This window comes from Gossypium raimondii, chromosome 13 (genome assembly GCF_025698545.1).
Source record: "Gossypium raimondii isolate GPD5lz chromosome 13, ASM2569854v1, whole genome shotgun sequence".
Classification (NCBI taxonomy): domain Eukaryota; kingdom Viridiplantae; phylum Streptophyta; class Magnoliopsida; order Malvales; family Malvaceae; genus Gossypium; species Gossypium raimondii.
In genome coordinates this window covers 2,433,783-2,549,033 of record NC_068577.1, presented here as the reverse complement: position 1 = coordinate 2,549,033, position 115,251 = coordinate 2,433,783, and the positions used below count along the sequence as shown (strand labels likewise).

The following is a 115,251-nucleotide window of genomic DNA, read 5'->3' as shown; positions in this document are numbered from 1 at the left end:
CAGTATTATATTTCTACTATTTTGTTGTTATCGTTTAAATATTGTATAACTCTTATTTTATTATTAATTTTACTATTATTTCAGAGGCATCTGTTTATTAAGTTGCATCTATCTTAGTATTATTTAAGCATAAAGATTTTTTTTAAATTTGTTTTCAATTTATTGGGAAACATTTATTTTAATATTTTAGTGTATTTGAAGTATTATATTTCTTTATTTTTATTAAAAATAATATATAAATTTTTAATACGGACAAGCCAAGCCGAGCTCAAAATTTTCTTTTTTTATCCAGATCAAACTTGAATAAAATTTTAAACACATTTTTCAAACTAAACCTGAAATTTTATTATTACTCGACCTGGCCATGGTGACCTCTACTGACACCTTAATATCCAAAGCTTCCATATACAGTAATGACTAGACCTGTCCATGGGCCGGGCCGGGCCCGAAAAAAATTTCGGCCCAACTCTTAGGCCCGGGCTCGGCCCAAAATATGGGCCTAAAATGTTGCCCAGGCCCAGGCCCGGCCCGGGAAAAAATAATAAGCCCGAGCCTGGCCCGGCCCGAATTTTAATAAACACAAAAAAATATTTTAAAAATAAAAAAATAAAAAATATTTTTAAAGTATTTTAAAATTTAAAAATAAAAATAAAAAATATATATTTATTATATTCGGGCCGGGTCGGGCTCGGGCCAAAAAAGTTGAGCCCGAGCCCGACCCATTTTTTAAACGGGCCTCATTTTTTTGCCCAAGCCCATATTTTGGGCCTATATTTTTACCCGAACCCTCTCATATTTTGGGCGGACCGTTGGGCCGGGCCGCCCGGCCCATGGACAGATCTAGTAACGACAAATAAATTGCTAAGCAACTTCTGACCTAATTACATTTAAAGGCTCGTGAGTTGGGATATTAATAAATATTAATCATCCCCAAATTTGGGTTAGTGTTCTCAAATTTCCAATTAAATATTAATTATTAGGTTAACCCTAAAACTACTTTATGGGACCATAACAATCCTACTTTTATAAAAATAGATTTAATTAATGTACTTTACTTTGATATTTTCGTTCTTCAACTTTGCAAATTTTGGAAATTTGGACTTGACCTAAATGGTACCATTAATTTCTTGAAGTTAAATCTCGTTGTTTATAAATGTTATGTGAAAAATATTATACATATTATCGTATGTGTAATATTATATTAATTTGTTATTTTTCAAAATATTTACAAAATGTCACGTTATTTTAATTAATGGATTTAGTGACTACCATTTAAGTTGTGACTAAAATTTCAAAATTTAAAAGGTATAAATATTAGTGGTTTATGATGTTGATAGTAATAATATTTTATCATATAAAAATCTAATAAATTATAATTATTGACCAAGTAATTGTGTTGTAAATACATAACTTTTGTACGTAAAATTATCTTATAAAGATATAATTTTACGTAAATTTGTCTTATAAAACAATACAATTCTATGAAAAGGCATCTCATTAAAAGATATATCCATAAGAAAGGGTATCTCATGGAAATATATACACCTATTTGTTGTCTATATAAAAGTCTTTTCTATTGGTCCTTTTTAGGGGTGTATTCAGTTTAGTTCGATTTTTGGACAAAAATTGAACCGAACCATTCCATTTAGCTTTTCACTTTTGAAATCGAAACTGTATAGAATAAAAACCGAAATAGCTAAAATCGATAATTGCGGTTCGGTTAGGCGATTTTTAACAAATTTGGGCTTCGTAAAAAAAAAACAATATCACCTCGTTTTGAGCCCCAAAAAAATCTGATATTGCAATTCTTGATTTTTTTTCATAACAATCATAGTATATGCTACAGATTGATTTATAAAGTGAATTAAATAATTAATTAAAACTGTATTCGTCAATAAGACTACTTAAAAAATTATTTTAAGTTAAGCTATTAAGTTGGTAAATTATTCAAAGTTGTTAAAAAAAGCTAATACATAAACCATTAGTTATAATCGAGTGATTATAATATTCATAACTATCAAATACATAAAAGTGTGAAAATTTGTTTCGTTTATAAATAAAATATTATAAATTTTAATAAATTATTTTCCTAATATTAGAATTATACTCATATTTATAATTATTATATTTAAGAAACGATTCACTTACTCCAATTTAAAACTACACTTTTGCAATTTTTATGACATATTTTCATAGCTTTATCTTTTCGAATGATCCTATCTAGTTGTTTATAATGATAACATTCCTTTAAACACAGATTTTCTTTTTCATCCGTTTTGATTTTGGATAAAACGGATTCCATGTGGAAAAGCTGAATCCGAACCGAATTGTACAGTTTAGGTGATAACACCAACTTCAAACTGAACAATAAAAAACTCGAACCAAACCTAAGAAATGTGTTGTACACGCCTTAAAACCATTATATTTTAATAATATTATTTTATTAAAATAAATATATAAATTGTTTAAAAAAATTATCATATAATACATAAAACAAAGATTTGATTTGGGATTTTTATCTTGAGATTGTAATTTGTCAAGGTTAGGTCACCTGCATGTCTACGTGGACTCTAGAAGTGGGGTGGGTTCATCACGAAATAATAAAAATTATATAAATTTATGCACTATCAATAAATAAAAATATGACAAATCATCATTAAATCAAATAAAAAATATGTACTAACGATTCTATTTAAATATAATTAAATATTTATAATAAATATTATAAATAAACATCAATAACTCTCGGATGTAAAATCTTGAATTTAGAGTCTAAAATCTCAAATTTAGTATTTTAGTATTTATTTATAATTAATTATTATTCAATTATGTTTAAATAAGTTGTCAACATTTTTTATAAGTCCTCCATTTTTTTTGTTTTATTTGATGACGAGGGATCATGTTCTTATTCAATGACTATGCATGGGACTTATGCACCGACAGTGCATTAAATATTCTCCCTAACCTTAATTAATATTTGACTTAATAATAAATTTGGCCACTAGCGTTTGCATATTTTGTCAAAATAGTCTTAATTATATTATTGAGTCTTTTTTTTTCCGATCAACCTTTAATTTTTTTCAAACTACATTTTCTAATGATTTAATGAATAAATTTAAGGTTTCAATCTTTCTTTTATTTTAAAAGTTTCAATCTTTCATACGCTTGTTTATCGAAGTTTTTTCTTGAGTTAATTTTTATAGATAATTACGTTTATTTTCTTTAAATTAAGAGTTATTGTTTTAAAATTAATATATTATTTATTTTATTATTTTTCCACATGCAATTATCTTATTGGGTTATCTTAGTAATAAATTACATATTGTTAAAAATATTCCACATATGAAATTCCACATCATTCCCATTAACTATTTAACGGTACTTTCATTAAAACTGTTAGAAAAAGTAGATTGAAAAAAAAGTTGACGACGAAAAAGATTCAAAATATAATTAGCATCATTTTGACAAAATATGCGAATGTTAGTTGCCAAATTTATCATTAAGTCTTAATATTCGATACAAGTTAATATTAGTATTTTAACAATAAATTTAATCTTTAAATTTTAGACAATTTACTTTTATTTGGATGAAAAACTTATTTGAATAACTCGTGTCGAAGTTTGCCCAAGCTTCATAAAAATTTTAAAAAAAATTGAAAATTATTTAAAATTTTAAAAAAAGTTCAACCAATTTAACACGTTGAATTGTACACTTTATAAATTCTGATTATATTTGTTCTTTTTGACGCAATGACTAAAATTATCTATAACTCCTCTCCAATCCATAAATATGAGGATAATATGTTTCAGCGCACTCGAACCCACGTCTTTATAAAACTCAATTAATTTTAAAAATATTCTTATAATCTTTTAATAAACACAAATAAATAATAACAAAATAAACAATTAAATTACCCAACATGAAGTGCAGAGCTGCAAACTCAGTAGCCAGTGAACTAATGTAATGAAGTCAATTAGTCAAAAAAATTGTACTCGAAATTAGACCAGCCAAATGTGGCTAAAATTAAAAAAAAAATGAAAAAGAAAAACTCAAAGCATATGAAAATTCAGTTTAAATTATTTTTTTATTGTGATTTTCTTTTTCTTTTTACTGGTTTGAAACAACACATTTTTGTAGTTTGAATGTATGGGTTTTGAATTATTTGAGGTTTTTTGGTTGTTGTATAAGCGAAGTGATGGATCATTATCATTTTTTTGGGTGAAGTTAGAAAGTTTTTTTGTCGGAATTATTTTATATATATTTTATAGTAAAAATAAAATTTTACTATTTTAACAATCTATATTTTTAAAATTTTGAAGGACTAAATCATTTTTTTATCATTTTGGAGTCAAAGTATAATTTTACCATTATTAATTTAAAATTTTATAAACTATAAAATGACTTAAATAAAAAAAAGTTCATTTTAAGAGGAGTCGGAGCCCTTGTGAGCTGCCCTGGTTTCTTTTCTTACCCAAACGGAATATTAAAAAAATGGTAAACTATAAAAATAGTCAATTTTATTTGTCTCAGATTACATTTTAGTTACTTATGTTTAAAATATTACGTTTTAGTCACTTACGTTATCGTTTTGTTTCGAAGTAGTCACTCTGCCATTAAACTCAATTACCTCCCTAACGACAATCCAGTCCAAATAGGTTTTAAATGTCAACTTTAATGAGAATATTTTTTTCAGTCAAAATGGAAAAGAAAACTAAAAGAAAAATGAGACTAATGGTTTTTCTTTTTCAATTCAAGGTGTAATTAGTTTTAAACTTTTAATTAATTAAATTTATTTAATTAAAAACCTATTCTAGTCCTAATTGGACATCTAAGTTGGCATTTAAAACTCATTTGAATTGTCACATAGGATTACCGTTAGGGAGGTAATGGAGTTTAACAGTAAGTGACCACTTCGTAATAAAATGATAACGTAAATAACTAAAACATAACATTTCAAATATAAATGACTAAAACGTAATCTGAGATAAATAAAAGTGGTTATTTTATTGTTTACCTAAAAAAGAAATTATATTTAGATGAAAATTCCCGTATGATATTATTATAGGGTGACGTGGAAGTTCTTATTGGTTACAAATGTCAAGTGTGGGAGCAAAAATCAAATTTAAATAAATAATTAATTAAAAGAAAATCACGACTATCAACTTCGAAGAAGCGAGGAAGACTATACCTTGACTTTAGCAGATGCGATTATCCTTTTTTTTTTTTTTAAATAATAAAATTAACCGATTGTGTCTTAATTCGATTGGTATGAATATGATTGTCAGTACAGGAGGACGTTGGTTTAAGTGCATTGAAACGCATAATCTTTCTATTTAAAGGATTGAGGAGGGGATATGGATAGTTTTAGGCATCGTATAAAAAAAGTATATATAATCAGAAACTATAATAAGATTGTTAAAAAAAATCTAACAAAATTAGAAGGGGAAAAAACCGATTATTATTTGATAGCGGCGCAATCATCCTTAAGAAATCACTGTGTGTTTTATTTATTTATTATTATTTTAAATATCAATTAATGATATTTAGTAGTCTTTTAAGACTTAAAAAATTCTTCCACCAATGCATAGGGGTGTAACCAGAAAATTTTGTAGGGTGATCGAAAGTAAATTATAATATTTATGATAGATAAAATGTAATTCCACCATTTTAATAGACTATATCTTTATAATTTTTAAAGGATTAATTCAAATTTTTATATTTTAGGGACCAAAATATAATTTTACCTTTATTAATTTAAAACTTTTAAAATTTTAAATGACCATATGAAAATTTTCATTTCAGGGACGGCCCTTGCCAGCCCTAGTTTCACCATTACCAATGTATAAAATAATAACCTTAAATATAAATATAATATTTTATATAAAATAATAGAGATATCAAATGATTTGAAATTTGAAATTAAAATTTATTTAAATTTTATAAAAGTATAAATACTTGTCTAAGAATTAAAAAAATAAAAACTTCATTATTATTTAAAACCTACTTTTTAGTATATTTTAAAATTTATCCTTCTATTTATTAAAATTAAAAAGTTAATTCCTTTATTTTAATTTATCAATATTTGATTTTCATATTCTATGAAAATTATATACAACAAATTAGAAAATACCAACAGATTGACTTTTCGGTTTTATAAAATAGAAGAAATTAAAATAGAAAAAGTAATAATTAAAATTTTATAAAGTAGAGGGATAAAATTCGGAATTAGACCTTTATTTTCAGATATGATACGGGTAGATCGAAGGCCGTAGCTCAACACGCTTTGTATGCGCGAATTTTCTACACGCAAATTTGCCACATGAATAAAACCCAGCACGTGATTCCACTCGTCACAGGAGCCGTCCGATTTAAATCTTAAGCCCCTAGTTTCCGTCAGATCAAGAAAGTCTGATACTTGGCGCGTGCCAATAAAACCTTCCAAAATTAGGAAAAGGAAAGAGCGGCAATTTGCGTAAAGGCCGAGATTAACGCGGCAAAGCAAAGCAATCCTAATATTGTAAATAACCTTAAATTCGTGTGCTAAGTTCGGAAATTTCAAACCTCCCAAGAAAAATCAAAATGACGGCGGTTTCGAGGATAGTTCATTATACGTTTTTTAGTGTTTTGAACTTATCTTAGCGCCAGTAATCGCCTGTCACAATCTCCCGCTCACAGACCAATCATCAACAGCAAATTAACCAACTTTGACCATAAATAAAAAAGGCTTAATTCTGGTTTTAGTCCCTCTACCATGCTGAAATTTTGGTTTAATTCTTCTATTTTAATTTGACATAATTCGATCTTTTATTTTTATAATATTATTATCAGTAGGTCTAAGTTGATAAGATCAATAGTTGTTTTCATTAAAACAATGACATGTAAACATTCAGTTGATGGCTTTAATTGTATGATTGAATAGTGGTAAAAAATTCACATAATTGTTAATTATTAAAGGTGGTTGTTTGATATTATAAAAGTAAAAGGATTAAATAATTAAATTTCAGTGAAAGAGGGACTAAAATGACAATTAGACCTAAGTGGAAATGTTGGTGGAGAGACATAAAAAAGGATAAACCCATTAACTCCAGCATTAGTTTCGCCCACGAACAGGCCTTCAACCATTTGCTTACCTTTTCCATCAGTTTAGTCTTCGTTCCTACATTTGTTCTTTATTTTCTTTACCAGGTAAATCATAATTTCATAATTTCATAATATATATATAAATATATATAATTTATGGGGTTTAACTGAAAAATGATGTTGAATTTGATTTGGTTTTTGGGAATAGAAACGGAGTGCTGCATGGATTTGAGAGCATTGAAATCGAGTGTAAGAGAACTGACCATGCAAAACACCCACCATGTTTTCGATGATTCCTTGGTCATGAATGTTATGAACGGCGCCGTTGCTGGTGAAGATTTCTCCATCGATTGCTTCCTTGATTTCAATAACGGAGAATTTGAAGAAGGTTCCGTTGAAGAAGAAGAAAAAAACTCTGTTTCTACTTCATATCAACTACGTGTTGCAGATGATGATAGTAACTCTAATTCCACCAGTTTTACACTCTCCGTACCGGTATTTTTTCATTAATTTTAAGTAATTTTTTTAAAAAAAATCCCTCTTCTCTTTTTGAATTCAAAATTTTGAAATTTTTTTGTTGTTTTCTTTAGAATGATGAAATAGCAGGGCTTGAATGGGTGTCTCACTTTGTGGACGATTCGGTACCGGAGATTCCTTTGCCATGCCCTGTTTTTAAGCAGGAAACTGATAACCATGCAGGAACTCGGTTTGAAGCGGAAACCGGCCCGGTTTTTGTGAAAACGCCGTCTTTTTCATCGTCGGTTCCAAGTAAAGCGAGGAGCAAGAGGTCTAAACCGACAGTCCCGACATGGTCGGTTGGGTCACTGCCTATTTCCGAGTCGTCGTCTTCGACAGCATCATCTTCGAGTACTTGCTCGGGGTCTTCCATGACCTCTACAGAGTTGGCTAATGGTTTCAGAGTACCGCCGACAAAGAAACAGAAGAAAAAACCGGTGGCGGTGCAAGGTAGTGGGTTGTCAAGTGGGAACCCTTTCCAACGGCGATGCAGTCATTGCCAAGTTCAGAAGACTCCACAGTGGCGAACCGGTCCTCTTGGTGCCAAAACCTTGTGCAACGCTTGTGGGGTTCGTTACAAGTCCGGTCGACTTTTTCCTGAATATAGACCGGCTTGTAGTCCCACATTTTCCGGTGATTTGCACTCCAATAGCCATAGGAAAGTTTTGGAAATGAGGAAAAGGAAAGAACTGACAGTGAACGATTCAGTCGAGTCAACCCGGTTGGTTCCGAGTTTTTGAAGTTAGGTATGCTAGGATAGGTTAAACGTTGAACCGGTTTAATTGTTATTGGATTAGTTTTAGAAAATTTTTTGGTCAATATATTTACCAATCTGAATTTTATGGTTTTGATATTTTTTTTTATTCAAAATGATTCACTTGGCTTGAGAATTGATTTTCAAATTTGTTTATGTCAATTCGAAACTTGAATACAACTCAAAATGATGGCTCACGGACATATTAAGGGCCCATAAGGAGGGTTCGCAGGCAAAGTTGGCATGTTTCTGGGTGTTTGCAGGTAGAGAATGCAAAGTCAAGTGGCATGTCTTAAGTCTAAGACAATATATATGACGTCATTTCGACGACCAATAACTATATTTTATAAATATCCGGTCTCCTCAATATGAGAATACATAGCAAAAATACTTAACAATATATAATTATGTTTTATGTTATATTCGAGTTAACATTTGATATTTAAAATGAAGTGAAATTAATGAAAAAATTTTATTGATATAATAATTGATATTTTAAAATTTTAATTAAAATATTATTAAAATTTAGAGATTAAATTAAAATGTTGGATGAAATTAAACTTTTTTTTTATTTTTAAAAGGTACGAAAACTTTGAAAAATAATAGAGATGTGATTTTTGGAGAGGGAGAAATGAAAGGTGGCCAAGTGGTTGGAATTTATGGAATAAAAAGGAAGAAAAATGGGGAAGGGGTGGGGTCGGAGGCAGAGTGGCCTGAAGAAGAAGCAACATGTGTCTGCAAAGTCCTAATAACATTGAACTGGACCACTTTTATGGTTACAAAATGGTACATCTGGTAGGCCCAACTGCTCTATCTACATTTCATTCTGATTGGGAATCCTAAATTACCCCTTGTTTGGTTTAGATAAATATATATATTTAATAATCTCGGTATAGGTTTGGATCATATTTGTTCTTTTTGACACAATGTCTAGAACTAAGGGTGAACATTCGATCGAATTGAGTCAAAAAAATTTCAAGTTAATCGAGTTGACGAGTCTTTTTTTATCATCCTAACTCGATTTGAATTTTTTTTCGAATCGAGTGAAATTGTTTGAGTTAAATTAAAAAAATTAAATATTGTCAAATTAAAATATTGTTACAATATAACTAATTTCATGTTAGAGCATGTAATTTTGAAAACTTTTTCAAAGCAAAATAATAAAAAATACTTTAGTATGATAAACTTGAATCATTAATTAACTTATTTAGGTCCCCAAAATTATTATTCCAGAAAATTTTAATTTTTAATTTTCTTTATATATTTTTAGATATTTTTGAAATTTTTTATTTTTTAAAAATATAAATTTTAGATTTTTTTATACATATTTTAAATTTTAAAAAATATATTTGGTTTTTTTTTGTAAGTTTCGTTAAGAAAGAGACCAATTTGTTCATTTCCAAACTTGACAAGGACCAAAAAGGTATTTACACAAATCTGTTATTCGAATTATAAAATTCAACTTGATTCGAACTCGAAACTCGAATTACTTATTCAAGTTGACTTAAATAATTCGAATAACTCGATTCGATTAACTCAAACAAACTAAGATTCAATCGACTTGATTTAGATATTTGTTTTAAATAAATGTTGAAATTTCTCCCTTTCTTCTAAGAATTTGATTATAAACTCTTCATTTCTTCTTTTACGTCTCAATCCAATTGGTTGGAATTCTTGATTTGATTAGTGTGCATTGTTATCAATATAGGAAGATGTGAGTTCAAATGTGTTAAAACGTATTATCTTCTTATGGGTAATTCTAGGCATTGTGTTAGAAAGAACAGATATGATCAGAACCTATAATGAGATTGTTCAAAAAAATTAAAAATAAATTCTAAAAGAAAAGTCGCCTCGTCCAATTTGAAATGTATTTAGAAAAAAAAAAAAATCATATTCCAATTACATTCGGTACCTCCAATAATATTTTTTTAGTTCTAATCATGATACTCATTGTCGATAACAAAGAAAAATCTTTTCTCGTTAGTGTTTTTTAAAGAGATAACAATTAATCATAAAATGTATTTCATTCCTATGAGCGAGAATCAGAATCTGTATTAAAAACATAAATAATTGAAATTATCAAAAATCGAATTTTAATAATAAAAAAATGGGTAAAGTACAAAAATAGTCACTTTTGTTTGCCTTGGATTACATTTTAGTCACTCATCTTTGAAACGTTACGTTTTAGTCACTTATGTTATCATTTTGTTACGAAATGGTCACTCTACCGTTAAGTTCCATCACCTTCCTAACAATGGTCCTACGTGGCGGTCCAAATGAGTTTAAAATGCCAACTTAGATGTCCTACATAGCAGTCCAAATTATTTATTTAATTAAAACCTGTTTGGATTGTTGTTAGGGACGTAATAGAGTTTAACGGTAGAGTGACCACTTTGTAACAAAATGATAAAATAAGTGACTAAAACGTAACATTTCAAACACAAGTGACTAAAATATAATCTGAGGCAAACAAAAGTGACTATTTTTGTAGTTTACCCTAAAAAATTACACGATTTTGGTAAGATTTTTTTTGGGTATAAAAGGAAATATTGGTCGAAATATGACAAGAGAGTAAGTACTTGAGCTGTAGACTTCCCTTGTTTATACGCATTTACCAAATATATCCTTAATATTAAGTAATTAAGCTACTAAATCTTAATAGTAATTAAGTTACCATAAACCATAAAGATTTATTGCTGATTGATTAAGAATATTAATTGCTGATTGATCCTTAACATGATTGGTATGAGCATTGTTATCAGTGCAGGAGGATGCGAATTCGAGTGCGCTAAAACGCATTATCCTCCTATTTAAGGGTTGAGGTAGTTTTAGGTATTATCTTAAAAAGAACAGATATGATTAGAACCTATAATAAGATTGTTAAAAAAATTATATATTTAAAGTTTTGTGTTAAAATAATTTACACTGAATTATTAATTTTGAGAGGGTTTAAAATTAAAATTTTCATTTGATAAAAAGATTAAAAAAATTAAATTAAATTCTTATTAAGATTAAGATTTTTTTATTTATTTAACCAATGGATCAAAGCCCTTGTCAACCTTCGGCTTTTCCTCTACACAATTATATTAATGATGGCAATGGAGTGGGGCGGAGGTGAGTATTGTTAAAGTCACCACCGCTCTATAGTTGGCATGTTCTACTTCACCACCTGTCCCACTACACTATGGATGTTAGATACATTTATGCTCTGCTTCAATTTAATTTTTATTACTTATCTTTAATAATTTCAACCTTTTTAAAGACATGTAAATATTTTAATAAAATGTATTGATTTTTTTTATAATATGTTATTACATTTTTATCCTTTTAATAATTATATGTACAAAGATAAAATTGTAATTTCATATAGTGGACTGGGGTAGGACGGGTAAGCAATTACGATTATTGCTCTATACCCACTGTCCAAAAAAAATAATTCACCCTACCTTGTTTCGCATCCAATTCTCAAAAAAAAAAAAATCTCTAAATTTAAAATTTCTTGACCGGTTCGAGTTTTGCCATTCTAGATAATATTCTTAATTTACTTTTTATAAAGTAAACAGTGTCTGATCACTGTTGTTTTATAATAGGTTAAATTCTAAAGATAGTCCCCAAACTTATCGATTTATATGGATTCAATCCTTTTATTTTTATTTGTTCAAAATTGATCTTTCTATTTTTCAAATTGTACATCTTCACCTATTTGGTTAACTTTTTTTCCCTTTTACTTCATTTAAAAATTAGGCATAATTACAAATTTAATCTTCAATCCTTATAACTATTGTCAATTTGACCCTATTTTTTATATATTTGACTTTAAAACTTTTATTTTGTCAAATTGGAAAATTTTGTTACAATGAACCATTAAAAAATTATACTAGCTACTAATATGACAGTTTGTGGTAGTTCACATTATCAATGCCAGTCATAATAAAAAGAAAATTCTCAAAAAAAATGAAATAATTAAAAATATTTTTTACTAAAATGATAATAATGTAACCATTATTTTTGCAGATGTAGATAAATCTCTTAACTCCAATTTGTGCTTACTGTTGTAATGAACAATTGTAGGACCAAAATGATATTTTTAACAACAAAATGAAATACCTAGATTTTATTATAGCTAAAAAATTTCAAATCTAAATAATTAAAATTTCCTCCCTTTATAAAAAAATGAATACAAGAGAAAAACAATAAACTCATTCATTTAAAACAAATGACAATTGCCGATTTAGTCATAGTTCAGTTGGCATCGGTATTGTTGCCGGTGTAAGAGGACGTGAGTTTGAGTGCGTTAAACCACATCATCCTCTTATTTAAGAGTTGGGGAAGAACTATATATAAGTTAGAAATCGTAATACTTAATCAAAGAAAATGAAAATTTGAATGTATCAGCACATAATTAATTCATGTTGTTGATTGAAAAACAATATATTGGTAAGAATTTTATGTCTTGGCCAGATACTTAGGGTATTTACCGCTTCAGGTGTGGTCTGGGTTTGAGTCGCGCTAGTCGTACTACTGTTAGGGCTTTACTCTCCTCTTATAATTCAAAAAAAAGAAAAAAACCTAAATATTTTAGGCAATTATTATTAGCACAACAAATTCAATATAGTATGAATTTATTTTATATTTTGGTATTGGCAAATTCACTCTTGGGTACTTAAAAATACCTAAAATTGGTTTTATCCTATGCTATATTTTGGGAAGAAAATTATCACATTTTATTTTTACCATAAAAATTATGAAAAAATATAATGTTTTATGAATGAAATTTATTAACTTTCCATTCATGATATTTGGCTAGAAGGAAAAGGAAAATATGATTAATCAATTACCTAGTAGAGACTAAAAGTTATAGTTTTAGTGCCTAATCTGTGTTTAACAAATAATAAATTTATATGTCAACAATATGCTTTAGATTAATTAAAAAGTTCTACATTATCGGTTTAACAACACTAACATAGTTATCAATTTGAACCTACCGATAATATTATAAAAACAAAAAATTAAATTATACCAAATTAAATATTTCTTTCTAATATGCAAAAAGAATAACTAAAACTATACTAAAAATTTCATAAATATCATTATAATTTCAAAAAAACTTGGTCTTAGTCCTGTTTCTCAACACTAGACATCCTAAATTGCACTATTAGCTTTTTTATAAGATCGAACTCATCAATGATGGAATCTGTTGAAAATTCTTGAGCTATCTCATTTTCGATGTATGTCACCAAGTAAGTTGAAAGAAAATCATCCTCCATTCTATTGCGAAGCCTTGTCTTCACAATTTCATGGTTAAAAATGCTCGTTCGGTTGTTACAGTAGACACGAGTATATGTATGGAATTTGGCTTTAAAGTCCATATTGGGCCTCTAAGCTTAATCTTTCAAGGCCCATCATACATTAATATTTGATCATTATTATTAAAGTTATATAATTAAAAACTGAAAAATACTTTGTTAATATAGAGTATAACCTTATGGCTTAAGGAGGCGAATTATATGAAATACAATTTGACCAAAGGGGTGAATGTTATACAATATGGACACCAAATCTAAAATACATGATAATTTATATATAAAATTCAAAAATCTGAAGATTTCAAGGGGCGGTTCATCCCTGAGTAGAAAGTTTAAACTAACAATATTTTTGAACCCTAGAAACAATATTTTTGGGAGCAATAGCCATGAACCTCGAAAGAATTAGTCTTTATAAACCATAGAATAAACATAAAAGATACATTAAAAAGGGAGGATAAAAGGGCGTGTTTGGAAAATCAATTTGAACCTACTATAACATTATTAATGCGAGATATTTGAATAATCATATTGTACTAAATTAATTATAATTGGAATATTCTAATTATTTTATTATAATTATAAAAATTAGAAATGAGAAAATCACACTAGGATATTTAGCTATGACTTTTAAATTACTTTTTTATTTTAAAAAAATTAAAATTTCTTATGATTACGTAATTATTATTTTAGTGTAATATTATATGTTATTGCAATTATTTCATGGTGTGCAAACACATTTTAAATCCCAAAAGGGACTAAAATAATAATTATACCGAAATCAAATTAAGAAGAAAAAAACGAAGGCTCTAAATATAGAAGTAAAATGTAGCATTAGCTGTCACCTCCTTATAAGCCCTCAATCTTTTAAGTCTTAAGTCTTGAACTATTGGAGTGTTTAGAGTTTAGACTTTTGCCCTCTGTTAAGGCTACCCCTCTCAAGCTCTTAAATAAACCAGCGATTATCTGTATCTAAATTTCATGAATAATCTAATGGATTCTTTGCAAACTCTGTTATCTCCTCAATCACTACCCATCTTCTTCCTTGTTTCAGCACTGTTGGTTTCGTTTGTTTTCATGTTCGGGCTCCCTAGGAACATCCCATACCCTCCAGGTCCCAAAGGCTACCCCATCATCGGCAACATGATGATGATGGACCAATTGACTCACAGGGGCCTAGCTCACCTATCTCGACAGTACGGTCACGCCGGTCTCCTCCACCTAACCATGGGGAAGCTCCACATAGTGGCTGTATCGACGCCGGAGATGGCGAGAGAGGTCCTACTCACCCAAGACAGCATATACTCGAACCGACCCGCAAATGATGCGATAGTGTATTTAACCTACGATAGAGCTGATATGGCCTTTGCCAACTACGGTCCATTTTGGCGTCAAATGCGTAAAATCTGTGTCATGAAGGTGTTCAGCCGGAAACGGGCGGAGTCATGGGCCTCCGTCCGTGAAGAAGTCGGCTCAACGGTTCGAACAGTGATGAAAAGCCTGGGTTCGCCTCTCAACGTCGGGGAGTTGGTGTTCGCTTTGACGAGGAACATTACTTACAGAGCAGCGTTCGGGTCGTTTTCGCGTGACGGGCAAGAGGAGCTCGTGAAGATATTGCAGGAGTTTTCGAAGCTATTTGGGGCATTCAACATAGCGGATTTTTTTCCATGGATGGGATGGATCCATGGGGGAGAGTTTCAGAAGAGGTTGGTGAAGGCTCGGGCATCGCTGGATGGGTTCATCGATCATATTATCGATGAACATTTGGTGACGAGGGAGAGGAGGAAGGCGGGTGATGATGCAGCAGCCAAATACGATGACGACATGGTGGATGAATTAATGGCGTTTTACAGCGAAAATGTTTTCAAAGGAGATTATAATGAGTCCTCCAGTTCTTCCATTCAGCTCACCAAAGATAACATCAAAGCTATCATCATGGTAATATCTTAACACCTACGTATACATATAAACACACAAACATAGAGATACAACAATGACCTGAATCCCACTGGCACGGGCAAAAAACCTTCTCGTCACGTTGCTATCCCTACAAAGATGCGTGCATGTGGTGAACAATAATGTTTTTATTCGGTGAATTTTAGTTTTGGTCTCTCTACTATATTAAAATTTGAAATTTAATCGTTATATCAAAACCATAATTTGATATTTTTGATTTGGTATTCTTATATCAATTAACTCTTTCAAAATTTATGAAATTATAAGTTAGTATAATAATAAAATTATTGTTTGGTCTAACTTTGCCCCTCTGCAGGACGTAATGTTTGGTGGAACTGAAACTGTGGCGTCGGCAATAGAATGGGCGATGGCGGAGCTGATGAGCAGTCCGGCAGACCTCAAGAAAGTTCAGCAAGAACTTAGTGACGTGGTCGGATTGGAGCGGGTCGTCCATGAATCGGATCTTGAAAAGTTAACCTACCTAAAATGTGCCATTAAAGAAACCCTACGTCTACATCCACCTATCCCTCTCCTCCTCCACGAGACAGCCGTGGACTCCGTCCTTGGCGGGTATCGGGTACCCGGGAAATCGCGAATAATGATCAATGCATGGGCTATCGGGCGTGACCCGTCATCATGGAAGGACCCGGATGTGTTTAAACCTAGTAGGTTTTTGGATGAGGGTGCACCTGATTTTAAGGGCAGTAACTTTGAATTCATTCCATTTGGGTCGGGTCGAAGGTCCTGCCCGGGAATGCAACTCGGGTTATATGGGTTGGAGTTAAGCGTGGCTCATTTGCTTCATTGCTTTAACTGGGAGTTACCTAATGGAATGAAGGCCACAGAGCTTGACATGAGCGATTCGTTTGGACTCACTGCTCCACGAGCGACTCGACTCGTCGCTGTGCCGAGTTACAGACTGAGTTGCCCATTTCCTCCGGAGTGGAAAATGAATGGGATTGAGAAGGCAGAATTAGAAAGCAAAGCAAATTAATGGAGTTAACTGTTGTTCTGTTGGGTGGATTTTTTTTAAATAAAATAGAACCCTTGTTTTAAATATATTTTTTAAATAAATTATAATTACATTAAATTTACATTTATTACAAAATTTATTAATTTTGCATTTATCATGCACATAAAATTTTAAGCATATTTGTGTCATATTGATTTAAAATTGTGTATATAATCGATATTTATTAAACAATTGAATTTTTTCATATAAAATAAATATAACAGTTAAATTATTAAAGTTTTAATCTACAAAAATATACAAAACCGGTGTAACTGAATATTTTCCCTGCACTAAATATTAAATTTATGATTATCTTAATACTATAATATGTTTTCAATTACTTAAGGTTTAATAATACAATTTAGATTTGTCCATGGATTGGGCTACTCGAAGGCCCGGCTGAAAAATAGAAATGTTTGAGTAAAAATATAAGCTCGAAAAATATGTTTGGATAGAAAAATAAGACCTGTTTTTTGAACGGGTTAAGCCTCGAAAAAGTTTTTTTTGGCACAGACTAATTCGAATTTGCAAAAATATCTGCTATATTTTTACTATTATTCTTATTTTATTATTAATTTTGTTACTATTTTAAAGATATTTGCTTACCAAATTACCCTCTTAGTGTTATTCAAGTATATATTTTTTATTTTTATATAAAAAATAATATAACATTTTTAATATAGACAAGTCAAGTTGAGCTCAAATTTTAGCATTTTTATCCAATCCAAACTTAAGCAAAAATTTGAACCCATTTTTCGAACCAATCCAACATAAAAAACAAACCAAAATTTTTTTTACTTTGTCCGAGCCAGGGACAACTCTAATAAAAATTAGCAGCCTATATAAAAAAACAATATAGCATAAGAGGAAATATGAGTTAAAAATATATACAAAATCGAGCACCTTTATATATAACATATAATCATAAATAGTAAAAACTAAAACCAACATTCTCAGTTAAATCTTCATCCCAAGTCAGTAAAGAAATATTCTTATTCCTTAAAAAGAAACACCTAATAGAATAAAAAAGAAATAGTAAGAATCATGCTTTTGCAATCATCAAACAGTAATAACAAAAAGAGCCCAAACAGATCATGTATAAATTATAATGAATTAATCATTGCAAAATCATCAGTTTGATAAAAAGAAAATCCAACTTAGAAGCATAACACAGTTGCACCATTGCCTGGGGTAGCAATGTTGGATGATTATCTCTTTAGCTCCATTTGCCTTTCCTAGAATACAATAACAGAACATACAGAGTAAATCGAATAAGTCGTGCTTAATCCTAAAAGAAGCACAAATAATTGTTCCGATCAACTGGGATTTGTCATTCCTTGCCAATTATACGAAAAATCTTGTAACCATTAAGTAATTCCCACCCTTTTTACTCCCAAAGCAATCCAGTTGCCAGAAAAAAAGAATGATGATATTGGAGGTCCATGTTGATGATATTGGAGGTTCATGTTGGAATAGTTGGCACTACTTAAAGCAGATGCAAGACTACATCAAGATGCGCAGTACAGCTAGCCCAACGGCAGATATGGAGACGAGGGTACCTATGCAGTACTTAATTACATCATATTTCGCAGCTTCTAACTGGGCTCTTAATGCATGAATTTCCTGCAGATGATTCATAACATCATGTTTATGCTGTATGTCAGAGTATCTAAATATAGACTTTCAAATGATATAAGCAACCACACGCTCACCCTATCTAGCTTGTTTGTCAGGTTGGTAGTTTCTGCATTCTGATTGGCCAGTTCATCACGTATGCGCCTAGAATCAGTTATGAGTTAAGAAAATAAAGCAAGCAAGTGCAACCATGAAGAGAACAACTGAAAATAAAGTCTACCTACCCTCTTTCAAGATTTAAATCCAGACGCTGCCCTGCAGTGACCTTATCAATTTCATACCTGTTTGAGAGATCAGTTTTACAAAATCAAGCTATCAAAATTTTTGGAGAAGTATTAAACAGTTCAACTCTAATCCAGAGAACATACCTTAGTTCACTTCGCATCTTCTCTATGTCACCTCGAAGTTTCTCAGTTTCACGTTGCAACATAGAAAAATGATGCTCCTGCGTTACAAGGAAATAGCCATTAAGAAAGAATACATGAGTATGAACTAAAGAGAACACTAAGAATTATTTATTCCAAGAAAGACATTTACATGAGAAAAAGAGAACAAAAAAAAAAAAAAAAAAAAATTGGCCATCAAAGAACACTAAGCAAGGGAGAGGCATGATCTAGCTCAGATTGCAATGAACACAACTATATTTCAACTGAACAAATCACTAGTTCTGGTTTCACCAGCATGGCGTTGCAGTAAACCCAAAGAACTACATATTTTAGCCAAAGTAAGATGGAAAGGAGTAAAAGTACATATAAGGGCAAACATATTTGTGCATTTTTTTATATGGATGAAGTTGTTAATTGACTGCAGAAGTTAAAATATACAGTGAACTCTGCAATGAAATCTACTCAAATGAAAAATCTTCTCACAAAGGGTTCAGTATGATAATTTCAACATTGATCTGATTAAACATCTACCAAGAGAGTATCTCCATTCTACACAGGCACTCCATCTTAGAATAACTTTTGAACTTAAAACTTAATATGTTGTCAATAGTTAAGCTTAGTTTAGTTCCAAAACCTCATAGTTTTCTTTTGCCGAAGCATCATCACCTGAACTTCAAATATCCATCTAATTCTACCCCAACTTGTAGTGTTCTCTAGCCTACAGTTCACCATTAATACAAGATTTGTCATTCCCACTTTCATCTTCTTCACCTCTTTCTTTATCTACATCTGAGCAAGGGAAAAGGAGAAAGTGCTAGGAAAAAAGGGGCACTAAAAAGCACATAGTATCTGGATAACCCTAAGCCTACCCAGCCTCACAAACAGCAATATTGAGTTGACACACAAGAAAGGAACAAAATGAAACTGCAGTGTAACATCATTAGTTCAAATTGAACTAGCTACGAGATTTCAGTCTCTGCCACCAATGGAATTTCTAAAGAATCCCAAATATTAGAGTCAATAAGAGACAGATTGAAGTGATCACTTCGCCAAATGGCAAGTTCCAAATAATGATATTAGCACAAAACATAAATTTCTTCCTTCTTCTTTGCCACTTAGTTTTTTGTTAAGCGTATAAATTAGTACCTGGGAACTTTTTACTTCCGATTTAAACTTGGACAAATTGGCTTCTTGAAGCATCTCAGACTACAAAATGTAAAATAAAGCAAAATTTAGTATCAACACACTCGCAATGAACACAAATGATCTAGAAAACATGGTAACAATTACAAAAACATCATCAAACTTACTTTCTGCATTTCTGCCTTTGAAACAAAGGACTGGGACACATTCTCCAAGCTGTCGTTCAATACTTCAGTGATTGCTGATGTTATTGCCTCCGCTTGTTTTGATGGCACGCCTTGCGCTTCCAAACTCCGAACCTATTAGTGTAAAAACAACTCAAAATTAACAGAGGAAACCCAAATCCAAGAGTTCCATTACTAATTTTTTTCGTAAAATAACCAAAATAAACGCCGAATCGTTAAGCAATAAAACGATTCCAGTCGAATTAACCAGGAAACAGATTTAAATTTACTTTCCTAATCGAAAGAGATTAAATTCGTCGTTATTCCTAGGTTTTCTCGACAACCAAACAAGAAATTGAAACGAAATAAAGTAAGGAAAAGGGGAATGACGTACCAGAGCCAATGTATCGACGAGAAATGCACGCTTTCCATTGGATTTCACGAGTTGAGAAATCTGCCGGTGCCCGACCCTGTTCACAATGGAACTCGAATACGCATTGAACCCTAACTGTACCACGCGCTTATACGCGCTCATTTTTGCTTCGAATTTAAAGAAAAGGAATAAAAAAACGAAACTGGCTACGAGGAAAAGGAGAAAAACTCAATGATTCCAATCGCCGAATGAAGAAGAGAAAAAATATAACAATAAAAAGACAATTTTATAGAGACGCCATGATCGATTGAAAAGAATCTTTTCTCTTCCTTTGCAGGAGGCGGCGAAGACGCGGCTTATGGGGGAAAATGGTTAGTTGAGAAATGGGGAAGGAAATGGAGGAACAATGATCTAATCTCAATATCAGTTCCTCTACTCTTCACATATTTTCAGTTTAGTCTCTTTTATATTGGATCATATCGAGTATTTATGTGTCTATCCTCTTCAAATGTGTTAAACTATGTATATTATATGGTTACTGGTCCTAGATGTGATATAATAGGTAGGTTAACATGCACATCGACACGTATCTTATTATAAGGTTAACATGTGTTTATATGATGTGGGTTCGCCTATATGATGGTGCGAACCCACATCGTGCGATCTCATAAAAGGGTGCGAGCACCTTACACATGAACTCAAAGTACGAACCGTGTAGAGTGCGGGTCAAAACTCAATCGAATAGCAGGTCGGTAATAGTAAGTATCATAACAGATTATGTGACATTTTATTAAAAAAAATCCTCATGTAACCAATGTTGCATGGGTGAAATGCCTAATAAGCAAATAAAATATTGAATTTGAGATTATAAAGTTTTCGATTCTAAATTCAATATTGCTATTATCGAAACATAGAATAAAAGTAAATACTTCTCTTTTGCTTACATGGCTTCCACACGGTTATGTGATCATTTTTTTTTTAAATCACATAATTAAATTTAATGAAATTATTTTAATGGTATTATCAATTGGATTTCAATGGTTAAATCAAAACAATAAGATAATGCATTCCTGCAATTACAAATAAATGGACTAAATTTCAAATACTGGAAAAGCACAGTGACTGAAAGCATAATTAAACCTAGACTGACGTATGGGGAATAGTTTTGCTTCGTCCCAACGAAAGGAATTTCGTCTAGTCCATTTCCGATTTCCTTGTCCCTCAAGTAAAAATTTGTAAAAGCTAAATTATTAAATAATCTTATATTTGCTTTTAAAAATAAAAAAAATAAAAAAATTAATTAAATATTATTTTTCTTTCAAAATTACTTAAAATATTATTTCTTTTATCTAAGCATTCATAGTAAAAAATTGTTTAATGATTTTTTATCAATATATATATATATAAACCATATATAACTGATATTTAAAATGATTTTATGAAAACTTAAAGTAAATATTTATTAAAAATAAAAATATTGATATAATTGATATTTTAGTACTTTTATAATTTTAGGAATGAATTTTATGTTTGGAATTGTTGTAAATAGAAAAATTAATCCCATTACTTGAATTTCTCAAAATTCAGTCCTCATAATTTATAAAACTAAATAGTTAGTCCAATTGTTAATAAATATTAATGTTGTTAGAATCGAACCGATCAATCGATTTGATTAGTGCCATATAGTTGAAAATATTTAAAATCGTTGTTAACCGGTAAAAATCGAAACAAAAGAATAGCTAAAACGTATATACCGATTTTAAAATATGTTTTGGTTATTTATTTATTTATTTTGGTTTATATGTATTATCCAAAATACATAATTTGTGTGTATTAATTTCTCATATATATTTTTATTCTTTTGTACTAATTGAGTCAAAAATTGATGGATTAATTGATTTGATTACTCGTCTTATAACGTTAGTAAATATATGAACTTCTTTGTTAATTTGATGATCAGTGCTATTGCCCCAAAATGATAAATTTTAAGTGCTCAACATTAAAAAATTAGTAAATTTGATATTTTTCTAATTGAGTTATATCGATTAATTAATAAACAACCCAATGAAAGAATTTATAAGTAGAATAACTATCTTTATCCATTTAGAGAGTGTTTAGATGAAAAATTTTGAAATTGAAGATTTTAAAAATGTTCGCATTTTAGATTTCATCAATTCAAAATGCTAACGATTATAATTATTTTTTGAATAAATAAATAATTTTAAAAAATTAGGGTATTGGATTTTAATGAATTAAAGAATGATAGTTATATTAAACATAATATAAAACATATTCAACATGTATATCATTATAATTGTAAAAATTAGAATTAATTGTAATAAAAATAACTTTTAAATATATATTAAATGTTTTTCAAGTTTTAGTATTTACAGAGACCATGTTTATTAAATGAAATAAAATTTTAAAAAACTAAGTGGAATTTGAATAGGAAATTGAGATATTAAAATTCCTCTCTAAATTACCCGTGAATTTTGAAATTCTCTAAAAATTTATTCAAATAAGTAAATTCATTTCTAGAATTTTAAAATCTGATACAAATAAAATTATTTCTCCAAATCTCTCGTTCAAACACACCCTTAAAAATTATTTAACAGACAGTTAATCAATTAGGGTTAAAAGAGTGACACATACCTAATAAATAAAATAAGTATTAAAATGGGCATTTGGCAATATTTTAACTTTGTTTATGAAAATAATATATTTTATTATCAGTCTATCAAATGCTATTCTTTTAACATTCAAATTGAAGTTAGATGGTTATTCTATTAGTGAAATAAAAACAATTTTATAAATATTTAGTACATTAATACTATATTATTTTATTCTACAAGTAGTTTTAAAAATTGTCATGTGTCGTTTTTTATAAAATTTATTTATTTTAATATTTTCTTGTACCCTAAAACATTTGTTAACCCTTGACTTATAGACCGAATATTTTTCTTTTTAAGATATTACGATATGCTTTTCATAAAAACAAAAGCGAAAAGAGACAAGTAATAAATATGTCACTTGTAAAACTCCCAACCCACCTATAAAGTATACAAAAAACTCCACTAACAGAATATCAAATAATTATCCTAATGTCTCAAATAAAAGTTTTTATTTCGTTGTGCCTAATTATTTTCTTTTTTTTTTTAATTTCTCAAGATATTTATCAGAGCAAACTCAATAACTATTTTTTCGCATTCTGTAAACTTATTAAGAAAACAGATGCTCGTAACTAATTATTTTTTATTTATCTATTATAAAAACATAAAGCAGCAGCACCGCCCCTTTTGGCCATGTTGGGGTATGGGATAAGAATATATTGCAGCTGTTTGTCCTCACCCTTAAAATGTTACCTACATTCTTGGATACCCCATTTGCTTATCAAAATTTCAAGACAAAACCTCCAACATTTCTTTCTGTTGAAATATATTATAATATGACACTCTACACTCTCCCTTAATCCTTATATGCACAGAAATATAATCCTTGTCTGCAAATATTTTGGTTCCATGTCGAGGCATTTTTTTTCCGTAAATTATATGATTTTTATTAAGAGTAATTGATTTATTGTTCGATGGACAACACGTCAAAAAATTTTCTTGAAAGAGTCGGCCTCGTCGCCTTAATTATATATACTTTCAATGATTTAACCCCGTGATTTAATAACAATCTGCTAAATACATAAAAAGTCAGAATTTGATTACATATTATTTTAGCTCATGTTCAAGCATTCTGTTCTTAGTTCATAGTAACCCTAAAACTCCCTCAAGAAAAATAAAAATTATGCTATCTATGGATGTTTGCTTAAGAGTTGCTTCCTACAATAGGTAAGTTATCTCGGGGACACTTAGCAGCGTCGAATAGATGCTCGTGTTATGGTTCAACAATTGAAACCCTAATGCACACTTTCTGAGACTGCTTAAAGGCCTGGGTAGTTTGGGTTCGACTGACAACAACAAAACAACCTAATTCATTTTCTATACATCTGTTACTGAGGTTTATTAGAATGTGATGGTAGTTTTGGGCGAATTTCACTATAATAGCAATTTGGGTCATGTGGTTAACCATAATCTGTAATGCTGTCCCTCTTAATCATTTTTAAAGTTCGAACGCTCTGAGTAAAGCGATGGAGCCGACAAGCCAGAACTATTGAGCATGCGACTTTGCAGTGATATAAGCAAATAGCATTCGAATTTGGGTATCTAAAGGGCAAAAGCCAAATGGCCTCCTAGTCCTCCACCTACACTCCATTGTCTGCTTTGGCCATATTTGTTTTACTTACCAGCAAATTGTGCGTTCACGTTTCGCGATGCATGTGAACTCCTTCACTGACAAATATAAAAACCCCAAATAAATGTCGGCGCTTTCGCTTTCCCCACTCCTACTCACATTATAAGCAAAGCCTTTCCACTCTCCCTCGTGACTCCTCGTTCCCCCCCTTAATCTAATATATAATCAACCAGGCATTAACGCAAAAGACCCAGAGACCCCAAATCCTATTCCTCAAAACAAACGCCATGAAATTCCATTATGTTCTTCTTTTTCTTCTTCACCATCATCATCGTCAGCAGTTTTTTCTTTTCGTTTCCCTTGTTTTTTCCCCTTTGGTTCGTTGCGGTCACCATGATTACTCCGACGCATTGTCGAAATCGATTCTGTTTTTCGAGGGGCAGCGTTCTGGTGTTCTGCCCCGAGACCAACGTATGAAATGGAGGGAGGATTCGGGATTGAGCGATGGCCGTTCCATGTACAACATGGACTTAACTGGCGGTTATTATGACGCCGGCGACAATGTTAAGTTCGGCTTCCCGATGGCTTTCACGACGACGATGTTGGCTTGGAGCGTGATTGAGTTTGGAGAATTAATGCCGCCAAGTGAACTTAGAAATGCCCTTGTGGCCATCCGTTGGGGTACTGATTATTTGCTTAAAACTGTCTCTCAGCCTAACCGGATTTTCGTTCAGGTATTTAGTAAACTCCATTGTAGTTTAAGTCTAACTTCGGATTTTGCTCATTTCGGTTGAGTTAAAATTGTTCATTTCTTCTACACTGTACTGTTCAGTGCTCTGCTAGTAGCAGCAATGGTAATGGCCCTTTCGTTTCAGTGGTTTGAGTGGGTAAAAACGTGATTATCGGATATGGTTCTAGTGCATGGTTGTCGTTTACTAACAAAACTTTCCCGGAAAATCCTACTTTTTTTTTCTTCCATTCTTGGGATACGCATTTGACAGTAGTAGCCACCTGCACTTGAAATGTTTGTATGGGAGTTGTTGCTAGCTAATAGCAATATCATCTGAAGAAAAGAAACAGAACCCAAAGTGAAAATGACATGAAATAGTAATCTAAGTAAATCAAATTTTCTTTTGTATTTAGGTTGGAGATCCATATAAGGACCATAACTGTTGGGAAAGACCCGAAGATATGGATACTGCGAGGACGGTTTATGCAGTGGATGCACCGAACCCGGCTTCCGAAGTAGCGGCTGAGACGGCGGCCGCTCTTGCGGCTTCATCCATGGCATTCAGATCAGTGGACCCAGGGTATGCCAAGACATTGTTACGGAATTCTGTTCGGGTTTTTCAATATGCTGACAACTTTAGAGGTGCTTATAGTGACAATTCTAATGTCCGAGACGGTGCCTGCCCATTTTACTGCGATTTTAGCGGCTATCAAGTAAGTAAAAAATTAGCTAAACTCAGTGGCGGCCCGCTGGCAGTCGCCGGCCACCCTAAAATGGAAAATAAAACTTTTATAATATATAAAATTTTTAACCAGGATGAATTGCTATGGGGAGCTGCATGGTTAAGGAGGGCCTCGCAAGACAACTCTTACCTTAATTACATCGAAATCAATGGCAAAACCCTTGGTGCCGATGACAACATCAATGAATTTGGATGGGACAATAAGCATGCTGGTCTAAACGTTCTTGTCTCCAAGGTCAAGCCTCCTCTAATTTAACTACCCCAAATGGCTTGCTTTAACTTTTTTTTATTTCGGTCTAATTAGGTCAAATGAAAGTAAATGTATCAAATCGAAAATTGTAACATAGTAGAAGGACTAAAATCATAATTTAGAGATTTTCTTTGGGACATCACATGGGTCCCCTTGTCTTTCAGGAAGCTTTAGAAGGAAACATATACTCCCTGCAATCATACAAGGTGTCAGCAGATAGCTTTATGTGCACACTAATCCCCGATTCATCGTCGTCCCACATCGAATACACTCCCGGCGGCCTCATCTACAAGCCCGGAGGCAGCAACTTGCAGCATGCGACCACGATTTCGTTTCTTCTCCTCGTTTACGCTAATTACCTCGATCGTACTTCACAAACAGTCAACTGCGGTAACTTAATTGCCTCCCCGTTATCTCTTCGAACCATAGCAAAGAACCAAGCCGATTACATTTTAGGTGATAACCCAATGGGGTTATCGTACATGGTTGGGTACGGCAACCGTTTCCCGCAACGGATTCATCACCGAGGGTCGTCTTTACCGTCAGTGAAAGATCATCCTGAGTTTATAGCTTGCAAGGAAGGTTCCATTTATTTTAATTCAACTAATCCTAATCCAAATGTTTTGGTTGGTGCCATTGTTGGAGGGCCTGGAGAAGATGATGTTTATGATGATGATAGAGCTGATTTTAGGAAATCAGAGCCTACTACTTACATTAATGCACCCTTTGTGGGTGTATTAGCCTATTTTGCAGCTAATCCCAGCTAGCTTAAACCCAAACTTAAAAGAAAATTTGTACATAATCAATGGTTTTCCCTTTTTATTAAAATCCCTTTGCTTTTGGGGGCTTTTGATAGTGAGAAAAGAAGGTTTTTCTCACCTGGAGTGTGAGCAAAGGAGGGAAGAGAGCAGTAGTTGTTGATTTTTTTAGGGATAAATTTGAAAATTAAACATTGATTTTGATTTAATGTGTAATTGTATATATGAATTTTAATTTGGTGTAATTATATAAATAAAACTCTAATTGTGGTTCAAATGTATACTTAAAATTTAATTTTGAATTAATAATTAGACCGATTTTAGAGAAAGAAGGCAAAAACTTGTCTAGTTGGACGCTTTTTAATTGAAAATGCAGGGCACATTTTACGGCCACCACTTGACTTTTTTAACAAATCATCTCATTTGGCTAGATGGTTAAATGTTAATGTTTTATCCTTAAGTTTCGAGTTTGATTCCTCTCCTACTGGCATTTGTATTTTTTTATTTCATGTTGCTTCAAGTTTTTTTTAAAATCTAATTAATATTTTAACATATTAGCTCATTTAGTTAGATAATTATTAAAATGATAAAAAAAGCTTGAAACAACATAAAATAAACAAAAAATATTAATATGTTTATAAAAATAATGGAACTTGGGACATAAAAATGTAATTTCAATTATCTAACCATTTGATTAAAGGAGTTAATATGTTTAAAATATTAATTAAAAATGTAAAAATAGAACGGCGGTAATGACAATATATCGTAAATAAAAGAGAAATAAAAATAAAGAACAAACAGAATTTTACGTGGAAATCCTTTTGAAAAAAAACCACGGGCAGAGAAGAAGAAAATTCACTATGTCGAATTCGAATGGTTACAAGAGGAGTTTCGACTACATCTATTTATAAGTTGAAAAAAACCTAATTCTAATCAAAGTCCAATATATTATGTTAATAAATGCTAAAATATTATACTCATAAATACTAAATCTTCTAGAAAGAAGATATATTTTGTTTAACTTGACTTGCAAGCAATTTCTTAGAATTTGGGTCACACAACTCTAACAATCTCTACCTTGACACGAATTCTCAACGAACAAGTTTTTCACCTCTTCCATAAAACCCCTTAAGTGTTTAACTTCAACAATGTACACCAACCAAGTCTAAGCAATGCTCAAACTTGGTTATTCTGCAGGATTTTCATGAGTACTAATTTTGCTCACAACAATATCACCACGAGCAATAATATCACGAACAAAAAGATACTGAACATCAATGTGTTTTGTTCTCTCATGAAACATTTGATTTTTTGTAAGGAAGATGACACTCTGACTGTCACAAAATACTATACTGATTTGAAGGTCTTCATTGAGTTCATTAAATAGTCCATTCAACCAAATAGCTTCTTTACAAGCCTCAGTAATCGCCATGTACTTAGCTTCAGTGGTAGACAAAGCGGCTGTAGTTTGCAAAGTGACTTTCCAATTAATTGCACAACCTCCGATTGTAAAAATATAACCTGTGAGAGATCTTCTTCAATCAAGGTCTCCAGCAAAATTCGCAACTCTAGTTCTTCCAAGCTATAAGTAAACATCAATAGTACCTCGTAAGTATCTTAAAATCTACTGAACTACTTTCTAATGTTATTTACTAAGATTCGCCATGTATCTACTAACTGCACTGACTGCATATGATAAATCTGGATATGAACAAACCATAGCATACGTGAGAGATCCCACTGCACTAAAGTATGAAACATGTGACATGTACTCAATTTCATCATTTGATTGTGGAGAAAAAGCCGATGAAAGCCTAAAATGGGCTGCTAAAGGAGTACTAACAGGCTTAGCACTCTGCATATTGAACCTGGAAAGAATTTTCTCAATGTACCCTTTCTGACTTAGGTACAATTTACTTGTTTTTCTATCTCTGAGAATCTCCATACCAAGTATCTTATTTGCTGGTCCTAAATTTTTCATCTCAAATTATTCACTTAGTTGGTTTTTAACCTTTCTTATCTCTCATTTATCTTTTACTGCTATAAACATGTTATCAACATAAAGGAGTAGATACACAAAAGAACCATCACTGTTTTTCTTAAAGTAAACACAACTGTTAAAACTACTTCTTTTGAAATCATGAGAAGTCATAAATGAATCAAACCTTTTGTACCACTGTCTTGGTGACTATTTCAAACCGTAAAGAGACTTTTTCAGCAAGCAAACAAAGCTCTCTTTTTCTGAGACAGTAAAACCCTTTGGTTGTTGCATGTAAATATCCTCTTCAAGTTCTCCATGTAAAAATGCAATTTTTACATCTAACTGCTCAAACTCCAAATCATGCATGGCCACAATACTAAGCAAAGCTTGAATCGAACTATGCTTCACAACTGGGGGAGAACACATCTGTGAAGTCCACTCCTGTAATTTGATTGTAACCTTTTGCAATAAGCCTTACTTTATATCTGGGTTCTTCAACTCTTGGAATCCCTTCTTTCTTTTTAAACACCCATTTACAACGAACAACCTTTTTACCTTTAGGAAGTTTCACAAGATCCCATGTTTTGTTTTTGTGGAGTGATTCCATCTCCTCTTAAATAGCAAACATCCACTTTTCTGAGTCTTCACAGCTAACCGCCTCAAAATAATTAGATGGCTCTTGGTTTGCATTTATATTTTTAGCCATATTTAAAGCATAAGCAACTAGATCAGCCTCAGCATACTATTTTAGAGGTTTAATTTCTCTTCTAGTTCTGTTTTTGGCGATAGAGTATTGTGGTAAAGAAACAAATCTATTCTGAATTTTTGTACTGGCTTGAGGAATCGACTCTGTTGTAGATTCTGGATTAATCTGATGCTCCACCTGCTTTTAATTTTCTTTATTGGAAGAGTCTTTAAGAGATAAGATAGGTAGCATAACAGTTTCATAAAAAAATAATATTTCTGCTAATCACAACTTTTCTATTTTCAGGACACTATAACTTATACCATTTTACACCACATTTATAACCAAGAAAAGCACATTTAATGGATCTCGGTTCCAATTTTCCAGTATCAACATGAGTATAAGCAGGACACCCAAAGATCTTTAAATCAAAATAGTCAGCAAGATTACCAGACCATATCTCTTGTGAAGTCTTTTTCCCAATGGCAACGGATGAAGATAGGTTGATCAGAAAACATGCAGTAGAGGCTGCTTCGGCCCAAAACGATATTGGTAAGTTGGCATTTGACAACATACATCGAACCTTCTCCATGATCGTTCTGTTCATTCGTTTTGCAACGCCATTTTGCTGTGGAGTGTGACGAACTGTCAAGTGTCTCACGATCCCTTTTGACTTGTACAATTTATTAAACTCATCAGAACAGAACTCTAAGACATTGCCTGTATATAGGTATTTTATTTATTTTGCCGTCTATTTTTCAATCATAGTTTTCCAAGACTTAAATGCGAAAAACACATCATTTTTCTGCTTTAGGAAGAACGCTCAAACTTTTTTGGAAAAATCATCAATAAAAGTTAGCATATAATTAGCTCCACCTCTCGAAGGCACTCTGGATGGCCCCCACAGATCAGAATGAATATACTCCAACATTCCCTTCTTGTTATGGATTCCTCTAGTGAATTGAACTCTCTTTTGCTTCCCAAAAATGCAGTACTCATAGAACTTTAGTTTAGAAATTCCTTACCCATCAAGAAGTCCTCTTTTGCTTAATTCTGCCATGCCATTCTCACTCATATGCCCTAGGCGCATATGCCAAAGTTTAGTAATATTATCATCTGACAAAGAAGAGGAAGGCAATTTGCATCACCGATATGAAGAGAACCACCAAAACATATAACTTGGCAGTCTTTCTCTGCCATTTCATCACAACGAGGGAACCTTTAGAAATATTCAAAACCCCACTTTCAGCTATGTATTTGTACCCTTTTGAATCAAAAGTACTCAACGAAATTAAATTTCTCTTCAATTCTGGAACATGTCGCACGTCACCAAGTGTTCTGACAACTCCATCAAACATCTTAACTTTAATCGTTCCAACACCTGCAATTTTACACGTAGCATTATTTCTCATCAAAACAACACATTCAGACATTGTTTTGTAAGTTGTAAACCAATTTCGATTGGGACTCATGTGGAAGGTGCAGCCCGAATTAATGATTCACTCCTCACTCAATTTAGAATTGTTACCAAAAGCGACTAGAAGTTTACCATCGCTGTAGTCTTCTACAATATCAGCTTCACCGGAATTTTTTAGTTGTTTTCCCTTTTGATTCACAGCCTCCCTTTTGATCTTGTTCTGTAGCTTATAACACTCAGATTTAATGTGCCTTTTTTTTCTTGCAGAAGTTACAAGTTTTACCTTTGTTTGAAGATTTTGATCTACCCTTAGATTTATCGCGAGGATTCTGTTCCCGTGTCCTTCCATGATCATCATCAGTATTCCAATCTTGTCTCCCGCGAATAATGAGACCCTCTCCCTTAGATTTGGGTTTAACCAAAAGATGTTTCATCTTATCATACGAGGTCAAAAAATCATAAACCTTATCAATTGTGAGAGACTCACGACTATATAAAATCGTGTCTCTAAAGGTTGAATAAGACGGGGGCAACGAACAAAGAAGAATTAACCCTAGATCTTCCTCATCATACTGAACCTCCATGGTCTCCAAGTTTGAGAGAATTTCTTTAAACATAGTTACGTGTTCATGCACAGACGCACATTCCTCCAAACGATGAGCATAAAGACTCTGCTTCATATGCAACTTTCTTGTTAGAGTTTTCGACATACATATTTGTTCCAGCCTCTTCTATAATGTAGCGGTGATCTTATCTTTTATCACATCCTTCAGAATTTCGTCAAACAAATGCAGATGTAATGTGTTAATGCCTTTCGATTTTTACGCTTCTTCTCTTCATCTGTTAATGTCGAAGGCATCTTATCTATTCCTAGCAGGGCATCCTCCAGATCCATCTGCGTAAGAATTGCTTGCATCTTGATCAGCTACAACAAAAATTTGGTGTTACGATCCAACAGTGGAATTTTATACTTCAAAGACGCCATTACCGTGATCGAGATGAACAACTCAGAAGCTTTGATACCAATTTGTAAAAATAAAACGTTGGTAATGACAATATATCGCAAAGAAAAGATAAATAAAAATAAAAAACACACAGGTTTTTACGTGAAAACTCTTTTGGGAGAAAACCACGGGCAGAGGAGAAGAAAATTCACTATGTTGAATTCGAATGATTATAAGAGGAGTTTCGACTACATCTATTTATAGGTTGAAAAAACCTAATTCTAATCAAAGTCAAATATATTATGTTAATCAATGCTAAATATATTATACTCATAAATATTAAATCTTCTAGAAAGAAGATATATTTTGTTTAACTTGACTTGCAAGCAATTTCTTAGAATTTGGGTCACACAACTCTAACAAAAAAAATATAAAAAGCTTGAAGCAACATGAAATAAAAAATATAATATGAGTAGAAGAGAAATTGAACGCGAGACTTAAGAAAAAAATACTAACATTTAACCATCTGACTAAAAAACATGCTCTGCTGAACATATTTTTACCTTTTCTTTTCAAAATCGGCCTAAATATCAAATAAATCAGCCTAAATTTAAATATTTAAAAACAAACAGCATTTTTACAAAATTTAGCGGTGGATTCACCTTTTTTTTTTTATGTAATTGCTATGGTATATTTGTTGATAAAGTCCTCACTATTTTGATACATTTGTCATCTTAGTATTTCTTATATTCCTTTTATAGGTAAATATTAGAGTTGAGATTAGAAATTACGACACATTGGTGTACATCTAACTAACTTTACAAACCGGTAAGTGTTTGAAAAATGAAAATTAATATATATTTGGCTTAAAAGTGTATATTTCACCTTTTTATTTATTTATTATGTCCGTTTTACAAATCATGTTAGAAGTTCGTGGTTGCTCTTTCCAATGTAATCTCTAAGGTTCGAACATGCATCTCTAAGGTTCCAATTTTATAAAAAAAAATCATTTTATTCCTCCATTTAATTTTTCGCTTCTTTTAGCCTTTAAACTTGTATTGTTTGTCAAATCACTCCAAAATGGATAGAAAAGTTAATGTTTGTTAACCTTATTGACGTGACATCCACGTGGTAGTTCAAGTATATGCCACATCATCAATTAATTATTTTTAAAAAAATTAAAAATATTTTTATAATTTAATAATTTTAATAGTTTTAAATTTTTTAAAACAAATTTTATAATTTTTTGAATTTTAAAAAATTAATTAATTGCTCATGTGGCACCCATGTGGTAATCGCATGTATGTCACACCAACAAAGTTAAAAAACCTTAACATTTTCATCCATTTTAGGGCGATTTAACAAATAACGCAAGTTTAAAAGCTAAAAGGAGTGAAAAATTAAATGAAGGATTGGAATGACTTTTTTTTTATAAAATTAAAAAGTTAGATAAGCAAATATTCCTTTCTAAATTAATATTTCTCTCTTGTGAAAAGAATTTTGATACCATAATACTACGTTACAATTAGAGGTGTTCATGAGCCGGGTCGGGTTGGGCTTAAGCATGATATTAACATACTTTATACTTGTCCAAGCCCGACCCGACCTAAAATATGGGCTTAAAATATTACCCAAACTAGCCCATATTTGTAAAAGATTAGCCCAAGCCCATTTAGGCCCGTCCATATTTTTTTTGTTTTTAAAAAAATATTTATATTATATTAGTTTAATATTTAATAATTTTATACATTTTTTATTTATTGAAAATTTTTATATAGTCATGTTAACTTTATTTTAATGTTTACATTAAAGTAATATTATATATTTAGTATAGGTTTATTTTTTTAAATGTGTTCTAAATTACATCATATAAAAAAATAATATAATATAAAGTATTATAAACTTAAAAATAGGTCGAGTTGAGCCTTGAATGTTCAAACTAAGTCCAACTCTTATTTTAAATAGGCCTCATTTTTTGCTTAAGCCCATTTTTCAGGCCTAATATTTTTACTGAAACTCTCCTAAGTTTCGGACAGGCCTTTGGGCCTGAACGAATAACCCATGAACAAATCTATTTACAATTCAAATCTGTTTGATATCATAATATTGCACTATTCAAACCCGTGCAATATTATTTCCCTTGATATCATAATAGAAAACCGATATATATATATATTAAATGATCTCTATTAATTTTTAATTAATACAAAATTTTCAATAAAAAATGTCGATTGTCAAAATTTTAATAATTTAAGTCGGTGCATCGCACACACAAATATAAATAAAGAATATAAATATTGTCTAATAAAATTAATTTTTTAAAATTAGGTAAACTACATAGATTATCATTTTATTATAAAATTTTCATTTTAAGCATCAAAATAGAAATTTTACAATTTAAACACCCACGATATATACTTACATCATTTTGGTCAATTTCGTTAAAATCACAAACGACAAGCTACGATAGTTAAAAAAATTCATATAACAATAAATTTAGCCCTCAACTTTTACATATTATATCAATTGAATCATAATTTTAAAAATTAACCCTCAAAATTTACAAATGATATCAATTTAATCCTAATTCTAAAAAATCAAAAATATGCAAAAATAGATAAATATTTTCAAAACAATGTAATAATAAATTTATGTATTATATATATATATATATATATTATTTTATGTATTTTTAGAATTAGGATCAAATTGAGACTATTTGTAAATTTAGATATCTAAAAAGAAGATGATATAATTCATTTTTTAAAATAAAGTCAATTTAACATTTTCAACATTAAGGGATAAGTAGCTATTTACCTATTTATCTTACTCACAAACTTTTAGTGGAAAATTTTGTATTAATTAAAAAGTCCTCAAACATTAAAAACACATCAATTAAGCCTATTGATTAATGATTTTTGTCTTTGACTATTACTATATTGATGTGGTCATTAATGACAGCTGAGTCAACCATTGTGATGTTAACATGGCTATCCACATCAGCAAAATTTCAAAAACTCCAAATATATATATATATATATAAACATTCAAGTCCATAATGAATAGATGTCCAAACTCATTTGAAAGTCTAAATTTATTTTAAATGTAATTTTAAATTATAAAACTTTTAAAATTGTAAAACATTATAAAAATTATAAGAAAATGAAAAAGGGTAGTTCTTTCTTTTCTTGTTGTCACACAATATGTAAATCTCCTTCTTCTTTTTTTTGTAAGTTTTTTGAAGTTCTTGTTAATTGTGGCATTAGTGTTTGATATACTTTCAGGGTCATTTTCTTTATTTACTGTTAATTTTAATGTCGGATGTAAAATTGCAATGTCGAAAACACACTTACTGATATGATTAAATATTTGCATAAAATAGAAAATTACAAGATTTATAATAATAATTTTGTTTGGTATAGATGTTAAACTATAAAGTTTTCAATCATATGGTTGTGGGTTCAATTTTATAATCAACGTTTTCTTATTTCGTTAGTTCCATTAAAAATCTAACCTTTTCCGATTGAGAGTATAAAGATTAATATTTTGGATTCAAATCTTATCATGTATATGTATTTTAATAGGAAACCGATTTTCATATTTCAAATCCTATTTTTATTTTTTTTCAATAAATTGAATTCAACCTTAATATTGAACATTTTGTTTTCCTATTGTTAAATGGTGAATTTATTTATAAGAAAACCATAGACAACCTAATTAATATATGGTAGTAGAACAATTAGAATCATCAAAAGGGTCACTTTTGATCTACTCTTTAATGCTTTGAGGACGTTTCTTTTAATGGTAGTGTTGAGGTTTGTTTTTCTGCCTTTTTCATGTAGCGATTTTTCCTTATTTATAAGATACGGCTCCTTTAATGGGATATGTTAGGGATGGTTAAGTGTTATTCATATAACTCAAGACGATACACCATTCCTTTAAGTTTAACATGTATTTTAGATGTATCTTTTTGACAAAATTCGTACCCAAGTATCATCATACGTGTTTGCATGTCCTGCCTCGCAAGATTGGGAAAAATATTCACATGTCTCCCTCGCGAGGCATTCCATCATGTTGACTTTGCGAGATTGCGAGAGTATCAGTTATAGATCGAATTCAGGATCACAAGGCCAGGTCAGATTTTGGATTATGAAATTTTTTTATAAAATTATAAGTACTTGGGTAATTAACTATGGGTCGATGACCTATGACATTGAAACTTACTTTTCTTATATAGTGAGATGAAGTCCCTTAATTGTCCTCTTAAGTCACTACTAATCTCTATTTTTCTTCTTTACAATTTTTATATATGTCATAACCTCAAAAACTTCAAATTAAAGGGTATTATGCACTGTACTTTTCGTGCCCTTAAAAAATTTAAAATTGAACGACTTAGTTTATGTAGCATTGTTACTGTTGTAGTAGATTCAAATATCCGTAATTGAGTTAACAAACAAATGATCGAAATATTATGATTATTTTATAATTTTTCATAGTTGAGTGACAAAAAAAAATACCAATTAAATAACTAATCGTACGTTTGAGAAATATTGATTTAACGACCCATCATTAGCAACTTAATGAATGGAATCCTTAAATTATTAATCTTCAGGTTATAATGTAACACCCTTTACTTATCATTGTCGTCAGGAACGAATTATGGTGTGCTACCATACGAAACAAACTTATAACAAACAATTCACAGTAAAACATGACAAATTTTTATCATATCAACCATTCAACATAATATAGAGTCATATCCAAGCCTCAATTGAGCTTAGGAAAATTTAACAAAAAGTATGAAAATTTCAGTAACCATGTGAAAAGGGAGTCGTACGACTGACTCCAGCTACACGGTTTCAGTTTTTAACATAGTCTAGGCACACGACTGTGTGGTCCTATTTTATGATTTTCCCTAATTGTTTAAAAATTTCTAACTTAGTCCTTATTTGTACTCGGGTCAGCTTAAGAACTTTTGTAAGCTCGATTAAAACCCGGATTTGTTTGAAAATCATATTAACCATGAATTATGACTTGTGTTTGTTGAATTATTGAATGTTATTGATGTTAAATGTATGTAATTGATCCGTTAATTGTTATAGCATTCTTTAGCTCGGATCCGACAATCAGACCGAGTAAGGATTGTTATATTTTATTAAAAATTCACTAAGTGGTTAGGATACTTGGTTTTTACCCGACAGAGCCGGGTTCAAGTACAGGCAATGGGAACTGTTTTTCTTTTTCTTTTTCCGGTCGTCTTTGATTGAAAAATTCGGCGGTCATTATCATGAATCAGGGGTTTGCGAGAATTTATTTTTGTGTTTGGTTAATTCTTACAGGCGTTGCAGTTGGCCACAAATGCAAACAGAATCCCAGTTTCCATGAATCTTAGCCACACGTCATATCATATGTTTTCGGCTCCATTCTCCAAGGTCCTCATGAAAGAAAAATCTCAAGGGATGGCATTCTCTCAACCGTCCCATGTAGGGGCTTAACTTCAAGACCCTGTACTTAAAACCACAGCCATTAATCTGCACAAATTTTAGAACCTCATGTTTGTTTAGTTTCAGAAGGAATCTCTCCAACACCTCTAATTTACACGCACTGCAAACTGCATTGTGAATATGATGTTCTTGTACTCTTACTACATCACAAGGAAAGAAAAAATCTGTTTTTTTTTTCCGTATAAATATTCTTTATTATTTATGTGGACTATGCCTTGTATTTCAGACCAAAACAGAGAGTGACGTCGTAATGAGAGAACACGATGTCGCAACAAGCAACTGTCATCATGCCGAGATATGAAAATATGTATAGCTAATTCATTGGATGACAATTTTTGGATTATTTCCTAATTAGACACTAAGCATTTAATAGTATATTACATTAATTAGTAGCTAAAGTGTATCTAGGATAAGTGGACACCAAGTAACATGTTCACTATATAAGTCACCTTAGAGCCACCGAGATTAGTGTGCGAATTAGATTTAGATGCAGAAAATAGCATAGTTAAGAGAGAATTCTGTGTTTTAGTACAAAATATTTTTCTTTCAGGGTTTCGGATTTTCTTTATTTTGACTCTCTCTATCTTATATTTTTATCTTATTAGTGAAATATCCCTTTACTCCTGATTTTTTATCCTCTTCAGAGGAATTTTTCACATAAAATTTGTGTATTCGATCTTTTTAATTTCTTCCTTAATTTACTTGTTTGTTACTTACACATGTTTATCCACTACAATTTCAAATGTTTATGTCCTCAATCTTTATACTCTTGAATTAGGTTTATCCACTAAATTTACAAGTACTTTAACTGACCAACCTAATCATCAAATCCAATCATAGTTAATTAGGTGTGTCATTGTTTCTTTTTGAATGTAGTGTTTTATTGTTTTACTTGATTAATGGTCTTAATTAAATATTAAAACGATATATATTCAAGTTTAATAGAAATTTGTTAACAATGTTATTAATTGCATTTTGATTTTACTAACGAGTGTTGAGTTTAGTGATAAATCACATTACACTCTTAAAGAGATCTTGAAAACGATATTATTAAGAGAAATAACCATGAATTTATGTTCAAAATGAACTATGGTAATTTTTTTTTATTCTAAATAAAAAATAGATAATAAAGTAAAATGACTCAACGCATATGAAACAATGTTTTTATCAACCACGAATGCATCCCCGCCAAGTGTGCAAAATTATCATCTACATGGCATGACGGCATTGGTCAAAGCACGACAGCCTCAAATGTGACATCTTATGATAGGGTGATATAGACAAACACAAGTATAAAATCGAGTGAGTGAGACTTGCATGTGTGGTGAAGGAAGGCCAACATTGAAGAGATAAGATTATAGTGAAAAACTAAACATAATAAAGTCCCTCATAACATTCTTCGACTTGCTTCATTGATTAGCCCAAAGATAAACATAACCAAAAAGAAAAATGGCTTCTGCTTCCGCTACTCTCCTCAAGTCTTCACCTATTATTGACAAGTCCGAGTGGATTAAGGGTCAAAACCTCCGCCACCCTTCGGTTTGTTTTGTACAGTGCAACCCTACATCGGCCGCCTTTACCGTCCGTGCTAGTTCATATGCCGATGAGCTAGTTAAGACCGCGGTATGTACTTAAATAGAATTAATGTAGTCTTGTATCGTATTTTTATCTCATGCATGCTCAAATATTATTTCTTTGTTTGGATGTAGAAAACTGTTGCATCTCCAGGTCGTGGTATTTTGGCCATGGATGAATCAAATGCTACATGTGGGAAACGGCTTGCCTCGATTGGTCTCGAGAATACAGAGGCAAACCGGCAAGCTTACCGTACCCTTCTCGTGTCTGCCCCTGGCCTCGGTGACTACATCTCGGGAGCTATCCTTTTCGAGGAGACTCTCTACCAATCTACCATCGATGGGAAAAAGATGGTTGATGTTCTTGTTGAGCAAAAGATTGTCCCTGGTATCAAAGTTGACAAGGTATAAAGCTTAACCAAAAAGCATCCACAAATTCATATTTTTAAAGAGGATACTTGGAACTGAATGATTTGGTAAACAAAATAACAGGGTTTGGTTCCACTCCCTGGTTCCAACAACGAGTCATGGTGCCAAGGTCTTGACGGTCTTTCATCCCGCACAGCTGCCTACTACCAGCAGGGTGCTCGTTTCGCCAAATGGTAATCTCATGTTCGATGACTTCTCAACCATATTATGTAGTGTTGAAGTAAAGGATTCTTGTATAACACTATTATCTATTTTTGATTGGACAGGCGTACTGTTGTGAGCATTCCAAATGGTCCATCTGCCTTGGCAGTTAAAGAAGCAGCTTGGGGACTTGCTCGCTATGCCGCCATTTCTCAAGTAAGTTGAGAAAGGAAGCTGATGAGTAATCATTATGTGTATGCTACTAGTTGTTGAGAAGGGATTTTTGTGGCCATTGTGTTGCAGGACAGTGGACTGGTCCCGATTGTGGAGCCGGAAATCTTGCTTGATGGTGACCATGGAATTGATAGGACTTTCGAAGTAGCGCAGAAGGTTTGGGCTGAGGTTTTCTTCTACCTTGCTGAGAACAATGTCATGTTTGAGGGCATCCTTCTCAAGCCCAGCATGGTCACTCCTGGTGCTGAATGCAAAGACAAGGCCACCCCACAGCAAGTTGCTGATTACACCCTCAAGCTCCTCCACAGGAGAATCCCCCCAGCTGTCCCTGGAATCATGGTACATTTTCTATACGAAAGCATTGTAAAATAATAAAATGAACGGTACTAACGGATTGGACAAACCGTTTCTGTTGTGCAGTTCTTGTCTGGCGGACAGTCCGAGGTTGAAGCAACCCTCAACTTGAACGCAATGAACCAATCTCCAAACCCATGGCACGTCTCGTTCTCGTATGCCAGAGCTCTCCAGAACACTTGCTTGAAGACATGGGGAGGCAGACCTGAGAACGTTAAGGCTGCTCAGGATTCACTTCTTGTCCGTGCCAAGGCCAACTCACTTGCTCAGCTCGGCAAATACACCGGCGAGGGAGAATCAGAGGAGGCCAAGAAAGGAATGTTCGTAAAGGGATATGTCTATTAAGCTGCTGCAAACAAAGCTTAGCGGAGATGATGGAGATTTCATGATATGGTTTCTCTTTCATTCTCATTGTGTTTAATGTTCTATAGACCCTGGAGACTAGTTTTTGTTCTGGATTGCAATGTACTGTTAGTTAACAAACTTCTTGCCGATGAGGTTACTCATAAATGGCATCATCACAAATACTAAAACATGCTTGAATCTGCATTTTCGTGATAAAAAAAAATTAGAGTAGACTGATATGATTAACTTCCGGATTATCATTTCTCAATCCTGCTCGACGTTGTTCTAAACTGTCTGCTTGGAAATGTTGGACTGGAAAAACAAGTTTAAGCAAAAATATTAGGCGAATTGGACGTGAGATGTTCTCTTTTACTATCCATTTTCCGTGGAGTTAAACCAATTGTTTAACCTAGGATCCTTAAGCATTAAAATTGAAATAGACTTGCACATGCCTGAGTGCTTGACTGAATCCGACCCAACCTATAGAGAGATCTACTTACACAGTTAAACTGTATTTTTCACAACATTCCTCCATCTTATTATTGGATTCCATCCAAAAAAATTTCAGCTGCTATTTGAGTGTGGCAAAAATAGAAGAAACACCATAATGGAAGTTAAGCAAAGGTAAAACGGATGCCACTAAGAAGGGGTGGAAGAGCAACATGATTCATACTCTCCCACTGCTTGTTCTGCTTTCAGGCCAAAAATTCGACCAGAAAAAGGAAAGACATTTTCCGGAGAAACAAGCAGGGGAATTTTTTCCTTTCAAAAGTTAAAATTTCCTCACCATTACTCTTCTATTTCCCACTTACAATTTGATGGCAACTAGTCATTCTAATTCACCGGTAATAATGACTAATCCATGGGGAAGGAAGACATATCTAACAAAGGCAAGCGCTTCACTCGATAAATACATAGATGTGCGAGAACTGATTCAGCTGTATCTGCAGCCAAACATTGATGGACAACATTATCTCATAAGAAACCTCATTCAATTATCAAAGGAGTAGAAAGAATGGTTAGCTGTTCGTGAGCGCATGTGTGTGTGTGTGCATATTTTGAGGGGAACGTAAGAGTAACCTTAGAACCAGCCGGATAGTTTTGTTCTACACGAGCCTAAAGTAAGAGAGAGAAACCATGAGATAGATAGGCAAGCAGAAGCCGCCATGTTACCATCTTTTGGGATCAAAAGTTATTTAGCAGTCTAGCCATATGCATGAAGATTAAAGGTTACTTGCACCGGATACCATTTCTCTCAAAAACGTTAGCAGAACTTGCCCCTAATACAAAAGCCTAGACATTCTTACTCTATAGTTTAATGATTCATAAACAACTAGATGCCGGTCCATCTGTTTCTCATATGACTATGGGAGTGAGGAACTGCTCAGCAGGTCAAGCTCTACTTTGAAAAACCAGACAAGTCTTGGAAAATGCTATCTAAGCACCAATGTCATGTGAAAGGAAGCCTACCTTCTTGGGAAATCCTATTAATTATTTGTACACTTTACTAATTTGATATCAAATACGTAACGAGCATCTATAATGAAGTATCAAGAAATGAACATAAAAACAGAAAATTCTTAGAGCCAAATGGTTACAATGCTCTTAAAAGAAGTAACTATACGTAGGTGATAATAGTTATACCTAGCTCATTTTTCAGGCTCTCGTTTGAAGCATCCAACAGGGACCACACTTGTAGAGTCATGATTATTGCCACTCGAAACATCCATGGCTTGCTTCTAAAACACGAAACAGTCACCTCGTTAATTAAGTTCTAAAAGAACATCTTACTACACTGCTTAGCATTCAAGTTTAAGAACGAAAAAAGCTAGTCAAACGACAATACCTGATTGATTGAAGCTTGCACCTGCACCCGTTGTGGCTTGGCATTTAGATCAATCAACTCATTTCCTACCTTTCTATCACCCTTAGCATTATCATCAAGCAATTGAACACGAGAGACTCCATGGTTTTGCCGGTTCTCTCTCACTGCAAGCTTTGACTGCTGATTCAGATCCTTCCTTACTTCATTCGGACTGAGCGGTTGTAAACCTGGTTCCTCCAAACGACCAGGCTTATCCCCAGGAAACTACAAGCAAAGGAAAGAATTTTAGCAGGCTTTCCAAAATTACAAACAAACATAAAATGTTGCCTACTAAAGAATGACAAACCTCAACTCTCTGCCTCAACAAGAGATACCTCCCATGGGTCCTTCTACCTCCAACATGTACAATCATATCACACTTCAGGAAAGTATGAAATTAATATTTTAGTTATAGTTTAGGGACCAAATTAGCTATTAAGCCTATCTATGTCATATTGAGTTAAGAGACAAGTAACCAAAAGGTTATAAATTGATAAATTTATTGATTCTTTGTAACTTTTTATATATGGGTGAGAAAAAAATACTAAAAATCCGGAATACTGTAGGAAGTTCAATAGCAACTTAATCAATAAATGACTTAAATTATTTTATTCAAATTAACAAACAAGATTCCGTTGTAGTCTAGGTGGTTAGGATACTCGGCTCTCACCCGAGAGACCCGGGTTCAAGTCCCGGCAACGGAAATTTTTCATTTTTTCCGATCGTTTTTTGTTTGAAAAATTTCGGCAGTCATTATCATGAATCAGGGGTTTTTGGTTAATTCTTATAGGCGTTGCAGTTGGCCACAAATGCAAACAGAAGCCCAGTTTTCATGAATCTTAGCCACACTTCATATCATATGCTTTTGGCTCCATTCTCCGAGGTCCTCATGAAAGAAAAATCTCAAGGGATGGCATTCTGTCAACCGTCCGATGTGGGGGCTTCACTTCAAAACCACAGCCATTAACCTGCACAAATTTAGAACCTCATATTTGGTTACTTTCAGTTGAGAAGGAATCTCTCTTTTACCCACACTCTAAACTCCTTTCTGAATATCATGCATTTGTACTCTTCAATATGCCGTATTGTTTGAAATGTCTAATTATGCCCTCAATTTGGTTAAATTATCCATATAGTCCCTGTACTTTCAAACCTTAGGAATTTATTCATTGTACTTGTATTTCCAGGAATTTTTAGTCATCTACTTTTCAGATTTCAAAATTCAGGTCTAACTGTTAATACCATTTTTGTTTTTGTTAAATTCAAGTTAATTACAACATGTTGTTTTTATTTACATGGCTATCAAGTGGTTATTTTTTTTAATTTCAAAATGTCATTGCAACAAATTTAACAAAGAAAGTTAACGGTATTAATTAGACCTGATCATGAGTTGAACCATCTGTTTAGGCCCGAAGAACCACTTGAAAACTGAGAAAGTTTAAACAAAAATATAAAATTAAAAAATAAACTTGAATAAAAATTAAAACTCGTTTTCTAAAAAAAAAAAACCACGATATTTGATTAATATTTATTTGGAGAGGTTAGTGTGTAAAAACAACCTAACTAACAAATTAATATTTAAGGTTAGGTATTCATTTTTGAAGACTAATTTTGTTACTAGTCAATGTAATAAACTTAACACCACATCCTTTTGTTGCTATAAATTGATGAATTTTGTAACCCAAAACTTTACCCTCAAATGTCTAATTTCGGTTGTTATTTTTTTTGATTTTAATATTTTTAGTGAATTTGGTGTATTATATTTTAAATATAAAAAATAATTTAAAAATTTTAATAGGATAAGTCGTATAGGGCTTGGGTTTAGCATATTTAATTTGGGTCAGATTTGAATAGAATTTTAAGTCTATTTTTCAGGCTAAGTCTAAGCCTAAATTTCTACATCGACTTGGCCCGAATCCAGCTTGACCAATGATCAAATCTAGTGTTAGCAGATGGACTTAAATTTTAAAATTTGAAAGATAGAAGATTTAATTTTTTTAAAAATACAAATACAAGGACTAAATTCTTAATTTTCAAAAAGTACAGCAACTATATTACATATTTTAACCCTCCAATTTTTATACTTTTCAAATTTTTATCCACTTAAGTTTATTATCAATATAATCGACTCAATCATCCCATTTAAAATGCCACATATTCTAGTTTAATAGGAACCTGTTAATATTATTCAAAAAGAAAAAAAGAAACCTGTTAATAATATTATTAATTACATTTTGACTTTATGAACAAATATTAAATGTAATAGTAAGACATATTGTACTTTTAGACAGAATTTACTATCAAACTTTAAAGATATATTGTTGGAAAAATAGCTACAACACGAATGAATGATATTTTAATTTCACCTTAATATAACATTTGGAACCTAAACTTTACATTTTTTTTCCTAATTTGGTACCTAAATTTTTTTGGGCCCAATTTGGCACCTGAACCTGGCATTTTTTTCCTAATTTGGTACCTAAGTTTTTTTTAGGTTCAATTTGGTAACTAAATTTATTAAATGTTATACAAATTATGCAAAACACTAACGGTGTTAAAATTTTTTGGTTATGCTACAAAAATATTGTTATTGTTATAGGAAATTCATGTTAAAAAATAGATATTTGACTATGGTTAATGAATTAGTATTAAATAAGAAAAAATATTTTAAAAACTCCAAATTAAAAGAAATTCATTATTTTCAATTAATAAAATAATTAATTAAATAAAACTAAAAGTAATTGAACATATAAAATATATTGATTATTTTTGCTACCTTGTAAAGAATAACATTGTTAGATATTGGAGTAATTTGTAAAACATTTGACAAATACCAAATCGAACCAAAAAAATAGGTATCAAATTAGAAAAAAGAGTCAAGTTTGAATATCAAATTGGACCAAAAAAATTAGGTACCAAAATAGAAAAAAGTGTCAAATTCAGGTAACAAATGTTATAGTAAACCTTTAAATTTTTTTTAAATTAAATAAAAAATAAAAGCAAATTGAAAAAAAGGGAAAAAAATAAACGTATTTGAAACAATGTTTTACGAGGTGAGTATAGAATCATCCATATCAACCACGGAATGCATCCCGGCCAAGTGTGCAAAATTATCATCCACATGGCACAAGAGCATTGGTCGGAGCACGACAGCCTCAAATGCGACATCTTCTGGTATAGTGATAGTATAGACAAACGCAAGTATAAAATCCAGTGAGTGAGACTTGCATGTGTGGTGAAGGAAGGCCAGGATTGAAGAGATAAGATTATAGTGAAAAACTAAACATAATAAAGCCCCTTCGACTTGCTTCATTGATTAGCCCTCTCAAAGCCCAAGAAAAATGGCTTCTGCTTCCGCTACTCTCCTCAAGTCTTCACCTATTATCGACAAGTCCGAGTGGATTAAGGGCCAAAACCTCCGCCACCCTTCGGTTTGTTTTGTACGGTCACACCCTACATCGGTCGCCTTTACCGTCCGTGCTAGTTCATATGCCGACGAGCTTGTTAAGACCGCGGTATGTCTTAGAATTAATGTAGTCTTGAATCGTATTTTTATCTCGTGCATGCTCAAATATTATTTCTTTGTTTGGATGTAGAAAACTGTTGCATCTCCAGGTCGTGGTATTTTGGCCATGGATGAATCAAATGCTACATGTGGGAAACGGCTTGCCTCGATTGGTCTCGAGAATACCGAGGCAAACCGGCAAGCTTACCGTACACTTCTCGTGTCTGCCCCTGGCCTCGGTGACTACATCTCGGGAGCTATCCTTTTCGAGGAGACTCTCTACCAATCTACCATCGATGGGAAAAAGATGGTCGATGTTCTTGTTGAGCAAAAGATTGTCCCTGGTATCAAAGTTGACAAGGTATAAAGCTTAACCAAAAAGCACCCACAAATTCATATCTTTAAAGAGGATACTTGGAACTGAATGATTTGGTAAACAAAATAACAGGGTTTGGTTCCACTCCCTGGTTCCAACAACGAGTCATGGTGCCAAGGTCTTGACGGTCTTTCATCCCGCACAGCTGCCTACTACCAGCAGGGTGCTCGTTTCGCCAAATGGTAACCCCATGTTCGATGACTTCTCAACCATATTATGCAGTGTTGAAATAAAGGATTCTTGTATAACACTATTAGCTCTTTTTGATCGGACAGGCGTACCGTTGTGAGCATTCCAAATGGTCCATCTGCCTTGGCAGTGAAAGAAGCAGCTTGGGGACTTGCTCGCTATGCCGCCATTTCTCAAGTAAGTTGATAGATGAAGCTGTGGAGTAATCATTATGTGTATGCTACTTGTTGTCGAGAAGTGATTTTTGTGGCCATTGTGTTGCAGGACAGTGGACTGGTCCCGATTGTGGAGCCGGAAATCTTGCTTGATGGTGACCATGGAATTGATAGGACTTTCGAAGTAGCGCAGAAGGTTTGGGCTGAGGTTTTCTTCTACCTTGCTGAGAACAATGTCATGTTTGAGGGCATCCTTCTCAAGCCCAGCATGGTCACTCCTGGTGCTGAATGCAAAGACAAGGCCACCCCACAGCAAGTTGCTGATTACACTCTCAAGCTCCTCCACAGGAGAATCCCCCCAGCTGTTCCTGGAATCATGGTACATTTTCTATACTAAAGCATTGTGAAATAATAAAATGAACCGTACTAACGGATTGGACAAACCGTTTCTGTTGTGCAGTTCTTGTCTGGCGGACAATCCGAGGTTGAAGCAACCCTCAACTTGAACGCAATGAACCAATCTCCAAACCCATGGCACGTCTCATTCTCGTATGCCAGAGCTCTCCAGAACACTTGCTTGAAGACATGGGGAGGCAGACCTGAGAACGTTAAGGCTGCTCAGGATGCACTCCTTGTCCGTGCCAAGGCCAACTCACTCGCTCAGCTCGGGAAATACACCGGCGAGGGAGAATCAGAAGAGGCCAAGAAAGGAATGTTCGTAAAGGGCTACGTCTACTAAGCTGCTGCAAACAAAGCTTTAGCTGAGATGGTGGAGATTTCATGATATGGTTTCTTTCTCTTTGTGTTGAATGTTTTATAGGCTCTGGAGACTACTTTTTGTTCTGGATTGCAATGTACTGTTAAATAAACTTCTTGCTGATGAGATTACTTATAAATGCATCATCATAAATACTAAAACAAGCTTGAATCTGCATTTTAGCCACCGAAAAATTAGGGTAAACTGATCTGATTAACTTCCGCATTACCATTTCTCGATCCTGCTTGATGATGTCTGCTTGGAAATGTTGGACTAAAAAAATCCGTTCAAAAATGAATCAAGAATTGGACATGAAATGATTTGCTCAAATTATAAGAGAAACAGATTCTCTTTTAATGATCGATCCATTTTCCGAGGAATTTTTAACTTTAAGAGGATGGATCATTATGCATAAAAATTGAAATAGACTTACACGTGCCTGAGTGCACCCAATCCATAGACGGATCTACTGACACAATTAAACTGTGTTTTTCATAATATTTCACCATCTTATTATTGGATTCCATCAAAAAAAATTCAGCTGCTATTGGAGTGTGGCAAAAGTAGAAGAAACGCCATAATGGAAGTTAAACAAAGGTAAAATTGGATGCCACTTAGAAGGGGTGTAAGAGCAACATGATTCATAGTCTCCCACTGCTTGTTCTGCTTCCGGCCCCAAAATTCGAACCAAAAAAGAAAAGAAATTTTCCGGAGAAACAAGCGGGGGAATTTTTCCTTTCAAAAGTGAAAATTTCCCCTCCATTACTCTTCTATTTCCCACTTACAATTTGATGGCAACTAGTCATTGTAATCACCAGCTGTTAGAGTATAAGAAAACGTTAGGTTGTTATTAATCTGTTATACAGACTGGCATATTGTTAGTAGATTGGTTAGCAGCAGTTAGTCTCACTCAAGTATATAAGTCCTATTCTTGTACTGATCCAAGCAAGTAAATAATACTAGAATATTCAGTCATTCATTCTATTTTCCAAATTATTCTTTGTTATTCAATTTCATACAGTTACTAACACCAGCAATAATGTTCAAGAAATTTAAATGAATGGTCATTCACAAAGGACATATAGTTGGCAATTCAAACAAACATAAATGTCACAACTATTTTCGGTTAAGCAAGAATGTTGATTTTGGTACATGGGTAAAGTTACCTTCAAAAGTTTTCATTTGTGTAAAGGAATTGAATAGACAGAGACTAATCCAAGGGCAAGGAAGACATATCTGACAAAGGCAAGCGCTTTACTCAATAAATACATAGATGTGAGAAAACTGATCCAGCTATATCTGCAGCAGCCAAAAATTTGGACAACATTATTTGATAAGAAACCTCATTCAATTATCAAAGGAGTAGAAAGAAAGGTTTGTGTGTGTGCATATGTGTGTGCATGTTTTGAGGGGAACGTAAGAGAAATCGTAGAACTAGCAACAATTACTACTTGTTTAAGCGACTATATTTCCCAGTTGTTTGTCTTACTCTTAATTGTCATAGACTTGAATCAAAGCAAATGCCCTGATAAAATGAGCTAACAAACATGGTAGTTGTGTGATTTATTAAGAAAATCTCAGACATGATAGCAACAAAACTTGAGGTGTAAATTGATCCAATATCTGGACTTAAAAGAAAGGAAGCTTTAGCCATGGGAAGTTCATCACAAACAAAGGACCAATCAACTTCAGTAACAAAACATTATTGCTTTTTCATCAAAATTATATCCTTTTGCCAGTGGAAAATGATAGCACTATAGTTTTTGTATAACCCTATAACCAGCCGGACTAGTTTTGTTCGACACGAGCCTAAATAAGAGAAACAAACCATGAGACAGATAGGCCAGCAGAAGCTGACTTTCCACATGCATGAAGGTTAAAGATTACTTGCACAGGATACCATTTCTCTCAAAAACGCAGAACTTGCCCCTAATAGAAAAGCCTAGACATTCTTACTCTGTAGTTTAATAATTCATAAACAACTAGATGCAGATCCATCTGTTTCTCATATGACTATGAGAATCAGGAATTGCTCAGCAGGTCAAGCTCTACTTTGAAAAACCAGACAAGTCTTTTAAATACTATCTAAGCACCAATGTCGTGTGAAAGGAAGCCAACCTGCTTGGGAAATCCTATTAATTATTTGTACACTTTATTAATTTGATATCACACAGATTCAAATACATAATGAGCATCTATAATGAATTATCAAGAAATGCACATAAAAACAGAAAAATCTTAGAGCCACATGGTTGCAATGCTCTTAAACAAAGTCAACAGTATAAGTAGGGGATAATAGTTATACCTAGCTCATTTTTCAGGCTCTTGTTTGAAGGATCCATCAGGGATCCCACTAGTAGTGTCATGATTATTGCCACTCGAAACATCCATGGCTTGCTCCTTAAAAAACAAAACAGTCACCTCATCAATTAAGTTCTAAGAACGAAAAAAGCTAGTCAATCGAAGATACCTGATTGATCGAAGCTTGCCCCTGCACCTGTTGTGGCCTGGCATTTAGATCAATCAACTCATTTCCTACCTCTCCATCACCCTTAGCATTATCATCATGCAATGGAATATGAGAGACTCCATGGTTTTGCCGGTTCTCTCTCACTGCAAGCTTTGACTGCTGATTCAGATCCTTCCTTACTTCATTCGGACTGAGCGGTTGTAAACCTGGTTCCTCCAAACGACCAGGCTTATCCCCTGGAAACTACATGCAAAGGAAAGAATTTTAGCAGGCTTTCCAAAAATTACATGAAAACATAAAATGTTGCCTACTAAAGAGTGACAAACCTCAACTCTCTGCCTCAACAAGAGATACCTCCCATGGGTCCTTTTACCTCCAACATGTACAATCATATCACATTGCAGGCAAAGGGAACTACCATCCACTTCACAGTAAAAGAAAGCTACGTACAAAAATATCAACAAATGACCAAATTATACAACAAATTTCCAAAAAACTGTAGTTTACACAATAATTATACAATTAAAAAGGACATATATATACCAGGTGCATTTTCACATATATCACAGCGTGGGACATTGCTGGGGTCGGCTAAACCAACTCTGACATGTCTGCTGGCAAGCTTGTTACACATGTGAACCTAAAAACTCCCAATAAAAAGTTTCCTTATTGATTTAATTTAGCAAAATAAAATCAATTTCAGAAATAATTATATATATATATATAAACTACGGCTAATTTTGGAGTATACAGAATTTGGAGTACATCAAGTATACATATATACGTAGACTTGTATAACTATGCGGATATCAATTAATTGTACTAAAATGGCAATGAAATGATAAAATAGACCTTTTCGTCGCAGGAACGGCAGAGAGCAGCCTCGTCGGCGGCGCAGAATATGATCGCGGCGGCGCTGTCGCAGACGTCGCAAATGGTTCGCATTCTAGTTTTATCCGTTTGTTTTCCGTTTTACTAATTCTTTCGTGGCGACGACGGCATTCTTCAACGGAGCGATGAAACACCGATCAGAAATTTTCACAGGGGAATTCAACGATTCGGAAAAGGATTACTGCTTCAAATCCAACAAGAAAATTGAAAGGACCAAATTGAAAAGGAAAAGAAAAATCGTTACAAGGAGTAGCTGAAGCAGAGAAGTAATGAACTCCTTTTTTCTTTTTCAAATGAAAGTCCCGAGGAAACTGCGAGATAGAAAATTGCTGACTCGCTGCAAGTATGTAAATCCCCGTACAGTTTTCTAGCTTGATTTCCTTTATCAGTTTGGTCTAATTCTATATTAGGTCCCTGTATTATATGTTTTCAGAGATTTTAGTTCTTTTCATATAATTTGATCGGAAGCTAGAGTTGACAATGGTTCTCTTCAGGGAGAAACTAGGGGTCACAGGCCCAATCCTCTAAAATCGAAAAATTCATTTAGATATTTATTTTAAATTAATAAAGATAAAATTACACTTTAGTCCTTCTAAAATTATAAAAATTAGATTTATTCATTTAAAAACTATAAAGCTATAGGCTATCACAACGATGAAATTGTAATTTTTACCATCGTAAAAATTACAATTTAATTTTGGCCTCTAAAAAATTTGTTGATTTTGCCCTTGGTTCTGTTCATCGGTTTTGAAAATAATTTAAAATAACATTGTTTTAAACCTCGATATTTTTGTACATTTAAAAGATAAAAGGAGAAAAATATATCATATTTGTTCACTATAAAAAAATACAAAGATGCATATGTAATATCAAATCATTATTATCAAGATATTTGATTTTTATTAATTTAACTAAAGCTTCGTTTTAATCTTATATGAATTTTGTATAAATATATTCACCTATATTAAACATGCCATAATCTAATAAATTTATAAAATTAAAGGAAAAATTCACACCAAAAGTAAAAATACATATTTTAAAAAGTAAATTACTTAAAATAGTCGACTAACTTGTTAAGACCAAGGCTTTTCAAGACTGATGACTCGACTCTTGTTCAAACAAACATGTTTAAACAACTATTTAAACACTTGTTCAGACAAGACCTTTGATCGACGGGATCCTTTACACATGATTTTACCATAAGCAAATGGATTCCAAGATGTATTGTAATCCATCTCAAACCATGATAATCGAAATTGGTGGCTTAAGGATGATTTGATCTACTTGCCTTATTGGATAAAGCTTATATTTATATTTATCCTTTAAGCTATTTATGGTTAAGCTGATGATTTTACTTAATGATAAGGTTGTATTTTGGGATAATTTTTGGAGGCTTTTATCTTGGATTATTATGCACCAAATTGAAGTATTTATCTCTACAAAATCTGATCTTGAAGGTTGCCTTATTTGGCCTATAAATAGGCATCAATTTGCATGTTGAAGAGGAAGCTTGGAGATTGCTTGTGCTGATTTAGTTGATTTTTCTTTTCATTTTTGCACTCATTTTCTAGGCTTATTGGAGAGTTTTACTAGTTGTATTGTGAGGTTTTTTGAGTGAATGATTTGTAACAAGTCGGGGTTAGTTATTGGGGCTACAATCACTTCTTTGTGTAAGGGTAGATTGAGATTTAGTCAATAGGTTACTGGATCAATTGTTGAATAAAATCATTTACTAAGTAAGGTTTCGCAAAGTAGGATTAGTGAATCTGAATTGTGTTAACAAATTTCTTGTGTTTGTTTTTCTCATTCTCTTATTTGCATACTGCCTATGTTCTATTCTAACATTTGTTTGAACATATTGTCTAAACATACTATCTGAATATCAAATTGAACACAGAGCAAATCGAGGTTATTACAATTGGTATCAGAGCTTGACTTCAAACATACTTGAAAGGGATCCTAAACTACGGTTTGCAATAATGAAGTCCAATAAGAAAGGTGGTTCTATCACACGTCCATTCGGTGATTAAACCATTAAATTAGAAAATGACAATGATGTTTTTTTCAACCTAAAGGATGTGTTTAGCCAAATAATAAAGATTTGAAACTGTGGTAAAAAAGATATGATATGATTGTTGATTTAAAAAAAGCTAATGAAATGATTGATAAAACTATATATAAAAAAAGATGCAACTTTGAAAAGAAATGAGTAAGAGTTAAATGATGTGAAGCCACTTTCGAGAAATGTGAAAGCCAAAGTGATGAGATATTTGTTGTCAGGAGATTCGAACTTGGTAAGAAACTTATATCTCCTAGGAATTTTATTAAATATAAAATATGGTTGTTATTTCTTCTTTTAAAACAAGTAAAAATAATAATAGAAAATATGTTTGTTAGTATTGTGGAAAGGCCAAACATATTAGATCTCATTATTACAAACTAATGAAAGATCAAAGGTGGAGAAAAATAAGATATGTTCAATCTAATGTTGCAATATTGAATAGAACATCACTTAGACAGCAACATGTTTGCAACAATATGAAAGGGAAGAATAAAACAAGGAGAATGGTTTTCAATTATCGTGGGAAGGCTAGTTATATTAGGCCTTACTATTTCAAGTTGAAAAATGACTTGTGGAAAGTTAAATCTGGTGCAATAGTTGTTCAAACAGTTATTTAAATAGGCAAAAGAATAAGTTATATAATTTTTATATCACATATCATAATTTAAGTATTTCATATCATTTCTTATTTTATTCATTTTAATTCTCTAATCTTGATATTTCATACCAAATTCAATCAAAATATTTCATATTATCATAATAAACTCACCTCAATGATTCAACAACCAATAAACATGCATATGAAATCAAATATTTCGATCCTGAATCATAAAAGTACAAATCAAGGTTTCATGCATCACTCGTCAACGATTTTTTATTTTCCTTTCCGTCTCAGCTATTCGGTGTTGTCATTAGCTACAAATAATTATAAAACATATTATACAATCAATATCTAGCCTAATCAGAATCAAATACCAAATTACACAAATTTTGTAATTTACTCAATTTAGTCTCTAAAACCGAGACAAATATAACTTTCAATTTAGGGCCTCGGATTAGAATCTAATTTCACCAAAACTCATCAGGAACCTTCTATATTCTATCCCTACTAACATTTCATGACATATTTTCCTTTTATTCAATTTGGTACCTAATGTATGAAGCTAACAATTAAGCTTTACAATTTAGTCTTTTTTATATACCAAGCTTAATTTCTAACAATTTCACACCAATTTCATCTAATTCTCAATAATGGTAACTTTCAAAACTTTAACAGTTTTACAAATTGGTACATGAGCTAGCTAAATCAAGCTCCAAAATCCACTATCTCATATTGCAAATTGGTTTATTTACTATTTTTATCCTTTATATAATTGCTATCTAAGTCCCCAAGCATTTTCTTAATAAAAAAATTATAGCGATTAATCTTCTACAATTTAGTCCCTAGGTCTAATTAATCACAATTTCAGCTAAATTACTTATCCAAATTTCAATTAATCTATACACTAACTCCATAAATATCCCTATTTAATATTTACGAACCTGGGTTACGCAAATGGGGTCCCAAAACTGCATTTTTTGATACCACTAAAAATTGGGTCGTTACATTAATAATATCACAGTGTTGTCATCAATATTGAGCTAGTGTTGCTTTGACTTGTGACACCAACTCACTTAATAATATTATCAATATATACAATTGATGGGAAAATAATATGCATAATACAATTAAAATGTAAAAATTATATTACAATAAAGCTTTGGTTTAGTGGTAAAGTTAAATGTTTTGTTGATGCAAGGGCTAATATGTAGTTTACCCATTGAACTTGTCCAAAAGTACCTAGTTGGTACTTGAACTTAGTTGATACCTAAACTTGTATTCTGTCATCTAGGTTGATACCTCTACAATAACACCGTTAGTTTATGCTAACTTGGCATTGATAGCCAATCTATTGGTGATGCATGACAACCTCTCAGTATGCCACGTGGTAGATATAAATTTAAAAATTTAAAAACTTTAAAAATATACAAATTAATAAAAAAATATATGATTTTATTCATATCAAAGATGAACCTAGATAAAAATTTATTCTTTTTTATTAATTAATTTAAATTTAAATATTTTTTAATTTTTTTAATTTATGCTCATTACATGCCATATTGAGAAGCTGCCACGTGTCACCACCATATTGGCTATCAGTGCATGTCAACACTCACTAACAGTGTTAGTGAGGAGGTATCAACCTGGGTGATAGAATACAAGTTTAGGTACCAACTAGGTAAAAAAAATTCAAGTACCAACTAGATACTTTTGGACAAGTTTAGAGGGAAAACTACATGTTAACCTTTTATGTAAATAGCGTGAGTTCAAATCTAACCACATGTAATTTTTTTTTTAAATTAAAAAGAGTTCATAATAACTTATTTTAATTACGAACGGATATTTTTATAATTTTATTAATGGAATGGGTACCTAGTTTACTCATGGCAACAACTCAATTACAGGATTAAATAATAGTATAAATGATTTTATTGTTATGAATATCTTATTAAGTGGATGTCCATCATGATCAAGATAAAGTTTTGAATACGTAAAATACGAGAAAATATGTGATGTTTTCATGAGGGGGAGTAAATACGCATTGTACTCTTTTTCCTTTAACCGAGGTTTTGTCCCATTGAGTTTTCCTGGTATGGTTTTTAATGAGGCAACATATTATGCGTATTATAGATTGTGTACTGTTTTTCCCTCGTTAAGTTTTTATCCTACAGGGTTTTTCCTAATAAGGTATTAATGAGGCACATTATCTACCAATAGACATCCAATGGAGAGTGTTATGAATATATTATTAAGTGGATGTCCATCAAGATAAAATTTTGATAGACTTTAAATTCTAATAGTTATTAGAATTAATCTTTACTTCTTTTATACTTCTTATGCTTATAAATAGAGATTCTGATGAAGTATTGTAACCACCCTTTTGATCAATAAAGTACATTCTTTGTTGCTTTTATATTTTCTTTGTTCTTTATTCTCCCCATCTCTCTTTATTTTATAATATTTATCAAATTTTAACCGATTTTTCAGTTCTATTTTTTGACATAATGACTTATTTGGCACTCTATCTTTACAAGAAAACAAAGTTATTTTAGCCCACTATTTAAAATTTTTTATCTCTTTTAACTCTTGAACTTGCATTATTTGTTAAATTACCCAAAATAGATGAAAAGTTAACATTTGTTAACTTTATGTCGTGGCATAAACATGAATTGCCACGTGTTAACAATTAATTAATTTTCTAAAAATTAAAAATATTTTTTTACTTTTTAACAATTTTAATACTTTATAAATTTTAATACTTGAACTTTTTAAAATTATTTAATTACTAATATGTCACGTGTATGACATATCAACAAAATTAACAAACATTAATTTTTCATTTATTTTGGAGTGATTTGACAAACAACGTAAATTTAAAGATTATGTTGTAAATCATTTAAATATTTCGTATAAAAAAAGTAGATAAAACTTTAAAACTGAAAGTATATAAAAATGAAAATTTATTTTTATTTTTCTAATTGAATTAGATATATCTTCTAAAAATCAACTTGTTTCAAATATACATCATTTAAAAGAAATCAGAAAATTCTGGAGCATGTTACATACATATAGGCAAAATGGGATCCAAACTAAATATATAAACATTTTATAAATTAATTAAAATAAAATAAAATCTTATGAAACCAGTGCCTCAAAGTTGGTGCAATCCCAGATTTCAATGACCTCCAAATGGGTAAGAGTAACCCAGACAGAGATCCCTCACATTGCAATTTCCTCTAATTTCAGACTCGTACAGCAACTCAGCCAGAAATTTAAGAGACGAGAAGTTTTGCATCCCTTTAAACAAAATATTTCAATGCCTTAGCAACCAAAGAAGTGCAAGAACTGAAGCGAATTCCAATTACCAGGTTGAATTTCCTCTACGAATATGAGGTTGATCAGACAGGCACTTGAAGCTTTGAAACATCAAATAATCTCTAAATGTCAGTAAGCTCTGAAGCTTATGGATAGGCTTTGGAAGTCTACTCAAATTCCGCCACCTAATCATACAACATTCATACTCTCACTTGCATTCTTACCATTTGTTCCTATAATGCACAAACTAAACTGAACCAAGGATCAATTGAACCATAACACTTCACCTTTTAGATTTGTTAGACAACTGTGTTGTGTAATATAATGAATTCCCATTATCAAGGTATTGACATACTCATGATGACAAGAAATGTAAAAGGAGAAAGAACAGGGAAATGAAAGTGGGTGATCTAATATGTAATAATAATATAAACAAGAAGATACAGCTTTAACAAATGAAGAAACTAAATGAGGAAATTGGTGTCTAGAAACAGAGCAAGGGGGAGAGAGAGAGAGAGTTTATCCCCAATCCACAAAAGGAAGAGGTGGATATCCAGCCTCAGGTGGGGGCTTTAAGGATGGGGGCAGATTACCCCACGATATTGTCATACCATTTCCATTTCCCTCTACACCACCTATAACAACATAAACAAAACCCATCCTTACTTGCATTGCACTGCATAAACAAATATGAATTAATAAAACAGAGGGAGAAAAAAAAACCTGGTGGTGCAGTTGAAAGTGGAGGATTTGGGGTCCGAGAATCATTGTTGGGATGGAAGTATTTACAGTTATCTCCGTACTGGCAAAATCCCTAAAACAGGAAAACCAAGTGCACTTGAATATTATATGATTGAAGTAAAAAAGAAACAAAAATGGCATTCCAAGAGGAGAAGAGAGGGATATTTACTGTATTAAGGAAGCGATTGCAGACGCCTTTCGAAAAGGGTGGTACCGAAGTTTGATAAAGATCTGCAATCACAAGCATGTGAATAAAAAAGCAGGAAGTAGGGGAGTTGGGAGAAAAGCAGTGAGTGAGAGAGTACCTTGGGCGTTTTGGGAGTGGAACCATTGAGCTTTGGCACGGAGGTGCTGGAGGCCCTGCAAGTGGCGTTTTCGAGCAGCAGGAGTGTCTTGAAATTGCTTATCGCAATAGTCGCAGTAATACTTCCCTAGCGGCATTCCTCTCTCTCTCTCTCTCTCTCTCTCTCTCTCTGATACTTGTTCTATTACTAATACTAGTCGATAACTGGAAGCCAAATCAGAGTAAAAGGGGAAAGGTTTCGGTTGTTTTCAGTGACAGCAAAGGGATGGAAAACTTTGTGTTGGGGCTTTTATAGGGTAGAATATTTTTGGGAGTATTTTGATTTTTATATTTTAAAAGGATATAGAATCCATGGTTATAGAGTTTTAAGAGAAGAAGAGGGCGTAAAGGGTAGGCTTGCGGTGTGAGATGGAAGAAGATGGAGATTTTTTTTCCGTGCAAGATGAAAATAATTTCTTAGGGATTTCTCTGTAAAAGCGTAGGCTTGCTGGGGGGAAGAAATTTACTTTTCTGTTTCGGGATATTTCCAATATAATTCCTTCTTAGTTTGAGCTTCTTATAAATTCGTCCTTAGCTTGTTCTAATTCATTCCTCGGGCCTTGATCCAAATTGTTTCAATTCTCTAGTAAAACCCTTCAAAACCCATCTATGTGACTATGTCACCTATCCAGGCTCTCTCTCTCCCTATTCTTTTTTTTTGGTTTTATGTACAGTGTAATTAAAGAAAGGTTCTTTTTGTGTTGTTTTGCAGGAGTTGGTTTTTTGGTAAGAAAGAGAGGTGGGACTGTTGAGAAAACATCATTGGCATCGGATTCAACCTCTTCAGTGTTTGGAGAGTAAGTAAAACACTAAGAATCCCATTATCCTCATTCATAACTATTATAGTTTCGCTGATTATCTTTGCCAGGTTTGATTGCATCTTCAAAACTACGTGTCTTTGTTGCGAGGTGATTTTGAAAGAAGAAATTTAAGAAAATAGAAGGTTTGAATTTGGTTTTCAAATTTCATAACTATCTCTGCTCTCTCTAATTGGCTATTAAGAAAAGCAGAATAACGAATTGTAGCAGTTGGCAAAATAACCATTGCCAAAACTACAATGTTTCGTTAAACGGTGTTTTTCCCAAAACGAGACGTTTAAGCAATCGTTGATTCCCCCCCTCAAATACAAAATGTCATAGTATTCTGCCCTTGTGACCCTTGAAGAGCATGTAAAGACAACACTAGAGTAGGAATCTCAAACATTTGATCTGCTACCTCTAATTGGTCAGGACAGTCTTGGAACTCCTCTGAAGTAGGACTTTTGGCATCAGTATCTTGATCAACTTATGGTTCAATGATAAGCTGATATAATTAGGATTTGGAGCATTTGTGTCTTAGTGTATATTTGGAGCCATACAAAAGACAAAGCCCTTTCTTCCTTCTATCATCCATCTCGGCTTGAGAAAGAGATTTAGTGGGGACTCGTTGACCAGTATTGACCACACCACCAGAACCACCTACTGGTGAAAGGCCCCCATTACCATGATGCATTCTGGAAACAAGCAATAAAGGTTTACAAGGGCCTACTGCATTATTCACAAGTAATCACTTCCTAGAAGGTCTTAAGACAATATTTTCAACCTGTCTAGCTAAAATGTACCCCTTCAACCAAGGTTTGTGGCTTGAACAACTTAAGGTATTGTCTCAGGTTTTAAATTACTTGTGAAAATGCTTAGTGCATATGCTTCAGGCAAGTGGACTTGATTCAGGAAACTTACAAATCCATCATGAAACTGATCGGCAGATCCTTGTTGCCTGAGTGAGACAAGTTTAGCCATATGATCAAGGAATGAGTCAGATCCAAAGCGCTCATTCAGGCCATTGGCATATAGATCCCAGGTTACTTGATGTAACTCTCCCTGCCTCTGGACAAAGAAGTGATGCCAATCCAATGCCTTCCCTTCCAAATGCAACATCACCACTCGGAACTCTAGCATGGTCTCCTACCCCCTCATATTCGAAGTACTTTTCAAACTTAGACCACCACCTTCGAAAATTACTCCCATAAAAATGAGGACAATCTACTCTGAAAAGAGTACTCCCAACATCCAAGCTGCTCACACGAGAAGACGCACCAGTATGTCTCAGATCTAGTATGGGAGACACAACAAATTGTTCTCTTGATGGAATCCTGGAGGACTCTCGCCTAGAATTCCCTTTCCTTTGTTTGAAACCAAACCAGTAACCACAATAAGAGGAGTTTGGCTAAAGTACTGCTCAAACAGAGAGTGGAGCTTTGAACGAAGCTCGGATCTTACCTCAGAACGAACCTCATTATTAATTCTTTCCTGGAAGTCCTTAAGAGGTGCATCAATCCTTATGCTCAGTTGATTGAACTTTGCTTGCAACTATGTAAGCTCATTCTGAATCAGTGTCATATCTTTCTGAAGCCTGGTTGTAATGCCCTCAGTAGCCATGAGAATCGACGAGGCTCTGATACATTTGTGGCGAGGTGATTTTGAAAGAAGAAATTTAAGAAAATAGAAGGTGAGAAAGAGAGAAACGAGAGAGAAGAAAATTGAATATGGTTTTCAAATTTCATAACTACCTCTGCTCTCTCTAATTGGCTATTAAGAAAAGCAGAATAACGGATGGTAACAGTTGGCAGAATAACCATTGCCAAAATTACACCGTTTCCTTAAACGGTGTTTTTCCCAACCCCCCCACACCCCTCAAATACAAAACGCACCGTACTATTAAAAGAATACCAAAACATTACAATAAAGAGTAATTGACAGAAATATGAAATGACAGTTACAACTGCATTCCATAACAGTCTTTTTCATTGGATAATCTTTTGCCTATATTTCTATTTCCATTTTTCTTTTTCTTTATGAAGATGGAAATGATAATTATGTCCCAAGATGATCGAAGCTGAACATACATTGCCATTTTATTCTCTTTTCAATGAGACTTCAAGTCTGTTATATTTTACTACCAACTCAGCTCTGGTTCAACCAAAACCTTCCCTTTTTGTTAAATCCCTTCAAAACTCATCTCTATCTCACCTGTCAAAAGAAAACCCATTACTTTATGCACTCAGAAGAAATAAGTCATTGTTAAATTTTTATTGAGTCAAGAGTATATATATTTTTAATTGAATCCCATTCAGATTTGAGGCATGGAAAGCATCTAAGAAGGATTTGGCAATTCACCTAAAAGAGAACAAAATGTTGTTCAATTACATTGCTTTTCTAGGTAACTGACGGCCATGTGAAGAACATTGTGCAACTTATTTTTCTATAAAGCAGAATCCCTGCAAGACATAAGACTGAAACTGATAAACCTTCCTCTCAGAGTCCTAGCGCCTTGAAAAAAAACTACTTTGCTTTGTTTCTTTGTTTAGAAGAAAAATGGCTGTTAATTTTGTTATGCAATCATCTCTGGTTCAACCAAAACCTTCACTTTCTCTTAAAACCCCATCTCTGCCTCAACTATCCAGGCTCTCTCCTCCATCAAGTCTCTCTCTTCCTCTATCTTCTTTTCTATCAAATTTTTTTGGGTGTACTGTGTAATCAAAGAAAGGTTCTTTTTTTTTTTTTCTTTGTTGTGTTTTGCAGGAGTTGGTTTCTTGCTAACAAAGAGAAGTGGGGTTGTTGGAAAATTATCAGCGCCGTCAGCTGTACCGGATTCAGCCTTTTCAGTGCTGGAGACTGCTAAATAATAGTATAAAGATTGTTAAGATTGTTAGTCTGTTAAATCTGTTAAGTAGTTGGTTAGGAGCAGTTATTCTTATATGAGTATATAAACTTCATAAATATGTTCATTCAAGAGAGGGAATATTGATTAAAGAATTACACTATAGGTTATCTTTCTGTTCATACATATTTTGCATAGTATCTAACAGAGACTAAGCAAGACAGCCAGAATCCCATTATCCTCATTGACAACTATGATAGTTTTTTCACTTCCAATCTTTGCCAGGTTTGGTTACATGTTCAAAATTTTGTGTCATTTTCATACTAATCTTTTGCCTTTCTTAATTGCCCTGCTTTAAGACTTGATTCTAGATATGCTGTTTGATTGCTTACAAATCGTTAGGAAAACGACAGGTAACAGAATTATTGATTAGCAGGTTTATAGTAAATTTGTTGTACTTGTGTGTGAAAGAATATATTCATGCTTGTATATGATCTAGAAAGAAAATCCTGAACTGTTGAATTTTTCTTTTTTGGTCTAATTTTAGTTCTTTCTTTGAAAGTAAAGGATTATTTTTCAAAACTATTTACCTCAACGAAATTGTTGCAACTTTATTATCAGTGAGAAACATGATATGTCAAAAGTGATTCCTGCTGAATGAATATTCATATGGTGCAGTGAACTCAATTCAGCATCTTCCATACTGTTGGTCACTTGGTTTAATGTCTTTGACCAATGAATATCAATAGCATGAGACAGTTTTTTATGTTTATGGTGCTAGAAATTGGTCAAAGATTTCCCCCCGACAAGGACAAGCACAAGCACAAGCACTGAGAAACCAACTATTAGGGAATAGAGTGAAATCTTGCTTCCAATGTTGGGAATCATCCTTACTTCAATCTTGTCTTTGTCCTTTTAAGCAGTAGACATGGCTCATTTGATTGCCGCCTTATGAAAGGGGTAAAAGGAGTTGATAATAATTTTCTGATCTTGAAATGTTGCCTTACGAATTTTTTTGTTTGATTGCTTTTAGTCTTTTCTGAGTTGTGCTATTGACTAATTACAGAAAACCCTCAGAATTTACATGTTGCTTTGCAGTATTTGGGAGAGCTTGGATGTAGTCTCAAGGTTTGTCGGAATGATGAGTTAACCGTGGAAGAGTTGAAAAGGTAAGAATTTTAGCCTTTTGACTAGTACAATACTATTTACTTGTATAACATGATGGTCACTCGGGTGGTGAATGGTTATTAATTATCTTATAACTAGAGATTTTATTCACATAATGACTAGTTCTCCTGTTATATTGTAGGAAAAACCCTAGGGGAGTGCTCATCTCCCCGGGTCCAGGTACTAGTTTGCCGTATTAACCAAAGCATAAGAATCTGTCGTATTTCAGCATTTTATATACTTTGTATCCATTGTACAGGCACGCTCAAAGACTCCAGAACATTATTGCAAACAGTTTTGGAGCTTGGACGATTGTACCTTTGTTAGGTGTTTGTATGGGAATGTGGTGCATTTGTGAGGCTTTCAGAGGTGAGTGTTCAAGGATAGCTTATGTAACTGTTATTCATTTTAATTCAGGATCTTTCTACATTATCTCAATATTTATTCTAAGGAAGTGACTTCCATAGTCGTGTATGTTTATCATGAAGCTGGGCTGCTTGCTGGTGGGATCTTAACATTATTTGTTTGACTTCATTGTAAAATGCAGGAAAGACAGTACGTTCTCCATATGGTCTTAAACAGGGCGACAGTTGTTGTGTATATTATTATGATGAGAAGGATGCTGGGTTGTTTACAGGATTGCCAAAGTATATACTTTTTGTCCCACAATTTTTCCTTTTTAAATTCTTAAAGTGTGCTTAAATTATGTGCTCAAACTATCAATACAGTCAAATTTGTTTCTTGAGCTCTCTTTTACCTTTCAAGTACAGGGATTCCTTAATAGCACTTTTCCCCTAGCAAGTTTCAACTGTTAGGAAATTGTGTTTACTTTATAGGCAAAATAGTGGATAAGGAGCTGTAAAACATGTTTCAATTTCCACTTTTTTTTTCCAATGCCCCTTGAGAAGGATTCTACACCCTGTCAGCTTTTGTTTACCAATGCTAGATGGTTCCAATAGGTCAGAAAATCAGTAGAGCTCTATACAGAATGTGATCTATTTTCATGCAATACAGCATGTTACACATAATGTGCATGGTTGGCTACTTATGTAGCTAATCAGGTCCTAAATTTGTTGGCCATTGAAAAACTAGTGGTATGAAAAAAATCTTATCTTCGTTAAAATCTCACATTAGCAAACTGAATTTGAGAAAGGTACAGAAGAAGAGCCATTTTAATTAGTGAAGTCTATGTTTCAGTTTTGCAAATCACCCTGCCGCTTTCAGACCTAGGTTTAGCTATGAGATTGGCAATGAAAGGGTGTTGAGAGTGAGGAGTCTATAAATATACGAGAAAAGAAGCCCAGTCATATGAAGTTCATATAGTGTCTAAGGGTATATAGTCACTGTTGAGCATGTTGCCATGCTTACTTGGGAAACTAAAACCAATCTCTCTCACAGAAAACTGCACCTTGCTTCCCTCACAACCACCCCTAGCCCCCATGTGAGAATGTAATATACTATTACTGTGTGGCATACTTGGTCAAAACCTCATTTCCCTTTTCTGCTACTATCCTTCTTTATTTTTACTAGACATTTGGAAGCTCTATTAAATTACTCTTAAAAACAATTTCCAATTTATTTCATTAATTACACCTCAGATTATCAGCAATTCTTACTAAGTTTGTGCCTTTTCCAGCCCATTCCAAGCTGGCAGAGGTCCCGATGCCTTTCTTGATATGGATGGTTTTCCTTTGGAAGCACTCAAGGTTACTGCTTTTACAGAAGATGGACTGATAATGGCTGCTCGGCACAAGATATACAAGTATCTACATGTAAGACCGCTGTCTATTTTACTTATAACGTATTAGCACAATGATTTTCTGAATGAGAACAAACACCTACAGTCAAATTGACAACTAACTGATTGGCTGGTAAGATTGTATTTGCTGTGATGTAACTGATTTCTTTACATAAATTAGATGCACTCCTAATTGATAGAATCACTATAATTATATCTGGAATAATTGGCCTGGCACCATAATTTTAATCTCTGGAGAATCATAGCTCAACCATGATATATGTTTGACCAATTACTTGTTTTAAGAATCATCTACTAAGGTTCTTTCTGCAATGTGCTTTATTCTCCTAATTTTATTAAGTTTATATTGATTTTTCTAGTGGTGTCTTCTTTTTTTGGCCAAAATGGTGTCTTCTTGTATACATGCACTTGCAGACATCGATACCTTTTAAATTTCAGTATGAAAATGTTAACTAACAACCTATTTTATGTTGAAAACCAAAATGTCACTTGTTTTCATATTTATCAAAAAGTCTCTCGTCTCTTAGTTACCTCTGTTCTGACATTACTGCCTAGAGATATCAATGTAATAGCATCTCTAATGGCATCATAGATTCATAGGAGTACCCTTTCTTGACTTCAGTGCCTTAGACATGACACCCTTGGTTTTTGCAGCATTTTAGGAATTAAAATAGCTATTTTTTCATCTTAATTATACCCCTATATTAACCCCCATCACTGCTAAGAACATTTCTTCAATTCTAACATCGTCGTTATGAGACGGCCGATGATGTTGTTCACACTATGATCTCCACATCTTCCACATACATTCCTTCATTCAGTTTTAGTAATTTGTGTATACCTCTATATGATTTGATTCCATAGTCTGGTTATAGATAAAAGAAACTAAAGCTACCATCATAAAACAAGCACTTTTAACAAGTTCTTTATGTCATCTTTTTCCTCCGTTTATCACAAACCAAGAGTCGAGGAAAAGAAGGGTCCCAAAAAAAGCCTTATGCAGAGGCTGTCCCTCATTGTTATGCTTATTTTCCACTTACTGAAGTATTACTATATCAATCTTTTCCATTTACTTCTCTTTACGCTCATTAAGTTGATTGAAAACCGTAGGGTGTTCATTTCAGTCAGGAGAGCATCATAACCTCTGAAGGCAAAATAATTGTTCAGAATTTCATCAAACTGATAGAGAGAAAGGAGGCAGCTGAATCCCAGAACTAGAGATCTTGTTCTTTACTGATATACTTTGGTGGTAAATGTAAGTTTGGTAGTAGAATTCGAAATTAGTTGGAGTCGTATTTGTGTTGAGAACTTTTCTGAATGCATCTCCTCTTGTTGCTGGAAAGCATCTTCTGGACATTTTGCTTTTGGACTATCATTTATATTTCTTAACAGCTGTTTCTTATAGAAGAAAAGAAAAATCTTGGACATAACACACCATGGCATCGTGTAAATGATTTACATGATATTTCTTACATTCATCTACTTTACATGGATTAGTAAGAGGAAGGGTTATACATACATGTGATACTATTGGACAAAGTCAAATTTTAGGGTTTATAGCAGGTATGTATATTGATATTGCACTTGTTAGCTTGTGTTAATCAAATCCATTTTCTTTGATTTCTTTCACTGTTAGGGAAATGCAGGTTACAATCTGTAGCAATCAAAGATATCTGCTTTAAAAGATAGTGAGATGTAGCCTTTTCTTTTTGAGCTTTGCACATGATTTATGTCAGTGCATATGGATAACTATGAATTATTATTATGTGGTCTAAAATACTGGGATTTCTTCATTTTTTTTTCATTTCAATTTTACTCAATGAGGTTGCAATTCCAGTTCAGAATTGGCTGTCAAATGATATTGGAATCTAAGCACAAGTTGTTCCAAAAATTTGTGACCTCTATTCTTCACCTTATGATTTTGTGCAAATGCTTTATATTTAATGCCCTTGGAATGGATGAATTTATGTTCTGTAGTGGGCGAAATCAACATTTTTTTTTTAATTATAAAATTTTAGATGTCAAAGTTAATTTTTTTTGTTAAAGGGTTTAAATTAAATTATTAGTTTTTGGAGGGCTCAAAAATAAAATTTAGTAATATTTTTTAAAAGTATATCTCCCCAACTTGTCACATCTAACCCTCCTTAGATTCCAACTACCCAGTGGCATATACATATTGATCAGCAACATGCTAACAGACATAGAGATAACCCCAAACTTAGGACATTAAATGCAGCAATTTTGGGTGCTGCAGCTGTCTCTTTGAACCACCAAGAGGGAAAGCAGAAAATGATACTTAAATTAACTTTTTAAAAAATAAAGATGTTTTAAATCTGCTAAAGTATTTTATTGCATCAATAACAAAAATGGACAGCGAAACCTAAAAAGGTATGGAACTATACACATACCCCCCACATCATTGAACATATATAATGACTCATATCACCCTCAATATATATATATGTATATGTGCTGTGCTCTGCAGTCTTCCCCCTCTCTCTATACACAAAACTGATCCCCAAGCTGAATGAAAAGGAGAGGAAAACAATGGTCAAAGGTCTTTCATCAGATGGAATCAGCCTCAGACCGGCTTGCTCGCATGTGGTGGTGTCGTTTCCCATGGTGGCGCCTGCCTCCTCCAAACGTGACAGGGTCAAACTTCTTCAGTCTTTCAGCTTCTCGGGGATTGATCACACACTCCGGAAGAGCAATCTTGTATCTGGTTTGGTCATAGCAGTAAGAGTATGTCATGTGCTTCCTCCTAAAGCTATCCATCTTGCTTCTTTGTGATGGGGTGATACTGGTTGTGAGTTGTTCCCAACTTTGCGTGCCGTCACACCTCTTGGATGAAAACTCGATTGGATCAACTGCGCAGCCGTGCAAGACTAAATCGGAGAATTCCGCTACATAAGGAGCATATTTGTAATTGACTCTATATTTGCCACCATTAGTAGCCCAATCAGATCCATCCCATATTGTAGCATACAATGACATTGGCTTAGAGGGGAAATCTCCACCCATTTCAGCTGTTCTTTTGAACTCTCTAATGGGGATATTGTCTACATAAAATCTGCAAGCAAAAATAATTACCATCAAAAACAAAACCAACAATTTAGTTATGGTGGTATTAGAAGAAAAACTGGATGGAGGTAAGAAGGGATGCCATTACAAGCAAAACCAGACTTCATATCGTGTAATATATAAACATCCCAAAATAAGAAACTTACCCTACATCACAATACAACCATCACATCAAAACCATAACTCTTCAAAACAGCATGTTCAGCACTTAATCATACAATGTTCATAGGTTAAAAAAGTTGTGGTTGGAGCAGAGCAGCATAACTAAAGGACTTAACCATTTGAGGAAAAAGGAAAGCAACACAACAACAAATTATAGGAGAGATGGTGGGGGCAATGCTTAAAGGGTAATATTCCCATATCCATGTTTGTGATTGGGTCGGATGTCCAACACGAGTATTTGGGGATATAGATTGTGAATGCTTACATGATGTGAGAAGCAGTCCAGAGAATAGTGTAGTGATGGAAATCATCAGCAGGATCAAACCAGAGATTGTATCTCTCTTCTCTGCCAGCACTGGTGCTTCCATTGCCATAAATATTGGTCTGAATCCTCCAATTTTTTCCTCTAATGTTACCCAAGAACTCAAAATCTATTTCATCATGGTTCTTCTCGAACATATCACCATTTGACATCTGTTTATCACATAAATTAAAATCCATATTCAGGAAAATGAATTTCATTTATGAAAGAAGCCATCTCCTTCAACATGAAAAAACCATCTGGAAATTCTAATTAACCTGAGATAAGTTGAACATGTTCATAGTCATATCCATGTGTATTTTGATCAGATTCTTGAATAAAATTTGAAATTTTTGTGACTTGAAAAGAAAAACCAAAGTCTTTATTCAAGACCCTATTCAAACTCCAAGTTGAACCATGAGAGGAAAGTGAAGAAAACAGTGGCAAACTCATCTGAGTCTCATTAGTATCAGAATTAAAAAAAAACAGATTAATTAACACTAAACAGCAACCATGAGCTTAAAAGGACTGTTGAGAGAGCTTCTAAAATAATTAACTGTTAGATAAATAGATTTTAATATAAAAAAAAAGGAAAGAGATTAATGCAGAACATAGATAAACTCACATAGAAAGCAACCACAACTCCAGCAGTGTAATCAGCAGGTAACTTTATTGAAGCACTGAAGTAACCATGCAAGTAAAGGTCTTGTGACACAAACCCCGACCCTGTTTTTCACCACCATCAAAAGCAAAAAAATGTTTCCTTTTTAATGAAACAACAAAGAAAAAAAGAAGAACCCAAATCAGCAAAAAAGAAACATACCTGTTCTTTCGTTCAAAGACAAGTGAACAGCTTTACCATCTCTATGGATAACTAGATTATCATCCCCAAACAACTGATTATATCCTTCATCGAATGAAAGAATTGGGAGCCCTTTTCCAGACCCAGAAGCAACAATAGAAACCAGACTAAAAAAAACCAAAAACAAACAAGAACCCAGATAAGGTAACTTCATCACCATTTTTTTTTTAAAAAATCCTCTCTGGAATATGTGGTTGTAAATTTAGGGTGTTTGAAAATAAAGATTATATATGAAGAGAAAGAGTATTATGGAAGAAGAGGGGGAAGAGATTGTTGAGAATGAAAGAAGAAGAAAGGAATAATAATATGAATAATCTCTCTACAGCTATGAGAACCAAAAAAGGTTAATAAAAATTGAAAAGAAAGACAATATAGCAGGTCATTTTATTGGGAGACTGAGCAGGTGTTAGCTGTTCATATGTAGACAGGTTTTTTTTTTTTTTTCCAAATTATTCTCCCATTTTCTTTTTCTTACTTTTTCATTTTCAACATCATTTTCCATCATATTTTAGAAATTTTATTTTTTATTTTTTTCCTAATAATTTTTAGTGAAAGGAGGTTTGAGAAATCAGTCAAGAGTCAGAACTGAGAATTCAGAACAGAGTCAGTAGGCATGAACTCTTTTTTCTAGCATGTCCATGTCCTAAAACTAAAGACTTGTTCTCCCTAGCATTTTAATGGTGAACATACAATTTTTTTTGACGATTTGACGATTTGAGTTTTCTCAACATGATTTTTTATCTCAAATCGAAGTAACAAAGATTTTTTTATTTTGTGAGACGGATGTTTGATTTATCGTCTCAAGATCTCAAATTGCTAGAGGCGAAGGCAAGACCAAAAACTAATAAATTTGATATAAAAGCCCTTCAAATTTTATAAAATCATAAGTTAATGTAATGATAAAATTATACCATGCTTCCAAATCATTATTCATTTTTAACCCCTAAAGTAATTTTTTTTATTTTCATATTTTTTATTCAGTTACTATTTACATTTAAAAAAATCAATTTAACTGACTGAACCTTAACCCGGTTGAGATGGGCGTTATTGATAATGCAAGAGGACATGTGTTCGAGTGTGTTAAAACGCATTATATTTTTATTTATGGTTTAGAAAAAGACTATAAATAATTCTAACATTGTGTCAAAAAGAACAGATACAACCACCACAACCTATAATAAGATTGTTCAAAAAAAAAACACTGATTCTTTAATTTAATGTCTCACATGGTTGAATTTTTGAAACTTGAATAGTTGAAAACTAAGAGCTTAAAGAAATACAAGGTTCTTGTGAAGCATTTAAATTCACAAATATGCAAATACCATATTCGGAATTTCAAATTCATGAAAATATTTTCTTGTAATATTCAAATGGGTGTTCATCTTTATCCCACCCATATATTGCCAAGGAGATTGGCTCGACTTTATCTTTAAAATTACTATCTTAAATATCACAATACATTGAATTCATACATATATATATTGCGTATCCAAAGAGGACTTTAGTTATAGGGTTTGGATTTTCAATACTTACATACAAATCTTTAAAAATATATTCACAATTCCGAGTTTCGATTATATCTATTTAAGGGTTTAAAAATCTTGTTTTAATCAAAGTCAATAGTAGAATGTAGTTCTTTATGGACTCTACTTGTGCGGTATGGTCCGTACTACGGGGGCGAACGTCGCAACCCCAGTCCAGTTTTGTGCTTAATTCGCCCCCATAGATCCCCTTATTTTACCACTGGATTTATTTCTTCAACAAGTGATGAGATTCGGGTTACACAAACTCCAACACTAATCATACATTGGAATTTAATTTTTATACTTTTAGTTTTAGGAATTTAATCTCTTTATTTTTTGAATTTTGAAATTTTAGGTCTATTTGTTAATATCGTTAAAATGCTTCAGTCGAATTTATTGGTATGATATTTTGAAATTAAAAAAAAAATTACTCACTTGGTATTCTGTAATGGACATGAATTTAATAGAGAGTTTTAACAATGTTAACGATTCTTAAAAGTTCGCATAAGCATTTTAATTTTGAGATAAGCATTTAATTTAACTAATGATATTATAAAAGTTGAGGTACCAAATTATGTCGAAATTAAAGTATAGAGATTAAATTTCAAATTTGAATGAAGTAAAGAGATCGAAACTAAAATTTAACCGTTCTTACATAATCTCAAAAATAGAAAGATTAGAATTGAAATTTCACCATTATATTATTATATTATAAGATATTATTGTGTCATGTAATTGTAATTGTATTATTATTATTATTCAAACTCAATTCTATCCGATTAAAAGTGATATTCAGATAAAGTTTTCCTAATATTATCAACTCTAAAATTTAAATTTAATCCAAATACTCAAAAATTTTCCATTTTATGGGGGCCTAGGCCCCTGCCAGCCCCTGGTTTCGCCCCTGCCCATACCATTCGAGTGTTTACATAGTATTTCTAAGATTTATTTTCATATTCCTAATTTTATCCTTACTAAAAAATCTTGATACTTACTTAAGGAATTGACTTAAAAACCACTTTTTCTACAAATTATGAGTTAATACCGGAGATTTATGTCTTTAAAACAAACCTTAATTACTTTGAAAAAGATAACCCCACCTCTTAAAAACTATTAAAATAAACTACTTTGTTTCCCTTATATGTATTATTATTATTTCATTTTAAGGTACTTATCGAAGTGAGTTTAATGATTAATTTCTCATATTTTTCTAGGTCTATTAAGGGGTAGACGCTGATTATGGAATTTAAAGTTGTTCTTCATACTCAAAACGAAGATCAAACTCTTAACCACTGATTAAAGTAGGAGAAACCCTTAATATTTCACCTAACCCGTGGTTAAGTATTATCATTTTTAAAAAAAATATTAATTTAAATTATATAAACTTTTTACATATATTTTTCATCTACGTGTATAAATTTACTTGGTCACTTTATCCCTCATTCAAGGCTCCCAAAGCTTGAAAATTGAACTTTGAATTTTCTTTCTTTATGAAAAAGTTTGAAGTTTTGAAAGAGGGATAAAGTGTCAAAAGCTTGCTATAATAATAAGTAAAGAATAAAATTAATCAACTGGACAAAGACAAGAGTGAGCAATGTCAAAGAAAGTGTGATAAAATGTAAATCATTAGGGGTAAAAATAATGATTGCAATGACTTTTGGGGGGCCTAAAAGAGATTTTTCCTTTTAATATTTAAATATTATCGAGATAAAATGAACCAAATTTGGGTTTAATATTAAACTAAAAGTAAACCATAAAAACTTTTTTTTTTTCAGAATTCATCTATTTTTACCAATTGAATAAAAAAAAAGGTTGGATTAAAAATCGGTTGAGATACCGGTTTAAGGTAGGGGTGTTCAAATGGTTAACTGTTCGGTTAATCAAAGTGAATTAATCAACATTTTTAATTATTTAATTGTTAATCGAACCGAAATTTAAAAAAATTAACCGGACCGAAATACTACTGAATTAACTAAAATTTATATGTTTTTTTTTTGTTAAAACAAGTATAAAACATACAAAAAATTTGATTTCATTTGACCGAATTAACCGAATTAAAACTACATATAATTTATATTATTAATTATTAAGTTCGGTTAATTTTGAATTGAATTAACCGATAATCAAACTTCTAAAAAATCATTAACCGACCTCTAACTAAATTAAATCGATTAACCGATCAATTAACCGAATTAAATAGATTTGGTTGGTTAATTAAGTTTTAATCGAAATTTGAACACTCCTAGTTGGGGAGGGGTTTTGAATTGATTAACTCAAGAATCGATACGAACCAGTTGAATCGAGCAAACATTTGTTAAATTAAAATTTTAATCTATTTTTAAAAAATTTTAATTGAATCAATAACTTAATCGATTCGATTTAAAATATATTATAAAAAAAAGAATCTACGCATAACATAAGTATATAATGAAATCAAAAACTCGCATAATATAATTATACATAATAAAACTCGAACTCAATACCTCATACTTTTAACTAATAATACTAAACAATAAATTATTTTACTTAGAAACGAAGGAATAATTTCAATTATTGATTAAATCAATCAATATTAATGGAACTGATTTTCAACACGGAACGCTTCCTTCCTTTGCTTTTGAAACCGCCCACAGCCCACGGCAGTGAAGCGCCGCGTGTCACGTGATTCCTAAATTACCCTTCAATACTCTACGTATATACTGATTTGCCCTAAACGAGGACCTTCGAATGGCGTATTCACAAATTCTGAAGACCAAGAGAGGGTAATTATGGAAACCGAAAAAAAGAAAAAGAAAGCCAAAAGCGTGAAAGGTGGCCGCTGCCTCCTACGAGAATCGCGTGGGGCCCTAGCGTATTTCCATAATCCGGCGTGCCACGTGGCTATAGTGAAACGGCTTAAAATTCGGCGCATCGACGCGTATTTCCAATCATATCAACGGTCAAAATTTTGTGTTTTTTTTGCAATATTTTATTTGTGGCAATAAGAAAACGTGAATGCATTTACTGTACAGCTGGAACTGGACCGTTTTTTAACTAACGCCACTCACGATTATGCTAATCAAGTGCTAAGCTGATTTTGTTGCACTAAATTCAATCTGATTGGTAATCACAATTTTAGGTCCCTTCAATAAAAATAATATAAAAATTAATTAATTATAAAAATAAGATTAAAGAAAATTTAATTACAAGAATGGGTCGTTTGTTATAGTAAATATCGGTGTCGCCTGACACATCGACGACATCACGTAATCATTAGACTTTTAAAAGAATAATTTTTTAGTATCGTCATGGTATCAGGCAACACCCTATGTATTTTTTTAGAATACTTATAAAAATACGAGTATATAGTAGGAGAAAAAATGAAAAAGAAATCTCTTGACACGCTCAACTTCCCTCCTAAGCATCCCAAGAGCCATGTTATCCTTGCTAATGTCCTTTCCATGTTTTTTCTTAATTATTTTAATGAAGTAGTTCGTAACTCTCTAGTCAAAGTCCTCACCTGCAAGAGGAATGACCATAAGTAAAATCCATAATGTAAAACAACTTCTCAAAGCCTAAAAGCAAAAATAAGAGAGCTCTCAGCAGCCAATAGACTGACAGTCCGGTGGCACCCATAAAAAATATAACTTTTTTTTTGTTGTTTTTTTCTCCAACGGTGTATACTTATACTTTTATAGGTATCTTTTAAAATACCTACGGATGTCGCTTGATATAGTGGTAACAAAAAAAAATATTTTTTAAAAGCCTAATGATTGGGTGATGATTGATTGAAAAAGGGGAGTGGTGTTACCGATGTGTCGGGCGACACTAGTGGATACGATAACAAACAGCTCACTTTCGTAAATATTTTATCCCCAACCTATTTTCGTAATTAATTAATTTTTATATTATTTTTATAAAAAAAGCACAATTTTAAGCTTTTTCGAATTTGTGATGTTTGTTATTTTTCCTCACATTTAATTAATGTTAAATCAATTTTTTCGTGTTTAAGTTAACTTTTTAACAATAATAAAAAATATTATCAAATTTTTTAAAAACTCTTTTTTACTATATTTTTCAACCTCGTTAGTAAACTAGCCATTAATCATTCAAGATGATTGAATTTTGTGTCAACACAATTAAGATGTCGTTGACAATTTCTTGATAATTCAGTGATGATAAAATGCAAAGGTTTGTATGGTGGGGTTGAGTGCAAATCCTATTTGGTTTATTGGATTCATTATAAAGGATAAGGCAAAATGTTACTATCTACCCTAATTATAAGATTCGCTCCGATAAATACTTTAAGAAATAAAAAATATATAAAGTAAAATGATGGTTAATATGATTTTTTGTAACTACAAAAATTAAAACACATAATCCATCTCAATGGTGGAGTTTGATTGGATTTGGGTGGGTTTTAGGAATCAACATCATTCCTACCCATTTAATCTCAACCAAACCCTTAAATTTAATCTAGATTTTTTTTTTTGGTTAAGAAATTGATATATATACAATAAATCAAATGATGTTTTGACTTATATGAAATGGTAGTTAAATCTCTTGTCAAATATCCATTTGACATTGGATTCGAACCTTGTTACCTCTATCCTCACCCCTAACATTATATCAAAATAATAATAAATTAAATGGTAATTCACAAGGACGGCGCCAAGGGGAAGGCCCCCAAAGATGAAAAATTTCGGTTTAATCTTTTTATAATTTAATTTTTGCCCCAAAAATAAATTTCTAACTTCGTTCTTAAATTCTATTTTGGTTGAAAGAGTAGATTCATTGAAGACATTGGAAAAAAAAATGATGATGTACTCATGAGGAGGATAGGAACAATGCAGAAAATCACAAATCAAGATGAAATGAATGAAGCAGAGAATGTCAAGTAAACAAACCAAACAACAATACATCATCTTTGCATCCTATAGGTTATGTTCAACCGATACCCAAAATCATCTGTCAATAGGGAAAAAACAAATTAGGCCTAATGCCAAGGGTTAGTTACCCAAAAATGCTGATTGACTTAGGCCGGTTTTATAAAATTTATCGGATTAGGTCGATTTTGGACGCGTTTTCAGTAGATATGATAGGAAAACGCTTCCAACTAGATACACTTTCAATTTTGGCTAGATGATTAAATGTTAGTGCTTTTAGCCTTGAGTTCCAGGTTTGATTCATTTCTTACTTGCATTTTTATTTTTATTTATTTCATATTGTTTCAAGTTTTTTTTAATTAATGTTTTGATGATTTTTTAATTATTTTTATAAGCATATTATTAATTTTCTTTCAATTAATGATATTTGCAATAATTATTTCATTTTATAAATAAAAAGTTAAAAGTTAAAATAGAAAATACATTAATATGTTCATAAAAATAATGGAATCTCATACTCAAGGATGTAATAGCAATTATCTAACCATCTAACGAAAAAAGCTAATATGTTAGAAATATTAATTAGAAAAACTTGAAGCAACATGAAATAAAAAATACAAATGTGAGTAGTAGAGGAATCGGACTCGAGACTCAAGAATGTACTTACGACTATCTAACTATCTAACGAAAGAATTAAAATGTTAAAAATATTAATTAAAATTTTAAAATGCTTGAAGTAACATGAAATAGAAAATACAAATATGAGTCGGAGATGAATTAAACTTGAGACTCAAGGATGTAATTGTAACTATTTAACCATCTAACCAAAGAACTAATATGTTAAAAAAATTAATTAAAGATTTAAAAAGCTTGAAGCAACGTGAAATAAAAAATACAAATGTCAGTAGAAGAAGAATCAAACTCGGGACTCAAGAATAAAAACACTAGCATTTATCCATTTGGCCAAAGCTGAAAACTTATCTAATTGGAAGTGTTTTTCTTTCATATCTACTTAAAGACATGTCCAGCTGGACGCGTTTTTTTCAAAATCGACCCAATCCGATAAAATTTACAAAAATCGACCTAATCCGATAATTATAATTAAAAATAAACATTTTTGGATAATTCAGCCTAATGCCAAAGCCTTAAATCAGAATAGATTTCAAGATCCTTCAATCACCACCATTAACATCCTTTTGGGGGTGCACTTAGTTTTGTCAAAAGCTATCTTAGCGATGCAAACCGCTTCTATGTTCTCTTCTTTAGGGACCTGCTCTGTTTCGCATTGGCCTATTTCCAACCGAAACTGTTGAATATGTTTGATAAGTGTTGAATAAGATATCGTTGAGACTATTTCCTAAATGGCTTGAAGAACATTTATATTATCTATTCGAATCAACACTTTATTACATCATCTATTCTAAAGAAGAATCAATTCATCCAAAATACCCAAAAACTCAACATTATATATCAAACAAGGTCCCAACAGCCTATTATACTCAAGAATATCCTCTTGTCCAGATGATTTCTAATCACTTCCCCAACAACAACATCCCCTGATACAACGCTAACCGTGCCATCAGTACGCCGCCATCAACATCCTTTTGGGGGTGCATTTAGCATACAACACCAGTTTCGTTTTAGATGATTAGACGTAAAAAGCGAGTGAAATAAAAACTTCATGCATAAAATTATATTCTTAAATTGCTTCAATAGTTTGGTACAGGAAGCGGAGCCCCATGGGTCAGAGGTTGTCTGAGCAGACGTGACATCTTGTCTTCTTCCACGTCAGCATCAACTAGCCGTTGCACTTTTTGGCAGACAATAATAAATCTATTAACCATTTGAAATTTCTATTTCCCAGAAACGGGAGGAAGACAGAACCAAGTTAGAGCGCAATTTAAGGGCAGGCATGCATGCAATGCAATGCAATGGGTTAGGGCCGATTGTGATTTACACCCCGGACGTCAACGCCGTTAATCATGGGCGGAGGGGGCGGGGGTCAATTCCCAATCATCACTTTCAATCCCACCGTTAAATACAGCCTCCCACTCGGCTTTCGGTCGAAAAAAAAACATAATATCTCTTAAACGTTTTCCAAGAACAGCATGGGTTCCATCCATCACCCAAAGTCCAATGTTAAATTTCTTGCCTACGTTGGATTCCATGCGCGTGAGCTTACAATTGCCACTTTTCCACAATGTAATGAAGATCTCAATTATTTCATCCTCTAACTCGATACCGGTACGGTTCTGTCAAATTTAAATTTTTAAAATTGTTTATTATAATTCGATTTGATTTTTGTTTTTTCATATTAAATTTTTAAATTTTTTTGATAAAATGAATTTTATTTTATAGCTTTTGTATATTATTTAACAAAATTTTAAGATCTTTTTCATATTAATTCATATCGTTTTTTTGCTCAGCCCTACCTCTAACTCCTCACATCCCTTCCTCCTTACTATTTTTGGGAATGTTTACCATATACCTAGAGGTGATCATGGATCGGGCCGTAACAAAATTTCAACCTATTTTATAGGCTCAAGCTCGGCCTAAAATTTTGTCCAAGCCCAACTCGGATTAAAAAAGTTAAAACTTGAGCTTGGCCTGACCCGGCCCGACCTATCCGTATTATTTTTTTATATAAAAATAAATTTAAAATATATAATACATCAAATACACTAAAAATATTAAAATAAATGTTTCCCAACGAATTGAAAATAAATTTAAAAAGTCTTTATACTAAAATAACACTAAAATAAATGCAACTTAACAAGTAAATGCCTCTAAAATAGTAACAAAATTAACAAAAAAAATAAGAGTTATACAATATCTAAATAATAATAATAAAATAGTAGCAATATAATAGTGAGATGACAGCAAAACAGTGGCAAAACAACACTTTTTTTTTTTGCAAATTTGGGCCGAGCCCTAGCCAAAAAAAGCTCATCCAAGGCTCAACCCATTTTCTAAACGGACCTTATTTTTTTGCCCAAAACCTCTCAACTTTCAGGTGGGTCCTCGAACCAAGCTGGGTGACCCGACCCATGATCAAGTCTACATGTGCCTAATCTTCTCCTTTTTTTAATTCAAAATTCACTTTTTAATAAAAATGATTTAGGTATAATCCCTAAGAAATTTTATGAACCATTAAATTATAATACAGGGTGAAAAAAATATGTAACAAATATATTTATAAAAAATTAAAAAATAAACGAGACTTTGTTTAAAATATCAAAAATCATGGTACATTTAATTCAAATCTCATTATGTGTATACATTTTTAGATTTTATATAAAAATATAAAAAGATCTAAAAAAAATCCTCAAATGACGAGTGTTTGATAATTTTTTTAATTAAATTAAAAATCGATTGATAAGTGACACCAACTCAATTAAACCTTTGTTATTTCATAACGAGGGTATAAAATCAGGAGAACAGGCATGGGCATTTTAGTCATAAACATGGGGACAATAGATTCAGCTCCTTGCCTCCTCAAACGTCCTAAAGGAGAAGAAAATACAATTACATAAAAAGGAAATGCCTCTGCTTTAAGCTGATGTGGACCGATGGAATGTTTGTCTGCCCTACACTCACTAATCATAAAAGAATATACGAGAATATATAAGCAAAGTTTTAGTTTAAAATATTTTTTTAATTAAATTTAAAGTGATTTTTATTTTTATAATTAAAATTAATTAATAAATAAATTTGTTTTTTTCAAACAAGTAAGTATATTATTTACCACATTTTAACTAAGAATAAAATAATGGTATATTCTTTGGTAAAAAGAAAAGAATTTGTTGTACCTTTATTTCATTTTAATATTTTACAATTTTAAAAAATAAAATATTTATACTTTTTTACCTACTTCATCTTATAATATTACTTTTGAATTCTTCTTTATTAACATACAAATTTATATTTAATTATTTAAATCATTTTAATATCATATATTTAAACTACCGGAAGAACCATTTATGGTATTAAAATATTTTAATTAATACGTAAAAAACTAGTACATTATTATTATTTATTTTGATTTACTTCCTTTCATATGAGTATAGTATTACGATTCTTACTCTTTATTTTTTTTTGATATAATGCTTAGAATTATCCATAGAACATACTCGAACCTATATCTCTTGTACTGAAAATAATTTTGATGTCAACTGAACTAAGACTCAATCGACATCTTCGTCTCCATTAATTATTATTTTGAAACATATCTTATCTTAATTAATCTTGTTGGGATTTTTCAATGTGTCTGTCCTTGGATCCCATCATTTTATATACATTGAAAAATTGAAATTTAGAATATGAACATTTGGTTTTCTTTCAGTGCAAGTTTTGAGGTTATGTCCCATTGAGACATGACATTAATAAAGTGTGGGGGTTAAGCAAATGGTCCCATCAACTGTTTTTTGCCTTCATGTGATTGTAATATAGCATTTTGGTTCTCAACCTACTTTTATTCTTTTATTAGTAAACCCTAATCCCTTTTAATAAATCAAATTAAATTAAAACTCAAATGTGTGTTAGGTATAGATTTACATCAACTTATGATTATAGTATCTTCCATTTTTAAATCTAAATATAATTTTGAATGATGGATGGATCTCATGCTGTTCTTTGGACTTTTGGATGTAATTTTATATTAATTATTTTAGGGTAAACTATAAAAACAGTCATTTTTATTTGCTTCAGATTGCATTTTAGTTACTTATATTCGAAATGTTATGTTTGGGTGTAATGTTACGCTACCGTTAAACTGATCACTTCCCTAACGCTGGTCCTACATGGCAATCTAAACGGGTTTTAAATGCCAACTTGGATGTCCTACGTGGCAGTCCAAATTAAATTTATTTAATTAAAAACATATTTTCATCACAGCAACTGGACATCAAGTTGACATTTAAAACCCATTTGAACTGCCACGTAGGACTGCTGTTAGGGAGGTAACGGAGGTTAACAGTAGAGTGACTACTTCGTAACAAAATGATAACATAAGTGACTAAAACATAACATTTCGAACATAAGTGACTAAAATGTAATCTTAGGCAAACAAAAGTGACTATTTTTGTAGTTTACCCATTATTTTATGAGAAAACATATCTAACAAATTAAAGTAAATATTAACTTTTGAATTTTCGTAAAATAAAGAGATGAAATTCATAATTAAAAAAATTGAAACTTGGGTTCATAAAGAAAAAATCATAATTAAAAGAAAATTCATAAAAAATTACAAAAATCAAGGAAAATAGGAAAAAAATAGTAAAGACAAATAAATAATGATAAAAATATAAACATTCATTTATCAATTATAATAATAAAATTAAATGTTTAAACTAGTTTTAACCTATTTCAATTGATTTTAATTGATTTGTTTTTTAGCAGTTCAACCGATTTTTACTAATTGTATGGTATCGATGAATCGATTGGATCACCAATTTTATTCAAACTATAATATAGTCGATTTTGACGACTATAAATTAATGATCATATTCATACATATATACTAGCTTATTTGAATAACTAGCTATGACTGTGTTAACTAAGTACAAGTTCGATGAAAATCACAAAAAACTACTTTATTCAATTTTAATATATATTTGTAGTTATTATAATAAGGTATAAATGTTATTTAAAATAAAATTTTAAATATTTGTAGTTATTATTTTTAAAATTTAAAGTTATTTCATATGTTTGCTTGCTATGTAAAAACAAGTGATTGCATAAATATTTATATATGAGCTAACTAAACCCTAACCTCCAAATAGGTGTTTATAAACCGGGTCGAGTTGAACCTATGTAGTAATATTAGTGCACTTTGTGTTCGCCCAAGCCTAGTTCGGTTTGAAATAAGGGCCTCAAGTTTTGCCAAGCCCACCCATATTTGAAAATGACTAACCTAAGCTTGTTTTAGTCTCACTCATATTATGTTTTAATTCTTTTTAAGAAATATATTATTTATTAATTTAATATTTGTTCTTTTATTATTATTTCAGTGAATTTCTTTTATTAAATTTTAAACATTGATAACTTAACATATCTTTTAATGTTTACATTATAATATTATATATTTTCTTTTATTTTATATAAATTACATACTACATCAAAATATAATAAAATAATATATTACAAAGTAGAAAACGGGCTAGGCTTGGACCTTAAATGTTGGAGCCCAAGCTCGACTCATATTTTAAATGAGCATAATTTTTTTTTGCACAAACACATTTTTTCAGCTTTATACTTTTGTCCAAATCCTCCCATATTTCGAGCGCGCCTTTAAATTTGGATAAGTAGTACTCCGACTCTTGAACATGTTTATCTACAAAAAAAAATTTGTAAAACACATAACTAACGACTAAAATTTGTCCCACGAGTAAAACTATAATATATTATATAAAAATTTACATTTAAAAAATAATATGAGTAGTTTGTTTTTGACAAAATAACAAAATAATAGTTTTAATTGAGAAAATGATTTTTTATGTAGTCAGTTTAAAAGTTATAACATGTTTAAATTATATAATTATCTCTAAAATTTTTTTTGAAGTAAAATCAAAATGCATTAAAAAGAGGATATGTGGTACACTAATCAAAGTTCTGAAAGCACCAACTGTCTAACAGCTGTCAATAGAGTATAAATAACCGAGGCGGTGCCTCAGGTTTGCCTAACAGTAAAGAAAAAATAAAAGAAATTAAAACGCCTCTTTTAAGGCTATAATCAAAGCAAAAACCTAAGAAAACTTAAAAAAGCCTAAATCCTATCGTCAATCAGAATCACATTTCCTCTTTCTTGCATCTATAGTTGTTGTGGTGGAGGATACTGGTTGTGCCTTTTCATCACCTCAAAAGAGTCTCATTGAAGCGCCATACCAGATTTCTCCTAAATCTGAGTTCATCAGAGGGTGGTGAGGACAGACGTTTTTGTGTTGCATCCCCGGACTCGAACAAAAATGTCCTATTTCTACCGATTCTAGAGTCTTCTTTGGTCGTTGGCAATGATGGGTTCAATCTTTGTTGGTACTTCTTTAATCCAATAGGATGGGTTATCTAGGTTGTATTCTCGAGTTGCAAGGGCATGTGCTTATTCATTTGTCTTTCGAGGGGTATACTCAAAAGATAAGGTAACAAAGCTGAGTATTTTTCTTTGGATTTCACTAATGATGTTGCCAATCACCGATCTATCCACTGAATCTGACTTAAGCTTTTTAATGACTGTAAGGGAATCACCGTCGACAACCAGATCTCGAAAGCCCATTTCTTCCCCAAATATGACGGCATGTAGACACGCCTTCACTTCAGTAGTGGTTGGATCCCCTATTCTTCCTAGTGGGTAAGGACATGCTCCCATAACAAATCCTTCATGATTTCTTATAACAACTCCCACAGTTGCTGTCATGTCTTGTTGTGAATACGCTGCGTCAAAATTGGCTTTGACTTGATCTTCCTTGGGGAGTCTCCAAAATACCTCTCTTGGACTGAGTCTAGTTTTTATTGAGGATTTAACTTGCCCTAACTCTCGTAAATAGCTCTAATAAAATCGACAACCTCTTGTACCCTTTCCTTTTTTCCTTCGTAGTAAATTCTATTTCTATGGTACCATATTGCCCAAATAGTAATTGCCATGGTAGTACATATTTTAATATTATTCATTTGGAAGAAAGAGGCTGACCATTGTTTCCATGTATGACTTGCGTTTATGTGCGAGGTGTCCAACCCAACTTCCTGTAGGACCTGTTTTGTGAATTCGCAATCTCGAAAGAGGTGTTCCACGGTTTCTTCTTCAACTGAGCAGACTGAACATGCAGCATCGCTCCTGATTCTTCGAAGTCTAAGAGTACTGAGTGTCAGAAGAAAATTATTGGCAACTCGCCACAGATGTATTTTTATTTTACTTAGGATCAGGAGATTTCAAATCTTTGTAAAATATTATTTTTTGGTAATTTGGTCTGTAATATAATCCTGCAGGTGTAGAGTCTTAGTCATTAGCCATTTAAAGCCACTTTGAACTGTGTATTCGCCTAATTATCTCTATATTTTTTAAAACGACAACTTTAACTTTTTCGTATTTTTATCAATTGAATTGGTGTCACTTGACTTGTAACACCTAACTTAGTAAGATATTTTATTATAGCACATGTTATTATCTTGTGATAATATGTATATGAAATAGTGATCATATACATTAATATGAACTAACTTAATTTTAAATCCATCACCAATCTTTTCATTTTCTCTCTCTTATAATTATATTTTTACATCAATTTTTTTATAATATATGATGTGATCATAAATTAAAACCATTAATTTCAATAAAAATGAAATGTAATCAATTGCAATTTTATTGGAAAGCATATTTATATTAATTATTTAAAAAAGCATTGAATATGTATTTATATTAATTATATTATGAAAAGTATGTTGACATTATATAAGGAAAATTCACAAATTTTAGCAATAAAGACATAATATAATTATATTATTGTTGTGGTTGATCAGTGGATCTTAACTTGATTGGTATGGGTATTGTTGTTAATGCAGGAGGACGTGGGTTTGAATACGCTGAAGCACATTATCCTCTTATTTATAGATTGGGGAGGGGCTATGGGTAGTTCTAAGAATTGTGTCAAAAAGAATCTTATAATGAGATTGTTAAAAAAAAACATAAATTGTGGATATAGCCACTCCTTTTTCTTATTAGTTTTAGTAGGTCCATTTATGTACATCATTCTCGACATGTCAAACCACATTATAGTGGAGTGAATAATAGCAATTGTTTTCCCAAGCATATTGCAACCCTAAAAGGAATGTGGGGACTCATTTATTATAGTTGAGTAAATTTTAGCAAAGTGCCAATCAGTCGATTTCGGAGAATTGGGTACTTCAAAACTTGGGATAAGAAGAGGTTTTTTTTTTTGAGAATTTGAGATATAGAGAGAACATAGAAAAGGGCCAAATATACATCAAATAGTGGTGGGAAATAGGATGGAGCCAATGGCCAAGGGGTTGGCAACTTGGCCTTTGAGTTTGACAAAATGTGATGGGGAGTGTTGGGTGTTTGGTCTCATCCCATGATTGCACAGCTCAATACCTCTCCATTTGTCACTTTGCCACCACTCAAAAACTTCCTCATCTTTTGCTTATTCTTTCTATACTTATCTTCTCTTAGAAAATTAAAAGTAAAATTGGAAATATTCCGATTTAAAGAAAAAATTTGACTTAGGAAATGAAGTAAATAGTTTTTGTTTATACATTGTAAAGTCATGAACTCCACCAATTACAAAATTTGAGTATATAATTCTTAAGTTTAATAAGACATAATGATAAATTTAGCAGTTAATGTTTACATTTTTGTCAATTTGATTCTTATTTTTTAGTTAAATTTAACCTCAACATTTAAAAAAAAGTCAAACATTTCCATCAACGTTTAAAAAGAGTCGAATTATTATTATTTAATGAAAATACCAACTAAAACATTAAATTTTCAAAAACATGACAATCCACGTGTATTTCATGCGGATGTTTATAATTTTTTTTATAATTTTATAATTTTTGGATATTTTTATAAATTTTAAATTAGTTGTTAATGTGGCATATAAGACAAATAATGTGATGTTGGGTTGAAGTACACGTGGATGCCACACGGACTGTCACACTAACATCGTTAAAAATAATGTTTTAGTCAATATTTTCGTTAAAGAAAAAGGATTTGAATCATTTTGAAATGTTAATGACCAAATTTAGCTCAAAAAATCATAAGTGTCAAATTGACAAAAGAATGTAAGCGTTGAGGTCTAGATTTACTGTTATGTCTAATAATTATTAAAGTCTAATTTCAACTAGGAAGACGTGGGTCTAAACGCTCTTAAGAGCATATTTTTCTCCGATTTAAGGATTTGGGGGATTTATGAGTAGGGTAGGCATTGTATAAAAAATGAGTTATTCTAACCTACATCTCCAAGCTATGACCTTCATTCTAAATTGATCCCCAAACTTCAAAACATCCTAATTATATTCCCAAACTATCAATGTTATATTAATTAAGGTCCTTTTGCTATTAAATTAGGTACTTTAGTCTCTAATATCATAAAATTATCTATAAAGCCTAGTTAAATTTCTAACAAATCCAACACTTTTCTCTACTTTTCAACTTAGTCCTAACATGCTCAAAACTCATACTTCAATTTCTCGTCAAAATTAAGCTCAATTTCATCAACTATCCATTATTGACAACTTGTATTCAACTTAACAATTTGAAAATCTAATTAATGGGTAATAAACGTTAAGTTGAGATGTTTATAAATTCATAAAAATCAATGAAGAAAAAAGATTCTTACCTTATCAATTTTGGATGGTAAAAACCATGGAAAAACAAATAAGCTTTTCCTCCTTTCCCTTCAATCTTTGGACGGCACAAAGGGGAGAGGAAGACTTTTTCTCTCTCTCTCCTCCACTTCTTAATATTTATACTATAATTAGCCTTTTTAATTAAGTTAATTAATCATGCTTAGTTGACTTATTTAAGGTTATTATATGTTAAAATTATAAATTAAAGGCTAAGTGGTTTAATCATCATGCTCCACTAACACATCAATTGGTAATGGTTAAATAACCATTAAGCATTTGCATAATTGCACCAATATTTCTGAAAATTAAATATTTAAAATTAGAAAAAGAGAAATTTTATCTTTGACTAATCTTAGCATTTATGGCTTTCATTCATTTTTATAGTAGATTTGCAAAAATATTTATCATTAAAATGATTTTTGTAATTCTTTTTAACAATTTTATTACAGGTTCTTAATTATATCTGTTTTTTTAAAGAAAATGTTTGGAATTATCCATAGTTCCACCCTAATCCATAGATAGGAGAATAATGCGTTTTAGCGCACTCAAACCCACATCCTCTTGCATTGAAAACAATACTCATACCAATTAAACTAAGACCATTTTTTATCTTCAACACATAGAGTTTTCTCTTTTTTATTAAGTTTCCATGTGTTCTATTAGATTTGTGGGGCACGTCTAAAGTGAGGGTGAAGCTGCAAACACTTGTATGAATTTGAGTACTGTTAATTTCTATAATTTTTAAAAATTGTGGACTTAATATTTATATTTTAATTTAGTTATTTTTAGACTTTTTATTTTTTAAATTTAAATGTTAGTTCTCACAAAAATTTTATTATTTTTACATATTATTCATTAAAATTGAATTAACTATTGTCATTTGTATTAAAATTGAAATTTCAAAATTTGAAAAGTATAGTGACTTAGAATCAGTGGCGAAGCGCAGTGGAGACCTAGAGGGGCCATGGTCCCTCTTAAAATGGTAAATTTTTAATTTAGACCCTTTATAATTTATAAAATTTTAAATTAGTAATGATAAAATTGTACTTTGACCCCCCAAAAATGATAAAAATTTGATTTAATCCTTTAAAAATTATAAAGATATAGGCTATTAAAATGATGAAATTATATTTTTACTATCGTAAATATATATAATTTAATTTCAACCCCATAAAAAAAATACAGGCTCCACCATTACTTAGAATGATTCAATTGGAGACTATGAACTAAATCTATAATTGTATATATATAGTACATGATTAGATATCTAACTGTTACTATTTGAGTCGGGATTAAAATTTCAAAATTTGAATATATAAATTAAACTTGATCAACTCGAAAAGTACATAAACTAAAATTGATAAAATTAAAGTATAGGTTCAACCTCTAATTAGTTACTATTTCTATAGCCTTTGCTTGGACGAGAAAGCTTACACAAATCCCTTTCCTTTTATTCTTTTTGCTGTAATAAAATTAGTAATTTTTGCAACTAATTCACTAATACGGATGATGCTTTGCCCAAGCTCAAAGTTTTCCTACATCCAAAGTGCCAAAACCCTGAAATAAGCAATCCCAAAGGTGTAGATTTTTGAAAAAGTTTTCCTCTAAGAAACCCTGCCAGTTTAGCAGAATCAATTACATAATTATATATTTAAGCCTTCATCCTTTGTTCTTTCATGTCAACAATCCCACTCCCTGAGTTTTAATCACCATGCATTCCACCCACCACCACGTAGTTGTCTCCCAATATAAACGTTCAGCTTCTCGTCTAACAATATTTGCTCACGTCTTTGGGATTTTGGCTTTCGCCCTCATGCTCGTTTGGTTGCTGCATTATCGTGGAGGTATCGAATATGATTCTTACAATGCTGTTCGTGTTTTCAATGTAAGTAAAACCAACCCAAATATTTACATGTTGTAATTATGAAAAAGATGATTTCATTGTTTCTCATGCATGTAGGTTCACCCCTTTCTTATGTTTTGCGGATTCATATTTCTGTCTGGTGAAGGTAATTGGCAAAACTGATCACGGAAAAAAAAATCAACTTTTGAATCTTTTTTTTTTCTGATCATGTTAAAAAAAATGCAGCAATGATGGTGTACAAGACAGTACAAGCGACACACATGGTGCAGAAGGTAGTCCATATGATACTTCAGCTTCTGGCATTTGTGCTTGCAGTGGTGGGACTTTGTGCTGTTTTCAAGTACCACGATATGACCAACATTGAAGACGTTTACAGTTTGCATTCATGGATCGGTATCGCCGCCATTTCTTTGTTTGTGCTGCAGGTAAATTTCAGACTTTAATATTATCCTAAACTTTTTGGGAGTTATATAAATTATTGTTACATAAATTTGATTATTGTGGGGGCTGGTGCAGTGGTTAGCAGGGTTGATTACATTTATGTTCACTCAACCAGACGTAACAAGACAAAGCCTGCTTCCATGGCACATATGCGGTGGCCGGACATTGCTATACATGTCGATAGTGGCGGCTCTCACTGGGCTGTTGGAGAAAGCTACCTTCATTGGACTGCGCAGTAACCGTGAAGCACGTTTGGTCAATTTCTTGGGACTGTCTATCCTCTTGTTCGGCATATTTGTTGATCTCAGTGTTGCTCTTGCCCGTTATGTTTGATCAATTACTGTTTTAATTAATCATCCCCCTTTTTTCTTTCCTTCTTTTCAATCGTGTGTGTGATTTTTATTTTTATTTTTTTTTGGGTGAATTTTACATTGGATTGATGTTGTAATTCATTTTTATAATTCCATTTTAATTTATCAACCCAAAATGGTTGTTAGTTATCTTAATTTAAAAGTTTATTTTTTAAAATGCTAGGATTTGGTAATAGTATCGTTGAGGCGTATGCGTTAAATGTTAGATTGTATTTTACTTTCTCTATTAAAAAATAGAATAAATTAGCCATTATATGTTACATTAAAGAGCAAACTGATTGAACCCCATGTAATGGCTTGATGATCAGGGTATTCATGGCCCCAGGTGTGGCTTGGATTCGAGTTGCACTAGTCGCGTTTGTTGTTCGGACTTTGTCTTGTTGTAATTCACAAAAAAAAAGAGCAAACTGATCATTAGTTCAATGCAAATCTTAAAAATAAATAATTTTTTTAATAATTATTTGAAAACCACTTAAAGGACAACCTAGTCGCTATTTCAATCACATAGTCAGTTAAAGGTAAAAATGGATGGAGTTTTAAATGAAAAGACTAGTATGCTCTTTGATATAACGTACAATGACTAATTTGTCAATTTTTTAAATAAAGAGGACTAAATGTAATCTAACTCTTAATCCAGGAGCTTCTATGATATTTTTACAGGTAATGTTTTGATTTACTTGGATTCAATGTCAATAATTTACTCTATGTCATCAATGTTGTTCGAACCGAATAGATCGACCGATCGGATCAAGAATTGACCGAGGTATTAGTTCAAAAAGGGACTTTGAACTGATTAACTCGAGAACTGGTACAAACTGAATCTTTTAATTTATTATTTATTCCTTTTAAAATTTTTAATAATTTATTAATTTAAACGGTAAACCAGTAACATGAGCAATTTTACCACCGATCCAGTTCAAATTCAAAAGAGAGAACAAGGAATCTATCTTTTTTTCTTTTCAAAAAAAAAAGTAAAGCAATTTGAATAAAGAATTTTTAGGAAAAGAAAGCAAGCAAGAAAGTATTCACTACATCACAATTCATTAGAATAGGAAAAAGTTTTCATTTTAGTCATTTAATTAAAAAGTTACAATTTGATCATTAAAGTACGAAAATAATTTTTTGATCACCGACATTTTTAGTTGTTATAATAACAATTTTAATCCTCAACTTTTAACTATGATTCTACATAAAAGTATAAAAAAACCCTCAAAGTTATTTAGAAATTTTATATAAAATTTATAGGAAAATAAAATCTCGAAAATGTTGTTAAAAACTAATATGTATGAAAAATAAAAAGATTATCATTCAATAGAGTTCAATAACAAATTAAAAACAGAACAAAATTAAAAAAATTAAATCATTACATGCTTCTTTAGTATTTCTCGAAATCAAATTAGTAAAATATTCAAGTCAAAGTTCGATTCAGAACTAATATAACAACGACTTAGTGGTAGTAAAGCACCACAACAATATGAATCTGAACCCGAAATCGACCTAAAATTGATGCATAATGCCAAGCACGGATTGAAGCCCCTCTTTCTTACCTTCTCCTTCCACCTCTCTGGCATAGGTTCAATTTTAGACTCCCTTATTCTTCAGTGAGGTGAAGGTTGCGGAGGTGTTTGTCAAGGTGCTCATTAAAGGAAGGAGAGAGGAAGGGTTGATTCAAAATGAGTTTATGCTTGTGGGAGCCGATGGCAAGGTTGTCATGAGGCTCTTTGCTCCTTTTTTTTTTTTTCTTTCCATGAATGATTCTGGTTGATTTTTTTACTGATTTTGGTTTTGTTTGTGTTGAAAAGCTTTAGTCCATCAAGTGTTCAATAGAATTATGCTAGAAGTATTAGAAAAATTGGTTTAAAAAACGAGTTTGTTTAAACAATGAAATTTTAAGTTTTTGTATTATTATAACAATAAATTTTATCAAATTAGTACATGGATTTTCAATTTAACGATTTTTTAGTTGATTTTTGACTTTCACCCAACACGACCTTCTCTGTTATTCTTGAACTTTCGATTTGCTTGGAGAATGGACTCTAATTAACAACTTGCTCACACAATAAAGACTTTTAACTTTCCGGTGGGAAGGTTAATTCTCTCTATGGTCAAGAAGCTTAATTCGAGTTATCACGAAAATAGACTTTATTTGGGAAAAATAAATCTCACTATTTTCCGACTGAATAGCCATGCTCAATGATGATTATATTTTAACTTAGAGGGAAAATTCATAAGAGTTCTACTTAAATAAAAAGAGACAAAATAATAATATTTTAATAAAAAATATCAAATCCCACCGGAGTCTCTAAGGTGGGCGGCACGCACTAAGTCACACTAAGTTCCCAGATTCAATAAGCTGCCTACTGTGTGTCGTATATCCCACTTCAAATGAGTTTACTGAATTTATTTTTGTATTAAGTACAACTGTGTATGTTATCGAATCTATAAATCAATGATCATATAATTTATTCAATTTAATAACCAGCTTTTTATTTTCAAAATAATATTAATTACGACGACTTTACCATGTTAAAATTTATAAATAAATAAATTTAATTACCCCTAGCGTAAAATTACGATCACTACTTAATTTAATTTTCAATTTCAACTTCAATTAATTCAAAATAATTTAATTGCTTTCTAGCAGCAAGAAATATCAGACATGGAAAATAATGGAACAGGTAATAAATGTAAAATTATGCTTTGGCCCTCTTAAAAATAAAAAAATTAATTTAATTCTTTAAAATTACAAAAATATAGACCATTCAAATGGTAAAATTATATTTTACTATTATAAAAATAAAATTTAATTTCAGCCCTAAACGTAAATTCTAATGTAACTTCTTCACTGTTTGCTATCTACTCGGTTAGTCAAATGAAACTTTCACATCTCTCTTGATAATATAATTAAAAATAATAATATTTTTTATAATTTTAAAATAATAATAATATTAGCGATTTGAAAATGAGTTCGGATTAACAATTAGAAATGTAGACGGACTTTGTTAAAATTTGATGTCTATATTTCGAGTTAAATTAAATTTGAGTAAGTATAAAATATATTAATACAGTTTATAAACCTAGCTCACATGACTCATGAACATTCTACTCCCCGTTTCCCTGATAACCCTCCATGCTACTCCCTGTTTCCACCATTCTTCTTCTTTCCTTGCTCCTTGCTTCCTGTCACTGCACCATTCTGCTTCCATCAATTCTCCCCCATAGAAATCTGATTGAAATGCTCTGTTAAATTCACCCTGCAAATACAAAATAGATAAACAGCATTTGTTTGTGCACATCGTTGAATGATGATCTAGCATTGCTGTTATCACTTATTTCTTTCTCTGACTGGAGCTTGCCATTCTTCCATTACAAACATCACTCTTCTCTTTTCTTTTTCCTTTTTTAAATTTAGTCCACCATATTCACATGTACTCAAATGGATTGTGCACCAACTGCAATGCCAGGGAAGAATGGCGAGCATCCATGATTCACATTGCAATAGAGGGCATGTGCTTTGTTTTATTTGCCAACCAGTTCCGTCGCAGGAAAGACTACCCTCTGCCGCTCAAATGCATAGACGGTTGTTGAAGGGTATAGCAGTATGGGCTTTGCATACAGCTTGGAATTTTCCTAGAGTGGAAGAGTCAAAGCAAAATTGCCAGTTGCTGCTCAATGATTACACCCAAACACCACCCTCCCAGCCCTGTCTTCTCTCTCAAAAAGAATATCAAACCCTCCTTCCCCCAAGAATTTACTTTCTCCCTCTCTAAATGATCATCTATGTTAAATGCAATAATTGATGATTTTGGAGCATTAAAGTTATACGAACACTGGTTAGCAAAAACCCAGTGGGAGGAATCCCCATCAAATATATTAAAGGAAAAATATATATATGTAAATTATGATGTCTAGGTTCACGGCTTTTAATGGGTGGCTCCACAAGTGGGTGCAGTAGGGTCCATTGAGCTCAAATTTCAAAGTGAAAGTCCAGACAGGAAAACCAGTTTTACAAACCAGAAAAGAAAATGGTGATGATCTTTACGCATTTTCAATTCAAAATTTCAATGGTCCCAAAGTCTCGTAATTTGTGGGCGTCACCCGTTGATGCCGCCTTTCACCTTTATTCTCCAATCCATACAACAAATTTTCTAGGGAACCAATCACTTTCTTTTTTCTTGGTGCTATGGAAATATTATATAGTATATGCATAGGGAGCAGATTGGCATGAACAGCACAAACGTGATTATTCTATATTGCGATAGCAACAAGCATTACAATTTTGATACCCCTTCAACTCTCAATTTTCAATGGCTATGAAGGTTTACCATTAAAAGAATTTTTCACAACTCAGTACAATCATTCATTTCTCATTGGGGGGGAACAAGTAGAATCCATAAGGTTAAAAACTTGGAACAAACCACACGTTTTACATTAATTAATTGTTAACCAATAAATTAAGAAAAAGAAGAAAACAAACAAAAAAGAAAAGAGTTAAACCCATTGCTGCTTTGTAGCTTCCATTCTCTCCAACAAACTGGCAATCTCTGCTTGCATTCTTAGTTTCATTTTGTAGTAATCACACTGTGAATGTTCCAAAACCTTAAGTTCTTCCATTTTATTCCTTCGCCTTTCCTCCGTCTCCTGTAAGCAAAGTCGGGATAGCTTCTCAGCATATTCCTCTTCCAACTTTTCGGACTTGGCCCGGATCATCCTCATGTAACTCTCCACTTCTCTCCGTGCTTCATCAGCCTTGCTTTGGAACAATATTGCTTCTGCTTCCTTAATTCTTACCATGCTTTCTAAGCTGTCAAATCCATCATTGTTTGATGACCTTCCAAATCGGTATTCATCTTCACTCTTTAGGTCATTCATGAGAGAAGCTTTGAGGTCCTTCCGATGGTGTTCGTTCGGAAGTAAATCATGCCCACTTGCCGAGCTTGTGCTGTAAAACACGAGCTTCTGAGGAAGAGAAGCGCCTGGTGTCACCGATGATTCATCTTTTCGAAGGTCAACTTGAGTTGTTGTTAACTCTTTGGAACATGCACCGGAGGTAGGAAAGTCTGACAAACCATCAGAGTCTATATGTGCGGGCCAAAAAGAAAAATGAGGTAGAATTAGTTGGGACTTGAATATCATAAAATGAGTGATGCATGAAAATTAATCACTGGACTTATCAGCAATATAACTAACTCCGTGACGGAAAACTACAACACGGATGCCTACTAAGATGGATGTTTATAGAACAATAGAATTAAGTTCAAAGGAACCGGTAAACCATAAACAAGACTATGCTTATTCAACTAATTCATGAATGGTCCTAATCAAAGAGCAAAGTGTAACTCTGAGTTGCAGGCAGCCAAATCAAAGATAAAATTTAAACAACAAAAGACAGGCATCCTTCTTGTAGCATAAGAACTTTGTTTTGCTGATCAGTTTTCTCAATCATCAAAAGCACTGAACTCTCAGGTTTGACTAGTTATAATGAATTCGTGATGAACTATATCCGTATTCGTGGAATTAGTTTGCACAGAAAATATAGACAGAACAAAAGATACATACAGTTGAAGAACTGGATAATGATGCTGCAAGCATCTGAAGCAGACATCATTTTGTTTTGGAGCCGGTTGCAAAGCTCATCAGCTTTGACGTATAGTTCCTTGTCCTTCGAATCATCACTGCCCCGGAAAATCTTTCGCACGCAGTCTAGCTCCTTTGTCAATGTCTCAAGAACCCAGTTCTTAGCACAGTACAAAAATACATCCTTAACAAACCCAAACATTTCTGAAGCATGGCCACAGCCAATACAATGGAATTGCATAGCCCCAGATGGTCCCTTTATGCTGGGTCCTGGTTTTATAAGATTCCTCTGAATGCCACAGGCAGCATGGCACCAATGGGAACAAACATCGCAACCAACCCAACTGCAAGTATTGTTAGCACAATCGAAATTCAAGCAAATAGGACACATACAAGAACTGCAAAACCCTTTATTTCCTGAGCATATCTTGCAATCACAGTCATCAACAGGTAGTACACTCTTGCAAGTCAGATTCCTACATCTCATAAACAAGAAAATCTCCAGCAGCTCGGTCATGGGAAGTCCTACTTTCCCGGACAAGAAGCTTTTCAGGCCCATTTTCACTGCAACTAAGATTGCTAGCTGATCCTTATGGCACTTTGAGAGAGTCTCCTTGCTAAGATCAGATCTCCTCTCAAGTCGACTTTGAAGTCCAACTAATTCTTCCTTCCTCTCTGGCGTTCCAATAAGATTCCTCAAGTATTCTTTGGTTGATTCGAGGGTTTCTTCAGGCAGCTCCTGCATTATTTGAGCCATGGCAGGAATCGACTCAGACACAATCTCAAGAAGAATTTTTTCCGGTCTAGAAATCTTCCTGGATCTCCCTCCATCCATACTCTCCAAAACTCTCCAATTCTCTGAATCCTTTCTCCTTGAATCCCCTGAATGATTATCTATGCGAGGCTTAGCAAGCAATTCAGATGGGAAAAATGAATGATTATCTGAACTAGAAGTCCTATGAAGACTAGTGCATGAATCTTTATTCACATGACGGTTAACCTGCATCATGGAAAACCCAGCACCGGCACCGGCCAAAGCAACTCCATCACCAATTGGCCTAAAACGACTATGCACGGATCCATTAGTACCTTCACCACCACACCAAATTTGATCATCTTTCCCCACAGAATACTCATAATTCTCAGTAGAATTCCGTGTTAAGGAGCAGCTAGGATTGTGTGAATACGGCACAGAATAAGAGTATGACAATGAAGCAGCAGTGAAATCATTAGAGCAAGTGGTTTGCGTGTTATTGGTTGATGGTGCCAAGGACTGTACACTCCTACTAGGCCTAGACCGATGTTGCGAAGGATCACCATTTTGCAAAGCATTCGATGCAGTTAGAGAGAGAGAGACATCGGGTAAAGCTAGAGATAAATTCAAAGTCTCAAGCTTTGGCTTTTTCTCCCTATGACTAGTCTCTCTTTCTTGAAAATCATCCTCTACATCTCTTTTGGAAGAAATCCCTTTACTTTCACTCAAATTCAGGAAATCTCTTTCAACCCATTTCTCATCTTGATGTGTGTTCTCAGAATCAACAACTTCTTTCCCTTTGTAGGTAGTAACTTTTTCCAACAGGGTTTGGGTCTTCTCAGAACAAAAACCCAGTTTAGGGTTCTCACAGAGGTAGCTAAGAGTGAGTTCTTGGGAGCCAGAAATCCCAGGCTTGGAAGATCTTGGTAAAGGGTAACCTCCATCAAGACCCACCTTTGATTCTCTAAGAAAATCAATACCCTTCTGTACAAAACTCACTTTCTCAACTGAACTCTCCTTGTTTTGAAACAAACGTGAAAGCTTGCTTTGAGAGCTTTCATCTCCTACACAAGGGAGATTACTTGAGAGATCTTTCTCTCCAAACATCGCCTTATATGAAAAGCAACACACACACGAACAGAGATCAAAAAACAAAGAGAAACTTAACTTACCAGAGAGAAAGAGAGGGATAGCGATTAGAGAAGTAGAGATGGAGGGTCAAAATGGAAATTTTTTAAAAGAATCTGAGGGATGCTTTTTGTTTTTGCCTTCTGATTTAGCACGCCATAATACCCTGCAACTAAGGCTGGAAACTTCAAAGCGTTTACACCATTGACTAGATAATTGGATTTTAATTTTCGCTTAGTACCCCTCAAATTTTACTCTTTTTTTACTTAAGTATTTAAATTTTCTTTTTCTTTTTTTTACTTAAACTACAATTAATTTTGTTACTTCTCCGTTTTACTGTTTATGTTTGAGGTTCGTGACTGCCCCTTCAACAATGTTACTTCCAAGATTCGAAATTTTAAAATATTTTTTACATGTTAATTTTATAATGCGCATTTTATTACGAATCAATTGTGTGCACCAACTTAATTAGTAAAATTATAAAATGTACTTATATAATTAAAATAAATTATATTATTCAAATAAATTTTAGTCTTTTATTTTTTAAAACCAATAAAAATTTGCAATGCGGTTACATTTGAGCATGTGCTATTTACGTCAATAAAACATTAGCTTTATCACTAAACCATAGGTTTATTTTAATTTTAATGTAATATTTACATTTTAATTGTATTATGCATATTTTATTACCTCCATCAATTATATATATATTCGATAATATTATTGATTGAGTTGGTGTCACAAGTTAACTCGGCATCAACTTAAGATTGATGATGACACCATGATAAACAATTGTAATGCATTTAATACTCTTAATCTGAAATATTTACGTCTTTAAATTTTGTTTTACGCACAATTTAATCTATTTTTTCATTTTAACATCATACATTTTGCATGTGTCTTTATTATTAATTAGTTTCAAACCACATGTTTTATTATTTATTGCATGTTATTTTTAAACACACTCTCGTATCCCAAATACGTAGTTTCCACATGCATATGCATGTGATAAAATTTATGTATTGATAATATTGTTGATTGAGTTAGTGCCATAAGTCAACTCGACACTAACTCGAGATTAATGACAACACTATGAAAAATAATTGCAATGCGCTTAGAATTCTTAATATGATGTATTTGAGTATTTAAATGTCATTTTAATATCATAAATATTTCATGTGTTTTTATTTATTAATTTTAAGTCATACGTTTCATTATTTGTTGTATGTTATTGTTAAACTAACACATGTATTCTAAGTACATAGTTTTCACACGCAGCATTACGCGTGTGATAGAATTTCTAGTATTAATAATGTTGTTAATACCTAGAGGTTTCATTTTATTCACAATTTAATCTAAACTTTTATCATTTTAATATCGTACATATTGTGAAATTATGCTAATTTTTTTTATTTTTATGTAACATATAATTAATTACATTTTAAAAGTAAGTATATTTTAATGTCTTGTTTAAAATATAATTTCACAGATGGAAACATTCAAACTTTTTTTTTCAATTAAAGCAAAGGGTCAGGCTGAAATCGCATTATTAAACTTTAGGATTTTAAGCCTTCACAATAAGTCTTCGAAATGATTAATTTTAATGGTAATTATTGATATAATTATAAATATATATATAGGTTTTTATCATATATTCTCTTTTTGATATAATGTTTAAAACTATCCATAATTCCTCTCAACTCTTAAATAAGAGGATAATGCGTTTCAACGCACTTAAACCCACGACCTCTTACGCTAACAATAATACTGATATCAACCGAACTAATACTCGATCGACTAATAGTGTTGAATTTGAATGTATAAAAAAATTTAAAAAAATTATTTAAGATATGTTTTGATATGATTTTTTCCTAATTAATCAAGTGTTGAATTTAAGTCAATGGTACATAACAATAAATTTCCAATAAAATGGTCAAAAGAAAATATGTGAGAGGGACAAAGGAAAGTTCCTATTTAATGTTGTACACGTCTATGATTTAATAACATGATGTCCTTTTCATAATAATAATAATGAGTTGATAACAATTATTAGAGATTTTATGACATGAATCGAATCCGTATAGAACTATACTTCTTCTATTTGACTTTGATTAGAATATAATTTTTCAACCTTTAAATATATGTAGTCGAAACTCATCTTGTATTATCCGTTTGTCAACATTAGTGAAATTTTCCTCCTCTACATATGATTTTTTCCCGAAAGGGTTTCCACAATTTAATCATGATTGAAATTTTATTGATTTTATATAAAATTATTTTTAAAAATAAAACAAGATATGCCTTTGGTGTTGTGACTCAAGTGAAGCTCATCGTCATAATAACAATAAAATAAGGGTTTTTCAAAATTTATAAAATAAATAATACTCAATTACAAATTTTATATTCTTATTTTTTTAAACTTATTTTACTAAAATATATATTTTCCATAAATTTTAATAGTAAAAAAAGTTAACGATATTTTATGTAAACTAGATTATGAAACACGCATAATTTAGGTGAAAAACAAAATTATGTAATAAACATATTTATAAAACTTATGTAATTCTCAAACAAATAAGATTTTAGTTGAATGGTAAAATACAAATGTTGAAAACTATGAAGGTCTGAATTGAAATGTGAGTATTTGGTATACTAACGATGCAATTTTTAACTCCACAAACTGAGTTATATATTTGTCACTTGTCCTTTTCAATATATTTATTTTTAAAATTTTATTATACCTTATATACACTTGTCGTCACCACAACCCAACTTGTGGTACTTTTAAATCTCATTAGCAATGTATTAGATATTTTCTCTTTAATTCAAACTCTATTGCGTATATTCATCAATAAGAAATTATAAAATACCCTTAAAATAATATAATTTACTTTGTAAAATAAGAGTTTTTTTATCATCCAATTGAGTTGGTGCCTATTTTACTTGTGACACCAAACTCAATAACACGTTTAATATTAATAGAGATAATACAAAATAATGTTAACTTCCTTATTAGGTAGCATTTGGAAAATCACCTAATGATTGGATTTGGGTGTAATTGCTTGTAATTACACAATGATAATATATTTGGGTAGCTATTGTAATTTGTGGGTTCTACTAAATTGAATGTAATTAGAGCATCCCAATTACACTTTCCAATTCTTATGGGGATGAGAATTACAGTAGTTTCAGAGGTAATTACATCCAAATTTAATTTTAAAAAATTATTTTTATGCAAATTTAAGTTATAAATTTTATATTATAAACATGAACATGTATAAATATTTGGGATGGTTATTGCCAAAGAATTATTATATTATAAATTCTAAAACTTATATTATAAAATTAATTTATGTATATTTTATAAAGTTATAACAAAAATATATTATTTAAACTTTTTAAAAGTTATGATAAAAAAGCTTATTATAAAAATATATATGTTATAAAAGTATTATAATATATTTATTTATAAAAGTTACTGCTAATAGTATGGACATAATTTATTTACGTGTCCATACTATATATTATAAAATAATATGATTATTCATAAAAGTTTATATTATAATGGCTATAGACTATTTGCACGGTCATCGTTGTGTAATACAAAAGAATTAAATTTATATAAGTTTTTATGATTAAAGCTATAGATATCATTTGCACGGTGAACTCAATATTATATGGTAGATGTTAATTATGCAAATACAAAATGTTTTCTTACACCATATCGTGGGGTATGATACCATTTGAAAGAACGGAGCTAAACACGCAAGCACCAAAGACGGCTTGCAAACTTTTTAATTTGAGACATTTGGTTTCGAAATGTGATTGAGAGAACATTTGTTGTTTTAAAAAAATATTTCTCATATTAACAAATCAACTCAGTATAGCATAAAAAAAGAGTTGGATCATACTAGCATGTTGCATACTTCATAGCTTCATCCATAATGTGGGTTTGTGATGAACCATACTTCAAAGAGTGCATGGAAGGAAGAGATCTTGATAATTTTAATAATATAGATTCAGATATTAAAAAAAGAATAACCCAATAAATATGGAACACTAGAACAATTAGATAAAATTACATATGATGTTTATTTATCTTGTTATTTTATTAGTAATTGTATTATCAACTACTTTTTTGGACTAACATAATACATACAATGATTTGAAATTAATTTTGTTACCTATTTAGAAATTTTTATCGTGATAATAATTTTTATAGTAATTAATATTTTTTAAATATGAATTATGGAACTATGTAATTATAGGGAATTACAATGTAATTACACTCTATCAGCTAAACACGTAAAGGGAATCATAATTTTTTATAATTACAATCATTCAACTACTCTGTGTCGTCCAAATAAACCCTTAGTGTTTTCTCTTTGATATTAAATATTTGTGCTCTCTAAGCCAATGAACTTTTGATTTAATAGAATGTTAAGGTCGGATGATTTTTGAAATCTTAGACTCAAGTCTCGTTACACATAAATATCATGGGTAAGTTCTTAATTTAAAGTTTATTCTGGTTTAAGTCTATCATGTATGAGTTCTGTAGTAATTTACTGATTCTAATGATATGAATGTGTTAATTATAATTGCATATGCAATCGTATCTTAAAAAAATATGTTTATACCCTTTATGGCATATATTTATCAATTTAATCAATATCTTGTTTACAAATTAATTAACTAGCTAGAGCTTACTTTTGAAAAAGCGTCGACTGAGTTTTAATTCAGTTGATTCAAGCGTGTTGAAACACATGTATCCTCTTATAAATTTCGAACCATTCATTTAAGGATCAATTTAATCTCTTTATTTAAATTGATATATCGATTCAAATAATACAGATTTAATAAATAAATTGAATATGGTGTTTGAAAAGGATAATATGACATGCTATTCCATGTCAAGTTGCACTCTACTTGACAATTTGCATTGGTCCAATAAACTTCCCCCCATTCCCCCAAAGTTTTGTTTCTTATTGTTTCCCATTGAAATTTGGCAAAGATGAAAGCATGACCCACATTCACCCAACACAATAAAGTGCAACAAAATTGATGTCCACACATTTATTTATTTAATTATCTTAGAAAATCATTCAAATTTGAATCATACTTTATTTATGTCTTCTTTCTGCTTCACTCACTATGTTTTTTTAACTACATGCTTTTGGTTTTATTTTGGTTAAACTATGATTCAAGTCCTTGTAGTCATTATACATTTGAAATTTAATCCATCTATTTTTTCTTTAAGAAATTCAGTCCCTCTATTTTTAGAATTTTAAAATGCAATTTCAATTATTAACATCATTAAAATTCTTTTATTAAATGCAAGTTCATTATAACATTTTTATTTATTTATGTTAAAGTGTCACATTAGTGAGTTTAACAAAAGAATTTTGAAATTTGAGAAAAGTAAAGAGACTAAATTCTAAATATCTAAAGAGTATAAGGACCTAAAACATATTCTAATATTTTATTTATTAAAAGTGGTGTCAATGGGGCTTTAGTTTAACGATAAGATTGAGATTTTGATAATTTTGAAATCTTAAGTTTGAATCCACCATTTCTAAATATAATGTACGTGTGGATTTTAATTCAGATTTTATTTTAGTTTAAGTTTTATTATGTGCAAGTATTGTATAAATATTATTCCAATTATCAATCTGGACGTATTTTATAATGATTAATTTTAATCGTAAAATTTAATTGTAAGATTTAACATTTTTCAAAGTGAAGTTTAAAAAAACAATATGGAATTAAGAATTAGTGTGAATTATGAAATGAGAAAACTCGTTATATAATTCACCAAATAAAATAAACATGTCAATTGAGTTTTAGCTCGATTGACATCGGTATTATTGTCGGCGCAGTAGGAAGTGGGTTCGAGTGCGTTGAAGCGCATTATCCTCCTATTTAAGAGTTGGAGAAAAGCTATGAGTAGTTCTAGACGTTACATAGAAGAGAACATATATGACAAAAACCTATAACGAGATTAATGTCGAAAAAATAGAATAAAATAAAGATTAAGGATATTTTATTTGCTTCACCAAGAGCTAATGCCGGCAAAAGATATTTGGTTTGGACCATATTACCAAATAAGATATGCTTCGAAAATTTCAAATTAACTTAGCTGTCCTGTCTATCTGTCAGATACAATTTTATATTATTAATTATTTAATTAACTGTTAATGTTGATTGACTTTAAGGATTAAGGAAGATGCTATATTTATTTAATATTGGGCAACCAAAAACAAGCACAATCTTAGATTAGGTTAGGTCACGAACAAGCAACTCAAATATAATATTTTTTTTTGGTAATTTGCTGATTGTTGGTTACAGTGGTTGGTTTGATCAACTGATTTTATAAACTATTTATTTAAATGTATTCGGTAAAACTTAATCGGTAACTGAAAGTTAACATGTGTAAAATGGCAAATAAGGGCATGATACATTTTATTTATATGTATTTATTTGTTTATAATACTTTAATTTTATTGGGTGAAATTGTTAAAATAAAATACTATTACCAAGGAATTAAAACATTCGTTATAGGAATTAAAACAAAATTCTCAAGTTTCTTATTTGCAAATTTCTTAAGTTGCATAAGAAATCATTTTACACAAGTAATTTGAAAATAAATTAAGAAAACATAAATTAAGTAGTAAATATTTTTTTAGAACAGAGGCTACTGATATATTGACACCCATATTAGGTTCGAGAGCATGTGGCAAATGGAGTAATTTTTTAGTACGCATGATCAGATATGTCATTCCACATATCTCACTCCCAATTAACTATGAAAAAAGTTGCTCATCCCTGCGTTTTTTTTGTGTTAGAGGTTTTAACTCATTAAACGCTTACAAATCTCTGTTCGACAAACACTCCAATTAAAGGATTTGACTACACAATCCTCTATTTATGTCCAAATCAGTTAAAAAATTTACTAAAGTTAATAATTATTTTCCAAAGTTAATTTTACAATTCAAAATTATTTAAATTTTATTATTAAATTTAAATAAGATATTTAGTAATTAGATCATAATTTAAACTGATTGACATAATTAATTTTTTATTTTAAATTTGAACTTAATCTAATTTAAGTTTTAAAAATTCATCAATGAACAAGGATTACTTTTTTTCCCACCAATGAACAAGGATTACTTATTGAATATTGTAATGAAAGTATATATATATATTCGTGAAGAAAGGCATCATTTAAAACGAGAATCTTATGACAAAGTGTGCTTTGTTGTAAAGTATTACATTGCTTTTCCTCTAAATTCGTAAACTACCTCGAAAAACCCTAAAACCAAAAATTAATTAATATTCTTTGCGCAATCAATTGTACTTTTTAGGGCGGAATGTAAAATTAAATATTTTATATTTAAATTAGTAAAAATAATTTAAAATTTTTATATAAAGATATATTTTTTTAAAATTTATATGAATTTAATTTACTCACCAAGTTACAACCTCACTCCTATACAACGTCTAAGTCACTCTCCCGCTAAGACTTTCTTCCTTTAAAGTTTAGTTACAAACTGAACAACACGAGCAACTTGCTTATACTAATTTTGCACTAAAAACAAACTCCTCACCAAAACAAATAAGTGCTCTCTCAATTACAATTAATGTAAATCTCTAATTCATTTAATTCAACTCAATACAAGTCTTCAACATAGAGTTAAATCAACAAAGATCTTTTCTATATAATATCCTCGACAAATTAAATATCTTTTGTTGAAAAATATGGGAAGTATAAAGGAGTGCCTGAGGGAGTGCCCACTCCCTGAATAATAGCGACATCGTGTGCAGTTTTCATGTTTGTGTTGTTGGCAATTTATTGAATCGAAATTATGGGTTATGTTGATTATGTGGATTGCATTTATCCCATCATTAAAGATCATATCACTTGGGGAAACATATTTGGAAGAGTGGATCGGATCAGATCACCCTTATCTAATTGCTTGGATCATGGATATTGGAATGGATTGAACGTTTATTATTATTTTATTATATTCAGCTTATCTTATTGTTGTTTTATAGGGATTGTGATAGATCTTTTTTATGTAAGTAAGTCTCGAAATATTCTATATAATTGAGAGACTTGTATAAGTTATTGTATAGAGAGAGAGAGATAACATTTAATTTGTTCAAGTGAGGAACTTTATTTTATGAGTGCATTGTGATAGCAAAACCTATTGTGTTGTGATTTTACTTGCTGAATTCAAAAGGGTAAATTTAGCGGTGACAGTATTAGTCTTCAAGGTGCAAAAGTAAAGAAATTGTCACGAGTGTGTGATAGATTTAGGATCACTTGTTGTAAGCATGGAAGATAGTGAATATGTCTCACTGAGTTAGGCTCCGTAAACATAGGGAAATTGAATTGCGTAAACAGACCTTGTGTCCCCTATTTGTTTATCTATTGTCCAAGTGCCAAGTGTAACTAATAAAACAAATTACATTAATTTATCATATACAAACCAGGTTGTAACTAGAGTTATATTTGAACTATCTAGCACTGATATAATAAATTTAAATTGGGTTCAAATTAATTAAATTTTCGAATAAAAGAAAACAACTTCTTTGTAGACTATAATATAGAATTAAGTTCTCCTTAAGTTGAAAAAATTGGTTTAAATTTGGTGTTTATATTATAAATGGGTGAAACAACATTTCTAATATTTTATAAATTTCTATTTTTTATATATTTTAATTTTAAAATAATAATGTGGTAATAAAATTGATAAATAAGAAGATAAACGCATTTCAATGCATTCAATTCATGTCCTCTTCCATTGGTAACATTTACCAATACCAACTAAGCTAAAACTCAATCAAGTATAATTTTTTTTTTTGATATGTTATAAAAAATTTTAAAAATATATATATATCTAAAAGAACTTGGACCGATGGTTGTCTAGTTCATCTGAATCTGGACAACTATTTGTCTAAGTTCATTCCCCATGTATAACAAAATATATTTTTTTAATTTTAATTATTTTTATTTTTACTAGAGGATGTTACGTGTCACTGATAGCATGTTTATTTTGCATATTTTACGTGCTCAAATCAACTTGTTCTTGAATTAACTCTTGCTAATTAGTGAATTTTATGTCTAAATATTGTCAGGAACGAAATTCGGATACTTTAATGCAAAAAACGAGTAGAAAAGGATTCAATTGGAGCATGAACAATAGAAGAGTGGCCAAATTAGAAATTTAGAGATATTAAAGGGCTGATCAGATTTTTTTTTTGACTTTGTAAAAGCCAAATTTAGAAAACATAATATTATATTTTTCATGTAATTAGTTAGTAGGTGGAATTAGCCTAATTTTAGTATATGATTTATGTATAAATTAAGTGGTATGGTACACTTGAAAAGACACATTTGAATTCAGTTGGAATTGAATTTTCCCTTCCAATTTCACGCGTGAGTAGCATACTGTCATTCCATTTCCATTTCCTTGTTTCTTTGCAAAATTGTTTAATTGCTTTCTGAGTCCCTTTTCTTTTCAACTTTCACCATTTCCTTAAAAATCATTTCCTTAAACCAACAAAAGCATGACTAATTTCATGTTTCACTAAATCTTTACTTAGCTTTAGGCTGGTATTCTTTTCGGTTAAGAATCGTGAGAAATATACCCGCACTAAAAATCTTTCATAATGGTATTCACTGCCTCTCCGGAATATTGGGATTGACAAATTTATCCCTTAAAGTTAACTCGATTTTAACACAAAGTGCGTGTTGGGTTGGAGTCGTTTTAGCTTATAGTTGGGAAGACGAGTTGGTCGTGCTATGTTTGGATTATTGCGAACAAATTGACGTGTCCTAGCGGGGTCATACTAGTGAGATTTTCGTCAATGGAGATAGTGATCTGATTTAAACGACCCGCACGGTTGAGGCCGTTAATCCGAGTTTGGTTCTTCAAAACGCAAGGCTACCAAAGTCTTGAATCGCAAATGCGATATCGCAGTTAGATAATCAGTAAGGGTTGGTTTGCAGGTCATACTGGAATCAACTACGAGAGGAAGAATTGGCGGTTAGGACGTTCTTAGCCGCTATAACCAACTTATTATTTAAGAAGAAAACTAATTTTCGAAGATCGATTCAGAAACCAGACTTCACCGAGTCTAAGGCTAAGGCTTTATAATTCTGTTTGCAAAACCCAAATTCATTTTCTAATTTAATTTTACTTTCGATTTCTTTAATTGCTTATTTTTGCTATCTCAATAATTTAATTTCTAGACATTTCCAACTCCCCTAATTTATTTTATTTATTTTTCAGCAAGTCCATTTAGAGTTATGGGCACGACTATTACCATGATTATCAGCTCGACCGAAATTTTGTTCACAAGAAAAACACAGAAGTTGATCATAATATTCAATCCCTGTGAACTCGACCTTACTACTCTTTACTAGTGTTTAGAGTTATTTTATTGTAGGAATTATTTTATTTGGTGGTTTCAACACCCATCAGTCACCATTCTATTGATAGTTAGTGTTATATCAATGTATTTTAACGATATTAATTAAGTACTTAAAAAATTACCAAATTAACTTATTCTTTCTAAATTTAAGTACCTGTTAAGTCTAAAATAAATTTAGATATATTAAGAGGTACCTCCATATATATATATATATATGAACAAATAACCTGGTTTTGTTTAAGAATTAAGGGTGAGTTTGGTTAGGCGGTAAGATGTAGTGTGGTGCGTTTAGCTTATTTTTTGCTTCACGTTATAGTATCACTATAGTATTTAATCTTACATTTATTACTATTTTAACACCAATTACAGATAAACACATCACTAATCCAAATTCAAGAAGATATGAATGTGAAGTGTCAACACGGTATTGTTGTTACATTGATGCAACAAGTTGGCAATTGACCTTAAAGGTATATATATATATATATATTTCTAACGTGTAATTTTGAATGATATATATTGGCTCAATCCATAAAATCAATATCTCGTGATTTAAGAGTTTTATTTTTCATTTTTTTATATCAAATTGCGTTCTCTTGTGCATGCTCAGTCCGTGACTGAAATTATAAATGTTTTTCTATAAAATATTTACAGTTTTTGAAATAGTTGATGACAAGAATAGATTAATTTTTGATAATTTTAATTTTTTAAATCAAATTATTATAATCTTATAATTATTTGTATGATGATAAATTTATCCTTTAAATCTTACATTTTTTGTCATTTAACCTTTATTTTTTAGTTAGATTGGACTATTAACGTTTTAAAAAGAATTAAATTATTTTTTAAAATAAAATATTGACTAAAATATTGGTTTTTTATAATGTCGGCATGAGAATCCGTGTGACAATCCATGTGAATTTTATTTTGACATGTCATTATATGTCTCATATGTCACATAAATAAATATTATAAAAATAAAAAGAAAATAATTTAAAAAAAAAGAATTTAGCATGAAGTACATGAGTATTTCCATGTGGGCTGACATGCTTAAAAACTTAACTTTTTAGCCAATATTTCTATTAAAAAATAATAATTCAACTTTTTTTTGAAAGGTTGACGGTCAAATTCGACTTTTTAAAGGTTGACGGCCTAAATTAATATTTTTGCTAAATTACATTTAAAAACACCTTTGATAACCTACAATGAAAACAATTAAATAGATTTTTTTCTACAAAAAATATGGAAAATGATAAGTAAATAAAGACCTACTTATCACTTAATAGAGAGTACGTGCAATTGTTTTTATTTTATTTTGGATTATATTATCCTTTTATCAAACCATCTAAATATATTCAATATTTAATTTTAAATAATACACCAAACATATTTTTTAACTTAAATTCAACACTTAATTTTCCAGTTTATGTCAAAAACATTATAATAATATCGATAAAACTACACTTAATTCACTTTTAGTGTAGGTGCCTTTGCATGGGCAGTAGCTATGATGCTGTAAAATATTTTAACTCATAACTACAGTAACTAATCTCACAATCGCCATTGTTGTTTTTAACCTTACAGAAAATAAAAGCACTGTCCATCCAAAAGCACTCTTAGATATCCAACACCGAGTCATCATTCATCCAACCTTGGTCTTCAAACAATGTTCAACGTTTCAAGTCATACAAATTGAATTTCAATAATTTGAAAAACAAGAAATTCAATCTAAGTTGAACCATTCAATGTTTGAAAATCCGATCTGGTCAATCAGCTCATTTCATCTAATTTAGTCTCTCCTTTGCTAATGCAAGGGTTGGAGTGTTGGGGTAAGTAAGTTCACCTTGTCAGAATAGTAAAATGATGCTACAGGGAAAGGCTATATCTTTCATTTCATAACCAAACGTAGCTGATCGGCAGCGAACATGGGCACAGATAAAGGTTTAAAAAAGAAAAAGTTATTAAATTAAAGGAATCTAGCAAAAATAATGATAGGAGGTAGCAGCTATTGCTAATGCACCTCACTGTACAAGAGTGAGCTAACATAATCAGTATCAGGTTCGGATGAAATTGACAAGTAAACTTCAAAAATTATTAGAGCTTCAAAGTGAGATCCAGTTGAGATGATGCATCTGCTCTTGGTAGTGTTGCCATTGCTATAAAACCTATATTTGAACTTTGAGTTGGATTTTGACTCAATTCCATAGCTTGGTTACTCCCAACTCTTTCTTCATTCACCTGCCTGAAACTCCCTGGCCAATACAAGTCTACCTCCTCATCTTCCATGAATATCGGCATCCCGAAACACCCTTGATCGAACCGTGCTCCACTTCTTGTATCTACAGGTCTTTGGGATGATGGCAACATTCCTTGGTGCATAGCGGAATGAGCTTTGACCCCAAGGGACCGAAATGCCGAACCATGGAGAGGCAGAGATGCTAAGCTTGTATACCTATCGGATAATAACCCCATCCGCATCGCACGCTTTGCCATTGTTCTCTCCCTCTTGTGAGCATTCTGGTGTCCACCCAGTGCTTGTGAACTATAGAACTTGCGCCTGCAGTAATTACAAGAGAAAACCCTCGGTGTTGACAAAGTGTTGATCCCCATAGTCTCACCAGTGGCACCCTTCATCTCAGCATCATTGGCACTGAAGTGCAGAGTCAGGTCAAGGGAAACAGACCCTGGATCTGGTTGAACCTTTACAGGATTCGAGAGGCATGAAGTAGTGGTTGTGGTATCCTTCGAGGGATCAGTGGATGCCTCTTGTGCAGATATGTTGGAAGCCACTTGGCTACTTGCTTTGGAATCGTTTTCAGATTCTAACCCAAGATTCGGCAGTGTCATTCTCGGTAAAGCAGCAAGTTTTGTGCTTGTTCCTTTTGATACCCGGTACGGATTGCTGCAGTACTAATTATATAGCTCTTCAACACCTGCACATACCAAAAGAAATGAATCATTGGCTAAAGTTTAAGTGAGCAAGAAAGATGCAATTGCCCGAAGTTGTCATGCACGTACTATATGTTAAGCATTCAATGTAAAATCAAATAGAAATAGGCGCAGAGACCGAACTCAAACATAAAACCATAAGCAATCCAGGATTTAACGGCAAGCACGGCGGACTAATAGACATGAGTAACATGCATAATTTAACATCAATTCAAATTGGTTGAAAAATCCAATTTGATTATAAGACAACAAGCAATTCAAGATTTAACCGATGTGTTTGCGATACACATCATTTTAACAGTATATTCTGGCCTCTCAAGCTTGTCATATGTAATCCGTCATTATGAGCATGCTAACTTCCATTTGAAGAAAAAAAATCCAACCTTGGAAACATGGACAGTATGGTTTAACTAAGTGATACATGTAATAATCTCCATAAATACAAGTCCGTAAACATTAAACAATCACACGCATCATGCAGCCATAAAAGTTCATAATGCTAACCAATGGTAAATAGGTCTTACTTCCGGCTAACATGATGAAGGGTATCTATGATTTATCTCCAACTTCTCTTATTTGAAATGAGAAAATCCTAAAAATGAGGACAAAAAGGATCCAATTATCCACTAACGGATCAACGAGCGACAAAACTGTTGATCTTCAAGCTAATGGAATTGAAAAAAAAGAGAACCAATCACGGTGCAAAGAGTAAACATTAAGGAAGAAACAAAATTGACATGATATCCATTCCCTTCTAGAGCATGACATTGAATGAAACTGGATTTAGAATTTTCCTGTAGGCTACATTAATACAATGGGTTCAAGCTAATCGTAGAACTAGCTGTCTAATAAGTAAGGATTCGTATTGGTGTGCTTGGTAACTTTTTTCCCACGAATTTTCTCTCATTAAGTTTCATGCACTGAAATAGCCATCTCTCTCATTTTCATTTCCTTCTACTTTTCCTTCTTTACCAAACACACTCAAATTTTATTTTCGTTTCACTTTTTGGCTCAAAATCATGATTAAAGTATAAATAGCTGTTCATATATGACCAAATAGGTGTCAAATTCAGATACTAAAGAAATGAGGGTTTGAGGAATCAGCTGACATGCATGAAACAGATGAAAGCTATTCAGAATTGCCTAAGAAGGTGCTTTTTTTTCATAACCCTAAAAGTCTGTTCAAGTGCTTCATCAGATTCATGTTAAGTTAATTTCATCTCCAAATCTCTATCAGAAACAGTGGAATGAAAGAACCATTTTTCACAAACTAATAGCAGCAAAATGCAAACAAAATCACTCTAAAAGTCATTAAAAAAAAGAGAGAAGATGAAACCAAATCAAGCTGAAAATTCAAAAAGGCTTAACACAACAGTGCAAAACAGCAGCTTCAAATCAGTAACACAAAACAAAAGCTAACAAAAAAAAAGAAAAACCAAATCCATAAACTATATAAGATGGTGAAAAAGATTCTTACTTGGAATATCTTTCGAAGCAACAAACAAAGGTTCGAGTGGTTTAATACTTCTGTAAGCTATGAGATGAAGTATGAAGAGACAAAGAAGTATATAAACCTGTGGGTGTTTTTGTGTTTTTCTGCTATTTTTCTACCACAAATAGTACAGCGAGTGTTAAAGATGAAAAAGGAGGAGATAAGATGGAAGAGGAGGTGTACAATTATGGGAAAGCAGAGGTTTAGAGAGATGGGTATGAGGGTGCAAAGTCAGAGAATTCAGCAAACCAAAAAAGCAAGAAAAAGATAATACAGTAACAAGTGTTTGTTGATTTTTGGGCTCTTCCGGTGTTTCAATAGCTACAAATCAATGAGTGGAGAGAGAAAGGGAGAGATACCATTAGAGGACACAAAGAGGCAAGCAAATAGTACTTACTGTAAGTCCCACAATAACATCAAAAGATACTGTTCAAGTGCTGTGTCTCATTGCTCCTCAACCTGCAGATAATACTATATATTATCATCATAATAGACTACCACACTTACCAATATATGATATTAATTTTATGAATACGGTTACATATCATCCTTTAAACTTTATTGTAAAATTTTTTTTTCTCCCTTTAGAAAGGTGGTTGTGGTCAGATTCTTCTTTCCAGTATTACTCACCAACATTTGTCAGATTCATTCCCATGCTCACTTATGGAATTTGCATGGACTTGAGCTTATCATACCAATCTAGCCCAAGCATTTGCCTTTATACCTTTATGCTTCTCTCCTGCTTCAACTTTTATACCCAGAAAATAAACAAGGGTTATCTATATACATATGAATTGCAGCAATATGGACTAAAATTGAATGGTAAAAGAGTCAATGAGGGGTTGTAAAGAAATTAACAATACTATATCCTTTGTTTATGGGAGGGGCATATATGAATCATTAATCGGATTGGAATGAATCAAATCTATAAGATAATAATTTGAGGTTGCTTGATGTTGCCATTCAGCAATGGGGGACAAGGACCAGAACAAGAGCTCATTTGCAAAGCAAGTGGTAAAGTCGGGCCCATACTTTTTCTTGTAATTTTTTTTTCAATAAATATTTTTTAGCCAATTTTCAGTAAAATATTTAAAGCACAATATCCATGTCTGTGTGGCTTCAATGGTTACAATATCTACTTTCTTTAGCTATATTTGTTTCATTAAAATTTATTTATTTTTGAAAAATAATTTTTTGTGTTGAATGGTTCTATATAAAATATTTTGTGTTATTTAATAAAAATTTCATTTAAAAAAATATTTTAGTAAAATAATACAACATAAATTATATTTATCATAAAATTCGTAGATGGAATTTATTTTATAATGATTAAATTTTATAATAATTAATATCTTACATTAGTTTTAATAATAAATAGTGCTTATTTTAAAATATTTGTTTATTCTAGAAGAAAATTTAGTCATTTTCAGAAAAATTTATGAGTTGTCAATAATCGATTTAAATTTAATTAACCTATGTAACGGTGACTACTTTTTGAAAACCTAGTTAATTACCAAATTACTTATTACCCAATATTTTAATTATAGTTTAGCAACAGAAAAATGATATCTATTTATATTTTTAATAAAATCGAATTCTTGCATAACTAATTCATATTCATAATTCGATATCCTAAATCAAATTAAATGTCATGCAAGCTATAAATAAATAAATAAAATCTCAAATCCTATGTCTCATGTCACATTTCAAAATAAAATAATATAGTCTCTAAATAATAAAAATATCTTAACAAACAAAACCGAGCCGAGACCCTCCAGATGTTATAACAACTCAATTTTTAGTAGTGTCGAAAACAGTGATTCGAGGTCACTAAATCCGACGAGTGAGTTTGAAAATTTTATTAATTATTATTTATGAGTCAAGTATGATTTTAGAAGACTTTTGAATTAGTAATTTTTGATTTAGAAGTATTTATTAGATTAATTAGTTTCAAAAACGAGGTATCGAGATCTCGATTTAATAAATCGAGCCGTAAATATTTTTATAAATATTTATGGAGTGTTATTAAGTTAGTATTAAAGTTTCATTAGAAAATTTTAATGTTTCGATAGTTAATTAATTAAAAAAACTAAATTGAAAAATGTGCAAAACTTGCTAACGTGATAAAATAGCCTAAATGTTAAATGAGGAGGGACTTCAAGGGTAAATAAACCTAAAATAAGAGGTTGGACGGCATGAGTGCAAAAAAAATCATGAAATTATTGTGAACAAGGGGTAAAATTGGAAATGAAATAAAACTTAATAGTTAAAAATGGGATTTAATTGAATATCTAGACATTTCTTCATAATTCTTAGCCAAAAACACCATTGAAGAACCCTTAAAAAGCTGGTTTTTCATATTTTTCTACAAGTGATTTTAATTCTTGCTCTTTTCTTGAAATTTTTGTGTTTTTAAGACTTTTGCAATTAGGTCCAACTATCAATTCATTAGTTTTTGATTTTATGGGTAATTTTGAAAGTTAAGATTGATTATTTCTGGATGTTTATGATGAATTAACATGGAATTGAAGCTTTAATTTTGTTATATGATGATTTTATCAAGTAATTTCAATAGAATTTGATTTTAGGACCAAATTGTGAAAATATTAAATCTTAGGGTTTGGTATTAAATTATATTTATCAAAGGCTGTGTAATAGCTTATAATATTTAGATAAAGTGTTAATTGAGAAAATTAGCTTATTTGATGGGCTAATTGGTGAGGGACTAAATTGTAAAAAATTATAAAAGTTAGGGTAATTGTGCAATTTCAAAATTGAGGGCTATAAATTGTGAAATGAATTAGAATTGAAATATGTGCTAATGAATGAATAATTTTACATTTTAAATAAAGATCCCGTAGATCAATGTGAAAAAGGAAATTAATTGAATAATCATTGAACTACAACAAACTTACATCAAATCCAGGTAAATTCGTATGGTTAAATTTTAATGTTATATGCTAATTGGTGAATGATATTATTTATTTATTCATATCATTTGTTGAAAATAAATTTATTATTAAAGTTATGAAATTGAATTGAATGTTCGGAACGAATGGAACGCGTGATTGAGTACAGTCGTTCAGTGCAAATGAGGAATTGACAGAAAATTACCCAAGTAAACCGAGGTTCAGCGTTTGTTGCGAACTTTCATGTTTGCTTTTCGTTTAGCTCTAATGAGCTTCAATTAACTCATATATGTTTTCGTTTAACCCTAATGGGTTTTCGTTTAGCTTCTATGTGCTTCCGTTAAACCCTTACGGGTTTTCGTTTAGCACTTATGTGCTTCTGTGCAGCCTTCGGGCTTCTGTTTACGATGTAATCAAATCCGTAAGATGTTCTCTGATTTGACAAGGACTGGTAAGTGCCATATGGAATTACTGTGGAAGAATTTAAGTTATTATTAATATTGAGCTCAAATAAGTGAATTCATCAACCGAAGTTGTGATTGGCAGAAAATGTTTGTGAAATGAGTTACCTAAATGAATTATTATAGTATGTTTGGTAAGATTTATATTTAAAGCCAACGAACTTACTAAGCTTCATTAAGCTTACTGTGTCGTTTAATGTTCTTTATAGATTTTCAAGAAGTTCGGAGGATCAGATCAACACATTGAACCACACTATCCAGTTTGCTCCGGTAGATTTTGTTATACATTTTATGGTTTATATGGAATGTATAGGGCTGGATTGGAAAAGAGTTAAATTTGAAGTATGATTATGAATGACTTATATATATATATGTTTGTATGCATGTATTTAGTAGTAGGTTTTGGTAAATCGATGAATGAAGTTATTTTGGTAAGCTTAGGCAATTGAGTTTTGTGATGATATATTATGTTTAAAACATGAGTTTTGACTTGTGTTGATTACTTGATTGGGCCTATTTGATGTATTGAAATGTTGTGTATAGGTTGATATCAAAAAGGGTAAGAAAAGTGGCCTTAAAATGGCCTATTTTCGTCCACACAAGTAGAGACACGACCTGCCCTTGCACACGGCCTAGCACACGGGCATGTGGTTGGCCATGTGACCCAAGTCAGAGAGTTACACGGGTAAAGACACGGCTGTATGCCTCATATCGAATGCCCACACGACCTAAGACATGACACGGCCGGCCACATGGGCATGTGTCCCCTGCTCCTAAGAAAATTTTATTGAGATTTTGGGAAAAATTTCCTGAGTACCTGGTTTAGTCTCGATTCACTTCTAAGGTGTATATTGGGCCTCGAGGGTCCATCTAAGAGACAATATGAGTGTTTTATAACTAATTCTTGATATGTATAATAAAAGTTGTGAAATGTTCGTATTTAATCCGTAAGGTTCGGTAATGCTCTGTAATCCTGTTCTAGTGACGGATAAGGGTTAGGGGTGTTACAGGTGTCATGTCCGCATCCTAACTTGATGGGTTATTTGTAAGGATGGAAATTAAGGGGGTGGACTATGAAGCTCAGTGTGAGTTCTATCACAAGAGAATCAGTGCAAAATAATAAACCAAACATTCATAATAATAGTTTTCAGTACAATAACAATCATATAGTATAGCAAAAAATTGACAATTCATTCGAGTATGCTTATAAGTGTCAATGTAATACAATTTCAATT

The 115,251-nt window shown here is 31.9% G+C and overlaps 13 protein-coding genes, 1 long non-coding RNA gene, 2 other non-coding genes and 1 pseudogene across 18 annotated transcripts; 10 read left to right on the top strand and 7 right to left on the bottom strand.

The window, feature by feature from the left end:
* Positions 1-7,062: 7,062 nt before the first annotated feature.
* Positions 7,063-8,486, top strand: LOC105783009 (GATA transcription factor 5). The gene is made up of 3 exons (XM_012608157.2): positions 7,063-7,185; positions 7,289-7,575; positions 7,671-8,486. The coding sequence occupies exons 2-3, from the start codon at positions 7,303-7,305 to the stop codon at positions 8,334-8,336; spliced, it is 939 nt and encodes a 312-aa protein (XP_012463611.1). The 5' UTR covers positions 7,063-7,185; positions 7,289-7,302; the 3' UTR covers positions 8,337-8,486.
* A 6,066-nt stretch (positions 8,487-14,552) lies between these two features.
* Positions 14,553-16,734, top strand: LOC105783006 (cytochrome P450 84A1). The gene is made up of 2 exons (XM_012608155.2): positions 14,553-15,591; positions 15,926-16,734. The coding sequence occupies exons 1-2, from the start codon at positions 14,635-14,637 to the stop codon at positions 16,601-16,603; spliced, it is 1,635 nt and encodes a 544-aa protein (XP_012463609.1). The 5' UTR covers positions 14,553-14,634; the 3' UTR covers positions 16,604-16,734.
* A 982-nt stretch (positions 16,735-17,716) lies between these two features.
* Positions 17,717-20,756, bottom strand: LOC105783008 (protein FMP32, mitochondrial). The gene is made up of 7 exons (XM_012608156.2): positions 20,344-20,756; positions 19,953-20,084; positions 19,789-19,848; positions 18,625-18,701; positions 18,481-18,537; positions 18,334-18,400; positions 17,717-18,244 (listed from the first exon to the last, which is right to left on the bottom strand). The coding sequence occupies exons 1-7, from the start codon at positions 20,482-20,484 to the stop codon at positions 18,125-18,127; spliced, it is 654 nt and encodes a 217-aa protein (XP_012463610.1). The 5' UTR covers positions 20,485-20,756; the 3' UTR covers positions 17,717-18,124.
* A 4,005-nt stretch (positions 20,757-24,761) lies between these two features.
* On the top strand, positions 24,762-27,318 carry LOC105784377 (endoglucanase 24). Its single transcript, XM_012610238.2, has 4 exons — positions 24,762-25,295; positions 25,705-26,004; positions 26,107-26,268; positions 26,448-27,318. The coding sequence occupies exons 1-4, from the start codon at positions 24,849-24,851 to the stop codon at positions 27,048-27,050; spliced, it is 1,512 nt and encodes a 503-aa protein (XP_012465692.1). The 5' UTR covers positions 24,762-24,848; the 3' UTR covers positions 27,051-27,318.
* Positions 27,319-38,891: 11,573 nt separating this feature from the next.
* LOC128031851 (fructose-bisphosphate aldolase 1, chloroplastic-like) lies at positions 38,892-41,007 on the top strand. The gene is made up of 6 exons (XM_012607205.2): positions 38,892-39,195; positions 39,282-39,551; positions 39,639-39,748; positions 39,842-39,932; positions 40,020-40,289; positions 40,371-41,007. The coding sequence occupies exons 1-6, from the start codon at positions 39,022-39,024 to the stop codon at positions 40,647-40,649; spliced, it is 1,194 nt and encodes a 397-aa protein (XP_012462659.1). The 5' UTR covers positions 38,892-39,021; the 3' UTR covers positions 40,650-41,007.
* Positions 41,008-42,298: 1,291 nt separating this feature from the next.
* LOC105781264 (B-box zinc finger protein 19-like) lies at positions 42,299-43,226 on the bottom strand. Its single transcript, XM_012605803.2, has 4 exons — positions 43,173-43,226; positions 42,821-42,892; positions 42,496-42,738; positions 42,299-42,388 (listed from the first exon to the last, which is right to left on the bottom strand). Exons 1-4 carry the CDS (start codon positions 43,224-43,226, stop codon positions 42,299-42,301), a joined length of 459 nt encoding a protein of 152 aa, XP_012461257.1.
* TRNAE-CUC (transfer RNA glutamic acid (anticodon CUC)) lies at positions 43,145-43,217 on the top strand. The gene has a single exon. It is a non-coding gene; the product is annotated as a tRNA-Glu (tRNA).
* Positions 43,227-45,732: 2,506 nt separating the features above from the next.
* On the top strand, positions 45,733-47,668 carry LOC105782457 (fructose-bisphosphate aldolase 1, chloroplastic). The gene is made up of 6 exons (XM_012607203.2): positions 45,733-46,028; positions 46,110-46,379; positions 46,467-46,576; positions 46,670-46,760; positions 46,848-47,117; positions 47,199-47,668. Exons 1-6 carry the CDS (start codon positions 45,855-45,857, stop codon positions 47,475-47,477), a joined length of 1,194 nt encoding a protein of 397 aa, XP_012462657.1. The 5' UTR covers positions 45,733-45,854; the 3' UTR covers positions 47,478-47,668.
* Positions 47,466-51,223, bottom strand: LOC105782458 (B-box zinc finger protein 19). 2 transcript variants are annotated; one of them, XR_008192748.1, is made up of 7 exons: positions 50,818-51,223; positions 50,509-50,605; positions 50,292-50,407; positions 49,966-50,208; positions 49,801-49,895; positions 48,662-48,794; positions 47,466-48,313 (listed from the first exon to the last, which is right to left on the bottom strand). XR_008192748.1 is itself a non-coding variant. In XM_012607207.2 (6 exons), the coding sequence occupies exons 1-5, from the start codon at positions 50,908-50,910 to the stop codon at positions 49,806-49,808; spliced, it is 639 nt and encodes a 212-aa protein (XP_012462661.1). In that variant the 5' UTR covers positions 50,911-51,223; the 3' UTR covers positions 48,536-48,794; positions 49,801-49,805. The 2 variants fall into 2 exon arrangements, 1 of the variants encoding a protein (XP_012462661.1); XM_012607207.2 differs by lacking the exon at positions 47,466-48,313 and having other exon boundaries at positions 48,536-48,794.
* A 5,376-nt stretch (positions 51,224-56,599) lies between these two features.
* Positions 56,600-58,313, bottom strand: LOC105782753 (zinc finger CCCH domain-containing protein 3). Its single transcript, XM_012607704.2, has 4 exons — positions 57,881-58,313; positions 57,745-57,806; positions 57,558-57,648; positions 56,600-57,469 (listed from the first exon to the last, which is right to left on the bottom strand). The coding sequence occupies exons 1-4, from the start codon at positions 58,014-58,016 to the stop codon at positions 57,354-57,356; spliced, it is 405 nt and encodes a 134-aa protein (XP_012463158.1). The 5' UTR covers positions 58,017-58,313; the 3' UTR covers positions 56,600-57,353.
* A 313-nt stretch (positions 58,314-58,626) lies between these two features.
* Positions 58,627-65,915, top strand: LOC105782752 (anthranilate synthase beta subunit 1, chloroplastic-like; annotated as a pseudogene).
* LOC128036442 (small nucleolar RNA Z103) lies at positions 60,758-60,853 on the top strand. Its single transcript, XR_008193237.1, has one exon. It is a non-coding gene; the product is annotated as a small nucleolar RNA Z103 (small nucleolar RNA).
* Positions 65,916-66,806: 891 nt separating the features above from the next.
* Positions 66,807-69,260, bottom strand: LOC105782751 (probable xyloglucan endotransglucosylase/hydrolase protein 28). The gene is made up of 4 exons (XM_012607703.2): positions 68,851-69,260; positions 68,653-68,753; positions 67,992-68,200; positions 66,807-67,553 (listed from the first exon to the last, which is right to left on the bottom strand). The coding sequence occupies exons 1-4, from the start codon at positions 69,047-69,049 to the stop codon at positions 67,049-67,051; spliced, it is 1,014 nt and encodes a 337-aa protein (XP_012463157.1). The 5' UTR covers positions 69,050-69,260; the 3' UTR covers positions 66,807-67,048.
* A 12,667-nt stretch (positions 69,261-81,927) lies between these two features.
* LOC105784323 (uncharacterized) lies at positions 81,928-83,364 on the top strand. The gene is made up of 2 exons (XR_008192435.1): positions 81,928-82,410; positions 82,509-83,364. It is a non-coding gene; the product is annotated as an uncharacterized LOC105784323 (long non-coding RNA).
* Positions 83,365-87,281: 3,917 nt separating this feature from the next.
* LOC105784513 (probable transmembrane ascorbate ferrireductase 3) lies at positions 87,282-88,466 on the top strand. Its single transcript, XM_012610411.2, has 4 exons — positions 87,282-87,518; positions 87,594-87,642; positions 87,723-87,922; positions 88,014-88,466. Exons 1-4 carry the CDS (start codon positions 87,345-87,347, stop codon positions 88,269-88,271), a joined length of 681 nt encoding a protein of 226 aa, XP_012465865.1. The 5' UTR covers positions 87,282-87,344; the 3' UTR covers positions 88,272-88,466.
* A 4,062-nt stretch (positions 88,467-92,528) lies between these two features.
* Positions 92,529-95,957, bottom strand: LOC105782761 (protein OBERON 3). The gene is made up of 2 exons (XM_012607720.2): positions 93,869-95,957; positions 92,529-93,387 (listed from the first exon to the last, which is right to left on the bottom strand). The coding sequence occupies exons 1-2, from the start codon at positions 95,745-95,747 to the stop codon at positions 92,801-92,803; spliced, it is 2,466 nt and encodes an 821-aa protein (XP_012463174.1). The 5' UTR covers positions 95,748-95,957; the 3' UTR covers positions 92,529-92,800.
* Positions 95,958-108,072: 12,115 nt separating this feature from the next.
* Positions 108,073-111,510, bottom strand: LOC105783736 (zinc finger protein 4). Of its 2 annotated transcripts, XM_012609353.2 has the most exons (3): positions 111,277-111,510; positions 111,044-111,105; positions 108,073-109,138 (listed from the first exon to the last, which is right to left on the bottom strand). In XM_012609353.2, the coding sequence occupies exon 3, from the start codon at positions 109,050-109,052 to the stop codon at positions 108,300-108,302; it is 753 nt and encodes a 250-aa protein (XP_012464807.1). In that variant the 5' UTR covers positions 109,053-109,138; positions 111,044-111,105; positions 111,277-111,510; the 3' UTR covers positions 108,073-108,299. The 2 variants fall into 2 exon arrangements, with proteins under 2 accessions (XP_012464807.1, XP_012464806.1); XM_012609352.2 differs by lacking the exons at positions 111,044-111,105; positions 111,277-111,510 and adding an exon at positions 110,632-111,027.
* Between the last annotated feature and the right edge of the window lie 3,741 nt (positions 111,511-115,251).

Excerpts from the sequence above, each read along its gene's own strand:
- LOC105782751 (XM_012607703.2), bottom strand. The coding sequence starts at position 69,049 with ATGGTGATGAAGTTACCTTATCTGGGTTCTTGTTTGTTTTTGGTTTTT. Across the intron at positions 68,754-68,850 it reads GTCTTTGAACGAAAGAACAG|GGTCGGGGTTTGTGTCACAA; the intron begins GTATGTTTCTTT and ends GGTGAAAAACAG. Across the intron at positions 67,554-67,991 it reads TGGACTGCTTCTCACATCAT|ATTTTATGTAGACAATATCC; the intron begins GTAAGCATTCAC and ends TTTTGCTTGCAG.
- LOC105783008 (XM_012608156.2), bottom strand. The coding sequence starts at position 20,484 with ATGAGCGCGTATAAGCGCGTGGTACAGTTAGGGTTCAATGCGTATTCG. Across the intron at positions 20,085-20,343 it reads TCGTCGATACATTGGCTCTG|GTTCGGAGTTTGGAAGCGCA; the intron begins GTACGTCATTCC and ends TTACACTAATAG. Across the intron at positions 18,702-19,788 it reads CGGAAGTAAAAAGTTCCCAG|GAGCATCATTTTTCTATGTT; the intron begins GTACTAATTTAT and ends CTTGTAACGCAG.
- LOC105784513 (XM_012610411.2), top strand. The coding sequence starts at position 87,345 with ATGCATTCCACCCACCACCACGTAGTTGTCTCCCAATATAAACGTTCA. Across the intron at positions 87,643-87,722 it reads CATATTTCTGTCTGGTGAAG|CAATGATGGTGTACAAGACA; the intron begins GTAATTGGCAAA and ends AAAAAAATGCAG. Across the intron at positions 87,923-88,013 it reads TTTCTTTGTTTGTGCTGCAG|TGGTTAGCAGGGTTGATTAC; the intron begins GTAAATTTCAGA and ends GGGCTGGTGCAG.
- LOC105782761 (XM_012607720.2), bottom strand. The coding sequence starts at position 95,747 with ATGTTTGGAGAGAAAGATCTCTCAAGTAATCTCCCTTGTGTAGGAGAT. Across the intron at positions 93,388-93,868 it reads CATTATCCAGTTCTTCAACT|ACTCTGATGGTTTGTCAGAC; the intron begins GTATGTATCTTT and ends CCGCACATATAG.
- LOC105782458 (XM_012607207.2), bottom strand. The coding sequence starts at position 50,910 with ATGCGAACCATTTGCGACGTCTGCGACAGCGCCGCCGCGATCATATTC. Across the intron at positions 50,408-50,508 it reads TATATGTGAAAATGCACCTG|CTTTCTTTTACTGTGAAGTG; the intron begins GTATATATATGT and ends TTTTGTACGTAG. Across the intron at positions 50,209-50,291 it reads TGTTGAGGCAGAGAGTTGAG|TTTCCAGGGGATAAGCCTGG; the intron begins GTTTGTCACTCT and ends CTTTGCATGTAG.
- LOC105781264 (XM_012605803.2), bottom strand. The coding sequence starts at position 43,226 with ATGAAAAATTTCCGTTGCCGGGACTTGAACCCGGGTCTCTCGGGTGAG. Across the intron at positions 42,893-43,172 it reads GTCTCTCGGGTGAGAGCCGA|TGTGATATGATTGTACATGT; the intron begins GTATCCTAACCA and ends ACTTTCCTGAAG. Across the intron at positions 42,389-42,495 it reads TGCAAGCTTCAATCAATCAG|AAGCAAGCCATGGATGTTTC; the intron begins GTATTGTCGTTT and ends TTCGTGTTTTAG.
- LOC105782457 (XM_012607203.2), top strand. The coding sequence starts at position 45,855 with ATGGCTTCTGCTTCCGCTACTCTCCTCAAGTCTTCACCTATTATCGAC. Across the intron at positions 46,029-46,109 it reads ACGAGCTTGTTAAGACCGCG|AAAACTGTTGCATCTCCAGG; the intron begins GTATGTCTTAGA and ends GTTTGGATGTAG. Across the intron at positions 46,380-46,466 it reads CTGGTATCAAAGTTGACAAG|GGTTTGGTTCCACTCCCTGG; the intron begins GTATAAAGCTTA and ends ACAAAATAACAG.
- LOC105783006 (XM_012608155.2), top strand. The coding sequence starts at position 14,635 with ATGAATAATCTAATGGATTCTTTGCAAACTCTGTTATCTCCTCAATCA. Across the intron at positions 15,592-15,925 it reads ACATCAAAGCTATCATCATG|GACGTAATGTTTGGTGGAAC; the intron begins GTAATATCTTAA and ends GCCCCTCTGCAG.
- LOC105783009 (XM_012608157.2), top strand. The coding sequence starts at position 7,303 with ATGGATTTGAGAGCATTGAAATCGAGTGTAAGAGAACTGACCATGCAA. Across the intron at positions 7,576-7,670 it reads GTTTTACACTCTCCGTACCG|AATGATGAAATAGCAGGGCT; the intron begins GTATTTTTTCAT and ends TGTTTTCTTTAG.
- LOC105783736 (XM_012609353.2), bottom strand. The coding sequence starts at position 109,052 with ATGACACTGCCGAATCTTGGGTTAGAATCTGAAAACGATTCCAAAGCA.
- LOC105782753 (XM_012607704.2), bottom strand. The coding sequence starts at position 58,016 with ATGCCGCTAGGGAAGTATTACTGCGACTATTGCGATAAGCAATTTCAA. Across the intron at positions 57,807-57,880 it reads CCACTCCCAAAACGCCCAAG|ATCTTTATCAAACTTCGGTA; the intron begins GTACTCTCTCAC and ends TTGTGATTGCAG. Across the intron at positions 57,470-57,557 it reads ACTTTCAACTGCACCACCAG|GTGGTGTAGAGGGAAATGGA; the intron begins GTTTTTTTTTCT and ends ATGTTGTTATAG.
- LOC128031851 (XM_012607205.2), top strand. The coding sequence starts at position 39,022 with ATGGCTTCTGCTTCCGCTACTCTCCTCAAGTCTTCACCTATTATTGAC. Across the intron at positions 39,749-39,841 it reads GGTGCTCGTTTCGCCAAATG|GCGTACTGTTGTGAGCATTC; the intron begins GTAATCTCATGT and ends TTGATTGGACAG. Across the intron at positions 40,290-40,370 it reads CAGCTGTCCCTGGAATCATG|TTCTTGTCTGGCGGACAGTC; the intron begins GTACATTTTCTA and ends TCTGTTGTGCAG.
- LOC105784377 (XM_012610238.2), top strand. The coding sequence starts at position 24,849 with ATGAAATTCCATTATGTTCTTCTTTTTCTTCTTCACCATCATCATCGT. Across the intron at positions 25,296-25,704 it reads CTAACCGGATTTTCGTTCAG|GTTGGAGATCCATATAAGGA; the intron begins GTATTTAGTAAA and ends TTTTGTATTTAG. Across the intron at positions 26,269-26,447 it reads TAAACGTTCTTGTCTCCAAG|GAAGCTTTAGAAGGAAACAT; the intron begins GTCAAGCCTCCT and ends CTTGTCTTTCAG.